Source organism: Rhineura floridana, chromosome 8, assembly GCF_030035675.1.
Source record: "Rhineura floridana isolate rRhiFlo1 chromosome 8, rRhiFlo1.hap2, whole genome shotgun sequence".
Lineage (NCBI taxonomy): Eukaryota > Metazoa > Chordata > Lepidosauria > Squamata > Rhineuridae > Rhineura > Rhineura floridana.
Window position 1 is genome coordinate 118,741,619 of NC_084487.1, and position 129,953 is coordinate 118,871,571.

Here is a 129,953-nt window from a genome sequence, read left to right on the forward strand (position 1 = left end):
ACCCTTGTCCTTGTCTTTCTTATTTATTTATTTATTTATTTATTTTTACCCCGCCCTTTTCCCAAAACTGGAACTCACAGCGGCTTCCAGATAAAAGCACACATATAATTAAAAACATACAGAAGTCTAGATTAAAGTCTTCCATGGTAGCTTATCACTTCCCCATGGCTATATCTTGAACCTGTATTGGAGGGTACTATGAAAAAGGCAGATGACCCTTCCCTCCCATCTACCCTGAAGGAAAGACCTTCTCATTCTCTCTCTGGATTTTAAATCATGGGATGAGCATTTATTTATCCTGGTCTTCTGCATCTAAACTTGAATAGAACTTTGCACATTTAGGGTGGTATAATTCCTGGCCGTACCACCTGACCTATGCATAGCTATCTCCCTCCTATTGAAATCTCTTTGCCCCTTTTTTGCTGAAATCTAAAATGGTGCCTATGTGCTAGGAGTTGGGCTCAATATTTTTAAAACAACAAATTTAAACAAACTCTAGCCCCATGTACATTTGAAGAGGGGATGCAAAAAGCATGCAGCTCTCGCAAACAGCCTCTCAGTTGTGCTTGTATCTTGGTCTAAATATTTAAAAAGCTAACGAAGTGTTTCATCTCAGATTTTCCCCATGTGCCTTGGGAATAGGAACTCTTTCCTGTGGCATCTTGAAAGTGAGTCCCCTTGCTTTGAAGATCTAGATGTTCTCATTACTTTGTAGGTGGAACAAAAATGTATTGAAAGGATAGATCAAATAAGGAAGGAATGCCACCTGCTGTCTTCATCCTCCTGCTGCAACCCTCAATCTATTTTACTCCCTTTTTCAATTGTTTTTTGCAATGCTTCCTGCTTTGTACCTGTCATAAATTCAGACAGCTAGAGAACTATGCTACTGGGTGCTTCCAGACAACCTGTTTATTGTGCATTCATCCTGATTTGTTTGTAGGCAGATTAGATGATGTTGGATATTTAATGAGCCTTCATTGTGATTTGTTTGTGGGGAGGTTAGATGACATTGCATCAAAGCAAGTGTTCTCCCACTCTTTCCAGTGCATTGTCACATTCCTTATTGAAAAAGTCCAGACTTTTGGAGAACCAGGTTTGTTGCAAAAGACCTCCCAATCAACTATAATTGTACATCCTGAATTTGAATCCCACCCCAAAATAGCAACAGTCTGGAAGTGCTCATTATTGGAGGCATCTGGATTGTGATAAAATTATGCAGGTTGTCATATAAGTTCTTTCTGATGCCTACGTTTTGGCTTATAGGGACCAGGTAGAGTTACGCCTACCTACCTGTCATTGATTCCCCATACCCATGTACTTCCTCTGGGCCATGATCAAGAACTGGAAGCTGGATAGATGATGTTATGAAGCTTCCTAGAAATAAGTTGGTAGATGGGCTGTACTCATGTACTGCAGCTGACTGATTGCCATAATTAGCAGTGGGAAGGAATTTCCCCATGTCAGAATAGTAGTGATCTGAGTGGGAATTACCTTACCTCCCAGTGTGCCAAATCTGACTTCTGCCAACTTAGAGGTGGAGCCAGGACAGAGAGCAGCAAAACAGAATCTCTTAATTTTACAGATCGAGAAGCCAGACTTTGTAGGGTCACAGGATACATCCCCTAACACACACACACACACTGGCTTCCATATCTGGTCACTTGCAGAGAGATCAGAGCAGAGGAACAGAAACTGTTAATGAAGAGCAACTAAGAGGTTATTCATCATCGGTAATGCTGCTGTCATACTGAACAGGAAGCAATAAAAGGACAGAAGCTGTTAGGTGGAAACTACTAATTAAAAGCACAGTAGCCCAAGGCTTCAATAGAATTTTGCTAGTCCACCTTGAAAAACCTGCTGCTATAAATGGGTTTTAATTTTTTTTTAATATCACCACAAATTAAATTCGGGGGGGAGAGAGAGAGCAAAACACAGAAAAACCATGGAATGCAGCAGGTTAGCAAGGGAATCACTTGGGTCCTCTGTAAAGAGAGAGAGAGACCAGTAATTCCAGACTAAACTGCTAGTGTAGAAGTAACCAGAGTGTCTGATAGTTGGATTACTAAAAGTCTCTCTTGATTCATTTCTTCCATTGCAAAAATAAGTTGGGGATTATCTGCACAAGAGCAGGCTTTGCACTCACTTAAGCGGGATTCTAATTTCAGAGTGACATTTTCCATTCAGCTTCCCCTTAGACTTGGATATGGAACATCATTGCTCAACAAGGACTTGCTCACAATCTTCCACTTCCAGGTATAGCGCAGGGTGATGGCCTTTATTCCTTGCATAAAAGAAGCTTTAGACAGTGGCAAGAAAACAGTGTGAAGAAAGGCTGATGAACACATAATTCCTTGGTAAAGGTGCAGCTTGTCTGGAAGCATCGAATTATTGACAAAAGGCACATATTTGGCTTTCATCTGTCACTCATGAAATGCATCTGTCTTTCAGATGCCATTTCCTGATGGGAACTTGTGCCCACAGAACAGCTGTGTGTCTAATGAGCAACTAAGACTATGTGCTTCCTACAGGCAGGGCTTATGCTGGGAGAGGCAGGAAGATCACAGAAAAGAAAGAGAATCTTCATCCCGTAGATTATGCCCCAATGAAAGATCTTTGCATGAAAAGTTCCAGCAATGCCAAAACTTTCAGTTGGAGTCCATAAAACATCAGCACAAAGGCAGAGGAGCAGAGCAGGTGACATAATGAAAACTGAGTTGGCTTGAGAGGAAGGATTTGATTGGAGCTTGTAAAAATTAGTGTTTGGATTATCACATATCCTGAAGAATTTGTCTTTAAAAGGAAAACTGGGGGGGGGGCGATACGGAAAAATAAGGAAATATTTAACCTCTGAGGGAAACACCTGAAGAAAGCAGCATTTGTGATTCATTTGCTTGCGCTGAGCACAATAGGAAGAGCAATATTCTAAACAGATGAGGTGGATTTGGAAAAAAGCAAGTATCCAGTATGAAGAATTCACAAGCTTCAGCGTGTTTCACCCAATGACAACCTCATTTTTACATTTGGGGACAACCCATATGAGGGCACAACCATATGCAAAAACATTTTTCCTTCTCTAAAACTTCTTTGGATGTCTTATCTGAGTTTTGGCAGTCTTGAGCGAGGTATATGACTCCGGTGGGTGTCAGGGATTTATGTGTATTTATTATTTATTTAACACAATTTATAGGCTGCTTAATTTTCAAAAAATCTCTATGCGATTTACATAAAATAGTATAAAATGTTAATAAGAACATACCACTAAAAGCAAGAAATTTTAAAAACAAGTAGACATAATAAAATAAAATAATTAAAATCAACAGAATGTAACAAGTATACATCATAAAATGATGTCTTTTAAAATGATGTATTTAGGCTTACCTAAACAAAAAGGGTTTTGCGGGCATCGAAAACAGTACAGTGAAGGCACCTGCCTGATGTCCATCTGACAAAAGAAACTTGATGTTCCTAGTCTTCGAGATGTGACATGCATCACTTGGAAAGGGAGAAGGGAAGGGGCAGCTAGTTTTGAAGAGAGTTGCTTTATGCAGCAGAGTTCATTGGAGAAATAAGAAGAATAGGAAAGAGAGTGGTGCTTATCTTAAACAAAATAAACTCATTAAGAAAGTATACGTGGATAGGAAAGCCTAATCATCTACACTAGCTGAATTCAAAAAGGTAGGGAGAGAGAACTGTGGGAAGAAGAAGGAAGAACTGGAAGTGATGAAAGCCCAGAGAATATCACTCTAGCCAATCAGAGGAAAGTAACAAGAATTCATGTAAGGCCCCTTTCAGCTAACTATATCTATTGCCCCTAATGGTCAATAGATTCAGAGCATACAGTGAGACAATGCATTGATTGTCTCACACTCCAACTCACAACTCCCATCACTTCATGAAGATCCTGAAAATGCTCTCTGGGCAGTGGCTTGAACATCTGCCACCATGTCTTCTGTCGGGCAGTACTTCCGCTCAATGAGCCCTTTCTGTTGCACATCTCTCACGCAGTGGTATTTGGTATCAGGGTGTTGCTTGCAGTGTCACCCTTTCTGATTGGGAAAGCAAAATATAGCTTTTGTTGTCTTCATGCATTCTAGTTGGCTTTGGTTCATTGATTCCAAACTCTAAGAGTAGTCTGTGTAACCAGGTTGCTTCTTGACACCCTTGTGCTGCAGATATATATTCTGCTTCTCTACAGAAGACAGCTATTAACTGACTGTTTCTTACTAGTCTTAACTGATGAGTCCTCCTCCATAATAGAACACATTCCCACTAGTGGTCTTTCAGTCTTCTCTGTCTTCAACCCATTTTGCATCCAAATAGCCCACTAGTCCGGGATTACTGTTTGCAGGTAGCATCAATTTCAGATCTGCAGTGCCCTTTTGATATCTTCCTATTCTCTTGACTGCAGTCCAACGTTTCTTTGTAGGTGCATTGATGTTTCTGCACAGTATCCCAACTGATGCTGCAATGTCCGATCTTGTTACAGTTGATATGTACAGGAGCTTTCCAACTGCAGTCCTGTACTGATTGCTGCCTAGCAGTGGTTCCTTGTCTCGTTGTCTTTAAAGAAGCCTACTTCCACTGGTGTTTCTGCTACATTGGCTTCTGTCAGCCCAAGGTGATCTATCAGGTCCACTATCTTCTGTTTCTGGTTAATAAAGAAGCTTCCATTTTCTCCCCTTTCCAGCTGGAAAGTCTCCCAGCTCTTTCACTTCTATTTCCTTGTTAAGATTTCTCTTGATTTCATTACTGTCTTCCTTGTCTTGGTGACATAAAATCAAATCATCCACATAGGTCAAGATGAATGTCCATCTATTATTCTTGAACCTCGAGTATAGGCAGGGGTCAACTTTTCCTTACGTGAACCCCTCCTTAAGAAGTAGTTGGTTTAATTTGTCATTCCAGGCCCTAGCGGCTTGCTTCAGGCCATAAATGCAGAGCTTGGAAAAGTTACTTTTTTTAACTACAACTCCCATCAGCCCCAGCCAGCATGGCCACTGGATTGGACTGATGGGAGTTGTAGTTCAAAAAAGTAACTTTTCCAAGCTCTGCATAAATGCTTTTCTGAAGCTTGCACTGGTGTCCTCCTTTCCTAGGTTCTTCAGAGCTTGGAAGATTACTTTTTAAAAGGAATAAATTACAATTACTGATACATGGCCCCAAAAAGGAATAAATTACCATTACAATTACAATTGTTCTGAAAGGAATTGATTACTTTACCATTACTCAAAAGTGATCACTACAATTACACTTAAGTTACTTTTTTTAAAAAACTAGTGTGCCTACAAAGTGCTGGCCTTGGCTGCTGCACACTAAGTCACCTAAAACAACATTAAAAATAAACACACACAGAGAGAAATAGTCAAATAATTCTTTTTATCCATAAGATAGCAGTGGTGGTCTCTTCACTGGTAAGGGAGGTGGGGAGGGAGGCAGAGGTCACTACTCAGATCTTTGCAGGTCAAACCAAGTGCAACCCCCCTACACATACTCTCTCTCTCAGCCATCAAGCATAATCTCTCCCACCCCCCAGACCCTGCCCTGCCACCAACTAAGGGACACCCACCCAAGCAAACATTTTCCCCTGAGATGCAAAAAAGTTAAAACTTTTCAAATGCAGCAAAGTAGCCAGGGAGGGCGGTGGAAGCCACTTTGCATGTGAGGTGCAAACACAATATTCACACACACACACACACACACACAGGTTGTCATCTTTCACCTCCACAGTTCTTTATCCCCATTCTGCTGCTGCCTCCTTCTCCTCCTTTATCCATGTTCTTGCCCTCTGGCTCCTTTCTCCCTCCACTCCATTCTTCTCCACCGCCGTCCATTTTTTAAAACAATCATTTTCTCCACTCCACCTCGCTCTCCACCTCCTCCCTCGTTGCCTCCTACCCACCCACAGAGCACAAGGGAAGAGCAATGCTGCACAGAAGCCCAGTTTGAGGCACATGATTTTATCCACAAATCAGAGGAGCAGAAAACGTCCCCTGGTCTCCCCCCAAAAGTAATGCTGGAAACATTACAATTACTCCTCAAAAGTAATAAAATTACTCATTCTATTACAAGCAAAATGTAAATGAATTACCCTCTCATTCCTCAAAAAAGTAACACAAGTAATTCATTTTTGTAACTAATTACTTCCAAGCTCTGCTTCAAACCCTGGTGCTTGCTGCACATATATATCTTCCTCAATGTCTCCCTATATGAAGGCTGTCTTTACATCCAGGTGTTGAACCTGCATTTTCTTTGAGGTGGCAGTTCTGAGGAGTGTCCTTATAGAAGTGTGTTTGACCACAGATGCAAAAGTTTCATAATAATTTTGGGAATATCCCTTAGCAACTAGCCTAGCTTTGTAGTCCTGGATATCCCCTTCTGCACCTTTTTTGGTTATAAAGACCCATTAACATCCAATTGTCTTTCTCTCTTTTGGTAGCTCTGTAAAAGTCTATGTTTCGATTTTGTGAAGAGATTCTATTTCTTCTCCAGCAGCTTGTCTCAGTATCTGGCATTCCTTCAATGTCTCGCCAATTGGAGGGCTTTGGTGTCTCCTCCACTCTGGTTAGAAGAGACAGCCTATTGGGTTGCATCCCTTCGTTTGGTCTGCTTGAGGGTGTCACCTCTGGATCAGCTCCTGCACCCACTTATTGCTTGGGTTCACTTGTCGTTTCAAAGGTCACGACCTCATCTTGCTGCAACTGCTGCACTGTTTCTTCTGTTGGGATGTCAAGCTTCATTTCTGATATTTTACAGGTATTTGGTTTTCGTCTCTTATCAAAGTATGCAATACTATGCACCTTGATTGTTTCTGTGATAGGATCAAGTATTCTGTAGCCTTTGCAGCCCAATTCATAGTCAACAAATATGCCTTCTTCATGTCTGCAGTCTAGTTTGCCTCTCTTTTCTTTGGGAATGTAAGCATACACCTTAGATCCAAACACTCTAATATGCCTTACACTTGGTTTGGTTCCATTCCACAGTTCAAATAGTGTTGTTTCTCTGCCTTTAGTGGGTAACCTGTTTTGCGAGTAAGTGGCTGTCATGATTACTTCCCCCCAATATTTGTTTTGCAATCCAGCATCAAGAAGTGTACATCTTGTCTTTTCTAACAGTGTTCTATTTTTCCTTTCTGACAATTTTGTTCTGGGGTACAGTAGGGCCCCGCATTATGGTGTTCTGCTGATGCAGCGCCTTTCATTTTCAATTTTAAAGGGTTTTTTCCCCTTTTGCGATGTTTTGTACCATTTTCGCGTCATTTTTGCGCAACGCGGCCCATTAAAGTCAATGGGGTTCCGCTTTACGGTGTTTTCCGCTTTACGGCAGGGGTCCGGAATGGAACCTGCCGTATAAGCGGGGCCCTGCTGTATAAGGATTTTTTTCATGTTTAATGTCTTGTTCCTTTAGGTATTCTTCAATATCTTTCCCTGTGTATTCACCACCATTGTCAGTGTGCAAAGTCTTGGGCTTTCTCCCAAATTTATTGCTCACTTTGGCCGCATACTCTTTAAACTTTTGTAACACTTCATTTTTCTTGTTAAGGAGGTAAGTGTAGACATATCTTGAAAAATCGTCTATAAAAGTAAGGAAATAAACATTCCTTCCTGGTGTCATTAAAGGTAAGAGTCCGCAGATGTCACTGTGGATTAAATCTAGGGGGTTTTCTGATTGTACTTCAGCAGATGGCCTTTAGGTGGCTCTAGTTACATTCTCTTTAACACTGTCAATACACTTGAAGTCAGATTTGCACATTTTTATGTCTAAATTCTTTGTTAAATGGTCTTTTACAAGTTTTGAAATGCTTTCAACATTTCTGTGGCCAAATCTGTGATGCCACAACCCCATGCAGTCTTTATGAATACATTCTTTAGTAGCATTTGCTGTCTCACACAGTCTATTTCATAAAGATCTTCATTACTTAAAAGTCCTCTCATAAGTAGTTTTCTGCCTTTGAACACAAAACAATGATCTCTCTTAAACAAAACTCTGCATCCTCATCTTGTAGCTGTTTTTACACCCATTAAACTGTTCTGTAGAGATGGCACATAGTAAGCTCCAGGAATGCATACCTCACTGGTGCTTTTTTCACCTAGTTTATATTTTAAATGAACTGTCCCTTTTCCTTTTGTATAAATACATTGTCCATCAGCAAGATAAATTGGGAGTTTACAATCCACATGTATATCAAGAAAACATCCAAACTGTTGAAGAAATGTGAAGTTGCCCCACTGTCTATGTAAATCTTGTTGTGGGCTTGGTTTGAATTATTTTTTTTTGCAGTACATATTTCATTTCCTTTTCAAAAATTATTTCTAGAAATAGAAATAGAAATGAGTCTTGCTGACTCATTCTCTTGGAATTTATCCTTAAGGGGTTTTCTCAGGCGAGAGCAAGTGCTTTTCAAATGATTACTTCCACAAAAGAAACAATGCTTGCCTTAGGTCAGTCTCTAGGCTTGGCTTTTAGTTTCCTCATTTTGTATCTGTTTTCTTAGATTAAATTCTTACAAACGTTTCTGGACAAAACACAAAGTTACATTTTCCTTGACTTGAAATAAATTAATTATTCCTTCATATTCTAGAGGCAAAGTATTGAGCAAAAGGTCAATCTTAGCTGCCTCAGGTAAATATCTCCTGTTGCTCCAATTCTCTTACCGTTCCCAAGAAAGAGCTCATATGCTCTGATAGATTATTTGGAACTTTAAGCCTCTTGTTACAGAGTATTAGCATCAAGGAAACTTGAGTATTTATTGTGTTTTGTTGAAAAACTTGCCTCAACCTTTCCCACATTTTGCTTGCAGTTTAATTATCTTCAATATGGTAAATTAAATTATCACTTACAGCTGGAGATATGTGTCCCCATGGCTTTTCTGTTTGCAGCATCCCATTCATCTTGTTTCTTTCCAGATGCCTCTGGCCTTGGTTCTTCGGGGACAAAGGCTAACCCCAAAGTATTCAGCACCATCTTCACCCGAAAGGACGATCTTCTATAGTTTGTCATTTAGCAGCTCAATGGCATCAGACCTCTTAGCAGATTCAGAAGTTTCCTTCCTTATCTAATCTGCCTGTATTACAGACTCATTTTTCTTTTTCCTTTTATAAACCTCCAATTATGTCTGGGTCCATGACCCTACGAAAAGGGTTACTTTGTGCAGCAGAGTTCACTGGAGATATAAAAAGAATATGAAAGAGATTGTGCTTATCTTAAACAAAATAAACTCATTTTATTAAGAACGTACATGTGGCTAGGAAAGCCTAATCATCTACACTAACTGAATTCAAAACGGTGGGGGGAGAGAGAATTGTGGGAAGAAGGAGGAGAAACTGGAAGTGATGATAGCCCTGAGAATATCATTCTAGCCAACCAGAGGCATGCTTAAATTTGAGGAAAGTAACAAGGAGAGAATTCAAACAGGGGCCCTGTCAACTGACTAACTATATCTATTGCCCCTAATGGTCAATAGATTCAAGGCACACAGAGAGACAATGCATTGATTGAAGTGAAACTTCCAACAAGTTTGACAGCTGGAATTTGATAGGCAGCAAGAGTCTTATTTCATAGAATCGTAGAGTTGGAAGGGGCCTGTAAGGCCATTGAGTTTCATTTAAAACATTTGTGAACCACCTTTCCTTAAAAAGAGCTCAGGGTTGCTGACAACAAAATAAAATCATAAATAAACAACCTAAAACATCAGTTGCAATTTAATACCAAAACATTAAAACAGCAGCAGAAAACACCATCAATATACTAACAACAGAGCAGCAATAAAAACAGTTCCAAAAAACCCCAGACAGTTAAAACCATTTCAGTCTAACAGCCATTGACAACCTAAATGCCTTCCTAGAGAGGAAGATTTTTACAAAGTCCCAAAAGGCCATTAAAGAGGGGGCAACATAAGCCTCCCTTGGGAGGGAGTTCCAAATATTGGGTTGTGCAGTTATGAGTTGACTGAAGCTGAAGCAGCCGTGAGGTGCTGTGCCTTTCTTTGACCAGAAGGGGCTATGTTGCCTACTGAAGGAGTGCCTCTTTGTCTCTAGTATGTTTTGCTTGTACATTTATTGTCAGGAGCTGCTGGACTGGAACCATGACCCAATATCTCTGTTTACAGCTGCTGTGTCTGGTGAATCCTCTAGGCCACAAAGCAGGAGTAGCCAACTTGGTGCCTTCCAGATGTTGGACTAAAACTCTCATCATTCCTGACCATTGGCCATATTGGCTGATGGGAGGTGGTCCAATGACATCTGGAAGGAAACACTTCTAACTGTTAGAAGCATAACATTTACAAGTAAACCAAATGTTACGAAGATGCAATAGGTCTCCAGGGCTTTCATTGCCCCAAGCAGTGGAGAGCACTTAACAAATGTCCATCCCCCATCCCCAGCAGGAATCCTCAAATTTATCTCAAAAGTTCGTTTTAGGTGAAATTCAATTGCGTATCTGAAAATCTAGATATTTTCTTCACTAGCCCTAAACTCCCAGCAGGCCATCCAGGGCTGGTGAGAAGTAAATGACACCCACTGCTTGCTTTGCCTTACTGTTTTCTGTGGCTTTTTCCATGTAGGAATATACAGCATCTCTATGAACTCCCTCCGCCCACATTTTCCCTTCCCGCAGATACCCTTTAGCTCCGCCTTTCTAGCTGGCCACAAGTATGGCAGAGGTAATATTCCTTGACATCACAGCCAGTAAGTACCCTTCACAGACAGATATTCTTTTTTCAAGCTCCACAACGCTAAAAACCTGTGCAGCTGGATTTTTTAGGTGCTCACCTTTGCATAGAGGAAGTTTGTTTACAAAGCAACAAAATATACTTCTCCCACTGCTCCTGCAATGACAAGCCTTGCATGTATCCTTAAAAACTTTGCACATGTGCGGTGCTACTTACAGAGGTCTGTTATGTTTTTGATACACTACTAATGTATACATTGCTTCATCTAGTTACTTTCTTAAAAAAATATTTTTATTACAAATATAGCAGAAGAAAAGAGAAAAAAGTGGGGGGGGTCAGCTCCCATTAACAATAAGAATAATCCATCACAAAAAAGAATAATCCATCAATCCTAATATAAAGATACAAATTAATATAAGCCATCCATACGTCCAAATAAGTATCCAAACAAGCCTGATGATTATAAGATGTACATTCAAATGTAGAAAGGGCAGTAAGATGTTCAGACTACTGAGTAATGGATGGTGGGGTAGGGGTAGTCATTCCAACTTGAAGTCTGTTTTGTTGTCCATCTGTTAGTCTCCACACCATAGGAATATAGTTTTGTACAGTCAGAGATTTCAAACCAAAAGGGAGACACCCCAGGACACACCCACCTTATATGCCCCAAGCGAAGCATTATCAGTATTACACAGAGCTTGGAAGTAACTAGTTACAAGTAATTAATTACTTGTAATTTATTACTTTTTTGAGTAATGAGTGGGTAACTTCATTACATTTTGCTGGTAACAGAACGAGTAGTAACTTCGTTACTTTTGAGGAGTAATTGTAATGTTTCCAGCATTACTTTTGCACATTACTTGGGGGGGGAGCAGGGGAAGTCTTCTGCTCCGATTTGTGAATAAAAATCATGTGCTTCAAATTGGGCTTCTGTGCATTGTTGTTCTTCCTTCATGCTCTATGGATGCTTAGGAGGTGACAAGGGAGGAGGTGGAGAGCGAGACGGGGTGGAGAAAACAATGGTTTAAAAATTGACAGGAGTGGAAGGAGAAAAGAGCTGGAAGCAATATATATATACAAAAAAATGTGTGTTGGGGTACAATCACTGCTGGGGAGGGGTGGGGATGTGAGATTCTGTTGTACCATTCTGTTAATCTTACGGATAAAAATATTATTCTACTACCCTCTGTGTGTGTGTGCTTATTTTTAATGTTGTTTTAGGCTACTTAGATGTGCAGCAGCCAAGGCCAGCACCTTGTAGGTGTTTTTTAAAAGAAGTAACTGAGATGTAATTGTAGCAATTACTTTTGAGTAAAAGTAAAGTAATCAGTTACCTTCAGAGCAATTGTAATTGTAACGGTAATTACTACTTTTTGGGGGCCATGTAACTGTAACTGTAATTTATTACTTTTTAAAAGTAATCTTCCAAGCTCTGGTATTACATCAGCAGCATCTATCTGAACTAGCCAATTCCTTCCTATAAAGCCACTGTGGAGTCCAATATACCCAAAACATTTTTTTTTCATCCAGTTCTAATGCAAGGAATTTATCAGTGTTCCACCAAGCTCACAGAACTCCATTCTCATTTTCATTTGATTCCTTAATTAAATTTGAAACAATCTTTGCTATGTGATACGGTGCCTTAGCAAAAAGCACTCCCCCTCAACCCCCGTTGAGGATTTATTTGAAATCAATACATGGATTTGCAATCATGGAAACAGCTCACTTCTCCATCTCAAGCAGGAGAGAAATGATGAGCCATCATGCCTAATGTGGATTAAGGTTCATTGATTAATGAGATGAGATGTGCCAAATATGAAGCTGCTATTTAAGATATGCAATGTGCAGTCATTTTCATCCTCTCTCCTGACTCTGCTGATGTTGTTGGAACCCCACCACCACCAAGCAAAATAATAGCAGGTTATTGAACGCAGCCTTCCAGTGTGGGTTGATGTAGTTAGAAAAATCCTTAGAGGATAATGTAACATAGGGCTTATAATCACAATTATTCCTTTAGTGTGCCCACTGCAACCATCCTGTAGCTAACTGCTCTCTATGGCACCGCCTGTTAATTACTTTTGGGATAGTGAAGGTTGCTGATGGATCACATTTCATCCAGACAACAATCCAATTTTGCTGCACACCAGATTGGAACCCTAATTTGTGTGACTTGAAAAATAATGCCAGGAGGAAGGGAGAGCAATAAAAGTATGAAAATATCTTCTAGATAGACAGAATTATGAGCAAGAGGAGAGGAATCCTTATATTGCCCCCATTAGTAGATTTAGAAGCCTGCTCGTTCCTTTATACTGAAGGGGGGTATATCAGTAGATCTCTGGGTGATTTACAGTATATTGCAAGGAATTTATCCCTGGGTTTCTCCTAATTGCCTAAAATTAGCAACAACTAAAAAGACCTCCCCCCCCAAAAAAAAAGATTGCTGAAGAAGAACACTTGGGAGAAAACAGAAGTCGATTTTTGTGTGAAAGGACTATGTGTATGTCCTTCCTGAGCCACTGTTTTGCACTTCAGGATGGACCTCAGAGTTTGTAAAAAGTAAAACAGATCTCATAAGCCTGAAGTCTGCCCAGCCCTGTCTTTATACTGCTTGAGAATATAGTCAAGCTGAAAGAGAAGGACTATATGTTTAAATGCTTCTCTAAATAGGGGAAAATAGCAAACCGGTGAAAGAGAAAGGACAAGGCTAGGCCCTACTGACACCTCATTGGCCTCTCATTGATTCAGGTAGGGTCCCCCAGTGTTAGTCTCCCAGGCAGCGACAGCTGGTGCCCACTAGCCCTGGGAGGGCTGCTATGGGAGTGTGGCCAACGAGGTCATGGGAGAGTGGCCAAGTTTGGGTTTTTTCCCCCTATCCTCCTCCCTTGCAAACATACTGTGGATACTTAAGCATTCCATTTTTGCATTTCGCCCCTAACTAAATTGTAAAGTGTATTGCTTTGTTTCAGAAGGGATTCACAGCAGCAGCATGGATAAAAGTTACTGCATAAAGATCTCCAGAGTTCCCTTAAAAAAAAAAAAGGCAACCATGTAAACTATAAGTTCTTATCACTCAGAGAAAAAGATATGGCAGGTGGGGAAAACAAGCAAAATTTTAGAAAAAGGAGACTGTTACACCATATGATCAGTTCCAAACAATGTAACAGAAAGCTCCACAAGTTTCTCCAATATTCCACTGGTGTGCGGAACCAGATATTCACACAAAGTATATTTAAGTCTCTTGGTTTTTATAGAAGCAGGGATTGGCTTAACTCAAAATTCCTTCTTCTTTGGACACAGGTTCCACCTCTCCGCTCAAAGTGAAATTGGAGCTGGAAGCGTACAACAATCCCCACATGCCCTGCTAATTGGATAACCAATGCCAGGATCTCTGTGTTATCAACTACCCTCCTGCTCTCTTCTCCCTCAGCCTCCTTCATGAAAGACACCGTCCTGGGTTCAGAAAGAAGATCTGGCCTTCTTTAAAGTACTCCGAAGCTTTTTGTTTTAATTAAAATAATTATAATAAGTTCTTGTTCTTATCCCTCTGGGAAAATTAATTATCTTGGATAAGCCCTTATCAAATGTTCAGATACTTTAAATAAATAAAAATAAATTTAAAAGGTCCAGTCCAGCCCAGTCCATTCTTGGGGCAGTTTGCCACCAAGGATCTCCCTGACCGCAAAAAAGGTCCAGTTCAGGTCCAGCTCATGAAAAAAAAGATTCTCTCCACACAGACACACACACACACACCCACACACACACACACTTATGGCCCACCTACACATGCACCATTCTGCCTGCATACTGAGATCTCAGTCGGAGGCCCTCTTGCTGAGCTCACCTCCTAGGTCTGTGTGCTGCGTGGGTGAACATGAAAGAAGCACGGCCTTTTCTGTAGTGGCTCTATACCTTTAGAATTCCCTCCCAGTAAAACTGCTGCAGAGGGCAGCTACACTTCAGGCTTTTCAAGAAGGCATTAAAGACTGATTTGTTTTTATTAGTCTTTCCTGAATAATTGCATTGTCCCGGATAGGGACTGAAATATTATGGTGTTGTTGGAGCTGTGAGTTTATGCTTGGTTCAGCCATATTGATAATTTTATACTTGTAGTTTTTATGGTTGTAAGCAGCAGCATATACATATTTTTCAATATAAATAAATAAATGTGTGGTCTGCATGTGTGATTTGTATGTGTGCTTGTCTGCTGTATGTGTGATGAGTGTGTGTGCACACACGTGCATTTAATGCTCAATGCTGGGCACACAGCCCTCAGAGGGAGGGGGCTGACTGTCAATGAGGCCCATAGACTGAAAAAAGTAAGTCACCCTGGCTTTAAATATGGGTTAGGCTAATTAATTGAGACTGGATCTATTGACACCATAATAGCGAACTAGAACCTCCATGTATGAAGGCTGGATACCTTTGAATATCAAATGCTGAGGGTGGGAGGCCACTTCCTAGATTTTGTTGGAATGCTCGATCAGCTCTAACTTCTAATTCCAGCAAAGAAAAATATAAGTATACTGAGATTCATTTTATTTATTTATTTATTTATTTATTATTTGATTTTTATCCCGCTCTTCCTCCCAGCTGGAGTCCATTGTAGAACTGGGCATAATGCTTGCTTATTTATTTATTTATTTATTTATTTATTTATTTGAAGCCTTTTAAAAACCTTATTCTTCAGCTGAAAAGGGTTCTAGAGCAGAATCTAAAAGACATGACACAAAAGGGAAAAGGGGTGGGGAGGGAGAAGGAAAAAAGCAAACTCGGGCACCAGTTCCTTAAAGTTACAAGTTCTTATAAGGACCGGCTGGGTAGAAACAGTTAAGGGAGAAGAAGAGCTGCAGCCTTAGCAGAGTCAATGGAATGATCCTTTTCAATTCTCTCCCTCTGCCCTACAGTCTGAGGGAATGGCTGCCACTAGGTGACATTTGGAGGAGAGCCAAAGATAGCTGGTCTCAGGAGAACTGATGAAATGGCCCTGCTACCTTCTCTCCCTGTGCTCTGCAGTAAGCATGGGGGACAAATTCAATTATCATTTAAAGGCAAATCTACTAAATTAGCACTTTCCGAAACAGTATGTGAGATGAAAGACACAGCTATCCTTGGAAATTCGCAGTTCTCCAGCAGTTCTCCAACCAAACAGTGCTTGCAAAAATGCATATATTAGGGGAAAGCGTGCACAACAGTGAATATATTTGTGAAAATTACATACAAAAATGCATTCTGTTATGGAAAATTGCTTGCAAATATGTGTTCATTAGTCAAAACTGCATGCAAAAACATGTGTATTAGGAGAATTTCAGACAAAACTGGTGATGAACATTCATGAGGATTTTTTTAAAAAGCCACAAAGTGCTGCAAAAATATGGAGAACTGAATTTAATACTGGGAAAATGAGAAACGGAGTGAAGTGAAATGGAAAGATCTTTCCATTTCTACTCTGCCGGCAAATGCAAGGGCTGCTGCTTGGTGACGGTTGAGGAAGAGCAAAAGACAGCTGGTCTCAGACTGTCAGCAGTGGTGATAGAATGGCTTGTGGGTTTGCTTTTGTTTTCTGGGGCAGGGTTATTGGTATCTCTAGATTTATGGGGCCGGGGAATGCATCACTGAAAACTCTGTGTCAGCTTCCTGAGTATGCTGCTGACTGGGAAGCCAGTCCTCTTTGCAGCTGAGTGTTGGATTTGAGAAGGCTGGCAAATGAAATACCTCTCAAGCCTGACAGGACAGGCACCATACGTTACAGCTGCTAGGGGTTTCTGCAGTAACTAGTGTGCACATGCATATTCAAATGTGTGTATAAGTTTAGAAAATATGGCTTGCCCAGTGCAAAACTGTGTGTAAAATAGATTAGTTTATAAAGGGGGGGAGGAGATGGCTGCGCATACTGCTTGAAGGTGAGATTTCTGACTGAACATTCAGAACTTTTCAACTTTGCCAACTTTTCAACATGGTTCTATATAATTTGTGTCTTTAGCAAAAATTTGATCTGCAGACATTAGCAAGTGATAATGTCATAAAAACCTTTTGCTTTCAGTTTTCCCCCAGACCAAACTTCTGTTAAAGGCAGAAGAGCAGGCCAAGCCAACTTTTTTTTGGTGAGTTGCCAATCTCCTATTCTGGAGATGAAAGTTTGCACAGAAATCTGGAGCATTCTTCTCTCTCCATTAAGTTGAATTAGAGAGAGAGAGAGAGAGAGAGAGAGAGAGAGAGAGAGAGAGTTTTGAAAGAAACAAACATTTTGGTAATACAATAAAAACCTCTGTTTTGTTAATCACAATTACGTGTGTGTGTGTGTGTGTGTGTATATATATACACACACACACACATATATATATACATATATATATAAACTTCATGTTCAATGTAAGCTAAAAAGCAACAGACAGAAATCTGTGAACTGTGTGTCTCACCTCCACCTACAGTTTCTCAGCTGCTAACGGCAATGAACACTGCACAATTAATAAACATTTTCAAGTAGCTCATTCTGCAATCTAAAATATCTAAACCACTTGGTTCTTATGTGGATAGTGTCATTATATAGCCTAGTCACTAGGTGGTGCTTGAGTTAGTGGTAGCTGGGTAGAGTCAGGTATTTCCTGATGCTGTTTATTTTCTCTCATCAATTAAAACAAAAGTTCTTGTCTAGCTTCCTAGTTTTTGTGTCCTGCCTTCCAAGACAGTTCTAAATCTTGTTTAATCTCACATAAGAGAATAATCTTTGGATTGTTGCCAAATAACTCCTCTTGGGTACTAAATGTAAGCATTATTAGTTCCAGTTGATGGAAGACTTGTGGAGACAGAGTTTAGATATGGCTTTTTGTATATGTTGTAAAGACTGCACAAAATAGATGCACAGTAAATTGCATGAGCAATCAGGGCTGACTTTACTGTGAATGGATGATGACCATTCAGTTAGATGTGGACACAAAACTTGAGTTGTGTAAACAGATTATGAAGTTGACTAGCCACCAAATACTCATATATCCCAGAAAGGGACACAAAATATTAGCTGTGCTTCTGTTGCATTGACTTTGATGTTGCTAAAGTTACTTGTGGCTAACTTCTTACACTGATTTTAATGGGCTTTTAGTTGTGATTAGCTTCTCTGATTGATTTCAATGGGATTTGATTGCAACTGAGTTAACTTTTTTTCTGGATTGGGGCCATGGCATGTAATTTAAAAATAAATATTCAGTGGACAACATAGAAAACATTTAAAGATAGACTGGAAAGGACACCACAGAAACTAATCATGTTTATTTCATTTTATAGCAGTTTAGAAACATAAGTACTAAATGTGGTCTTCTGTGGATATTATTATTATTATTATTATTATTATTATTATTATTATTATTATTATTATTATTATTGCTGTTTACAGGTTTCAAGTTGTGAGGGAGCATCCAGTCAATAAATCTCCCAGGAATTACAATCTCAACTCAAATTGTGCTAAATCAGCAATAAGCAATTGTAATTCTTGTGAGGACAACAAACTGCAATGCTTATATTCCAGAACTGGTCAATTGTGAAAGCTGCAAACTCTAAAATAAGTAAATGTCTTAACACTGAAATTCAGAAAAAGGTAGAGCAAAGTGTTGTGCAAGAACCACTGCTGATTCCTATTAGGTGTCAGCCATGTGGGATAAACTGCAGAACTGGGGCTGGTTTATAGTCACCAGACTGGTCATCTGTGCAAGTGGGCCACCCAGCTTGAATTAGAGTTGCCAGGTCAGAGGTATCCCAAAACCTGAGATTTTAGGGGCGGGCCCAAGTGATGTCATGGGGAAGGCCCTAGTGATATCATGAGGCAGGCCCAAGTGATGTCACGGGGCGGGCCCAAGTGATGTCGTCAAGCTGATACATTAAGCATCAATCACAGTTGCTTGGAGGGTACAAATAAAAAAAAATCTGACTGGAAATTAAGCTAGACATCTTAGCTAAAAGATGGAGCCTGGGTAGGGAACATTTAATCTAGCCTACTTGCTTTCAGCAAGAAGGGTTTAAGTGCCTTCAGGCCAGGCCAGTCACCAGAAGGTCACTGTAGGAAGAAAGGAGCCTAGTGTTGTGGAGATGTTAGATGGGAGCATTTGGGAGTAAAGATGGATGCCCCTGAAGGCTGCAATTCTAAACACACGTACTAAGGGACTAAGCCCCATAGAACTCAGCAGGACTTACTTCTGAGTAGATATAGTTTGGATTGTGCTGTTGGTAAAGCTTGACTAGGGTTCCTCTGCAAAGACATCCATATCCAAGCAGGGTTGGCAACCCCCTGCCTGGAATGCCCTGCCCTTATCTTTTAATGTGGCTGCTCCAAACTTCTTTACAGATTTGACCCTTCACTTCAGAAAGAGGTCTGAGAAATGAGTAAGAGTAAGAAGATTATCTACCCTTTCTGTCTGCATAGATGCCCTCATCCTTCCCCTGCGCCCAGCAGAAGCTCTGGGCCAGGCGGGACGCAGTGGCATCTCATAGAGGACACCCTCCCCTTTCATGGGGTGTATGATTTGTCCTGGCCCAGAGCAGATTTTGGAGTGGGCACCCCCAATTACTTATTTTTCCTGTATGTCTTTTTCTGCTTTGATTTTGTATAGATTTCCTCTTCTGTGCCCTGTGCCCAGCAGAAGCTCTGGGCCAGGCGGGACGCAGTGGCATCTCGTAGAGGACACCCTCCCCTTTCCTGGGGTATATGATTTGTCCTGTCCCAGAGCAGAGTTTGGGGTGGGCACCCCCAGTTACTTATTTTTCATGATTCTATGACATCATTATGTATTTATGATAATATCAGAAGCCTGATGATTTTGATTGCATAAATGTATTGTTATTCTTGATGGGGAGTGTCCCCCGATCACAGTGATATATCATACAGGGTACCCCAACATATATTCTGGGGTTCAGAGACATGTTAAGTTTGGTTTGAAGTTGCTGTAGTTGTCAACTCTTCTTTTTTAGTGTTTTGAACTTTCAAGCAAATAAGGCACTGGGAACTAGGAACCAACTTCAGCGTCATATCAGTTAAACAGATTAAACAGTCATGGGGGGGTGGCTGACATTTTGGTGTATATCTCGGGAACCAGACCACCTAGAAACTTAATTTCTTTTTTAAATTGAAGCTGAGAGTCCCGAGATTAAGGGGTGCTAGCCGGAGAGCCAGAGGGCCCCCCAAAAAACCAGTCACTCTGGCCAAAAACTGGAGACCTGGAAACTCTAGCTTGAATGCACAACCAGGCGTGCAGTTTGGTAATTTCAGACTTTGTCTTAAGGGGACCTCCTCTTTCAATGGTAAAATGTATTGCTCTGCTTTCTTCAAATGTGGTAAGTTAGCTCTGTTGTGTTTGGGAGCCCTTCACTCATTCTTCTGAGTGGGACCTTGGACTTCTGCCCTGAAGGCATCACTGTGTGCTACCGAGTATGTAATGTTGATTTCCCTCATCCTTGCTCCTCAGTTTACTGGAATTGGGTGTTCACAATGCCCCTATGTCACACATATCAAATTACAAGCAGTTGGGGGCAAACATGAGAATGCTGCTATACAATGTTCAGAAGACTGCCAGTGTAGTAAATGGGTGGAGTAGCTTCTAGAAAATGACATATCCCAGCATACCACTTTCTTGTTTGTTTTGCTTTGTTTTGTGCAGCTTGAAGTAGAATGAGATAACAAGGGGAAACCTATTGTCTTTATTAATTGGAATTCTGTGTAAAAGGACAGCTGGAAGTTGTACAAGTAATACAAGCCGTGACAAATTGTTATGAAAGTTACCATTGGCTGGGCCAAGTTTGCAAACTTTTGACTTAAATGTTACATAAGCATTGGATTATGTATGCAATAAATATTTTTATAATGGAGAAAACATTCACAGTATCTTTCTCTGTTTTCTTTCCTACCTGTTCATAGCATCTGATCATAAACCAGTCAATTTGACCACTAAGGAGTTCGTTCTATGCTTTGCAGTAACATACAGAAAACTGGCATTCTTGTCCCTCATCAAGAATGGTACCTTAATGCAAATCCATTTAAGTAGTAATGTAATTTCTAATCCGTTTCAGTTGCCTACTGGAGGACTTCCCTGACCAAGGAAGCACATAAAAATGATCACAAATTTAATGTAAAAAAGATTCAAAGCATACTTTATGAAATCAGACTATAGCAAATATATAATAAAATACTTTTTATAGGATTTTAAAATATGTACATATACAAATCTCCTTAATTTTAATGCCCTTATAATATTGGTGTCAACTGTACTGAACATAATGATGCTTTCATGGCCCTGTTGCAGCCTGGATGGAAGTCACTTGTCTGCAGACTGAAAGGTTTGCCTGACTGCAACCTGGACATACCCCACTCTCACCTGCTGTGGGATAAGACTGGAGCCATCGCGCTTGCTGCAACAGGTGGGAGAGGAAGGTGGGTGAAGGAAGTTATAGCCTTTGCATCCTTTCCCACTACCTCAGCGAAAAGCATATCCAGATTACTGTCTGGCACCGATCACTAATATGCATTGATCCATTCATCCAGGCAAACCTCCTCTAGTTCATTGCTGTTCTGGCTGGAAGGGACCCAGCTAGCACAGATCTTTTCCAAATCAGAACTGTGTTGCTTTGTGGCTGACAAAGAATAGACCTGTGTATTCTCATCTTCTGAACACAACTATGGGCTTTGGAGCCTCTACATCCCAGAGTAGTTTGTTCTGGTTTGAGCCAAATGATCTTCAAATGAGCTTGAAAGGGATCAGATCCAGATGGCCTACAGCATTTTGAGTTTTATTTTACTTGCAACTGATGTCTGTACAGACCAGACTGAAATATAATTAATCAGCTGACATGCTCAGAAAAGACTTGCAGAACGACTCTCACAGCTCAGAGTCTGCTTGCAGCAAAAGTTATTTCAAGTTTCACTGCTGATGAAAGTCTGAGATCACCTTAAGTGTAGCCAGCAGAGGCTGCCCAGCAAACTCCAGCACAGTGGCATACCAAGGACAAAGCGGTGGGAGCAGTCTGCCCCGGGTGTAGGCAATAAGGGGGTGCATTGTCTGTAGCCCTGAGCATGGCATGCTTTGCACCAGACTGACAGCCGTGGTGGTGGCGGCAGGCACAGGAGAAGCAGCAGCAGCAGCAGCTGGCACATCGGCGTGTCTCTAGGTTGGCGAGCGGCACTGGGCTGGCCAGAGAGGGCAGCAGCACAACAATGGGCCTCGCCATGTGCCCCTGTTCTTCCCTGCCCGGCCGCCCTCCAGCCGCCTGTTTCTGCACCAGCAGTGATGGTGGTGGTGAGAGCCCAGCCTGGGCACGCCTCTCTGGGATGCAGCTCACCGCAACGTGCCTTCAGGCGATCTGCAATGAGCTGCAAGCCTGGAAGGCGGTGGGAAGCCACAGGGTGTCCGCCGGCACCGGCCTGGCCACGTCCCTGGTGCTGCTGGCCGCCTAGGCCTGGCTGAGCTGCAGGGGGCACCTGCTAGTTAGTGTAGGCGAGGTTGAGCTAGGTAGACCAGGGCTCTGATCTCTCTCCATTTCAGTTTTTGGAGTGTGGTCCTAGAGCACTGTGTTTGGGGGCGTCCCTCTGCCAGAGATGCTGCCCATGTCTTGAAATGAGCAAGGAGGTTGGCACCACCTTTAAATGTGGATGTTCTGGGAATAGTTTTTTGCAGTGTTTGTTTGCAACTTGCATGCACCAAAAGAAATGTATGAATCTGCCTCATAGATATACGGTGTGCAATTAGGTATACTGTAAACCTCTGCCGTACACCAGTGAAAACTGTAATACATAACGTGTGAGTTTAAATTTTGTAATCTGTGTGCTTTTACAATTGCAAGTCGCTTTGAGACATTTTATGCAGAATAAATGCAAATAATAATAATAGCCAGCTCTTAAAAAAAACCCTTGAAAACAGAATAACAACCACAACATCCTGTATGTTAACAGTTTCAGCAACTAACCCTAAACTGAAAACTTGCAGAAGTCATGAATGTCTTTGGCATGGCACAGTTTTCCATGCTGGCCGAAGAGGCACCTCTTTATGCTGGCCTTTGACAGTTAAGGTGCTTTTGTGGGTGTCTTTGACTGACATGACACACTGTTCTCTTGTTTTTTTTAATTGCAATGGTTTCATCTCTTTTGATCACTGGATGCTCTGCTGTGGTTGTAACCTGTCCTTGAACCTTTTGGCAAAAGACGGATAAGAAATCTTACAAATAAAATAAAATAAAGCTTGATGTGAGGGCTGAAACAGATGTAAAGCAAGAAAATGTCATCCGGATATCCCAAGAGCCTTTTCCCCCCACTTTAAAGGCGCTGGGAAGAGGCTATTTAAAAAAAAATTAAAGCAACAGTGTTAGGGGAGGGGGAGTCCACTCCTTTCCTCGGGAGGGGGAGTCTACCTTCCCCCACAATCAACTCATCCCTCCCCTCTAAGCTGCTACTAGTTCTGGTCCAGGACGGGTGCAGGGGTAGAGATGTGAAGACCCAGGAAAAGAATGGAGGGAAACTGAAGGCAGGGATGGAAAATTGGGGGAGAATATTTTCCTCTGAATTTTTCTGGGTTTTCCCCCACGGGCTTTCCCATCTCTAGGGGAGAGAGAAAAATATTGTCACAGTGAAGGGATGCTTCTCCTTTTTTCCTCTGAGATTAGGGGGTTGGGTGGGTTTCTGGTTGGGGGAGGGTAACTTAGATTGGGTGAGGAAGGTTAGGTATCCATTTCTCTGCCCCCCACTGCTTGACAGCACTGTTGATCGGATCAAAATCAGTTGCTTTAAATGCAAGGGGGGGAAAAGACAGAAAGATCATAGATCTCTCGCATCCCACCCAATTTGGCTCCCCCAGCATTTGCAAGGCTTGTTCTTCTCCTTAGCAGTATGAAGACAACTTTAGGCTGCTTTATAAGGGGGGGGGGGTCAGACTCTTATCACAAGCCTTCAAAAAAAAATCTGAATATTTTTATTATTACTATTGTCTTAAACAATGTCAGCCTCTTATCACATCTTCAAAAAGCTTCTTCTTATTGTTGTTGTTATTTAGGTTTAGGAGATGACTACAGGGAATTTGAGAGGGGTTTGTGAAATTATTAATCCCATGGAAGTAGATTTGGGAAATGACGAAAGGAAAGTCTTTAGACAGTGTGTAATTATCTTAGAGAATTACCCACCATATTAATTTGCTGCCCACAGAGCATTCTGTTTTATCTTTGCTCCAGGTAGGAATTTGCTATCATCAAACTTGCGATGGCCAATGCGTTAGGGTCAGATAACACGTTATATGAGGAATTTTTGATTCCCCCATGGAAGTAGGGGGATTTATTTATTTGTTTATATCCCGCCCTTCCTCCTAATAGGAGTCCAGAGCGGCAAACAGAAGCACAAAAAACACATTAAAGCATCATAAAAACAGACTTTAAAATATACCCCTGTGGTACTACATATTCCTGCGTTTAAACAGTAGATTGGAAATAAACAATGATGATAGCACAGTGATTGTAAAGGCGAAGAAACAGAACTTGAGTTACTTCAATTCTGTCATTCTATGACATTCTATGTGACCACTTGGGAGTTTTTATTTGTGTTTAAAATTTAAAACAGTGAAACAGAGTGCGTACTGCGAGGTGTAATGTTTTTTCTGGCCATTATTATTATTCATTTCATTTCATGATTATTACTGGAAATAATTTTGTCATATAGAGGAGGGGGGTGTTAAAAAATGATCCGCCCCGGGTGTCAAATACACTAGGTACACCACTGCTCCAGCATATTGCTTTTGAAGATGTTTTTAAAGCTTTTTTAAAAAAATGTTTTAAAATATGTTTTGTTTTAATATGTTTTAGTGTCTGCTTTTAAAATGTTTTAGAGTGCATTTACTGTTTTTGTTTGCCGCCCTGGGCTCCTACTAGGAGGAAGGGCGGGAATATACATTTAAATCATCATCATCTCAGTGGAGAATCCAGGGTAAGACGGACTGTCAGAACTGCAGTTTGAGGCTTGATTGAAAAGGAGGATTGACCCTACTTGCAGTGCAGAAGGAGATTGCATACTCATTTGCATGTTTATTTAAACATATGAACATTTCAACTTGTCTGTACCAATTAGCATTGAAAATAAGCTTTGCAGAAGTAGGTGGGAGACAAACTTTTATTTTATTTTATTGATGAAATTGTACATCGCCTAGAGTGGCCGTTGATTTGGCCAGATAGGCAACTCAGAAATAAAATTTATTATTATTATTATTATCCTGAAAATGATTAAAGTTATTTTGAGAACAGAAAGATTAAAGTAGTTAGCTTCTCGGGAGAATGGAAGGAATATGTAGCCTTTATAATCACTAACAGGGTCTCCATCAATTTGAATTTTTTGTTTTTTGGATATGAATAACAAACCTAAGAGACAAGGAGATTCTGATTGCCAAAATATATTTGAATAAAGTTGGATTGCATTCTGGAAATGTTGAAGTAGAATGGAAAGTTTTTATTTTAATTTTACATTGAATGGATTATTTTTTATTTTTATTTTTTTAAAAAAACATTTTAGGGCCTATTTAAAATCTCCCAGACCAGGTGGCATCTTTGGTTGGAAACCAGATTGTAACACTTAGCATTGGCCTCTTCTAGATCTTACTGAAATCACTGTATTCGTGGTGAGACTTGTATCAACATCGTCAGGACAGAGTGTACATTGTTTTTCTTTCTCTTTTTTGCCATTTACATCCTGCTCTTCTTGGGAGGCTCAGACTAGCTTCCATGCAGCCCCTTGGGGGTCTCTCATCCAGGCACTGATCAGGCCCAAACCTAAAGGAAGCAACACTTTAACACTGAGTCCAGACCATTCACAGGGTCCTCAGATTCAAGCAGCTTTCATATCTGCTCATAAAAACCATTCCTAATTTGTCTCAACTGGAACTTTTTAAACAGGCTTGCTGTTTATTCCTGCCCTTATTATTGGGGGTAAAGGAACATGACATTTGGACTTTTTGGAACCATGTTTATGCAGAATTTAAATACATGTCTGTGTATCCACTTCAGATTCAAAAGCCTAGCACAGTGACAGCCAAGGGTCTTGAACTCATAGTGTCCCTTCTGGCCTGCAAGCTATAAAAAAAGAGGAGAGGCGTACGCTGTGAAGTCACCAGCATCATTGCCTACAGTACCAAACCTGGCTTTATACTTTAAGGTAGGTGGCATGAGAGTTTATTTGCTTGAAGGAGTTCATGTAAGGGATCTGGCCTCCTACAGAGGACAGCTTCTCACTGAGCTTTCGGTTGATCAGCTCTATGTGTCTGGTTTTCTTTCTGGCTTGCCTGAGCGACCGCTTGACTTTCTTTACTCGGTCTCGCAGCTGTTTGTTGCGCTTCTCCAGACTTGCCAACTTTTGCTGGAGCTTCTTCACGTGGTCTTCCTCATCAAACAAGGCTTTCTGGATTGAAGAGCACAGGAGCTGAAATGACATGCACAGAATGACTGCTTAAAAAAAAAATCAAGCCGTTGACTGGGGGTCAATGGCCATGTCCTGGCTGCTCTGTTTTTATGAAAGGGGTTTTTTTGGTACTGAATATACTTATATCTCAATTCTTTGAGGTTGGGCACTGGCCAAGGGTCCCAGCAGCTCAGAAGGGCCCCTCCTTGGCCTAACCTGACTATGCCGCCATTCGCTGCCTACTTGCAAACACCCCAACAGCTGTTTAGTGGTGAGAGGGTGGCAGTGACACTTTTAAATGAGAACCAAGCTGACCTCCCATCTGCAGTGGCTACCCACCATTTTAATGCAATACCCCAGCCTGTAGATATATGAAATCTATAGATCTATAAACCAGGACATATGTACTGTTGCTGCTGCTGCCATGGCAGGAGTGGCAGAAAAAAATTAATGTGCAGCTGCATGGGGGTATTGGGAGCACTATCCAAGTGCCCCCTGAAGTCTGGCACTAGCCCTGCATCCAAGTTTCTGATCAGGTCTGTACTTGCTTGGTTTCACCAGTGCTGTGTGTCAGGTGCTCCCAGATCATCCACTGAAATTGGGTCAGGGAGAAAGTCTTATTTCATGGTATAGAGAGGAAGTACTCTCTAGAATTCTCTAGAGAGGGAGTCCTTGTTGGTATCATTTTCAGTGGCAGCCCCGTGTTCCTTGCAATGTGCATGAATGCCTTTAGTTTCACAACCCTCAGCAAAACAGAAACAAAAATCATTTTGACAACCTTGATGAAGAAAAAGAAAACACTTTGAGCATGCGCCATTTCACATTTTAAACTTGCTTAACTTAACTCATTGATTTTGCTCACTTCCTGCCTTGGGCCAGTCACCAGCTCTCAGCTAACCTACTTCATTTGGCTATTGTGAAGAAGATATAGAAGAAGCCTGTAGCAGACACGGGGGGTATGGGAGGCTGCAGGCAGGGCAATGATGCTCACCTGCCTTTCCAATGCCAAGAATTGCTGCTGGTTCCTGAGAGGAGGAGGGGCCAGGCGTAGGGAGCTCAGTGCAGTGTGAGCATGGCAACAGAGCCAATCTGACGTCCTCCCACTGCGACTGCACCGTGTTGAGCTTCCCACGCCTTGCCCCTCTCCAGACCTGTCAGCGACACTAGATGTTAGGAAGGCAAGTAAGTAACTCTGCTGGCCCATTACTACAAGAAGGTATATAATGGCTGCCAAAAGGGGACAGAATGCTTGCATTATATGCATACATTTTCGTTCCTCTAATCAGAGTAATTAATCTTTGTACTATAAAGGGTCATATTTCTTCCCCCACCACCCAAAAATATTACAGGTCCAAGGCTTCACCTGTAATGTAGCCTGATTACTGCATGTTTCAGATTCCCAAAATGAAAGGCCTATAGCAAATTAATAAGGAAAAGCATACGGACAGTATTTTTCCTAATAGTTCAGTAAAAAAATAAAAGCTGCTCTCACTTTCTTATATTCTGCTCCAACAGCAAAACCACTTTAAACATTGTTGGCTACCTCTATTTAAGTTCTGTTTGTTTTGCATAGATACTGACCATGAACTAGGGTTACCAGATCTCCAGTTTTTGGCCAGAGTCTCTGTTTTTTTGGGGGGCCCTCCAGCTCTCCAGCTAGTGCCCCTTAATCTCCAGACTCTCCACTTCAGTTTTTTAAAAAAATAAGTTTCTAGGTGGTCTGGTTCCCGAGATATACACCAAAACGTCAACCGCCCCCCGCGCAAGTGTTAAATCTGTTTTACAGATGTTTAGAACAGCTCCTAGCTCTAACTACAACTCCCATCAGCCCAATCTAGTGGCCATGCTGGCTGGGGCTGATGGGAGTTGTAGTTTAAAAAAGTAACTTGTTCAAGCTCTGGCTCTAACCCCTCCCTTTCAGGATTGTAGCCAATAAATGAAGCCAGGTTGTGATTTCTTGATCCAGGCATGCCTAAGCTTAATTTCAACGTCAGAAAATGGAGGCTTTCAGATTTTGCAGTTTGTGTAAATAATATGGCTTAAAGTTTTTTTTTTCTCTTCTGTGCAAGAGTGAGACCCTGGGCTATGAAATATGAAAGTATTTAATCCAATACTCCATTAGGACTTACTTTTGAGTAGACATGGTTAGGATTATATAGGGTGTATTTTTACACCTCTGTGTGTGTGTGTGTGTGTGTCCTTTCCAACAACCCTGTGAGGTAGGGTTGGTGATTGGAAACCAAGGCAGCTCACAATAAGAAATAAATCACTTTAAAAACCAATAACCATAAAACAAGTATAAACAGTTGCAAAACAGCTTAAAGTGGCATGATTCTGAATTTTGGGTTGTGTGAATGAAGTTTATTTATTTATTTTAATTTATTTATTATTTGATTTATATCCCGCCCTTCCTCCCAGTAGGAGCTCAGGGCAGCAAACAAAAGCACTAAAAACACTTTAAAAATCATAAAAACAGACTTTAAAATATATTAAAACAAAACATCTTTAAACACATTTTTAAAAGCTTTAAAAACATTTTTTTTTAAGAAAAGGTTTAAAAACATTGAAAAGCAATTCTAACACAGACACAGACTGGGATAAGGTCTCAACTTAAAAGGCTTGTTAAAAGAACAAGTTCCTTATCGCTTGAGGCTGCAGTTTTCCCTGGTTGAGCAAGCCCCATTGAATACACTGGGACTTGCTTCTGAGTAAACAAACATAGGATTGCACAATAAATATCTTTACAGCTTGTATAAATAATAAACATATTTGATAGTCATGCTTATATAAATATTTTGTCATACTGTGTCCCAATAAGTATCTGATTTCACATTATGGTGGTACAATGCTTCCTTTACATTTTAAGTGTGCCTTGGGGTGGTCATGGTTCTCCATTGTTTTCATCCTGAGGGGCAGATAGGCTGAGAGATGGTGAGTAGCCCATGGTCACCCACTACACTTTATAGCTCATTACCATTTTAAAAAATTAATTAAAACAATTTACATGCAGGCAAAATTTATTAAGTGGATTCACACAATACATTTAAAGCACATCCAACTCAAATTTAAAGCGCACGACGTCCCCTAAAGAATCTTGGGAAGTGTCGTTTCCCCCTCACATTTATAGTTCTCACCACTCTTAACAAACTGCAGTTCCCATGATTCTGTGGTGTGATTCATGTGCTTCAAATGGGTGTTGAATGTGCTTTAAATGAATGGTGTGGATCTGCCCTAGGTATGATGTGCATTCAAGAGTGAATTGAAAAGAACAATTTTAAAAGATACTTCTTACTCTTACTCATTTCTCAGACCTCTTTCTGAAGTGAAGGGTCAAATCTGTAAAGAAGTTTGCAGCAGCCACGTTAAAAGATAAGGGCAGGGCATTCCAGGCAGGGGGTTGCCAACCCTGTTTGGATATGGATGTCTTTGTAGAGGAACCCTAGTCAAGGTTTACCAACAGCACAGTCCAAACTGTATCTACTCAGAAGTAAGTCCTGTTCAGTTCTATGGGGCTTAGTCCCTTAGTACATGTGTTTAGAATTGCAGCCTTCAGGGGCATCCATCTTTACTCCCCAAAGCTCCCATCTAACATCTCCACAACACTAGGCTCCTTTGTCCCTACAGTGACCTTCTGGTGACTGGCCTGGCCTGAAGGCACTTAACCCTTCTTGCCGAAAGCAAGCAGGCTAAATTAAATGTTCGCTACCCAGGCTCCATCTTTTAGCTAAGATTTCTATCTTAATTTCCAATCAGATTTTTTTTAATTGTATGCTCCAAGCAACTGTGATTGATGCTTAATGTATCATGCTTAATGACATCACTAGGGCCCACCCTGTGACATCACTAGGGCCCGCCCCTAAAATCTCAGGTTTTGGGTTGCTTCTGACCTGGCAACCCTACCATGAACCCTTCTGCCCCTTCCTCACAAGAAAGTCAAGGCTGCAATCCTGTGTCCACCTACCTGGGGGTAAGCCCCTTAAACACAAGGAGGCTTACTTCTGAGAAGATATGTAGACAGTGCTGGTCCCAGGCATGCCAGGGCCCTTGGGCACTAGCCTGCCCTGGGCCCTGGCACCCGCACACACACCCCACCTACCTTCCTACCTACCAAGCAGGTGGGGGGAGGAGGTCAGGTGGGCAAATGAGCAAGAGGGGGCAGGGGGAGAGCAGGCACAGGTGGGCAGCTCCCTCCATGGCGGGCAGCTCCCTCCCTGCAATCTGCAGCAGGGAGCCTGCCACGGAAGGGGAGCACTACTCCCCCACCATAATGAGAGCGAGCGAGCGGGCGGGCAGGGGGAGGGTCAGCAGGGGGGAGGGGGAGGGCAAGCAGGTGGTGGGGGAGGGTGAGTGCAGGGAGAGGGCAAGTGAGTGGGCGGGGGGGAGGGGGAGCAGGGGGAAGGGGGAGGGCAAGCAGGGGGGTGGGGGAGGGTGAGTGGGGGGAGAGGGCAAGTGAGCAGGCAGGGGGGAGGGCAAGCAGGCAGGGGGGAGGGCGCATGAGGGAGCCAGCAGAGGGCGCACAAGTGGGCACGGGCGTGTTGGCAGGCATGTTGGCGGGCACCTCCCTCCCTGTGATCCACAGCAGGCAGCCTGCCACAGAACGGAACACTACTCCCCCACCATAATGAGGGGTCCTTCAGGGGGCCCTATGGGCCACAGAGCCCTCAGCCAGGGCCCCACCTGGCCGCCCTTTCAAGCCAGCCCTGCATGTAGAGCACTGTATTGTACGTTAACTGTAAAGCAAATTATTAAGAATTTTATTAAGGCCTGGGCTTCAGTTCTGGCACAGCAGGAGAAATGCCTAAATCTCTTCACAAAGTTTTCACATTGTTCATTTGCCATTTGCATGTGTGGGTTCTTTAACCCCAGAGAAGGAGAAAACAGCAGCTCTTTAGGATCCCAGGTATTCCTATAACTTGGTTTCCAAAGAATTCATTTGTCAATCTTCATTTTTAATTTTTTTAAGCAATTAGGCAGGGCTTAATTAGGGGACACTGTTGTTATTTGGCAAGAAACTAATACTGATCTTTAAAATAAGAGTTCTGGAAAGATCAACTGGTTTTGACAATAAACTATTATATGGGATGTATGTATTTTTACATCTCCACTGTGTGAGTATGAAGTCTTTCCAACAACCCTTTGAGGTAGGTTAGGCTGAAAGTTGGTTCAGTCAAGTTTTTTTGTTGTTGTTGGTATTTTGCTGTAAAATTTGAGAATTGTGGAATGCTGCAGTTAAAGCAATGGAGGGGGGGCTTGCGCATGTTTTTCTCTAGTCTCTTCATGCTCTGTGAATATGACATATTTGCACCTCTCTTTTCTTCCTGGGTCCTCCCTCCCCCTTTTATCTTTGCAACAACCCTGTAAGGTAGATTAGGTTGAGAGTGAATGAAAGAGCTTAGTGAATGAAGAAACAAGGAGATGGTAATGAAAAACACGTTCCGTGGAATTCATTCATTATATGATGCTATTTGATCTACTGCTGCCACTTGGATATTGCTCTTTTTCAGAAAAGTAAGTGAATTGTTGAATACACTTATTGCACATAGAGAACCTAGGCTATTTATTTCCCTGTTTGAAAACTGTTTAAAAAGTGTTTTTAGCTGGTGCCATCTTTTAATATTATTTTAATATTTAAATGTAATTTAATGATTGTGATGTTTGAACTATTTATTTGAATTTTTTGCTGCTGCTGTCTTTTAATATTTTTAATGTTTAAATGTAATTTAATAATTATCTCTTACATGATTGTGGTTTTTTAACTATTTATAAAATGCTTTGTGAGGGCAGGAACTCTGAAAGGCAGGTAAAATATTTGCTAAATAAATACATATTAAATCAAGACTGTGGATTCAAAACAACTGTCCATATTGGTAATATATATGTGCATAAGCAGCAGATCTTGCCAGACCAATAGATTGCTGGGAGGTGGGTGGGAATGTAGAGGCCTAATCTATATAAAGTGTACAGGGCCCAGGAAATCTTGCTGGTACCCTGGTGCCACCCTTTCACTCCCTGCTAAGCTCACTAGGGTGGCACTGTCTCAAACCTGGCATCAGCCTTGATCCTGCTTCACACTTGCTGCAAATCCTGGCCAATTTGAAGGCCGCTGGCAGAGAGCACCCAATGTCACCTTAGGGTTGCTAGGTCTCCGGCTTTTGCCTGGAGACTCCAGATTTTGGGGGTCCTCTCCAGGTCTCTGTGTGAGTCACCTCAATCTCCAGATAGTTCATTTAAAAAAATTAAGTTTCTAGGTGGTCTGGTTCAAAAGATATATACAAAAACATCAGGTGCCCCCTGTAACTTCTGTTAAATGAGTTCATAGTTGGCTGCTCTAACCCCACCTTTCAGGTTTGTAGCTGATAAGTGAAGTCAGGGTTGTGATTGACAAAAGGATTTGTTGACCTCTAGGCAATAACTAGAACCTACTGCAAGTCCAAAAAAATGTTGGTTTTGCCTGCTTGTCTGAAAAGCTCACATAGCCAGTAGACAGTTGCCAGGGAGCGGGTTGCCAACCTTGCTTGGATATTGATATCTTTGCAGAGGATCCCTAGTCAAGCCTTACCAACAGCACAATCCTAACCCTATCTACTCAGAAGTAAGTCCTGTTAAGTTCTATGGGGCTTAGGTCCTTAGTGTGCTTAGGATTGCAGACTTCAGGCATCCATCTTTACTCCTGAGTGCTCCCATCTAACATCTCCACAACACTAGGCTCCTTTCTTCCTACAATGGCCTTCTGGTGACTGGGCTGGCCGGAGGGCACTGAAACCCTTCTTGCCAGAAGCAAGTAGGCTAGATTAAATGTGCCCTACCCAGGTGAGAAGGAATGATCCCGTCATTTCAGCTGGACCTGGGAACACACTCATTTAGCTAAGATTTCTATCTTAATTTCCAATCAGATAACTGTTTTGTTTGAGTGGTATGCTCCAAGCAGCTGTGGTTGATGCTTAATGTATCATGCATAGTGGCATCATTTGGGCCCGCTCCTATGACATCACTAGGCCCCTGAAATCTCAGGGTTTGGGATGCTTCTGACTTGGTAACCCTAGTCACCTATCATGATACAAGGAACACTGGAACATTCTGTTCACATAACACATATGCCCATCATCCTGTCACCAGCAGAGCCTCAGCTTTCCGCCCCTAACAAAGAAGGGTCTTCCTCCTGGAGCAGGATCAGCTAGCCCTGTGGGCCGCCAGGCTAAATGAATGGGTAATGGGATCCTGAGAGCCAGATCTTGCCAAATAGGCAAGGGGGGGATGATTGGGGAATTTCACTTCCAGATCAGGGGACAGGAATGTTAGCTGGATGTCAGAGTAGAAAATTCTGCTGGCATGTCCCTTAAGTAAAAGGTTTGAGATGTACTGCTCTATGAAATTTTATTATTGTTGTTGTTGTTATTTATTGTTGTTGTTATTATTATTATTAAGGATAATAAAAAGATTCTTATGGGAAAGTGTGTGTGTGTGTGTTTGAGACAGAGAGAGAGAGAGAGAGAGATGGAAAGGCACAGTTAGCATATTAAGATGCATTAGCCATGTGACAGTTTAATCAACTGTTGTGTGGGTGTGAAAAATTGCTGCTAGTGGTGCTTTAGTCAATTTTTACTTCATGCTGTAGTTTACTCCCCCAGCCGCTCTGTCTTCCTACATATCTCTCAGTGGTTCAGATAGGCACCCTTTGACTGAGAGATTGTGCCAAACCCCAAATCTGAATAAATCAGTATGGCCTCACTTGCTGTGATAATGAATAATTGCATGTTATTATGCATATTTTTTTATTCATTGTTCTGTAATATTTTCTAACAAGTTGAGCAGGTTGGGGAGGGGAAAATATTCATTTGCCTTGAAAAAACTGTCAGCTAACAATGCTAGTCTATAGAATGGCTTGCCAGAACTGCCATTCACAGTTGATGATTCTGACTGAGTCAGTATCCCTAATCTGCTTTGAGGATTTGCCAGGTCCTAAGTGCTCTATAGAAAATGTATCCCCACCACCCCCAGGAGCTGCTTTTGAAAGCAAGAGCCAAAGACATGGCTCACACACTTGTGTGTGTGTACATGCAAGAGTATCTATCAAACATTATTTTTTAAACAATGCATGCCTATTTCAAACTAATTACATCTGACTCAGACAAGATTAATTTACCCCCTGCTTTAAACCTGCTGTGCTAAACACCCATATGTTGTTCAGATAAAACTGTTTTTAAGAATTGCCATGAAAAGCGTAAAATCAACAACAGACTGCATCAATAAAACAAATACAAAATACATCACAAATTGGTAGATCAGATTAATACATCAACATAGCTGGATTGCCTCTTGGGGAAATCCTGGGTGAACAGGTGAATTTTAAGCAGGTGCCTAAATACCAAGACCATAGGTGCCTGCCTGTCGTCCACTGGAAGCGTATTTCAAAGAGCAGATACTGCCATTCCATGTCTTAGTGGGCATAAAACAAATCTCAGGAGTACTAAAAGTGTACAGGCGTGCCCCGCTTATACGGCAGGTTCCGTTCTGGACCCCCGCCGTAAAGCGGAAATCACCATAAAGCGGAACCCCATTGAGTATAATGGGACGCGTCACGCGAAAATGCCGCAAAAGCAGCTTTAAAATGGGGAATGAAAGCCACCGCATTAGCGGAACGCTGGGAAGCGAAGCGCTGGGAAGCGGGGCCCTACTGTATCTCCCAAGGACTGATGGGACTGGGCAGGGGTATACAAGGTAAAGCATTCCCAAAGGTAACCTGGTCCCAAGATGTTCAGTTTTATATGTCAGTAGACCTTAAATTTGGCCCAATAGCATATTGATACCCAGCGCAGCTCTTTCAGCACAAGTGTTATGCACTGTCTATAGGGCACTCCCTTCAACAGCCTTGCTGCAGCATCCAGGCCAACCTTAAAGGATTCCTCACATATAGCACGTTGCAGAAATCTGATCTGGAGATTACCAATGCCTGAACTACCATAGCTAAGCTATCCTGATCCAGGAATGGCCAAAGCTGGCCAAAGGCACTCCTAGCCACTAAAGCCACTTGGACCTCCAATGATGAAGATGGATCCAAGAGCATCTCCAAGCTGTGTATCTGTTCCTTCAAACGGAGTGCAAGCCCATCCAGGACAGGCAACTGAGCTGTTTCCTGGAACAGGGAACCACTCACACACAAAAAGCGTCCATCTTTCCAGGATTCAGGTTCAGTTTATTGGCTGTCATTCACCCCACCACTGCAGATGAACAACACCACAGCTTGGAAATCAGTGTCTCCCAAGAATGTCTGCATTCACCCTGCCACCATCCTTTTGATCATCTTCATCCAAAACACAGAATAGCTGCCACAAAGCACTGGCTTCAGGGTGGGCTTCTTTAGGGGGTCATACTACCACCTCTTTAATGGGAGTGGGGACCATCCCCTCATAAAAAGATCTTGGACCCAGCCGTTCATATCCTGCCATCTAGATTTAATTAGCCACAAGGAACAAGGATTGAGAGGGCATTTAAGTTGGTGCATTACAAGGTACAGAGCATGCTTATCAAATTTGTAGGTGATATAAAAGTGGGAGGGATAGCTAATAACTTGGAAGACAGAAACAAAATTCAAAATGATCTTGATAGGCTGGAGCACTGGACTGAAAAGAACAGAATGAAATTTACCAGGGATAAGTTCTATACCTAGGAAAAAGAAACCAAGCACACAGTTATAAGATGGGGAATACTTGGCTCAGCAATAGTACATGCGAGAAGGATCTTGGAATTGTTGTCAATCACAAGCTGACTATGAGCCAACAGTGTGATGTGGCTGCAAAAAAGGCAAATGCTATTTTAGGTTGCATTAACAGAAGCATAGTTTCCAAATCGTGCTAACTACTAGGTCCCCTCTATTCAGCACTGGTCTCATCTTGAGTACTGCGTCCAGTTGTGGTCTCTGCACTTCCAGAAGGACAAACTGGAACAGGTTCAGAGGAGGGCAATAAGGATGATCAGGGGACTGGAAACAAAGCCCTATGAGGAGAGACTGAAAGAACTGGGCATGTTTATCCTGAAGAAGAGAAGACTGAGGGGAGATATGATAGCACTCTTCGAGTACATGAAAAGTTGTCACATAGAGGAGGGTTGGGATCTCTTCTTGATCGTCCCAGAGTGCAGGATAAGGAATAATAGGCTGAAGTTGCAGAAAGACAGATTTCGACTGGACATCAGGAAAAACTTTGTAACTGTTAGCGCCATACGACAATGGAACCAATTACCTACAGAGGTAGTGGGCTCTCCGACACTGGAGGCATTCAAGAGGCAGCTGGACAGGCATCTGTCGGGAATGCTTTGATTTGGATTCCTGCATTGAGCAGGGGGTTGGACTTGATGGCCTTATAGGCCCCTTCCAACTCTACTATTCTATGATTCTATGAAACACACACCCTCACAGCCCTCCTCACACTCCCATATGCCCAATCCCACAAATCCATTCTTCCTATCTTTACAATAAATATGGGCTTTCAGCTAACTAATGACTATAAAAACAGTAGGAACGCTTGTTAACCCTGTGGCCAAGGTGCGCGTACACACACAAAATCATTCAAGCCACACACACACACACACCTCTCACCTAGTGCAGTGGTTCCCAACCTGGGGGCTGTGACCCCCAAGAGGGCCATGAAGTAATCCAGGGGGGCTGCGAACAGTAAAGAAATGCATTTTTTTAAAAAAAGTCTTCATTCCCTGAATGCTGTCTGCTCCCCACTGTCACTGCAGACAACACCTCCCCCTTGCTCCAAACTAGAGGGAGGACTTTTGCTGAAGCGGCTGAGTGTCTTTTAGGCACGCTGGGGTCAGGCATCTACCTATAAAACACATGGCAGATGCCGAAGTAGACTGAGGATGGAGCCACCAGGAAGAAGAGGGAATTACTACTGCCGATTCCCATCTCCTCGCACAGCCGCTGCTGACAACGTTCTTGCTCAGATGATGAGGAGAAGGCTGTTTGTGAAGCAAAAAGAAGCAAGGCTACAAGGAAAAGCTGCTTTCCCCCTTCCTTCCCGGACGCTAGCCTGCCTGCCTTTCTTGGCTCCTGCTTCGCTACCACCTCCTTTTAGAAATTATTCTTATTTGTGAGGCTGCCCAGATTTCACTTTTGGCCCAGATGGAGTCAAGGAGCAGCGAGGAATCTCAGGACTTGCTCGCCGCCCATCTCTGAGGCTAAGTGTGTGTGCTGGCATCCCCCCCTTTCTTCCATCTACACTCTACCCCCCCATCTCTCTCTCCAAGATGCTGCGGCAGTTGAGGGCTTCCCCCTCCCATGTGCCTAAATGCATGCATGCCTGCAGATGCTTGCAGGAGAGGCAGGGGGTGTGTGTGTGTGTTTGTGTGTGCGTGCATGCGCGTGCACTGATCTGTCTTCGGCTTCACTCTCATTCCCCAAGTGCATACTAACCAAGTCATCAGTTCTGATGATCACCCCAAGGCCTAAAAGCACTAACCCCCTCTTCAATCTATTCACCCTGTTGTCTGCAGTGCATAATCTAGCATCCCCATCACCACCACATTGCTGCTTCTTGGTTTGGTTTGGTTTTAATTCAGCAGCTCAACACTGTCACCCACTGGTGTTGGGAGACAGGACTGTGCATCTTCAAACTGTGTGTGTGGGTGGGGAGGGGGATGCCAATTTATTTGGACCCTTGCATTAAAAGCAACACCTTCCTGCAGACAGAAGATTAACACACCAGGGAATTTCTAATGCCATTCCTGATTCTGGGTTTCTGTCTGCAGGGAGCTTTTAATGGAAAGGGACATTTGGAGATGTAATTTTGCCACAAACCATCTGAAGGAGTTCACTCCATTTCTACCACTTCAGAACTGAACATAAGAACAAAATCACAGTAGAAAACATAAGAAAGACTAAAGAAGGAGCCTCCGAGAATGTAGGATGAATCAGGAAAAGGCAAAACTGAAAATCAAACGTTCTAGGAAGTCATAAAGAGGGAAGATAGTCAAGTACAGAGGTGAAAGCAATGACCCCCCCTCCCCAGCCTATCCACCCTTTTGTCTTCACAGTCTAGCATCCCCACCACTATCATGTTGCTCAGAATGGTGCACATGGCCCCCCCTTTTTCATTTTATCCTTACACCAACCCTGTGAGATAAGTCAAGCTAAGAGACTGTGTCTGGCCCAAGATCACTCAGTGGGCTTCATGGCTGGGTGGGGATTTGAACCTGGATCTTAGTCCAACACTGTCACCACTGGAGTTGGGAGACAGGATTGTACATCTTCAGACTGAGGGCGGGGAGGGAGATACCTATTTGATTGGACCTTTGCATTAAGAAAAGAAAAAGCAGGAAGCTTTTTATGGAAAGGTTTATTTGGAGATGTGATTTTGCCACGCACCATTTTTTCAAATTAACAGAGACTAAAATTACAATTTAGTGTGGAGGGGGGGGGGTCACAATTATTATTTTTTTAACTTACAAAGGGGGTCCCATAATCATAAAGGCTGGGAACCACTGACCTAGTGTATACACACTCCCCTCTCATTTCTCTTCTCACCCAGGGAAGGTGGGAGATCGTCTATGCATTCTGCGTTTTGGGTAGAAGACAATTGGCTGGCTTCTTCATTTTGCCCATCTGAGAAAGTCCCACTTCATCCCACTTTAAATTTTGAATTTGCTATTGTCTCACAATCTGGACACATAAGCCAAACTATTCTAAAGATCAGTTTGACATTTATATACAGCAGGGACAGGAATTGATTGATTGATTGATTGATTGATTGATTGATCTCTCTGATTGCACTCACACCAGACATTTATTCCACTATTATTCCACTGTAAACAGTCATGGCTTCCCCCAAAGAATCCTGGGAACGGTAATTTGTGAAGGGTGCTGAGAGTTGTAAGAAGATGCCCTGTTCTCCTCACAGAGCTACAATTCCCCTAGTTCCCTGGGAAGAGGGAGTGACTGTTAAACCACCCTGCCAACTGTAGCTCTGTGAGGGGGATAGGGGGATTATGTAGAAGAATTTCCCCCACTCCCTTAGCAGACCAGATTTACTATATATTATTCAAGCTGGCAAAAGACTGTCTCCTCCACCCTGCAAAAGTACAGCCCAGAGGTACTGTTACCCATAGAAGCAGTTCATCCCTCCCTGAGGCGTGGAGGGTGGGAACCACCCTGATATTCTGTGGGGGGTGGGAGGTGGGGAATGAAAAGAATGTTGCTAAAATTAAAGCCTGTCAAAGGGGAAAGACAAGGTGAGGATACCTAAAGGCAGGGCCCCATGTTTGTAGGTTGGTTCCTGACTACAAACACAATATATGAATATGGCACATGACTAGGATTGCCAACTCTTCTTATATTGACTGTGCTCCTGTGTTTTAGGAGCAGGTTGGCAGCAAGTGGAAATTTAGCAAGTAAAAATGAATTCTATGAAAGGACAGCCTTCTTTAGCCATTTGTTTTTCCAGCGACAAAGAACCTGCTGGTGACATCTCAAACTAGGCTAACAGATTTAAGCTCCTATCACGGGTTAGAGTGTGTTGCATCACGTGTATGCTACAGTAAATCTTTTAACTCTTGTTGCCTTTGCTATGACAGGTTCGTCTTCTGTTCAAGTGTCAGAGGACTGTCTGCTTTCCCATCTCCTCACTGTATATTAGGCTGCTGGCAGGAGCAGGATCTCTAAAAGGTTAGCAGCTGCATCCACACCAAGTCAGGATTTCCTGTCCAAATACAATTGGAAGGTCTTGAAACTTTCTGTGAGTTATATGTGGAAAAAAAATCTTCTCTATATCTTTACCTTTTTAAGAATGGTCTAATGGTTGCTACAAGAATGTAATAGAGGGAACATTTGAGAGTGATTTGTTCTCATTTCTACTGGATTTCAATGATGTTTACTAAGACGTGGCATGGACATCCCAGTTACTGGCTAGAGAGATCCCAAGAATTTCCTGCCACAGTGTGTCTTGCTGGAAAATGTGAGTGCAATTTCAAAGTTTTGGCCGGCTGGCATGCCTACTGGCTTACCAAGATTCACTGACTCAGCAGAAAGGGAAAATTGTGGGGAGGAGGAACTCTCCCTCCCTCCCCTCTATACATAAAACCTCAATAGAAACTCTTTTTAAAATATTCTAAAAAGCACTGTGTTCAGCAGATTTTTTTAAAAAAGAACTCTCAAGAGAAAGGGCTCATTCATTTAAAAGTATGATCATTTTTTCATTGGAACACTTCAGTGCCTGGTGACTTTGCGTTCAATGCGGAAGAAATATTAAAGTGGTCCAAGGCCATCATTTCAATTGGGGAGCGGGGCTGGAAAGACTTCAAGAAAGTTGCAAGACCCAATGGAAACATTCAAGATTAAATAGTGGGAAAGTGTTGCATTTCTTCTGGTTATTTTTCTATTTTTATAGAAATATTATCAAGAGAGATTAAATGGTTTCTGTTTTAACACAAAGGAGTGTGTGTCATTTGGTTTTCACTTAGGCTGCAATCTTATGTCACTTAACATGGGAGGAAGTCCCACTGAGCTGAGTGGGCGTTGCTTCCAACCAAGTAAGCATTCACTAATAGGCAAAAAACCTTGCCGTTTAATAACGTACCTATAACCAAGATATGTTTCTATCAAACTTTAAAAAGCAGGGAAATTGGGCAGCTGTAGTGAATGCACCAGGGGAGCAGGAGACCTGACCTCCTCTCTGAGATATTGGACTGCCTTACAAGTTTGTCAAAATGCAAACACAATTTTGGTTGGTCTTTCACAGTCCAATCCACTTCCTGTGTAGCTTGCAAGAATTTGGTAACATGTGCCTGTGAGCATATGGTGAGTGGTGGCAACACCTGCAATCAACCCAAATAACAGAAACAAGACATGTGCTGATCTTGTTTTAGCAGGGAGGAAGCAACAATATTAAACAGTAGATATAGTTCACATAGTCACTTTAAATATGTTAGATTTACTTTGCCACTTTAGTGAAGTTTCCTATTGTTGTTGTTGTTATGTGCCTCCATCATTTTCTCTTGCTTTTGTTTCTGTGAATATGTGAAGTACAGCAACGCTTTGCAATACTAAAAAAAAAAGCTCCAAAACCATTGTGGAATAATGGAACTGACTGTTCTGCAGAATAGTTTCCAATGGACATGAGGAGTGTCTCAGTTTACACAAGATAAAACAGTGGGAGGTGAAATATATTCTAGCAAACTTCTAGGTGTGCTCTGTTTTTAATTGACCATGCTCACCTTTCCTTAAGTGGAGTAGTTTAAGCATAGCAGGGTGAAAACATGCATCTTGGGCAGGCCAAGTTTATTTTTTCCAACAGCTAGATTCATTGCTTAAGTAGCAACATATTGTAATCCGTCTGATTTTACATCAAACTGCAATTTCAGATTCAACTGTTAATGCACCCAAAATAGAAATAGAGGATAACCTCCAGTTTGAACCACAAAAGGCTGTCTTCACCATCATATGACATTGACCAATAAAAAGGCTTTGAAATTAATAAAAATCAATTTGACACAGATTTCTAGGATGAATAATGAGAGACATATATAATTTTCTAGGTTAGACTCTCTATAGAAACAGCAGTAACACAGAAAAGAAGCAAAGTAAGAAGAACACCAGCAAACATACAAAAATGTAATTCTCCATCTTTGGAGATGGCAGGTGTTGCCACCACTCACCATATGCTCAGAGGCACATGTTGCCAAATTCTTCCAAGCTGCACAGGAAGTGGATTGGACTGTGAAAGACCAACCCAAATTGTGTTTGCATTTTTACCAATTTGTAGGGCAGTACAATATCTCAGAGAGGAGGTCAGGTCTCCTGCTTCCCTGGTGCATTCACTATAGCTGCCCAATTTCCCTGCTTTTCAAAATTTGATAGAAACATCTGTTGGTTATAGGTACATTCTTAAACTGCGAGGGTTTTTTTGCCTATTAATGAATAATACATAGGATTGGATTGCACTATAAGAAAGTGTCCAGAGGAAGACTTTAGTCTGTCAAAGCAAGCATAACAGCTAGTCTTGTAGAATGTTAAAATATTTATTATAATGTAAACGTTTGATGAAGAGGACTCTAGTCCACAAACATTTAAATCTGTAAGTTTTTGAGATGTCACAAGACTCTTTAAGTTTCTTAACCCCCGTCATCTTTCAGCTTTTCCTCTGTTTTGCAGTCTGAGGGACTTTAGCGATGGGGATGCATTTATATATATATATATATATATATATATAATCAGAAACTTGGGATATAGTTAATAATAATTAGATTGTGGTAATTCCATGTAAGTTGTTGCTACACACACACATACACACACACACATACACACACACACACAGAGAGAGAGAGAGAGAGAGAGAGAGAGAGAGAGAGAGAACTACCTTCTCTGTTGTATACTGCTGATTTGGATATAATGGAAAAGACTTTCTACAACCAGCAGCTACTGCTGCCAGTGGTGGTAAGCCACAGGCTAGACGGCAGCCTTACAATCAGATTATATGTCACTAAAACTGCTTAAAATGCATACTGCAGAATGTTGTAGAGGTGTAAGAGACAGGCCTGTCCCGGTTCCCTCTTTGAAGCAAGACAGAAAAAGGTATATTACTTTGGGTGGTATTCAATATTAATCCTACTCAGAGTAGACCCATTGAAGTTAATGGACATGGCTAATATGGGTTCATTAATTTCAGTGGGTCTACTCTGATCAGGACTTAATTAATTAATACAACCCATTAAGAACATAAGAAGCATCTGCTAGATCAGGCCAATGGTCCATCTAATGCAGCATCCTGTTCTCATAGTGGCCAACCCGATGCCTGTGGAAAACCCACAAGCAGGACCTGAGCACCAGAGCACTATCCCCTCCTGCGTTTTCCAGCAGCTGGTATTCAGAAGCATACTGCCTATCTCTTTGACTTCATGCCTAGGTTTGAGGATGGGGGGGTGGGCCTCTCTCTGGGAAACTTGAGGGCTCCCTGGCAGTAACTCAGCACCCCCCCAAAAAAAAACCCAGCCAAAAGATTTATCTCCCTGCTTTACAAGGTTGAATTCAGTTATCTTTCTCATTCCTATTATGCAGATGCCTCTTACAGTATCATGGTCAGAGGGTAATGGAGAGCCAATGTGCTTTTTGCCTGGCCCTGGCAGAAAGGGAGACCCTAAAGACCAGTTTGGCGAGTTGTTCCAGTGGAATTTTCCTGAGGGAATGCAGAGGCCCTGTCCCCTGTGTGACTAGCTGCATGTTGTGAGAGGTAGGGGCAATGATATGACTGAAAGTAAGAGTAAAGGTTGGGAGACAAATCTTGCCTTTGCCATTTTGGATGAGTTCAGGAGGACACACATTGTGAAGTCAACCTAATACGGGGAGTCCCTGGAATTCCAGAAGGTAGAGTACCTCTAGAAGTAGTCTAGATGGGGGGTTTCCTTCCAAAGTGTATTTATACCACTTTCCATTGCCCTAATTCTCAAACCTTCCTTGTATTTATTATAAATTAGCTCAAAGTGTTGAATTAAAAGATGAGGGACTGAACAAGCTGGTTAATTTTGCAAGTGGGGAAGGGAGTCTTGTGCTCTGCAGAGGTGGTGCTCCTAGTCAGACCCTTTGAAATGTTCTGAAATGGTCTCAGTTTGGGGTGGGCTCTGATGTACTTTCTCAGGGAGTAAGACTAGTCTGGTAAAGGCCTAGAGGAGCTAGTTTGCCCTTCAGAACACTGCTGGGGTGAGACAGAGCAGTCCAGCTTCTAGGAAATGTCAGTTAGAAGCTTGCTTGGGCCAAGTTGCAGAGCTTCGGGATTTCTCTGGACTTAAGGTTAGAAGTGGCGTGTGATATTCCTTTTTGTGGGAGTTCCTATGGAGAAAAGGCATTGATGCTCTTGTTTATGAACGCTTTCAAAATATGAGTCGACAAATTCAACAGGTTAGTGTGTGCTGTCCTTGAGATGAAATGTGAGAAATAATTGTGTGTAGTGTTATTTTTTTAAAAAAAATCCTAGTCTTCATCCAGGGAGGCATTGTGCAAAAATCTCATTTTGTCCTCTCAACAGCCCTGCAAGGTTGATCAGAGTGAGAGATGGAGTCTTACCCAAGGCCACCTAGCAGGATTAATGGGTAAACAGGGGTTTAAAGATATGTTTGTCTGCAAGATTCGTCTTACAATTTCTTTACAAGATTTTGGGGTACCGTTAGGAAGGGTCAGATGACACCTGCACACATGCACATGCATTGAAAGATGACATGAGGAGGTTTGTGAGGCTACATGGGATAGCCCTGCTTTCTGCCACGTGTGACTGGCATGTGAAAGGACTCTACGCAGATATTGATATATGTGTGTAAAGTTCCTTTGCATATGAGAGGAGCCCTGACTGAGCCAGCATCATCCCTCATGCGGATGAGCTGTACATGCTTACATTAGTTCACATGTAGAGGACACTGACTGAAGACACAGATGGCAGAAGGTGTGGCTGCTGTGCACATAGGCTGCAGGGGGTGGGGGCCTGCCTGCATGGTCCCCCAAGCCTCACACTTTTTCTCTACGTGTGTGCACTGGGGGTGGTGAGGGCTCCAAAGCCCCTATCAGATATTGCTATGGTTGTCTTCAGAAAGTTGGGAGAATTCTTCAAGTTATGTATTCTTTGGGTGAACTCCTGTTCTAAAAATGCTGTCAAAAGTAATAAATGCCTTTGTACAGAGTGAAACTGCATATTATTCAAAGCACAAAACTAGAGGGGTGTTTTTCTTTTCTTTTAAAAATTCCCCTTCATAGTTCAGACGTCTTGTGAAAGGAAAAAAAGTCACCTGATTTCCACAGCCTCTATCCTGATTCCCTTTGTGCCTATTTTGAATTTGTGCTAGGTTAATCTAAAGTTGTTATACACAGTTTCCAGACCTCACTGTTTCACAAAGCAATTTTTATCCCCCCAAAGCTTTTTCAGTTTCCACATTAGTCCAATCAACTGCCACTATAAAGCATGTTTCCTCAAGTGACCTGCCATGTACCTTTAAGCATATCTGTTTTACAGCATGTAAAGCTGCCTTGAGAGCAGGCCGCCGCTTGGGATGCATTTTTATCTGCTTAGGAAGATTGCTTTGCATTGCTCGTGCATGTTTTTGCAATTATCATGTCACAATAAACTTTAAGAGAGGGAGATTACCAGGAGCTTCAACAACCCATTAGAATGCTCCAGTCTTGAATTTTGTTTGCGCAATCAATATCTGAAGGTAGGAGCACAAGGAAAAGTGATTATCAGTAGAGAAAGATCTCTAGGAATTAAGATGAGAGCAAATATGTCACATTTTCCTTGGCTGCACACAGGCAAGCAGTTCCACTGCAGTTCATATTTCATCATTTGACACCAAATTCCCCCGTGCCATTCACTGCAAAGGGGAGGGAGGGGTGCACACCCAAGTGACCTTCCTGTCCCTGTATGGGAAGAGGAACACATTTAACTCAATAAAGATGAAGCTCAGTAGGGAGCCATTTAAGCTAATGATTGTTGGGGTTGGTGTGGTTTTCCATGTGAACAAATTACCCACCCATGTCAAAATAGACTATCTTACAATGTCAAACATCTTCACATAGAGCAGACAGCCCTAACTCCTGTCACAAACACTGAAGTTCTTTCTTCTCCCTCCCAAGAACATTCTGTAAAAGTTCTCCATAGTCGCCAGTTATTTGCTCACACAGGGTGCCTCCAGATCATCAGTTTTTTTGCAGGAGAGATTCAATCCCAAATCAGAAATTTAGGTTTGTGCAATTAAAGCACACTAGCACAGCAAATCCACTTAAAATGTTTGTGTGTGGGGGGGTAGGAAGGTGATGGGTTAATGCACTAAAAAGAGTGGGATAAACAACTGATGAGAGGACATATAACCTTCATGCAGGTAAAATTCTGGCTACAGAATCATACTTATCAATGATTCCTTCTCAAAGTGGGGGGAGGAAATGAGCAGGGTACCGCAGGACTTGGTCCTGGGCCCAGTGCTCTTCAACATTTGTATTAATGACTTGGATGAGGAAGTGCAGGGAATGCTTATCAAATCTGCAGATGATATAAAATTGGGAGGGATAGCTAATAACTTGGAAGACAGAAACAAAATTCAAAATGATCTTGATAGGCTGGAGCACTGGACTGAAAAGAACAGAATGAAATTTACCAGGGATAAGTTCTATACCTAGGAAAAAGAAACCAAGCACACAATTATAAGATGGGGAATACTTGGCTCAGCAATAGTACATGCGAGAAGGATCTTGGAATTGCTGTCAATCACAAGCTGACTATGAGCCAACAGTGTGATGTGGCTGCAAAAAAGGCAAATGCTATTTTAGGTTGCATTAACAGAAGCATAGTTTCCAAATCGTGCTAACCACTAGGTCCCCTCTATTCTTTCCTAGTCCTCCTAGATCTCTCAGCGGCTTTCGATACCGTTGACCACGGTATCCTTTTGGATCGCCTGGAGGGATTAGGAATAGGGGGCACTGTTTTACGGTGGCTCCGTTCCTATCTCTCAGACAGGCACCAATGGGTGGCATTGGGGGATGAGGTGTCAGACCCTTGGCCTCTCAATTGTGGAGTGCCACAGGGTTCTATCCTCTCCCCCATGCTATTCAACATCTATGTAAAGCCGCTGGGGGCCATCATCAGGAGGTTTGGGCTGCAGTGTCACCATAATGTGGATGACACTCAGCTCTATCTCTCGTTTAAGTCCTCACCAGAGTTGGCAGTGGATACCATGTCCAAGTGCCTGGACTCCGTAAGTGAATGGATGGGAAGGAATAGGCTGAAACTGAACCCCGACAAGACTGAGGTGTTGCTCGTGGGGGACAAGAGAAGGTTGGGAGATATAGACCTGGTGTTTAATGGGGTAAAATTGCCCCTGAAAGACCAGGTCCGCAGCCTTGGGGTCATTCTTGACTCCCAGCTGTCCATGGAGGCTCAGGTTTCGGCAGTGAGCCAGGCGGCTTGGTATCAACTTCATCTGATACGGAGGCTGCAACCCTACCTTCCTGTCCATCTGCTCCCACGGGTGATACATGCTCTGGTCTCCTTCCGCTTAGACTACTGTAATGCGCTCTACGTGAGGTTACCCTTGAAAACGGTCCGGAAATTACAGCTGATACAGAATGCGGCAGCGCATTTGATTAAGAACAGCCGTCGCCGTGATCATATCACTCCGGTGTTAGTAGATCTACACTGGCTACCAGTTGTCTACCGGGCCCAATTCAAGGTGTTGGTGTTGACCTTTAAAGCCCTATACGGTTTCGGCCCAGTTCATCTAAAGGAGCGCCTCCAGCATCACCAATTATGCCGCCCGACAAGATCAGCCACACAAGACCTTCTCTCGGTCCCACCAGTTAAAACAGCTAGGCTGGTGCGGACCAGAGAGAGAGCATTTTCAATTGTGGCCCCCACCCTCTGCAATTCCCTTCCTTTCGATCTTCGTCATGCCCCCTCCCTGATAGTTTTCCGCCGGGCCTTGAAGACCTGGCTGTTCAGGCTGGCCTATGGGATTTCTGAGATGGGTTAGCTTTTAATGTTGTTTAGTTTAATTATTGAATGTGGTTTTCTGGTTTTATATTGTATTTTATTGTGTCAATGTATGTCGCCTAGAGTGACCGTTAACTCGGCCAGATAGGCGACTCATAAATAAAATTTATTATTATTATTATTATTATTCAGCACTGGTTAGGTCTCATCTTGAGTACTGCATCCAGTTCTGGACACTACACTTTAAGTAGGATGCAGACAAACTGGAATAGGTTCAGAGGAGGGCAACAAGGATGATCAAGGTACTGGAGACAAAGCCCTATGAGGAGAGACTGAAAGAACTAGGCATGCTTAACCTTGAGAAGAGAAGACTGAGGGGAAATATGATAGCACTCTTCAAGTACTTGAAAGGTTATCAGAGGAGGGCCAGGATCTCTTCTTGATCGTCCCAGAGTGCAGGACATGGAATAATGGACTCAAGTTACAGGAAGCCAGATTTCAACTGAACATCAGGAAGATCTTCCTAACTGTTAGAGCAGTATGGCAATGGAACCAATTACCTAGGGAGGTGGTGGGCTCTCCAACGATGGAGGCATTCAAGAGGCAGCTGGACAGCCACCTATCAGGTATGCTTTAAGCTGGAGTCCTGCATTGAGCAGGGGGTTAAACTCAGTGGCCTTAAAGGCCCCTTCTAACTCTACTATTCTATGATTCTGTATGAGGAAGAATGTTCATTGTTGTATAACCTTACAGCAAACAAATCACAATGAAAGCTCAGTAAAGAGCAGGCATTGTGTAACTTCCATGTAAGCTTTGCGCAAGTAAATCAGGATGGATGCTCAGGAAGCAAGTCATCTGAAGCTGCTGTCTTTAATTCCAGACTCCAAGGGCTCATATATGAGTTTAAAAACAAATGTTAATTGTTGATACATTGATGGTGCTATAGAAATACTATGTGGCATTTTTCAGAGTTTTGTAAAGCGGGGGGAGATTTCTCCATGTCCCTGAGAAGCGGAACCAGACATTAGCCCTCTTCAGGGGCTCAGTAAGAATTTGTGAAAGGGAGAGCAAGTGGGGATGCATATGGTGAGTCCTGCCCCCTCAAACCTGAGGGGGTTGCCTTATTTGCATGTAGGATTTCCAACACAGGAACAGGAACTCTGACCAGGTTTGTGTGAAAACCCGATGTGCAAGTAAGGCAGCCCCCTTCAGAATGCCACCAATCACAACTGAAGGGGTGGGATTTACCCTGTGCATTCCTGGTGATCCCCTGACACATTCTTACTATTGTGAAAGGAACATGTTTATAGCATAACATTACAGCAAGAGCATGCTTGTAGGGGGAAATCAGTGTGTGTGTGTGTATTCTCCTATCGAACAATTCCCCACTGCCAGTGCTCCCCTCATAGGAAGCTGCCATATACCAGGTCAGACCCTTTCCCCGTGTGGTAGTGTGGTTTAGTCTGGCTGGCACTGGTGCTACTCACCTCCTCCAGAGTCTCAAGCATAGTCCCAGCTACCTGCTATCTGATCCTTTTAACTAGCAATGATAGGAACTGAACTCAGGATGAAAACTAGCGAACACATTTAGATGTACTTCAGCTTGATTACGGGCTTATCCAAACGGAGCACGATAATCCACTGTTTCCTATTCGGGTTGTCAGCTGATAGTCCTCACTTTGCCTCCCCCCCCCCCGCTGTTTCCCATTGGAAAAAACACTTTTTTTGTGGCACAGCGAGATTCCCGATTTCAAACAGCAAATCACATTTTTGCCGGTATTGGAAGGAGCGGATTTAACCCGCGAAAATGCGTAACACTGTGCGACATCATTTGGACGACCGAAAAATAATAAACACACATAGCGCGTGTGTCGCACATTTTGCGGTCGTCTGGATGAGCTCTTTATCTGAAAATGTGGATTATGTGCTGAAGCAAAAACCTCATGGACAAGGTGGATTTGAAGGTACACGTTCAGGGAAGCGTTCCATACAGCAAGGATGGATGGTTGGGATCAAGTTACAGAGCAAAGGGGTTGTGGGGTTGAGGGTAGTAGAGTGAGAAAGGCATAGGCTGTGGATAAATCAAGGGTAGAAAGATAGGGTAGAGCAAGCCTGTGGAGGGCTTTTCAGGAAAGGACAAGAGGTTTATGGTGCTGGGTTTGGATCATAATTTGTTTCTGCTGAGGACCTAGCAAAGAAGGGCTGTTAACAAAATCCTATTTCACTTTAGTTTCAGTGAGTTAGGTACTGTTTTTTCCTAGTGGTGTTAGATATACACCTAGAAAAGAGGCAAAACTCTGTGATAAATAAACACATCTATATGATGCTCTACTTAGAAATGAGAAAGATATATGTCCCAGTCCAGAAAAAAATCTTGCTGAGAAGGCCCACCTGTTACATGCTAAAGAATTTTAATAGTGTTGCGCAACTAACATTCTATGGATTGAGTTCACAGTCATATGGTAAGAACACTAGGGGAGAGGTCTGTAACTGGAAACCTATCTCTGAAACAGAACACCATTTCAGCATGACTACAGTAAAAGGAGCAACACAGTGAAAAGCAGGACTTGTCAGTTAGAAATAGGCTTGCTCTAGTAAAGTGGAATTCCCAACTTGGTCACAGCAAAACTGGTGAGCTTGATAACATCGCATCAGCACAACAGCTTGCAAATGAGAATTCTCTTAGCCTGATCCACAAAGACAAAGCACGCAGTCACATCACAATTACCTAATTTGACTCAAAGTCAGAGGGAATTTAAGAATAAGACTGTTTTTCAGAGCAGCCTCCGGCTTGTCTCATAGTCAGCAGGAGCCATTTGTTTACATTGTGATGTCTCTGCTTGCCTTGGTTTATAAAAACTGATTTGGAATATTCTGGTTTTTTTCCTTTAAAAGATCCATTGTTTTTGAAAAGTGACATAAATATTCCTATAACCTGTGTCTATCTGGATAAACAAATGGGCAACAATGAAATTCCTCTCATGTTTCCTTGACTCTCTGACTCAGCGGTCTAAAGGCCTTTAGGAAACAAGGGGCACTTGCTTGCTTCACCACCTGCAATCATATTCCTTGCTGCTGCAGCTGCTGCAGCAGCTGAATAACGTGCCTCTCAGTAACAGGTTATGTACAGCCTGGCCAATATTCTGTGACCACAACATGCGCTCAGAGGCCTATACTTATCTTTTGACCATTCAATGGAAATAATGGTAATCTGAGGAAGCAAAAAAGTTTACCAACCAGTGAACATGACTCTTAATTGTGAAACAAAATTGATAATCCCAGAACGCTTTTAGAAGTGGGAAGGTGGGAAGATTGTCAGTGCACTCTCTCTCTCTCACACACACACACACCATTCTCTGGGTTGTGATGCCTTCTTGTACTTTTTGCTTTCTATTCTGCTATATGGTCTGAAGGCACATGAGGCCACCACCTTGCTGAAGCCAAAGTCTGGTCAGTGCCTGGATGGGAGGCAACCTGGAAACCATCTATACACCCACTAGCAGATGATGTGGCACCACTGAACTGACTTCCATCTGGCTGAGTTGCTGCAGCATACCGGGATGAGGAGAGGGAGAGGAGGGAGAGGGGTGTGGTGATGGTGGTAAGAGCTGCCGCCCTCGGCTCCTGCTGGGAGAAAGGACGGGATAGAAATCAAATAAATAAATAATAAGGTATAAGAAGGCCAGCAAAATTGTGAGATCGGCTCTGCTGGCATATCTGCACTGTGCCAACCTCACTGCTGCTGCTGCACCCCTTCCTCTCTTTATCCCAGTATGCTGCAGCAACTCAGAGGTCAGGTGACTGACACAGCCACGCTATGCCATCCACTACTGTGTATACTGCCTTGGGTTCCATGACAGATGAAAGATAAGAAAATAAAATAATTATACAGCCACAAGAGTGGCTCTGTACTATAGCCATCATGGATTTTTTTTCGCATTCCGCAATGTTAAATTGAAAATACCCCCCATGTCATTCTGATGCTTCCCATAAGCTCATTTCAAAATAAAACCTAACAAAAGCGTGAACTCATGCTTGCTTAACAACCTTTTAAGTTTTCATGGCGATACACAAAATGCTCAGAGAGAATCGAGAGTTCAAAGTGTAAAACAAGGGGGGGGAATCCAGTCCTCTTAAGACTTTTTTATGCCAATGTCTCATAATTTGCTGAACTTAATTAAAAATCAGGCATGTTCACAGAGTACCTGTAATCCTATTACTGACCTTGCCCCATACTCTGACCTTCATCTCCTGCAGTTAAAAAGTTTTAAAAAATGCCTGGCTGATTTTTAATTAATTTAAGAATTTTAACATTGAAGTCAATGATAAGTGTGGGCATGCTCAGTAAGAACCAACTGTCAGTGTTCTAGACAGAGCTCTAGTGGCTGGAGAGGTTTAACTTTTGGGGATTGTAGCTCTATGAGGGGAATAGGGCTTCTCCTAGCAACTCTCAACACCCTTCACTAACTACACTTCCCAGGATTCTCTGGGGGAAGACCTGACTGTCTAAAGTGAAATAAAGGTCTGGTGTGGATGTGGCCAGTGACAGTCTTGGTTTAAATTTGGGTAGGAGACTACATGTGCTTGCTGTAGAATAAATAGGTAGGGGAAAACTCTAAAAAACAATGATACTGTTCACAAAGTTTTCCTTTTGGAAAGGAAAGGGGCTTTTCCTCTGCTCAGTGCCCACCCACCCAATCTCCTCCCCTCCTGCTCCCCTTCACTTTTCTCCCTACCCCTACCCTCCCTTCTCTCCCCTTTCCCCCTCCTCACCCCTTCCCCAGGTCAGTTTCACCTATCTTAAGCATGATTGTGTAGGAGTAAATCCAGCTGAACACAAAAAGCATGCAAATAATCAAGTCTGCCCTCCTCTCCTCCTCCCTCTTATCCCCTCCCTTCCCTTTTTCCTTCACCCCTCCCACCCCCTTCCTATCCCCCCCTTCCTTTTTCTCCTCTCTCCCCTCCCTTCCTCCTTCCCTCTCCTCTCCCATGGTCAGTTGTATCTTTCCTAAGAATGATTACATGGGAGTAAATCCCATTGAACTCAGTAAGAATGCAAATGATCAGACCTGCCTTTCCCCCTCCCCCTCCCCCTCTCTCCTCTCCTTCCCCTTCCTTCCTTCCCATTTCCTCTCCCCTCCTCCTCACTTCTTCATCCCCTCCTCTTCCACCTTCCTTCTCCTGTGTCTACTCCATCCCCCTCCCTCTTATCTTCCTCCCTTGTGGTCAGTTTTACCTTTCCTAAGCATGATTCCACAAGAGTAAATCCTACTGAAATCAATAAGCATGCAAATGATCAGTCCATTCTCAGCAAACTTGCACAGGATCCCATTTCTTACCTCTGGATTAAAAAGCAGAGAAATTCACTAAAAGGCAAAAAAAACCTTGCAGTTTAAGAACGTACCAAAGCTACACAGGAAATGGATTGGAATGTGAAAGACCAACCCAAATGGTGTTTGCATTTTGACAAATTTGTAGGGCAGTACAATATCTCAGAGAGGAGTTCAGGTCTCCTGCTCTCCTGGTGCATTCACTATAGCTGCCCAATTTCCCTGCTTTTTAAGGATTGATAGAAATATCTGTTGGCTATAGGTATGTTCTTAAACTGCAAGGTGTTTTTTTCCTTATTAGTGAATATAATATAAGGCTGTGATCATCTCTACACCATGGCCTAGTGGTTTTTAAACTGGTCTTCAGTTGTGGCTACAGTTGAGGCTTACAAGTGTAGCCACACCACAGTCAAACTTGTACAGATCAATGGAGCAAGCTAGTGCCTTGGTGGCTCCATTTGAGAAACTCTGGCATGGCCTTCAAATAAGCTCTGTTATGTTCCATTTTCACCTGTCTGCACTCTTGCTCTCATCTCTGTGCCTTTGAACCGGGGAGAGCTGTACCTATGAAATGAAGGGAAAATGTACCTGAGCTACTATAACACTGCTTCTCATTCCACAGGTCTACCAGCTCATCAACAGAGTGGCTGTTTCCACATTCCTCATTGTGGTGTTCAGGAACTAGTGGCCCCTGGGTCTAATCTAGCCCCTGAGTGATGCCATCTTGTCTTGGAGACAAAAGCAGGGCTGGGATGAGTAGCATCTGTGGTAATAGAGTGACAGTAAGCCAGATGTGGGAGGTCAGAATTGTGTCACCTCCACCTTCTTGCCATAATGCCCCTCCAACAAAAGTAGTGAGCCAGTGTGGTGTAGTGGTTAAGGTGTTGGACTACAACCTGGGAGACTAGGGTTCGAATCCCCACCCAGCCATGAAGCTCACTGGGTGACCTTGGGCCAGTCACTGCCTCTCAGCCTCATGAACACCCTATTCATAGGGTCGCCATAAGTCGGAATCAACTTGAAGGCAGTACATTTACATTTAACAAAAGTAGTCGCTGACCAGGTCTCAGAAAGTTTAAAAAACCATTCTAATGCCCATCATAAACAAATAGTGTGAACAAGCTGTTCCCATTGCTGCATTTGGCCATCCCATTTGATACATGTTGGAAATTTAAATGTTTAAGAATATTTTCCCCTGGCCCCTATAAACGTTATTTCGCATTCAAATACCATCAAGTTTATCTTGCTTCTGTTTATACCAAATCGAGGAAGCAGATATTTCAAAAGAAATTTCCAGATAGCTGAAGATGATGGTGGGTACAAATTCACTACACTATACATGGTGTGGGAAAACAGAGCTTCTACCTATTGAATAGGTAGGTAGAGATGGAGAGTATACCCATCAGCACTGTCTTCCCTAGGGTCTGCAGGCAATGTTTCTTTAAGGGATCTTGATGACTAATGTGTAGCCCATGCAGAATTTGTTTTCTTATTCAGATGAGGGAAGCTATCTTCTCCTAATGTTCTGGCTCTGCCCAAAACAACAGGTACATTTTCTTGTAAGTAAAGAAGTGAATGTTTATTGCAGACTAGCAGTACCAGCTCAGCAGCGTTGAAAGATCTGAATATACTGTAGTCTAAGTGCTCTTACAAGGCAAAGAGGTAGCAATAATAAATCCAGTTCAGAGTCAAGGCTAAGGTTCAGGTGTCCCAGATCAGTAACAAAGATTTCAAGACTACCTGCCATGCCTAGTAGCTCATGATAATTCCTGTCCCTGCTTGAAGACGGGCACTCAGCCTAGGGAGATGAGTCTCCTCTATTCTCTTGATGTGCTGCCTCTCCCTGGGAGACACTGTTGGACCTGCCTCCTCATGCTCCAGTGGGGAAACAATCTCCATGATCTCTAATGCCCCCTCTCCTCCATGGTGAAAGGAGAGGATTCCTGCCTCATTGGTAGATCCAGGCACATCCAGAGATGGTGGTGGTGGGTCATCAGAAAGGCTCTGCTCTGTTGTCTCATCCCCCACTTCCTGGGCTGAATCAGAGTACTCAGAGGGGACCATGACACTTACAATGCCCCATTTTGTTAGCTGCCTTCCAAATCTAGCCTGGATTATATTAAGATTAAATGTGTTTTCTGGTGCACATTCTGGTGGAGGAGAACCACATCTCAGTGGTAAAGCACAGGAACATAGCAAGCTCCCTTATACTGAGTCAGACCATTGGTCCATCTAGCTCAGTATTGGCCACATTCACTGGCAGCGGTCTCCAGGGTTTTAGACAGGAGTCTCTTCCAGCTCTACCTGGAGTTGCTGAAGATTGAACCTGAGACCTTCTGTAACTAAGGCAGGGGCTCTACCACTGAGCTATGGCCCTTCCCCATATGCTTTGTTTGCAGAGGATTTCAATCAATCAATCAATAATTTATTTCAGTCATAGACCAGATACATGAGAAAACAAAACAGTTAAGATACAAGCAAGAACATTTAAAAATAATATTAACAAGAGTTCACAAACATTTAACCTGAGCTTTCCTAGAAGAAATGGAAGCCGTAAAATATTTAGCGACTTGAAGCGTAACCTGAGGGGAGTGATCTCCCAAAAGGTAATCAGTATAAAAGAATTCTGGTCTACCTGGAAAGGGGACTAAAACAGGGTGAATTAACTGTTGCCTTAGATCGCTATAAAAGGAGCATCTGAATAAGACAAGTACATTGGTTTCAATTTCGTCCGCGCCACAAGGGCAGTTTCTCTCGCTGTAGGAAGTTTTGTTGAACTTGCCCTCCAATAGGGCAGAGGGGAGAATATTCATTCTCCCGAGAGTAAAAGCCCTTCGGTGTTTGGGAAGTGTTAAGTCGACTAGGTATGGCATGGGAGAAAAGCATCTGGGATTATACCTATGTCTCCTTACAAGCATCAGATGATGTTGAAAGTCAATGTCTTTGATACGTTGATGGATGGCCCATTTCTAAAATTATTGGGACAGAAAAGCCTAAATTGGCTAATTTATCTAAAATCTGTTTTTCCCATATTGATTTAAAATCATCGACTAAAATAAGGGAGGAAAGACCTTTTGGTTCAAAAATCAGTTTTAACCACGCATTTATTTTAAGAACCCAGATGCGTGATTCAATAGACTGAAGCCCTGTTTCTAACCTCAGAATAAAACTGGGAGAGCTTGGAAAAGTTACTTTTTTGAACTACAACTCCCATCAGCCCAATCCAGTGGCCATGCTGGCTGGAGCTGATGGGGGTTGTAGTTCAAAAAAGTAACTTTTCCAAGCTCTGAACTGGGTATACAGGTGGGAACTGCCAGCACCGCTGTCATAAAAGTATTTTGAATGGTTTCTAGAACCCTAAATTTCTCCAAGATGGTAATCTGGGGTCCGTATAGCAGTTGGGGTATAATTTTTGCCAGAAATATTTTGACAATAGATGGAAAAGATTGACCACCCCGCTGGTAAAAAAAAGTCAGTAGCGCCTTCATTGATCTTTTTGCATTTAAAGCCGCTACATTAGTCTGCAATTGAAAGGATCCCAATGTTTGAAAAGTTATGCCCAGATATTTAAAAAATTTTACCTGCTCAACTAACTGTCTGTTAATGCGCCAGAGATGTTTCGGTCTCTTTTTGGAAAAGATTATGACTTTAGTTTTTAGATGGTTTATGGTTAAAAATTCCGAAGCACAGTAAGAAGCTAGGGCGGTTAATAAACGCTTTAAGCCAATGACATTAGGGCTATATCATCCGCGTATAAAAGCAAAAAATGTGGAACACCTGCTAACCTTGGAGGATGAGAATTGATAGGAGCTAATTTAGTTGCCACGTCATTGATATAGATGTTAAATAAAAGAGGCGCTAAAGGGCATCCCTGTTTGACCCCTTTGAAAGTATAAATAGGGTTTGAGAGGTGACCCATATTGGTGCATCTAACTTGGAGAGATGTGTTTTCATAAAGGCCCCTTATTAGAGCTAACAAACATCTATCTATACCTAAATTATATAGCTTTTCCCAGAGTCTTGTTCTAGAAACGGAATCAAATGCCATCTTTAGATCTATAAACGCCACATATAAGGCATTACCTTTTCTGGTAGTGTATTTTGTAATCAGATGGTGCAATACAAGAGCATGATCGGTTGTAGAACGGCCATTGCGGAAACCAGCTTGCTCCTGAGCTAAAATATTCTGCTCTATCCACATGGTAAGCTTCTTATAAAGATGGGCCGCATAAAGCTTGCTAGTTACACTCAGCAAGCTAATGGGCCTATAGTTAGCAGGATCAGAGTAAGAGCCTTTTTTGTGGATGGGAATAATAATGGCTGATTTCCAATCACTGGGGATCTGCATTGTAACATCAATGTGGGTAAAAAGGGTTGCAAGTATAGGAGCCCACCAAGAAGCATTTGATTTAAATATTTCAGCAGGTATGTTGTCAGGCCCCGGTGCTTTGTTTAATTTTAACGCTGCTATAAGTTCAAGTATTTCTTCGGTAGAAACTGGAGGCCAATTTGGAATTTCATTTATCTGGGGAAGCGAGATAGTTTCTGGGCCATACTTTATTTGGTATAGTTTTCCAAAGAAATTTTCCCAGGTAGTAGTGGAAACACAGCAGTCAGGTTTGTTATAGGGCTTTGGCCAATGATATGCTATAAGATGCCAAAAGGTAGAAGGATTTTTCAGTTTAGAAGCTTGAAGGAGACGTTGCCAGATGTCTCTTTGTTCTAAATTCTTTTTCTTTCTTATTAGTTGTTTAAATTGTTTTCTAGCTATGCAATAATTCTGTAAGGATTCTGAGGATCTCGTTGATTTATATATCTGATGTATAGCAGTAAGTTGTTTTTTTATTTACAACACATTCTTGGTCAAACCTGCAGAGGATTTCATGTTCAATCCCTGGCATTTCCAGTGAGAAGGATCTCTGGCATCAAACCTGGGAGGACTTCTCTGGAGTCTGGATCTCGGGGAGCTGCTCCTAAGTAGACAGTACAGGGCTAGAGGTACCAATGATTTCGTTCAGTAAAAGGCAGCTTCTTATTAAATTCAGTTCCTAATACTAAGTAACTGCTGGCCCGTTGTTACTGAAAACACTCTATCCTTTCAAAGTGTTCCTAGGAGAACACAGTTGTGTAGTGGCTAGAGTATTGGGTGACCAGGGTCCAAATCTCCCCTCAGCCATGAAGCTCACTGGGTGACCTTGGGACAGTGACTGTCTCTCAGCCTAACCTTCCTCACAGGGCTGTTGTGAGGATAACATGGGGAAGTGGAGAATCATGTATGCCACCGTGAGCTCCTTGAAGAGAAAGTGGAATATAAATGTAATAAACAAACAGCTGGTATACTGATTTCATTAGTAGTTCGCTCTTTAAAATGCGCTTACTAAAAAGAGACTGATTTTTCCTTTCCCTGCCCTACCACCACTGACTTCCATTCGAGATGCCCACTGGCATTCTCATCTGCATCAGCCATCTTTAACCCATGTTTTTAAACATAATGTGGAATCCATTAAGACAGCTTGGCTATGGGCTACTATTATCTTTGACAGGAGATAATGCAAGACAGATTTTCATGATTTGGCTGGCTGCACTTGCAACACATATTAGCCACAGTGCAGTTAAAAGTGCCATAATGTTTTGAAATGTCACACCACACTGTAAATAAATAGCATTTTTTGTTTGTTTGCTGGTTTCAGTCTTGTGCATAAAAGACTACTCCATCTGATTTAAAGCAAAACAGGCAGGTTTCTGGGATCTGATGTTTACTCACTGCAAGGACAATCACAATAGCTGGTAGTGCGATGGCCAATGATATAATCAGAGCTGTGCGTATCCTACAATTCCAGCATGAGTTGGGGGAGGGGATGCCAAAAGTGATACAGGGCACAGAATTCAACTTCCCGAGAATCTGTGCTTTAGACTGCAATTCTCTACCCAGTTTCCTCAGAGTAGGCAAGTACAGCATTGTGCTGTTAGTTTCCAGTCCTCATGACTACAAAGATATACTTGAAGTGCATGGGCAGTGCCTGCTGAGATATCAGAAGTCAGAAATGTGGATGAATAAGATTCCAGTGCTGAGGGTATATGTTTGATATCCTATATAGGTCTTTCTTGGACCTTTTCCCCACAACTGACAAAAGCAGAATAAAATAAGTTATTCAAAATCAAGCAATTGTGCTTGGTTATATAATTTAGACAGGCTGCAGAACCCAGCTAGTCTTCTTGGCACTGAATTTTTGTTTTCTTTTTTTAAAAGCATCGACTTCAAAAGAAGCCAGGAGAAATAAATGGACAAAAATAGTATCCATGGGCTAGTAAGTTGGATGTTCTGGCATCTGTTCTAATACTTGGAGTATCCCTAATACTTTTAGTTTCTGGAAACCAGGAGATGATAGCAGTAAATGGAATACATTATTCTTCTTGGGGTGTAGGTATAGGGTGGCCATATGCCCTACTTTACAGAGGACAGTCCTCTATTTGAAGGTGTCCTCTGTTTCAGGGCTTAAAGATAAGGTACCAAAAAAAGGGAAGGCAGAAGCCTTGAAGATGCCCATCAACAACAGTTAGCAGTTGGCTCCCCTGCATATGTATCTGGCCACACTGAAGCAAGGTACTGGTTAGCTAGATAGGTCATCCTTTTGACCCAGGATTTATTTATTCATTCATAAAAATACTTGTATGCCACAATTTCATTAAAACACCATGAAAGTGGTTTGCAACAATACAATGCAATACAACATTAAAAGCTACACAAAAATTACAACAGTTATAATAAAAAACACGCAAAATATTTTAAGGATGCTCACTGCTGTGCTCCTTTACTAGACCCTCAGCCCCACTAAGGTTAGCCACCCTTGGCTTAATTGAATGGTGCCCAGTTGATTGACCGTGCCTAAATGCAACACACTGACAGCGCACCTTTCATTACTGGCAGAAGGACTTGAAGAGCTTGGAGTGAAACTGCATTTTGCAAAACCATCTGGGGTGGGCAAAATTCCCCCAGCAATGGTGTGCTCTTGATGGCGACTCGTATGGTGTCATGCAGGGGTAACAAAAAGCTGTATCAGCTGGAATTCTTCCCTACTGCCATCACAGGTGCAGTAGCCCCACCTGCTTTGGCAACTTCTGGCCTCTCTTATCTTAATTCTATGTATCACATCAAGCCATAATTACAGAGAATGAACTCTTGCAATCCGAAATGGCTGTAATACTACCACATGCACAAAGGTTAGGGTTTTGTGTTGTTTTGATGCTGTGATCAGAGTCCCAGAATCTCTCCAGTTACATTTGTATAGGCTTTCATGGGCTCCACCACTAAACATAAAACAGGCCTGCATTTCTCTTTTCATGGTACCCCCTTCCATGTTCCCTCCATGCTGTCACAGCTGTCAGCTACAACAGTGCTTTCAACTTTCTCCTTTGATATTTAACTTTAAATGTATCTCACTACTCTACCACTCTTGTGTGCTTGAGTTAAAATAAATTACTCTTCGATGTTGGAAGCTCAAAATGGAGTAAACTGACTCCCCCCCCCTTCTTTTATGGCACTCTGGATTCCAAAACAGAACAGGAACTAGCAGTAAACGTGTCTGAGGAAATGACTCTTTCCCCCATCCACATGTACACACCATCATAACTGTTCTGTTCATGCCTACCTTTTCAAACATGAGAACAATCCTTCTGGATCAGACTAACAATCTAAATCCCAGCCAGGCAGCAGAGGGGCATTGAGGAGTGGGCCACTGCCACATCCACAGCCCCATCATTCACACCAGCCAGGGCAGAAGGTTGGGGGAAGGCAAATTGCTGCACTAGCCTAGTTGATTGGGCCCAGATTAAGTGTCTGCAGTGGGGCCGGCTTGGGATCCAGTAGATCATAGGCTGGCTCAATATCTCCCTCTGCCCAGAATGCCCTGAAGATTTGATGGGCAGAACAGTGAACTCCTCACCAGTTGAGGGACACTGGTGTCAGTCTACAAGCAATATCTGGCAGGCCTGGTTCACGGGACACATTTGCCCAATCCAACCCCCCTCCCAGTCTGGTGCAAATGGGACTTGGGTTGCAACCTAAGGTTTCATCTAGCCCAGCTTTTACTTACCCTGTAGTGACCAACCTGACACTTCTAAGAGGCTTACAAAGCAACTGGTATTGAGAGGTATACCATCTGAAACCAAAGGTTTCGATTAGCTGTCGTGATCAATAGCCATTGAAAGGCCTGTCCTCCATGAATCTCTTCAATCTGCTTGCAAAACCATCTAACCTAGAGGCCATCACCATCCATCCTGTGGCAGCGAATTTTAATGAATGAATTACTTTTCTTTTGCTTGTCCTCAATCCAATTCCAATCAGTTTCACTGGGTGATCCAGAATTTGAATACCATAAGAAGGGAGAATATGTATATATATGGTCATTTTCTCTAGGTCATGCAGATTTTTTAAATCTCTATTATTTTCCTGAAGCTGCCTTTTTCCTAAGAAGAACTGCCCAAATACTTTCAACTTGCCATATGTGGAACATGTTCCAACCCCTTGATCATTTTGGTTGCCTCTATGATATCTTTCTTTTTTTGCCTGGGGCAACCCAAAGGAGGGCTGGAATTCTAAAGAAGGTAGCACCCCATCACCACCACCACCGATGACAGAAAGCAACCAAAAATTATGGCTCCTCACTGGTCATCACGCAGTATTAACCAGACCAAGATGTGAGCATTTGACTTGATGCTTTAATTGAGCTGTCCACACGACCCCCGAGATCACTTTCCTGGTTAGTCACTGTTACTTCAAACCCCATCCTGTATATGTGAAGTTAAGATTTTTATTTTTTGCCCCAGTATGTATCACTATACACCTTAAACCACATTTTCCATTTTGTTGCCTATTCATCCAGTTTGGAGAAATTGGTTTAAGATCTCATCTTGGTAGCTATAGCTTCCCAGTCCAGATATAATGAGAAGCTATTGTTAACACAGTCTTCTACATGTCTACTTAGTAGTAAACTTCACTGAATTCAGTGGGACTTATCCTCTTGTAAGAGTGTGTATAGGATTGCAGCCACTCCCAGGAAGTCTTCCATTATAGTGCACTGATAAAGGAAGGGGTGCCACCAGGATGGAGCATGCCAGCCCAGGGCTTGTCTCAACTCAATAAGCCTGAATTGGGCCTCCCTCTTTCAAGATCTTTGCCAAAACAGCAAAAAAGTATTGATGAATCTTCTAATAGTGATGTAACAACAAATCAGCACAAGTCAGGTACAAATCTATTCTATGATTCTATGAAATCCTATAGTGGTAGGATCATATCCCCTGATAAATCCCTTTGGGAGTGTACCATGTGTTAAGTTCAGTTGGGAGTAAAGCACCAACAAATATAACAAGCAGCCTGAACCGGGGGGGGGGGGCACAGACAGAAAGGCAACTTATTATTCCCTCTGCTGTTTCCTCCTCTAACATGTTTATTGTTTTTGCAGGCTTTGCTCCTCCCCTTCCTTCCTTCTCTCCTAGTCTTTGTTCTCTGTTAGTTAGTAATGGCTCCCTGAGTGGAAGCTGCATGGCAGCTTCAGCATGTATGACTTTACCTCTTTGTAGTAATAAACTTAACGTTTCTTTATTCTTTCAACTACCAGTCTTAACAGACCAGTTATTTCTGTACTCTGCTACAACATATATACAAAAACTCTAACAAGTTCAGCAGAGTTCTTCCACAATTGCCTTGGCTAGTGGTTTTTTTGGTAAAAAAAAATGAGGTGCTGATACTGATATCTAGATAAAAGTATCATGGGTGCCAGTATAACATGGTTGCCATGGGCAGCAAAAAGAGAGAGATGCTGGTACTCTGGACCAGTGAGTACTGTCACAAAGAAAGCACTGGCCTTTTTTATACTGAATATGAGTATTACAGCACTGCCTTTTTTCTTTTTCTTTCCAAGTACAGGAGTTGTGAGCTCCACCTCTAGAGTGTCCAGCAAAGAACTGAATAGAAAGGCGAAGCATCCTTGCCAGTATTCTGTTTTGAAGGGCTATATGAGCCATCTTGTACTCTTGAGGGTTTCAGGGAGGAAGCAATCACTCTCTGAAGACAGACAGATACACACACACACTAGTGGGGAGGTTGTTTTGCTCATTGCCTGCTGAGTTACCCAGTAGATGCCCGCCATACAGCAGCACTCACTAGCACAATTGAAACACAGGCTTGCAGTGGGGGAAGATATTTTCTGGATATTTTGCAGGAACAAAGTTACCTTATCTGCAGGCAATCTTTTACAGTGCCAATGTTCTTGCGAGGAGACAACACTCGAAACATATGGACTTTTATAATATGGTTTATAAAAATGCAAGTTGATCTTGAGGAAGAGGAAACATAGCGATAGTCTATAACAGCATCCGTTCCGTCCCCCCAGCAATAACATACCGCTGTGCAGATCAGCAAGCCAAGCCTGCTGTTTGCCATACAGCTACTAAACTCAATGTGCTTCGTTTACAGCCACAAATCAAACTGCTCAATACAGATCACAGCCAAGCAAATTGGATAGCATTTATGCCACAAATTTGTACCGCTAGCTGGTAGCACCAGCCATTCAGTAAGCACCTTCAGCTAGCAAATTATACAGAAGCTTTGAGAGCAGGCAATTTTGCATATCCAAAAGCTTGCTGGCAAGAATATTATGTCTTTAAATGCTGGGAAAATCTGATGTCCCCACTATAGAAGCATTTTCTTGAGGGAAAACATCTGGGATTACCCAATATAACTTAAGTAACGGTGTTGTTGTTATGTGCCTTCAAGTCGATCATGACATATGGTGACCCTATGAATCAACGACCTCCAATAGCAAACGACCTCCAATAGCAATAGCAAATAGTTTAGTTTTTAACTACTTAAGTAACAACTGCATATTTATCATGCAAAATCGCCTTTAGATACATTTTCCCTTCGGCTTTTTTTTTTAAAGCAAAAATTGGTCCTTAGCCTGCTTTCTGCAAGTGGAATTTATGAGGCATAATTTAGATGGCTCACCTTACTCTTCAAGTGCATTTGTTTTCAGTTGCAAACCTAGCAAAAGACAATGTGTTCCAAGAATATCTTGAAGATGTGCACTCTCTCTGCTCCAGCAAGCAAACCTATTTTCCCAGTGCATCTGAACTTGAATGGCCTTTTAAGGTTGTGCTAACTTCTTTTTTACAATGGTTGGCTGATCTGTGATTTTTTTTTTCACTATAAGGAAAATATGAATGGATGGAACTGCCTTAGGGTTGCCAGGTCTCCGGTTTTCACCCTGAGCCTCCGGTTTCTGGGGGTGCTCTCCGGGTGAGTCAGCTAAATCTCCGCACTCTTAGCTTTCATTAAAAAAAGTTTCTAGGTGGTCTGGTTCAAAGTTATAAACCAAAATGTCAGTCATCGTCCCCGCAACTTCTATTAGTACAGGCTGCTCTAATCCCTGCCCTTTCAGGTTTTTAGCCAATAAGTGAAATCAGGGTTATGATTAACACTAGCAAGAGCTAAACCTCATTTCAGGTTCTGAGAACAGTTTCCTTTTCCTGCTTGTCTCACATCAGGAATTCAGTAAGTATATAGCTTTCAGCAGCATAAAGAGTACTTTCTCTGTACAGGATTGGAAGTTGCTTCTGAGTAATCATACATAGGATTGCACTACAACACAAGATCACAGCAGGATCCTGGTAGGCATAAAAGTATACACGCAGGGTTTTTTAATTACTTGCAAAAATGGCATATTATACATTTTATATATGATGTTTTAAAAGTGTACATGCAGTGTTATATTTTTCTAATTAAGGAGTCAAATAAATTTAAATTTTACTGGACTGTTGAAGAGGGCAGTTTATTTGTCTTATTCATAACCTGTTTTGAAAACCTTCCCAGTATGAAGCTTTTCTGGGAGTAAAGCTGCAGTGCTAACTCAACATACCTGGGAGATAACCCCATTGAATTCAGTAGGACGTACTTTTGAGTAGATATGGTTAGGATTGTGCTAAAAATTAATTAATTAAAAATTAATGCGATTTCTGAGTGAACATAGAAAAGGATTGTGTTGTAGATCTTTCTCTCCCCCTCCGATCATTTTTTTTTAAGCAGTTGGGCAGGGCTTACTTAGATGTCACTGCTTTTATTTGGCAGGAAACTAATACTTATTTTTTTTAAAAAAATTCTGTAATGGCCAACAGATTTTGACAATAAACTATTATATGTGGTGTATGTATTTTTACATCTTCAGGGTGTGTGTATATGGAATCTTTCCAACAAACCTGTGAGGTAGAGTTGGAAACCAAGGCAGCTCACAACAAGAAAAAAATCCATTTAAAATCCAATAACCATAAAACAAGTATAAAACAGTTGCAAAACCACTTAACGTGGCATAACTCTGAATTTTGGATTGGGTGCGTGAAGTTCCTTATCACTGAATTGCAGGCCTGTGCATGCTTCCTGTCTCAGTAAGCCCCATTGAATACATTGGGACTTGTTTCTGAGTAAACATGCATAGGATTGCACTATAAATATCTTTACAGGTTGTGTAAATAATAAACATCTTTGACATTCATGCTTATATAAATATTTCTTCATACTATGTCTTGATATGTATCTGATTTCACAGTATGGTACAAATTATTATTTCCTCTACATTTTAAATGTGCCCTTCTTCCTTGGTGTGGTCATGGTCTCCCTCTGTTCTTTTCACCCTGAGGAACAGATTAGGCTGAAAGGTGGTGCATAGCCCATGATCACCCAGTAAACTTTGTAGCTTATTTCCATTTTAAAATTTAATTAAAATGATTTATATGCAGGCAGATCCACAAAATACATTTAAAACGCATCCAACTCGCATTTAAAGTGCATGACGTCCCCCAAAGAATCCTGGGAAGTGTAGTTCCTCCTCATTAGTGAATTTAAAAAAACATTTTAAAATATACGTTTTAAACAGGAGAAGGGATGTAGCTCAGTGGTAGGGCACATGCTTTGGATGAAAAGGTCCAAAATTCAATCTCTGGAAGAGACTATCGCCTGGAATCCTGGACAGCCAATGCTAGTCTATGTCATCAGTACTGAGCTAGATGTACTTGGTACAAAAGAGGAAAGAGACCCAAGGGCCACAGTGATTCCAAAATGTATTTATGTATGTTACTTACAACATTTATTTATTTATTTATTTATTTCATTAAACTTATAGACCGCCCCATAGCCAAAGCTCTCTGGGAGGTTCACAAGACAAGAAACATCAAAAATACAATAACATGTGACAATATAAAACACATTAAAAGTTTAAAATGTTAAAAATTAAACAATGTCAGCGCATACTAAACATATTAAAAAGCCTGGGTGAAGAGAAAAGTTTTAACCTGGTGCCAAAAAGATAGCAACGTTGGCGCCAGGCGTATCTCCTCTGGGAGATCATTCCACAGTTCGGGGGCCACCACAGAAAAAGCCCTTTTCCACGTTGCCACCCTCCGAGCTTCCCTATGAGTAGGAACTCAGAGGAGGGTCTTTGATGATGAGCATAGTGTACGGGCAGGTTCGTAGCAGGGGAGGCGTTCCAACAGGTATTGTGGTCCTGTGCCGTATAGGGCTTTGTAGGTCAAAACCAGCACTTTGAACCGGGCCCGGAAACAAATAGGCAGCCAGTGCAGGTGGGCCAGAATCAGTGTTATATGGTCGAACCGTCTGGTCCCCATTAGCAGTCTGGCTGCTGCATTCTGCACAAGCTGCAATTTCTGAACCGTCTTCATAGGCAGCCCCACGTAGAGCGCATTGCAGTAATCTAATTTCGAGGTTACCAGCGCATGAACTACTGAAGCAAGGCTCTCTCTGTCTAGATAGGGGCGTAGCTGGGCCACCAGCCGAAGTTGGTAAAAAGCACCCCGTGCCACCAAGGCTATCTGAGCCTCAAGTGACAGGGATAGATCTAAAAGAACTCTCAAGCTACGAACCTGTTCCTTCAGGGGGAGTGCAACCCCCTCCAGAACAGGTCGAACATCCCCCACCCTGTCAGGAGAACCACCCACCAGCAGCATCTCAGTCTTGTCTGGATTAAGCCTCAGTTTGTTAGCTCTCATCCAGTCCATTGTCGCAGCTAGACATCGGTTCAGCACGTCGACAGCCTCACCTGAAGAAGATGAAAAGGAGAAACAGAGCTGCGTGTCATCAGCGTACTGATGGCAACACACTCCAAAACTCCTGATGACCACACCCAGTGGCTTCATATAGATATTAAAAAGCATGGGGGACAGAACTGACCCCTGCGGGACTCCAAACTGGAGATCCCAGGGTGCCGAACAATGCTCCCCAAGCACTACCCTCTGGAGACGACCCGCCAGGTAGGAGCGGAACCATTGCCACACAGTACCGCCCACTCCCAAATCAGTGAGTCGTCCCAGAAGGATACCATGGTCAATGGTGTCAAAAGCCGCTGAGAGATCAAGGAGAATCAGCAGGGTCACACTCCCCCGTCCGTCTCCCGACAGAGGTCATCATACAGGGCGACCAAGGCTGTCTCCGTGCCAAAACCGGGTCTAAAACCCGACTGAAATGGATCCAGATAATCGGTGTCATCCAAGAGCGTCTGGAGCTGGTTGGCAACCACTCGTTCCAGGACCTTGCCCAGGAATGGCATGTTAGCTACCGGCCTATAGTTGTTAAGATTTTCCAGGTCCAGGGACGATTTCTTCAGAAGTGGTCTTCCTATCGCCTCTTTCAGGCCAGTAGTATATTCACAGAATACATTTAAAGCACATCCAACTTGCATTTAAAGCACATGATTTCCTCTAAGGTCACAGTTCGTCCCACCACCCTTAACAAATTACATTTCCCGGCGACTTCCGGGAAGGGTGACTTCGCTTGTGCCTGCTTTTGGGATGGGCTCCCGCCTCAAAAGAAGCTTATTCAGATATAAATCAGTCAGAACATTTTTTTTTTGACTGATGAAATTTCTCCCGGGCAGGGAGAAACGTAGAGATCAACCTCAAAAGCCTGTTTTTGTTGGGAGGACTGGATTTCATTAATTTATGAGATAAAGGTCCAGCCAACAATGCCGGACGGACTTCCGAACAAGCTCTATCTGCTTAAGCGATACGTTTATCTTTTCTTTAAAGAGAGAACGGACTAACAGGCAAGCACCCTTCTTTCTATTATTTTTTTTACTTGGTTTGGATTGTTGCAGCAAAAGGAGATTTGTCAGATTGATCGGCTTTGGACAACTTCTGGGTGAGCTATGGCTCTTCTCTGTTATTCACGAAATTAACAGCTTATCTCTGTTTCTGTCGCAAAGAGCTGTCCTGGAAGTGCATTCTAAAGATAATAAACAGAAGAGGGATTTCTATTCCTGATTTCTATTCCGAGGAATATTATATTGTCTGGGACTATTCTCTTTTTGGTCTATTTTATTTTGACGAATCTGCTTCTTCACGACGCCACTAACTGTTTTGATGCTGGGAACTAAATTTGTTTTGCATTCTTGAACATGGAGAGATAAGGCAGGTTGCTTTGTTTATACTGTGATGTCATCAAGCCTGGAATATTAACCCAATTGTTGCTGAAATAAGAAGTGGTTCTTCTTTATTTTTGTTTTGCTTTGTTTTCGTGGTTTTAAAAATGGCAATCAAGAAAGTGGCTGAGAATCTGGAAGTAACTATGTTTCAGAAAATAATGGATGAGATTGAGATAACGAAACAAACCCTGCGACAGGGTAGTAAGGAGCTGAAAATTGAACTGAGCAAAATGACGCAGGAGCTTGAAGAAGTAGGGGATCCTGTGAGAGAGGAGAATGAGATCAGAGATGAGAAAGGAAAAAATAAAGGGAAGATACAAGCCTTGGAGATTGGAACAAATGTGGAATTGGAAAAAGATCTGGAGTTTATGGATTTTAGAGATAAAATCTACTGTTTGGAGTTTGGCGTTGTCTCTGAAGAGATTAATGAAGATATTAGAGATAAAGTTATCAATGGCTTGGATAATCTTCTGGACTGGAATGATGTGATGGAGCTTGATATAGAGAAAATCTATGGAATTAACTGCAGCCATGTGACAATGGAAAAGCTCTTAAGAGATGAGCCAGTGCATTTTGTAAAAAAGAAGAACACAGATATGACTTTACAACAATATTTCAGCAACTTATTCAGAATGGATGGCAAGAAAATATTTGGGATAGAGGAAATTCCCATCAGACTCTTATTATATGACTATGGCTACAACAGCAAGATTATTATGGAATACTGATAATGGAAGATTGGACACTGAAATTACTGGACTTAACAGGACTATTGAAGATGGAAGATGGAACTAATAGGGATAATGGAATAATGGCTATTGAAATTATTGGACCTAACAGATTCTGATGAGATGGATTAATCGAAATGTTTATTTGGACTATGGTTATGACAATAAGATTATTATAATTATTAACGAGATGGATTAATTGACATGTTTATTTGGAGAAAAATTGATAGATATATTTCTTAAAGAATTGAAACCTGTCTTTGACTTTTTGTGGAAAGAATAAAGTAATGTTTATGAGATTTGATGATTAATTAAGATAACTACTGGAGGAAAGTGATTTTATAATATGATTTAAGAGACAGGATTGTTATATATTGTAGACCTATAACTGATTTGATATGTGACAAATGGGAAGTCAACATTTTATTTTTTTTGTCTAATCATTTTTGTTTTGTTTTGTTTTTTGTCTTTGAATGTTTTATGATTTTGTTTTCTATGTTTTATGAAAATTTGAATAAAAATTATTGTAAAAAAAAAAACAAATTACATTTCCCATGATTCTGTGGTGTGATTCATGTGCTTCAGATGTGTGTTGAATCTGCTTTAAATGAATAATGTGGATCTGCACTAGGTATGCTGTACATCCATTAGTGAATTGAAAAGAACAATTTTAAAAGATACTTATTTAAACAGGGAAAGAGATGTAGCTCAGTGGTAGGGCATATGCTTTGCATGCAAAGGTCCAATTCAATTTCTGGAAAAAACTATTGCCTGGAATCATGGAAAGCCAATGCTAGTCCATGTCATCAGTACTCAGCTAGATGGTACCAAATGGCCTGGGGCAGTGTAAGGTAGATTCCTTTGTTCCTAAAAGTGGAAAAAGAACCAAAGGCCACCGTGACTCCAACATTTATTTACATATTTTATTTACAACATTTATATACCACTTTATTGTAAAAAATCTCAAAGCAATTTACAGAAGGAATTAAAACAATAACATTATTGGCAAAAACAGTTAAAGACAGGTATTTAAAATCATGCAAAATAATAAAACCAACAAGTTAAAAACAGATAAAAAACACAATAGCTTCTACATGCCTGGGTAGGCTTGCCTCAACAAAAATGTTTTTAGCAGGTGCTGAAAAGAGTACAATGAAGGCGTCTGCCTAATGTCAATAGGCAGGGAGTTCCAAAGCTTAGGTGCTGCCACACTAAAGGATCCATTTCTTACAAGAGCAAAACAAGTACTATGTTTCACCCATAACATGGAAGGCACACTTTGAACTTGGCCTGGTAGCAAATCAGCAACCAGTGCAGATTTCAGAGCAGAGGTATTATGTGCTGATAGGGTCTCACTCCTGTCAGCAATCATGCCACAGCATTCTGCAGCCCCCAGATAAGGTTGTGCAGCTTGGTAATTTCTGTGACCTTGGCTGAGTGGCTTCCAGGATTTTTTAGTTTTGGTTTTTGGTTAGGAATCTTGAGTGGTTGTGGGATACTGAGTTTTCTGCCTTACTCACAGGAATCTTGTTGTGGTTGGTGTGGCATTGCATTTAGTAAATCATCACTTTTGTTTTTCCTTTTCAATTTGCAGTTCATTTACCTCTGACCTTATCACTTACATCCATAGAATCAACAACAATGGTTCCATATGGCCAGCTCAACCCCCTTAAACCCACTGATGATGCACCTTGTTATTTGCATGATGGTTTGTTTCTTGCCCAGTAGTGGTAAAAGAGAATTCACATACTGGGAAGTGTGGCTTCAATTGCTGTTGTTCCCAATCTACTGCCTGTGAAGGTAGACCAAACCATGTGTGTTTTCTCTCTGTCAATTATTACACTGGGATTGGGGTGGCTGTCAGAGTGAGTTTATAGCAGCCCACAAAGTAGGCAGGAAAGAGTAGAGAATCTTCTTAACTCTTACTCATTTCTCAAACCTCTCTCTGCAGTGAAGGGTCAAGTCTGTAAAGACGTTTGGAGCAGCCACATGAAAAAGTAGGCAGGGCATTCCAGGCAGGGGGTTGCCAACCCAACTTTGATATCAATATGTTTCCAGAGGATCCCTAGTCAAGCCTTACCAACAGCACAATCCTAACTATATCTACTCAGAAGTAAGTCCTGTTGAGTTCTACTCAGAAGTAAGTCCCTTAGTAAGTGTGTTTAGAATTGCAGCATTCAGGGCATCCATCTTTACTCCTGAGTGCTCGCATCTAACATCTCCACAACACTAGGCTTTCTTCCTACAACGGCCTTCTGGTGACTGGCCTGGCCTGAGGGCACTTAAATCCTTCTTGCCAGAAGCTAGTAAATTAGATTAAATGTTCCTTACCCAGGCTCCCTAAACAGGTGAAAAGGAATAAACCTGTCACTTCAGCTGGACCTGGAAACACCCTCATTTAGCTATGATTTCTATCTTAATTTCCAGTCGGAGAAATTTTTATGTGTACGTGGCATGCTCCGAGCAACTGCTGGCCCTTCAAGGGGTTACTTTCCTTAATGATATATCTAGGGCACACCCCCTATGACATCACCAGGGCATGCCCCTATGACATCACCAGGGCATGCCCCTACGACATCACTAAGGCATGCCCCTGAAATCTCAGGGTTTGGGATGCTTCTGAGCTGGCAACCCTAAACTACCTTATATTGAGTTAGACCAGGGATTGGGAACCTGTGACCCTCCAGATGGTGTTGGACTCTGTCAGTCCCCACTAGCATGGCCAGTGGTCATGGATGATGGGGAGGTAATGTCCAACAACATATGGAGGACCACAGGTTTCACAACCCTGAGTTAGACCATTGCTCCATTTAATACTGTCTACTCTGACAGCCAGTGGCTCTTTGGAGTCTCATGTAGTGAGAGGTCTTTTAAGCTAGAGTAGCCAGCATTTGAATTTAAGGTACAAATATGTGGTGTACCACTGAGCTACATCCCCTCCCATAATAATATTAACATTTGAAAACACACAGAATCCTTGTTGCAGGAAGAGGGAGCAATTTTAAAAAAAATCTGCCTCTAAAATATCAATATTAAGAACGATAATCTTATTTATATTTCCTTTCATTTATCAATGTTTCCTTTCAAAATATTGATATGTATCAATATTTTTGTGAGGGGGAAAAACGGATCACTACAAATAATAAACTCAGATCAATACCAGCCTTTTAGGTCAACAGGATGCTTTCGAACTGGCACCAATCATCAGATCCCATTCCTACCCCCAACCCTTTGGTCTGCTTGGGTGAATCTAGATTAAGCTAAAGTAATTAACAAAAGGGGTGCTCCCCGCTTTTTCCCAGTCAGTAAGATACTGCCAGCCCTTCTAGGGGTTACTTTCCTTGCAATGACAAAGCATTAAGGACTTAGGTAGCCTTCTATATATCTGTGTCTACCAGCTGAGCATAGAGAAGCAGGCAAACAGCCAGATAGCATTAGTCAGTAAAGCTGCATCGCCAGAGCAAACAGCGTGCCTTTGGAACCCCTCCAGCACCATAGATCTTACTTTTGAGCCAGCTGCAGTCCCCTCTCGGTGTCCTGCTGGTTTATGTTCCAACTGCAAAAGAAATTGCTACTTTCCCTGGTACACAAATACACAAACAGCACTGATCTCAGACCCCGTTCAGGAAACATCCCCAGCCATTAGATCCCAATGAGGAAACTATCAACCAATCTTTTTTTATCCTTAGCAAGCAACTGAGCAAACAAAAGATCCTCGCCCAACAACCATTACCATTAGATTGTACATTACGGTAGTCTATATTATAGAATACATTAGGCATTCCCAACTCCTCTACAGGCAATGTTATATTACAGGGCTTCGTGAAAGGGCACTGAATACTCTGAGCGCCTTTGCTACAGTCCTACAGGCATAGAACTTTGAAAGTGCATAGGCATTCCTAACAGCAGGCAATAAATCCATGACCCCTGCATCACATTCCCAGAGAAAGACGCTTCGCCTCAAGGTGATTCATTTTTAGCCAACTCACAGCTCCCTGTCCCTGTCTCTCTTTTACAAATCTAAATTGTAAAAACTAGGTCCCAACTATTTCTCTGCCCTCCCCATAGGAAATGAAGAGTGTCATCTTAGCTCTGGAGAGTGTCTCCTTCCCAAAGTCGGATGAGCATTATTTTCTGAGGCTCAAGTGAAAGTCCTATCAGGAGACTCTCTCTTGTAATCAACTCCCATTGTTGAAACAACAACCAGTTGTGTCTAGACTGTGGGTGAGGAACTGAATCTGGTTTGCAGGCCAGATCATTATTTCCCCAATGGACCAAATTTGACAGGTGAGTGGGATGTTCTAATGACATCAGGTGAGCCTTTTTTGCCTGTGCAGTCAAATTCACAGCCCTCAAAGCACTCCATAAGACCCCATTGCAGAGCACTTTGCAATGGGCTTCAAAGACCCAAGCCCATTGCAAAGGACTTTGTAGGCGCCACTGACCAGCTGACTGGTGGTGCCTGTAAACCCCTATCTGCCCCACCTCTAAGGTCATAAACGATGTCAGGTGTAGGGCAGGTAGGTGTGGCTTGGCTTCACAAGTCAAATGAGGAGGCCTTGTAGGTCTAATTGGAACCTGCCATAGCCTCTCTGCTTAACAAAGGATGGTCACTTGGCATCTGTAACTGTATAATTTTCCTGTGGCTGGGATTGCTAAACTGTTTGTTTCCTACCCATCCTAATAGCTTTCCCAAAGCCCATCTATTTACTTTATCTTACGCATATGAATGGTTGTGGTCCACTAATGGGAAAAATAAGGTGCTGCATTTTGACACTATTGTGATGAGGGCAATGCCTTTCTCCCCTGGCCTTAGTTAGCTTGGCCTTGCTGACATTGCTCCCACAAGGAAATGAAATGTGTTTTTATCTTATGCCCTAATCAGATATGCAGACACACAGCCTGTCATATTCATGACAGGCATTTTACTAGTTAGAAAGTGAATTGTGTTTGAAAAATCTAAAGCAGAAATAGTCTTTGTACAGCTGTGAGAATGCCTTGGGGAATTTTTCTATAACTAGCTGAGTACATCGGAGGATGGAGCTTGCTTCTTCATCTCCTTTACATCTGTTAAGTGTTTTCAAGAGCAGAGATAATTTATAATGGGTGGGATGCATTCCGGTGGCAAAAGAATGCCACTGACTTGAAAGAACGAAGATTTTGCATGTTCATATTTCAGAAGCTTCATTTAATATAGAAGGCTTTTTGTTAGGGAGTGTTACTTTGAACAATTTTTTAAACAAAGCAGAAAATGGTGCTTATAAATGTAGGCCCAGTCTGGAAACGTAGCAAAGCATTACAGTAAGTCTACCTTGTATTTAAGGAAAAATGCCCCTCACCATGTTCTTTGCAGTTTTAGATATAATCTTCTAGTCTGCTGGAAGAGGAACATAGGCATAATTATAGGAGGGGCAGGAGGATACCTCTCTCTAAAACTTCAAAAGCTGGGGTATAACTAATATCACCTTCCTTTCCAAGAACAAATTCATTTGGCACTGGACCAGTTTGCATGTCATGATAAGCCACAGTTCACTGTTTTATCAGGATCAAGCAGCTTACTAACATACATTGCTTGATCACTCTCCCTTCATCTCCCTCCCCCACCCCCCCAGCACAATTGGGAGCAACAAGCCATGAAGCCTTGGATTGTGGTTATGTTATTGTAGTTTGTTTCTCCCTAACAAACCATGCTGAGCAAGTCAACATTATTGTTACAACTTTGTGCAGTGTAACATATAAACAAAGAGTAGGAGGTGGGTAACTGGACGTCAAAAACATGGTGGTTGTTTTTTGCTTTAAAATGGCAGCCAGGAATGATGCTTTTTTAATTATTAACCATTTTTCTTAAATTAAAAAACCATTCAAAACAGGAAAGCAGTCTGCCTATTTTGCACCTACCATTGTGATTGCTTTTATTTGCTCCTTTAAAGATTACTGAAATGATCAATTGGTCAGCACAAAGCTATTTAATGTAGTTTAGTTACATAACCATGCATCACCATGGAGTTATGGAATTGTTTGGCACTGAAGACACAGATCTCCCATCTGCCAAATATATCTTAAGTGAATTTGAAGGTACCTGCTCAGGCAAAATACCTAAGGAATGTTTAAGGAACTGAAAAGAGTCAACATTTGGAGTAAACTTCAGAAATTTCTTCGATTTTGAACCACTACTGTTCAGAAAGAAAAGGGATTTACTGTTACTCTGCCCTTTCCATGGCTTTTTGAGCTGTGCTCTGGATTCTGAAGAAGGTGCATATACACTTTTATCCATTTCCTCTGTTTTGGTCAGCAGATTCTGCAGAGTTTTGAAGTACTATAAAAACTCTCAAAAACTATTTTACCAAGGACCATGTAGGTCCTTGCTAGAAAAGGAAAAGAATGTGCATACAAAAATACCTTTACAGCTGTGTACAACTACACTGTAACAAGAGATCTGTCATGCTAACATTAACATTCTGAGAAACTGTTGCATGTACTCAGCCTTCACATGGGTAGTGGAAGGATCTTGTTTAAAAAGGCTGCAGGGCTGTTTCATAAACACATGAAAAGAGAGCCCTGCTGCATCAGACCAAAGCCCCATTTAATCCAGCATCCTCTTCTGACACTGGCCAATCAGGCACCTATGGGAAACCCACAAGTAAGACATGAGTAGAGCACAACAGCACTCTTCCTACTTGTGCTTCCCAGCAACTGGTGTTCAGAAGCATATTGCTTCTGATGCTGGCGTTAGTACATAGCCAATTATTAGCCTTATCCACCATGAACGTTAAAGACTTTTAAAGCCAGATTGATGGCCATCATTATCTGTTGTGGGAGCAAATGCCATAGTTTAACTATGTGCTGTGTGAAGAAGTACTTCTTTTTGTCTCCCCTGAATCTTCTAGCATTCAGCTTCATTTGGATGACCTCAGAGTCTAGTATTTTGACAAGAGGGGGAAAAACGTCTCTGTATCCACTTTCTCCACATCCTGTATAATTTTATACATCTCTATCATGTCCCCTCCTCCAACACACACAGATCTTACTTGCCTGCTTTCTAAACTAAAAAGCCCCAAATGTTGTAACTTCCCCCCCTTCTTGCTCAGCAACAGGGCAAAGTATGTTTATCTATGGGCAAAATTTGATTTTTAATTCTCGCAGCTGCTGCTGCTCAGTTCAAATGTATATTTTGTCCTTTTTGCCTGTATCACAGCATCTGGTGAACCACACAAGAACCAACAGGACATTGTGTCTCTGAAAACTACTGAAATCCAGCCAGTTGCTGGTAAACAAGACTTGCAGTGTCGCCTATAACCCAATCATTTTCTTGTGGCTTCAAGGAGATACAATCTTTCAACCCCAGACATTTTTTATTCTGCTGTGTGTATTTTGACATTTATTTAAACCTCTGGCAATCCAGTTTGGCATACATGTGAAATTGCTAATGGAAGATACAGACGGAACCTCTTAAAAACCTGGAGCATACTTCATTCCAGTACAATGCTTCCAAATTCACCCCAAGCAATTTCCTTTTCCTAATGTCCTCAGTCAGGAGCAAATCACATAACTTCATGATCTTGGCTGCATTCTTTGCTTCTCCAAATTCTCGGCACATTAAAAAGGGCAAAGCAAACAATGGAAAAATATGACAAAAGAGGACAGAAGACACAATGGTGGCTGGAATTTTAAGTCTAGTGGAATCCCAGTTTATTTTCACATCTGGAACAGTGGAATATGTGTGTTTCTGTTTGCCTCTTCCACTAGTCTTCTTTTTCAAGATGTCTATTATTGCCTAACAATCTGTTAAAATAATAAATAAGCATGTTCTTTTCTTTAAATAGACATATCATGAGGGTCTTCTTCTTCCATCTATCTATGGGAAACTATACAAATAAAATGAGAACCAGGCCTGTATATGTTTGACTGTCTGAACCTATGACTGGGTCTTGCAGTTCACATTTCCATAGCTCAGTGCCAAAATGGATGTTTGTCCATTCAGCGCAGTCTGAGCAGTGACCTGCTTCTGCCCTGCATCCTCCTGGTAATGTGTTGCTGTGGAACAGGGACTCTGGTTTCAGGCATGGAGGCACCACCACAGCCAACTGTAATATTGATATGCAAGAAGATATATCACACTACACCAAGTCTGTTTCAATTATCCCTGTTCCGATAATCTGCATCAAGTGAGAATGAGGGGGTGCTTCAAAGAGGCAAGAGAGGAGGCATGACTATCTTGCAGTCCCTCTGCTGCATGACTGGGGTGGTGGAAGAGAAGGGTGTAGATTTGTGTGGTCTCTCAATGTGGGGCAAGATAGGCATCTGTCTGAATTTGCATAAGAACGAGAAATGCAAACAGTTGCTACTTCTTTAGGCCCAGTACTCTTGTTAGCCTAAAGGCATGTAGGGCTGGCCCCAAGATATTTTGTTGCCTGAGGCAAATGAGAAGATGGCACCCTCTCATCCCACATACATAAGCTACCTGGCCTGGCAATTTAATTTTATGTCAATAGTAGTAATGGGATAGTGTCCTCCACATGAGGCCAGCAGGGGTGCAGGACAGGCTACATGACAAGCACAGCTCTGTCCTCCAGCAGAAGGGTTCACCTCACTCTGCCAAATGGTAAGGCCACCATTTGGTGTGGGAGCTGCCGCAGGAGCACTCCTCCCTCCTGTGCCTTTAGGGTAAAATGAAAGCCCCAGCCCATATGAGCCATGCTGATGTGCCACTGGGGTAACATGAGTAGGGAAAGTACAGGGGAAGGTTGAGCATATCTCCTCTTCATACTGTACCTAGTGTTTGAGGTGGTTTATCAATAAATATAATTCTCACGAGACTCAGAAGCAGGAGAGTAAGTGCATCATTTACAATTCTTCCTTCCTTATCAAGTCTGAAGTGGCGCTGGGTGATACACAGAGAATTTGAAGATTGGCTTCTGCCTCACTCCACTTTTTTCTCTTCCCCCCCCTTCTTTCCTTCCTCAAAACATCAATTTCTTGTGCCATATTTCTAAGGATGCTCTCAAATGCTGCCCAAGCCAGAAGCTGAGAAGAAACCTTGGTGCCGATGAGGGTAGAGAAACTTTTAGAACGGGACCCGAATGCCCCATGTTGTGACAAACTCCGATGCTCACATCTGGTGCACATCACAGCTAGGGATAGATGGATCTGCCAATTTTGGTTCTCTCCATTTTTCATTTTTCCAATCGTAAATTCTGTTCTCCACATTTCTACAGAAATTTACAATTTAAAAAAATCCTCACAAAAATTCATCAACATATTAGTTTGAATTTTTCTTGATAAACACATTTTTGCATGCAGTTTCACTAGTGTTCACATTTGCGCACGAGATTTTCCTTAATAAAATGCATTTTTGTATGTTATTTTCAGTCATATATTCATCTTTATGCACACTTTCCCCTAACATGTGCTTTTGTAAACATGGTTTGGTTGGCAAACTGCATTGCAAAATTTGAGTAAGTAAGTAAATTTTGAAGGATTGCTGCGTTTTAGTATTGTTTCAGAAAGCGTGAATTAGGTATGCCTGCCTACAAATGCAAACTGAATCGAATTTTTCCACTGTCCCTAATCACAGCTCTTTTCATGTGTAAGGGGCAGAGAATCTTTTTTCAGCCCAGGGGCCACATTCCCTCATGGGCCATCTTCTGGGGGAAATCTACTTTTTAAAAGTAGGCAGAGCTACAGATGTAACTCTTAGCTTTCTACAATGGCATACATTCCAACTATACAAAAGTCAAGGGTGTCTACACACACATTGTGTATCTTTCCATCCAGGCTCTCAAAAGACATTATCACAGCTCAACAAGGATACAGTCCAGTCAGGCCAAAGCACTAGAGGAGAGCGTGCAGCAGGGGTGGTGAGAGATGTGGCATGCAGAAGGAGGCACTGCCTGGAGGGAGGCCCAAGGGCCAGATAAAGAGGTTTGGAAGGTTGCATTGTCCCCTGTGCCTAAGGTTCTTCATCTTTGCTTGTCAGTTTCCATGGGTTAGCTGGTTGGCTACTGCTGGAGCTGGAAGAATGGTTGGTCTGTTTAAGTTGAGGAGGACAACATGTTTACAATCTAAAGTATGAATACCCTGAAATATGCGAACAAATCACTCCATTGCCATCTGCATTTCACTCTCCCAACTAATGTGGTTATGAGAAGGAAGCCTGCTCTGTATGGATAAGATCTACGAGCAGGGATAACATTCCTCTAGCCTGCCTGCTCATCTTTTGTGGAGGACAGATGCAGCGGACGATGCCACAAGATCCTGAGTGACACAGTGCATTTGGCAGGATCTGTTTAAACTGCAGCTCAGGCTAATTACTAGCAGCCTTAAGCAATGAAGCGGCATGTCTCCATTCACCCCTGGCTTATGAAAGAGTTTCCAATTAACCCTTTGGAGCTGGTGCATTGGTATGTGCATTTGAGTTCCTAATGCTGGTACAGTGTTATCTCTTTGGCTGCTGGGTCTGCAAATTGCAAACATTCCAGAAGCAAAGTATTGTAGTGTGATGTGACTACAGGCTAACTTCAAAGGAGGCTGCTGATTTTTTTCTCAGTCACACTCAGGAAGTGGATTGCACTCAGTGATCTTAGTACATTTCACTTAAAAACATTTAAATTTAGATGAGAGAGAGAGAGAGAGAGCATTTACTTTAGGACACAATATGCCAACTTTGCAGAATATACTGAGCCCTTGCCCATCTCACACAGCCCAATGTCATGTGGCGTATCACATCTGATGCACACAGCTAGATGATCTACATTGCACTGAGTTTAATGGGGAGCTTCCAGAAGTGTATCAAGTGCCCCTAATAGTAAGGGAGACCGCTAATTTGTTGAGCTGTCTCTAAATATTCTTGATATGTTCCCAATTCTTGATATGTTCTCAGTTGTCCTGGATTTGCCTTCAGCGGCTGCTGTAGACCATTGTGCTGCCTGACACTTTCATCCACCTAACCTTTTAAAGGGAGACCATAGCCATTGCTGGGAAGTGCAACAGATCCCAGTATACTCTGGTTATCTAAAAAGAGATCCCTAGTTCCAGAAAATCTCATGGAAGATATGCTTTTAAGTACTAGGCACACCCCAGTTTTTACACAGTTCAACCCACACCATACATTTAACTCTGATTGATAGCACATGGCTTCCCAAAGAATCATGGGAATAGTAGTTTATCCCTCACAAAGCTACAGTTTCCAGCACCCTTAACAAACTACAGCATTCTTTGGGGAATCTTTAAATGTATGGTGTAGTAGATTTTCTTATAAACAGTTTTTCTAACTGTAATTTTATTTACAGCAATTAATAAATAGTAAATACATTTACACTGAGGGCCAGTCTGGTATAGTGGTTATGTTGCTGGACTACAACCTAGGAGACCATGGTTCGAATCCCCACACAGCCATGAAGCTCACTGGGTGACCTTGGGCTAGTCACTGCCTCTCAGCCTCAAAGGGAGGCAATGGTAACCCCCCTTTGAATACTGCTTACCATGAAAACCCTATTCATAGGGTCGCCATAAGTCAGAATCAACTTGAAGGCTGTCCATACATACATATATACATACATACATTTACACTGGAAAATCTATAGCAGAAAATAATCACAAAAATCACATTAAAACCCAAAGTGATTTAAATTAAGTAAAATAATTTTTAAAATATTTTTCAGGGGGGAAATAGAAAACTCTATTACCCTATGAAACCTGACAAACATGAATAGTAATCCAAATCCTACATCCACTAATTTCATATCATCACCAAAATTTGTGAAAAATCACAAATAAAAATACAGATGAGATTTTAAGGGACCATGAATTAATTTCAGCATTTAATTGGTACTACAGATTGTCAAATAAATCCAAATATTGCTACAAGCAATTTGGATTTCAAGTTGTTTAATCCCTGGCTGTCCTGCATTTTGAAGTCAAGGGTGTGGGAAGTACATCCCAACACTGAAGAAACAGCTACTATGACGGAGTGATATCTGTATATTTGTATCTCAGGGAGAATATAACATTACTTGCAACTATGTTGGTTGAAACATGGGGAATGAAGGGAACAAATGAGAAATCCCAGACCTCCAGCTCCTCAGCTAGGTCCTTGCTGTCTTACTGTGAAACGCCACTAGAATCTGCTTAGTGTTGCAAATATAAGGAGTACAAGGAGGAACGGACATGGGCAATGTCTGACATGTATTAATAATCAGTTTTCCTGTCTGAGTGTTGACACGTGACCCTCTGTTGTACCATTTACATAAATGTATGATCCCTCACTGTATAATATATAGGGACCTGGGTTTGAATCCCCACTTGACCATGAAAATGATTTAATGGCCATAAATTTTTCAGCCTAACCCAGCCTTCCCTAACCTGGTGCTTTCCAGATGTTTTGGACTACAACTCCCATCAACCCCAGTCAGCAACTAGGGCACAAGTTTGGGGAAGGCCAACTGACTCTATCACATTGTACTGTTGTGAGGATTAAATGGAATCATTCTCATATACACCACTCAGAGCAACTCCTTGGAGGAAAGGCAGGATACAAATGTAATTAATAATAAATAAACTCCTTTAGAATAGAAAGTGTGAGGAAGATATTTGTAATGTAAATTAGCATTCTGGCCAACGGAGACTTTATATTTGTATTACAAGCCAATTGCAGCACTTCAAAGCCTTGTGTAAAAACAACATCAGTGCCTCCAGTAACATTGTGTGGGAAGAAGTGACTTGGGCAATCCCATAAATTTTAATTATCTCCATATGCGAATGCAAATGGGGATATAAATAAATGTTGCATCCACAAAAGGGAACATCCAACTATATAACTCATATGAGGTCAACTTTTCTGGGTTACACGGATTCCAGGCATTCATCAGAAGATATCAGTTTTTGCTAATGCTAACCGGATGTATTTCTAAAGTTAAGCATAGCTCATAGAAAGGGTGTTATTTTAATTATGGAAGAAAGGGCAAGCACATAGTAATGTGATATGATGACTCGCACTACCAGTTTCAACTGATTTTATGTCAGCTTAACTGCATTTGTTTTTCCGAGGAAACTCTGGGGATGGTATGGGGTGTTTTTTAACAGTGCTTTTGGGAATTCTCTGCAAGTGATCTCCAATCCCCTCAGAGAACCAGAGAGGTTCTGAGCAGAATTTGGCAATGTAAAACAGGTTAAAATTTTGCAATATTACAACTAAAAATGTATCATAGCTATGAACTATTGTGCGATTATGTTTCCTAGTGCCTAAATAAAAATATAAATCATATATAGATGTAAATAAAGGGAAAGAAAGGCATTCGCTCATGGTGGGCACCAGACCAAGTCTTATGTAGCCCTTGGCTCCTCTTCTGTGCTGCTGGATATGTAATTTCCATGCACAATTTGAATTCAAGAGGACTAAAATGAAAACAGTAACCTTTGAGATCCAGCAATTACATTACCGCAGAATAATGCACATTACCCCCATGAGAGGGGGTGATATTCTCAGTAAATTCCTTCCCGAGCTGGTACTGCCACTTCTCAGAGTGGTTGTGAAAGCATATCAAGCTATAAAAGGCAATACATTTGAGAAGCTTTTGTTTGCCGTGTGGTTTCTAAGCCTTCTGGAAGACACTAAAATGTAAATGTACTGCCTTCAAGTCGATTCTGACTTATGGTGACCCTATGAATAGGGTTTTCATGAGGCTAAGAGGCAGTGACTGGCCCAAAGTCACCCAGTGAGCTTCATGGCTATGTGGGGATTTGAACCCTGGTCTCCCAGGTCGTAGTCCAACACCTTAACCACTACACCACACTGGCTCTCCTGGAAGACAGTCATTGTGTATTCTCCATTTTATACCAGATTTGATTTTGGCTTTCCGTTTATACAAGATCTGCTACTTTGCCACTGGTGCCTGGTTTATGATCCTTTGTCCTTTCCTTGCATTCCAAAGTCCACTCCCAGTTGGTTTCCAATACATCTAACAACTTCCTCTCAAAATTCCTAGGCTTTCAGTAATTATAGCTTTTACATATGAAAAGTCCCTTGTCTACTGCATCTCTAGCAATGATCAGTATCCATATGTGACAAGATGTACGAGCGACCAAATATATATTGGGAAGACTGGGGGCAGAACTAAAGGGAAATAAAACAGTATTGTTCTGAAGCCCTGAATAGAACAAAATGTTATTTTCTGTTATACACTGAGAAAATATTAACTAATGGGGGGGGGGAAACCTTGCGGTTTAAGAACATACCTATAGCTGAGAGATATTTCTATCAAACTTTTAAAAACAGGGAAATTGGGCAGCTATAGTGAATGCACCAGGGGAGCAGGAGAACTGACCTCCTTTCTGAGATATTGTACTGCCCTACAAATTTGTCAAAATGCAAACACCATTTGGGTTGGTCTTTCACAGTCCAATCCACTTCCTGTGTAGCTTGGAAGAATTTGGTAACAATTAAATTCTCTGAAGTTAATCTCAGCTTTTTAATCCATGAGGAAAGAAATGAGATCCTGTGCAAGTTTGCTGAGAATGGATTGATCATTTGCATGCTTATTGAGTTCAATGGGATTTGCTCCCATGCAGTCATGCTTAGGATAGGTGAAATTTAAACAAATTAAACCAGAACTATCACTAGAAGTTAAAATGATGAAACTGAGGTTATCATACTTTGGACACATATTGAGAAGACATGATTCACTAGAAAAGACAATTATGCTGGGAAAACCAGACAGAAGTAGAAAATGAGGAAGGCCAAACAAGAGATGGATTGATTCCATAAAGGAAGCCATAGACCTCAACTTACAAGATCTGAACAGGGTAGTTTATGGTATTGGAGGTCGCTGATTCATAGGGTCACCATAAGTCAAAATAGACTTGAAGGCACATAACAACAAATGCGGAAGCTAGTCCTGACCTCCATTGGGAGTTAACTCCAGAGCCATAGGGCAAATGAAATAAAACACTATTCTTCAACCTTGGGTCCCCAGATGTTGATGGATTACAACTCCCATCATTCCTGTCCATTGCCCATGCTGTCTGGGGATGATGGGAATTGTATTCCAACAACCTCTGGGGTCCAAAATTTGAAAAACAATGGAATAAAGGGTCTGTTCCAGCTGTGTAGCGTGAAGGTTCTGTGAGATGGCTGGGAATCTCTCTGCATTGAAGTGTTATTTAATATTATATGTCAAAGTTTGTTCCAGCTGTCATTGCTGTTAGATGTTATTTTGGTGTAGTGGTGCAGGAAGAACTTGGCAATTGCTAACGTATGAACAAGCCCAAGTACAATAAGTAAGGAAGTACAGATCATGAGAGATATGACAGAGGTTGATAAAATGATACATGTTTTTAAGAAAGTGGATAGAGAGAAGTTAACTGCCTCTCATGTATCCAGGTCATCCAATGGAGGTGAATGGTAGATGATCCAGGACAGACAAGAAAATGTACTTAAAACAGTGCATAGTCAAACTATTGAATTCACTATCATAACATGCGGCAAAAGCCACCAATTTAGACATCTTGAAAAGGTGATTCGATTCTTGGATGGTAAGGTATCAAAGGCTACTAGACTCATGATGGCTATATATTACCTCCAGGATCAGAGGCAGCATGTCTTTCTGAATACCAGCTGGTGAGGAAGAAGAGAGCTGTTACCTTCATCTCCTGCTTTGGGCTTCCCATAGGCATCTGCTTGGCCACTATGGGAAACAAGCTGCTAAACTAGACAGGCTTTTGGTCTGATCCAGTAGGGCTCTTCTTTTCCCCCCTCAATACTCCAAGCATTTTTGTTTGAGGTTTTAAGATTTTGTAGGATCACAGGCAAAGCTAACCCTATTCATGCATTCAAGACATGGAACTATAGTCCCATGAGGCAGGGAGCTTGGCTGCATTAATTCACCCCCATGCCCATTGTCATGCACCCAACACCACCCCTCCCCAATGTTGCCCACACATTTGGGAACATGTCTGCAGCAGGGCAGCCTGTTAACATGAATAGGTTAACCCTATGAGTTGGACTCTTGAGTGGGTTGTATGCTACTCTCCTGCATGCATGGTCCCCAAAGCAGAGGGCATCGTGGGGGATAGGGGTCAGCACAGGAGACAGGTGCAGGGCAAATGTGCACGGCCCCACACCCTTGCCTTATTCAATTATTATTGTGTTTTGAACAGCTGGGCTAAAGTTTTTGGGGGACAACAGAGGAAACAGAGTAAAAGAATTGTACCAGGCTCAGAAAAACCTGTTGGTGGCCCTACTAAGCAACTGTCTTCCTCTTGCACAACAGGGTCTGGCTGGGTGGCCAGAAGTGTTTATCCAGCCACAGTGTTAGTCTCCTTTGGCTGGATAAACCCACCCAGCAGTGAGAGGTCATGCTCCAAAATCCTGTGCATGATTGACATGGTTAAGGCAATGGCTGCTTTTAGTTAACACCAAGGCTATGTAACTAAAATGGTAGGAAGGGGATGTTTCTTATTGACAAATACAATAGAAGCAGTTTAGACAGTGCATCAAGGTCCAAGTCATATCAGAAGGATAAAGCTATGGAATTTTGCCGTTTCCTGCTAATGGAGGTAGATATATAGCTAATGCCAGCTATTGTCCTAATATTGCATCATTGCAGTGCTTTGTCCCCAGTGGGCTACAATGCACTTCAGTTTTCCAGGCTAGTTCCTTTTACTTTTGTGAAAACTAAGGACTCCCTAAAACTGCCACATGGATGCACTGGCCCCTGACCTTATGCACAGCACATTTGCCAAGTTTGTTTAGTTAAGACGACAAAGAAACATGAGTAAGGTCATTAGCATATTTATGAAATGGACATAGCTCTCAGCATGCCTATTATGAGGAAAAAGGGGGTTTCAGGCTTTGCCTGATGGTTTAGCCAACAGTATATTGCCTAAGCTTGTGGAAAGACCAAGTCTAGCCGCTGCCACTGAAGCAAATGCACTTCAGAGATGCCCCGTCTTTTTAATCAAAACATTATGTTACAGAGCAATCCCAATGCTGGCTGGACAGCAGTGGGGTGGGGTGGAGCCATTTAGTTACTGGTGTCCCCAGCACTCTCAAAATTTGAAATGTGCCTGCTAGTCCAAAAAGGTTGGCAACCCCTACACAACCTCTACTTTCCAGCTGGAACTTGTTACAAGAGGTTTCACCTAGGGACTGGGGAGAAATTTGATATAATTCAAATGTTAATGTAAACCTACCTAGCTTACACTTTCTAAAGCAATACATGAACCAACATACAGCCACCTTTTGAAATTCAAATCTCTCCAAATTTTGTGATGCAGTTCATGAACTTTCATCAGCATTCATGCAGTTCTCCAACCTAATAATGTGTACAAAAACATGCATATTAGGGGAAAGTGCACATAAAATGCATATATAGGTAAAATAAAATGCATGATATTAGAGGAAATTGCTTGTAAAAACATGTATCTCAGGCAAAATTGCTTACAAAAATGTGTATATTTGGAGAAATGTGCACTAAAATGCTGATGAATTTTCATGAGGAGTTTTATTTTTTTTTAAATCAGAAACTGATGAAGAAATGTAGAGAACTAGACTGGAGAAACTAGAAACTGAGAGAAACCCAAATTGACAGATTTGTCCCTCACTAGACTCACCAAGAACGGGTTCGTGCAACCACTTCTGTGCTGGATCCTTGCCCTTCTTGGCTAATAAAAGCTAGCAGGGATGGAACAGCTGGCTGGGCCAGGGAAGTGATTAATGCCTCTCTGCAAAAGGGGGTGGTCCCTGGCCGCCTGAAAGAGGTGGTAGTGAGACCACTCCTGAAGAGACCCTCCCTGGACCCAGAAAATCTTAATAACTATAGGCCGGTGGCAAATGTTCCATTCCTGGGCAAGGTCCTTGAACGAGTGGTTGCAGGCCAGCTCCAGACACTCTTGGATGAGACCGATTATCTGGATCCATTTCAGTCAGGTTTCAGGCCTGGTTCTGGCACGGAAACAGCCTTGGTCGCCCTGTATGATGACTTTTGTCGGGAGAGAGACAGGGGGAGTGCGACTCTGTTGATTCTCCTTGATCTCTCAGCGGCTTTCGATACCATCAGCCATAGTATCCTTCTGGGGAGACTGGCTGAGTTGGGAGTGGGAGGGACTGCATTGCAGTGGTTCCGCTCCTACTTGGCAGGTCGCCTCCAGAAGGTGGTGCTTGGGGAACATTGCTCGGCACTCTGGACTCTCCAGTATGGGGTTCCACAGGGGTCAGCTCTGTCTCCCATGCCGTTCAACATCTACATGAAACCGTTGGGTTCGGTCATCCGGAGCTTTGGAGTGCGTTGCCATTAGTACGCTGATGACACGCAGCTCTACTTCTCCTTTTCATCTTCTTCAGGTGAGGCTGTCAATGTGCTGAACCGGTGCCTGGCTGCGACAATGGACTGGATGAGGGCTAATAAACTGAGGCTCAATCCAGACAAGACTGAGATGCTGACCAGATGGTGAATATCCAACCTCTCCTCCATGGGGTTGCACTCGCCCTGAAGGAGCAGGTTCGTAGCTTGGGGGTTCTCCTAGAACCATCTCTGTCACTTGAGGCTCAGGTAGCCTCGGTGGCACGGAGTGCGTTCTACCAACTTTGGTTGGTGGCCCAGCTGCACCCCTATGTGGACAGGGATAATCTGGCTTCAGTTGTCCATGCTCTGGTAACCTCCAGGTTAGATTACTGCAATGCACTCTACGTGGGGCTGCCTTTGAAGACAGTTCGGAAACTGCAGCTTGTGCATAATGCAGTGACCAGATTGGTAACAGGGACCAGACAGCCTGAACATATAAAACCGATTCTGGCCCGCTTGCATTGGCTGCTTGTATGTTTCCGAGCTCGATTCAAGGTGCTGGTTTTAACCTATAAAGCCTTACACAGCTTGGGCCCACAATACCTGATGGAACGCCTCTCCCAATACGAACCCACCCGTATACTACGCTCAACATCTAAGGCCCTCCTCCGGGTGCCTACTCCGAGGGAAGCTCGGAGGGTAGCAACAAGGGAGAGGGCCTTCTCAGTGGTGGCCCCCAAATCATGGAATGATGTTCCTGATGAGGTGCACCTGGCGCCATCACTGTTATCTTTTCAGCGCCAGGTCAAGACTTTCCTTTTCTCCCAGGCATTTTAGCATGTGTTTTTAAATTGTTTTAAATGTTTAAATTGTGTTTTAAATTTTTAAAAGATGTGTTTAAAATTTGTATTTGTGTTTTTAGTGTTTTTAGGTACTGTAAACTGCCCAGAGAGCTTCAGCTATGGGGCGGTATATAAATACAATAAATAAATAAAATAAATAAATAAGAAAGACTATCCTCTGGAGCCTCGCCAGGCCTCGAGAATGCTCTTGGGACTGTACTACTTCAGAATACAGAATCCTATGTTTGAATATTTCCTCCATCAAAAACTCACTGCCTCTGAATAGCAAGCTTGTCAGGGAGAAGACTTAGGGCTCATCCAGACGACTGCAAAATGTGTGACACGCCCGCTATGTGTGTTCATTTTTTTTCCGGTCGTCCAAATGATGTCTCGCGCTGTTACGCATTTTCACGGGTTAAATCCGCTCCTTGCAATACCGGCAAAAATGTGATTTGCTGTTTAAAATCGGGGATCATCTGCTGTGCCTTCAGGAGTTAGGATGCAATACCACAGACTTTATAGCTGATGGGCGGTTCTTGGGCGTTTCCCCTTGCCCCTTTTCCTCATTCCAGCCAATCACGTATCTGCACTTTTGCACATGTGCGAGAATAAGCCTGGGAAAATTGAACCAATCATTGCAATGGTGGGGTGTTGGGGGGGTCTGCAACTACTACGCAGATGCATTTTATTTTTTGCCAGCCTGCAAACTGGGCAGCCGCTCTGGGTGAGATCTGCAATGCACAGCAAGCGAGAAAGGGGGGGGGTCGGTTTCAAGCCTGCCTCCCGAAAGCTTTGTCAATTTCATTGTACTTGGTGTGGGTTTTGCTTCAAATCAGAAAAGCATACATTTGTTTAAGTGTAATATTGCAAATACAAACAAGAAAAGGACTGCTCCGGAAAGCTTCGTCAATTTCATTCTCCCTGGGAAGGAAAGGGAGAAGGAGGGGGGGTGACACATTTCTTGCTTTTTTGGAGAAATAAGTGCAATTGCCAGCGTGTGTATCTCCTTAAATATCAATAAAGGCAGAAAAGCATACATTCATTTAAGCATAATATCGCAAATACAAACAAGGCAGGCGTGAAACCGACCAGCAGCCTTTCCTTCCGAGGCGAGAACTCCTTTACAGCCATATTGTGCTTCGTTGCAAAGGGGGAGAGGAGCATATGTAATTTTTTTGCTGATCAATTGGTTGATAGGGGGAGGTTTTAGAGGCGGAGCTTGGAAAAAGCAAAAAGAATGTAGGGGGTCTTACCTCTGCGGGTGCGGGTGCAAAAAAGCATTTTTTTTAATTGGGAAAGAGAGAACTAAAAGGCAAAGTGAGGACTATCAGATGACAAACCGAATATGGAAACCGTGGATTATCCCACTCCATTTGGATAAGCCCTTATAGTGGAAGTCCAGCAACTTCCACTGAAGACTTTTCTATGTGCAAACTATTTTTTTAAAAGTCCACATTGGCTGTTTGTGACCAACAGTAAAATCCTATACATGTCTATTCAGAAGTAAATCCCATTGAGTTCAATGGGACTTAATCTCAGGTAAGTGGATATAGAATTGCAGCATATACAGGAACACAAGTTGTGTCAAAGCATAACTGCTTTATTCTACCTGTTTTATTATGGGGCATATATATGAGTTGCGGGGGGTGAGAGAAGATAATGCCTTCTCTTGTCATAGAGCAGAAATCTGTGACAGTTTTTCCTCCTGAAATATGTGAAGAGCAAGCACATCCTTGGATTCACTCTAGGAAGGAGGTATATGGTTTGAGGATCAATATTGGGGATCATTTTTAGGAAGACAAATAATGAGAACTGAGAAACAGTTTTCAGAACTTATTGTGGATTGGCAATTCTGCTTTAAAATTTATAGAGGGATTTTGACACAAATATGCACTTATTATTGCTACAAATTCTATCTTGCTGTTCTTCCTGGAAGTTCTCAGAGTAGTTTACAAGCAAAAGATTGCCTGCACCTACCCTTAATTCTCTGAACACGCTTCCCTCTCATGCCAAGATCACTTTGATACCATCTTCTTGGGGCTATTTTTCCGGGAATGAAAAAAGCAGGAATTCATCACTGGCTGCTTCTAAACATTAACAACTACAGTGTGGTGCTCTTTTTCATCACTTAATAGAATTTTATATTCTGAAAGAAGTTGACTATCTTGATGCTGTAAACAAATTAATAAATATTTCAGTTAAAGGACCAGAATTATCCTAGTGACTGAAAATGAATGCATGGGATTGTAGAAATTCCCAAGTGAGTTGCGCAAAATCACAAACAAAACAAAAAACAACAAGAATGCAAGTGTAGGTAACTTAAAACTTAAATGTAGTGAAATGTTCATGACTGAGAAAAGATTTTCATAGCTTTCACCTCTTCTCCCCATCCCATAAAACTCAACACACAAATTTCAGTTTCTGGGAAAACACCTCAGTCAACCATTTTAAAAAACAGTTACTAAGGAAAGGGCAGCACTTCTAATGTATGTTATCTCTTTCTCAAATCAAATCCATTTTGGAGATAGGCCAGCAAGCAACCCCAGGGAACTGAAACTAAATGAACAAAGACATCTTCAATAGGGATTATAAAATTGCATGAGGAAGCCTATAAAAAATAGCAGTTTGTGACAATCCAGTTTCAAAAGCTCAGCAGCATACTCAGGCCTGGCTCCAGCAGTGGTCTAGATGGGGCACTTGCTGAGGGTCCAGGAGTGCAGAGGGGGGCCTTCACTGGCCCCAATGAATGGGATCTGCTGCTTTTTGCCAACCTTATCCTTTTCCAAAGGACAAGAAGTGTTTTTCCCCCTGCTAGTTTCTCTTTTTAACCAATTCATGAGGGTGGAGGGGAAATTGAGGTGTTGATATTATAGAAATGAAAATCTGAGCCTGGAGGATCTCCTCAACTTGGCTACTTTCTCAATGTTGAGATTGTCCAGGCTAGTTGCCTCCTAATCTCTGTGGTGTTAACCCTTTTAATTCCCTCCAACAGAAGGGCAGAAGGAAAACAGCAGGAGCAGCAGCTCTGAACCAAACTGGATCACGAAGGACCAAAGGAGGAAGGGGAGGCTTCTTTGCATGGCATGCTCTGCTGCAAGGCAAGCAGGAGGGACTCTGTGGCACCAGTGGGAGCTCCAGAGCCATGGCAGGAATGCCCCCAATGCACTTACAGGCAGAGGTTTGGCATTCCTTCTATCTATCTCTCCTGTCCGATTCCTCTGTCACCCCAGTCTTTCTGTTCAGGTTTTGTTTTACTTTACTAGGGTGAGGCCAAGAGGGAGGAGGACTGTGGTCTGAGGAGGAAAGCAAGAGGGCAAGGGCCCCTGTGATAGCCTTTGCCCATGGGCCCCCAGAAACCTGGAGCCAGCACTGAGCATACTTATCTAAAAACTCACATCACATAAATGAGGGCATTGTTAGGATTAGGCATTCATCACTGTATAGTCTTTACAAATAATAAACTGCCATATACCTATAGTTTGTAACATGAGAGGAGGAAATGGAACCATTAGAAGAAACACAGCTAATTGCTAGAGGAAACTCAAGCTCCCCCTTCCCACTCCCTGATTGGGTCAGAAGATCTCCTGACCTTTGAATCAGCATAAGCAGTTGTTTGACCACTTAACTTGATTGACAGTGCTAAAAGCCATTGGAGCAATTCAGTATTTTTAATTGGCTACTTTGTTCCCTGAAGCATCTTCCTTGAGGCCCTTAAAGAATGCTGTGTAGGCCAACTGGCCTTAATCTCTCCTGTGATCTGTTTGCCTCTGGGGTGTGGAATAAGAGTGTTCCAAGATTAGCCATGTGTTTTCATTATCTTTGGGCAGATTTGTCCACATATCTTTGGGCACACCATAAACCTAAACCTGCTTAACTGCTACAGCCTCTTGAAACGTGCTGAGAAGTAGGTTTTAGCTGATTTAACTCATATGACTTTCTGCTGCAGAATATTTTATACACTTTGCATAACTATAATTCCCAGGGTTTCCTAACAAAAACCCACAGGAGTTAAAGAGTTAAGTTGGCTAAGTTTTTTGTATAGTGATAGAAGTTCTTGGATATGCTTTGCATTTGTGCTTCAGAGAGAGAAAGAAAGACTGATAAATGCAGGGAGCAAAATTACACAGTACCACTTCAGACAGCAGGAAGTGGGGCTCATGTTTGAATAATGCACTGGAATAATGCAGGGGAACCTCCATGGACCTAAAAGCATGAAGTAACTGTCTCAGTCTAACGTGCCTCACAGAGTTGTTGTGAGGATTAAAGGGGGTGGGGTCTACTTGGAGGAAAATTGGGATATAAATGTAATAGACGATTAGCACATTATGAAGACTAGCCTAGAAGCTTTCCCTCTGGTGTGCCAGTTTCTATATCCAGGTCAGACATAATAATCACATTCAAATGTAGAGTTCCTACACCGGGATTCTGAAAGTGAAACTGTCCAGGAAAAATCCTGCTCTGTATGATGGTGATGCATGCATAGGTTGACCATTATGGACACCCCTTAATGACATGGTTTAAGAAGTTCTGGCTTTTTAAACTGTAAATAAACTGACGGATAAACTTCGTTGGAAGTGTGTTGTGCCCTCTAACATGATAGCTCAAAAGAGGTATACCTCTTGCACTAACCATTTCAAATGCAGGGATGTGACTACCAGAAACCTATCAATATACTCTACTCCTCAGGATAATGAGGAAGCCCCAACTAGCTGAGCAAATTCCAAAAGAATTGTTTTTATATATTTATTTAAAATATTTGTTACCCACTATCCATTGTTACAGGCAATCTCAGAGTGGGGTACCAAACTTAAAATGAGTCCGTTTCTAATTTTTGCCAAGTGCAGAAAAAGGAAAGCACATGTGTGTGTGTGTTTGTGTGTGAAAGAAAAAGCAAGTTCTCCAAATCAGTAGGGCATATTTAAAACGTAATACATTTAATCTTCCACTACCTATCATTTTCTCATATAAAGTTAATAAGCACATTTAAAGCATATCCACCCCTCCCAAACAAATCCTGGAAACTATAGTTTACCCCTCACAGAGCTACAATTCCCAGCACCATTAACAAACTACAGTTACCCAGATTTTTATTTTATTTTTGTCAGGAGGTAGGGATGTGCTTTAAAAATTGCTTCCCTGATCTAGTGACTCTGCAGCTGAGATAAGATTTGAGCTGAGAACTTCGTAGCTCATAGCTGTTAGCCACTAAGCTGTGCCATCCCTATCCTACAGCACATGGATCTACCATTGGGATATATGATGTAGACACTTCCTTTGGTAATTCATGCACTGAATCCATTTTAACAATGGCTATGAGAGCCAGTGTGGTGTAGTGGTTAAGGTGTTGGACTACAACCTAGGAGACAGGGTTTGAATCCCCACATAGCCATGAAGCTCACTGGGTGACCTTGGGCCAGTCACTGCCTCTCAGCCTCAGAGGAAGGCAATGGTAAACCTCCTCTGAATACCGCTTACCATGAAAACCCAGTTCATAGGTCCGCCATAAGTCGGAATCGACTTGAAGGCAGTCCATTTTCATACAAAACTATTCGGGGGGGGGGACGACGACACAGCAAGCTTGGATGTTTCTGAATACCTGTTTTTAACTGTCTTTTATTGATAATTTTAATGTTTTATTTCATTTTTAAGCTGCTTTGACGTTTTATTACAGTGAAGCAGTATATAAATTTTAAATAAAAATAAAATTAATGTGAGCTCTAAGAGCTATGCAATTTTTTAAAAAGTAAGGAAAGGAGCATGGCCAATGTGCTTTAAGAACTACAAATATGTGCCGAAGAACCACTATTTAAATATCGATTCAAACAGCCGTTCCTGTGCTCTATAATCTGCTCACAGCTGCAAGAGGTCAGGGAGCGGGACAGCTGCAACTGAGGTTGCAACACATTTGCTTCTCAGTTTCCAATGTTGCCATTAGTATTTTTGACATGTGCCTTCTATTAGGAGAGATTTAATGCATCTGATTCATTGCTAGTATAGGGAGCCATATCATTGTGATACAATTAAATCCTTATGGTAGAATTTCCCCTGTAAGATAGTGGGTGACAAATAATGATCAAACTTGGATTTATTAATATTAGGATTCATTATAAATTGAAAATACCGACAACACTGTCTTCCTCTCCTCCATATACCTTGTTGAAATACTTAGATTGTAAGCTCCCTGGAGTAGAGACCTGCCTTTTTGCTGCTGTACTACATAAAGTGCCTTCTGCACAGATTTTGCTATGTCCATGATAAATAAGAATATACCTACTAGAACAGTTGCAGTTTTACAAATAAGTATACCACAACAGTTCTTCCACTACAAGTGTTTCTCTTCATTATTTCAAAGGCCTGATTTGCTGATGTAGGGGTACAGTATATCAAAATCAGATGATGTCAACATCCCCACAGCTGGTATCTCTTGTTTTGAAAACACGTTGATGAAAAATACATTAGATGTCTGCAGCCCTCAAGGTTGCAGCATCTGGCAGCAGCCATAACAAGGGGGAAGATCATAAAAGGAAAGACTGACCCTCTGACATTCATGCCGTTGAAGCTCTCTGCCCTAGGTGTTACTGTGAAAGTTAACTAATACGATGCTTCTTTCAAACACATGATTAAAAGCAAAGTTGGCTGAACTTTGAAGGACCATCGTTGCCTCCTTAGCAAACAAAAACAACCTTACCCTGTTGTCCTCTTGTATCTCCCAATCACTAGAGAAGGCTATGGCATGCTGCCCTTGAGTGCAGTTGGAAAACTGGAAGAGGCTGGAAAACATCCGTCTGTTTTCCTGGGTGTCTGGAAATATTGCATCTTGGAAATTTACTCCATGTGGAAGAAGGTTATAATTCTCATCCATTCTGAAAAAGGAAATCAAGCATAATACTGTAGTTAAGTAACTTGCAGTACAATCCACCCACCTCTATATGGAGTCCAATTAGCACGCTTCCTCAGGTCATTGACTTTCAGCAGGGCACATACTGGCCTGGTTGGCACATCACAATAAGCCACAGTTTGTCTTAAACCATGGTTTATTGTGACGGTGTTGTGTCCCCATCCCCCCAGCTGAATCAGTCACTGTATGGCTTCTTCCCCTGTCCCCTCACTAGTGCAGGGCTTGGACAGCTTAAACAAGCCATACTATGGATTTTTGTGTCATCTATACCCAGAACATTTTGTTCTTCGTTTATTTCTGGTTTACTGCTTACAATTCATTTGAAACAAGCAAACAAACCACAGTCCAGATTCAGATGACAGGACAAGCTATACTATGGCTTGTTCAAACTGTGCAGGTGGGAGATGCTGCATGGCAACCCACATGGTGGCAGGAGGCATGTTCACAATTAAATCATGGTTTAAGACTATCATTATATACGAATGAGGCTATTGTGCCAGACACACTGGATTACCATTAAGACACTTCCATACCTCACAGAAGTATTATCTCCAGAATCACAATACAGACTACTTAGGCAGCAGTATGTATACAAGAAGCGTGGACCCTGCCTTAATTTTGACTATCATTTATTCCTATATTGATACTCAGTTCCTGGTTAATCTTTGTTTTCAAAGCAAGCTTTTTAAAAAGGCAATGGATTGCTGTCCCTTATGAGCAGCCATGTCTTCAAGGCTTTTTAAATGGCATTTAACACCAATCCAATTACTGACCAGCCCAGATTTATAGATTATCAGGGTGGTATGCTAGCTATGGTCTAGCTCCATATCGCTTTAACAATATATGGGAAATGAGATCAGGTTGGTTTATCTTCACTGCAGTAGCACTTCCTGTAATAGCATGAGTCGTCACAGGGGAGGGATAGTGCTAACATGGGAGGTTATTAGAGTGATATCATGTACGCTGAACATTCAGCAAATTCAGCAAAACTATGTAGAGCTGGACCATGGGGAAATGGTATGCATGCTTTCTATTTTGCATTGCTGAAGATTCTGTAAAATCGGATGAAAACTTCTGTGTGATTTGAAATCTTGCCCATTGCTTTACCGGTAGGCGATTATACTGTTAAGGCTAGCTGTGTTTCCATTTTCTAGATGTTATCAAGCGGGCCTGGCGTAGTCAGAATTAACTGTTGATAACAATAGTCCCTCAGCAGAGCTAGTGTGCTGGTCAGAAATATGAAGAATAATCACATGAGGAGAGAGGGGCATGGACCAATTAGTCGGGGGGGGGAATGGTCCAGCCCATGTTTGTGGCTTTAACAACAGCTTGGTATGCCAAAAGAAACTTTCCACTGCATGGAAATAAATACACATTATCACCTCTTAGAATCTGCACATTAAAACTACTGTTGTAGGCACAGCACATGACAGCTACTCCTAAGTAGCGCTTGCCTCTCGTCTTCATCTCAACATTTCTCTCCACTGCTATACTTCTGCTTTCAGCCCTTGAAAATGGCACAGCTAAACTTTATACAAACCACCGGCTATTTTTGGTTTGAGACAACAGTGGTATGGCTCTGTTCTTGCATTGTAGTTTCTTCTTATTCTGCTGAGCATGAAGGGAGAATTTTGGTTAGGACCCTGAGGAGAACTCCACCGAATAATTTTTCAGGTCAGTGCTAAGCATCAATAGGAAAATATCTGGGATTTATAGAAACAGACACCTGCCCAGTATGTCCAGATCAAAATCAAGTGTAGATGTTTGGGCATCTGAAAGAAATGTTGTCTAAATGCCATTTTTATAGCAAGGCTTATAGGGCACATTACTCAAAGGACTGGATCCTCGTTATTTTCACTGAAAGTCAGGTCAAGGGTTACTGAAGCTGAATTTAGATGTGATGGTAGTAGTGTCCTCTTTTGGAAAGTGACTTTGCTCCACTCATTCATGTATAAAGTGGGGGGTGAAGAGGCTGATTTTAAGAACTCTGAACTCTTTCCAGATCTACAATATCCTTTTTGAGGTGAGGCAACCAGAACTGTACACAGTATTTCAAATGCAGCCTCATCATAGATTTGTATAACAGCATTATGATATCGGTAGTTTTATTTTCAATCCCTTTGCTAATGATCCCTACCATGGAATTTGCCTTTTTCATAGCTGCCACACACTGGGTCAACATCTTCATAAAACTATCTACTACAACCCCAAGATCTCATTCCTGGTCAGTCACTGCCAATTCAGAACCCATGAGCATATATATGAAATTAAAATTGTTTGCACCAATATGCATAACTTTACACTTGTTACATTGAATTGCATTTGACATTTTACCACCTATTCACTATTTACCACCTATTGGAGAGGTCCTTTTGGAGCTCTTTGCAATCCCTTTTTGTTTTAAGAACCATGAACAATTTAGTATCATCAGCAATGATTGCTGCTCACCTGTAACTCTGTGTGTGATCTTAAGTAAGATCACACTTAAGTAAGTGTGAACTTACTTAGAGTATAATTAGGAAAGGACAAGGGGATCAAGGCTCAGCCTATACTGTATAGAAGCAGTACTCAGAAGTACTACCCTTGATTATTGTTGTAGTGGCTAGCCGGGTTGCTCAGTGGTTACAGAAAAAGCACCATGTATGTTCCCAAAGGCGTTGTTGTTGTTGTTAATAGCAGCAGCAGCAGCAGCATTTATTGTGTGCCCTTCACCCAGAGGTCCCAGGGTGGGTTACAACAACCTTAAAATACAGTGTTAAAAACAATTAAAAACAACCAGAACCACAAATAGGATGGGTCCTAAAACTATACATCTCAGGTGTCAAAGGCCAGAGTAAAGAAGTGTATCTATTATTATGATGCTCTGAATCAAATTAGGTCCTGGCCTCATGCAAATAGTTAAATCAACCTCAGTTTCACATCTGTACGTAAGAAGAGCCTTGCTGGATCAGATCAAGGCCCATGTAGTCCAGCATCCTTTTCTCACAGCAGCCAACCAGATGACTGTGTGAAGCCTGCAAGCAACACATGAGCTGTGAAATGGGGAAATAGTGTCTTCCTCACAACATTTTATTTAAAGCAAACAAGATGAAGGCTACAGAATACATTGCAGATTAAGGCTGCATACACATAATTAAAGCACATTTAAAGCATGTGGCTTCCCTCAAAGATGGGGGAAGTCATGTGTTTTAAATGTATACAGCCTAAAGGTGCTAGTAAAGACATCATTCTGTGTGTGGTTCTGGGTCATCCTAACAGGTGTCTCAAGCCCTAGTGTAGAGTAGGGATGAGGATATTGTTGGAGTCAGCATCAGCACCATCAATGGAAAGGGATTATAGAAGTTGTAGTCGAACTGTCTGGATGGCCACAAGTTCCCTACCCCTGTTCTAGAGCGACTCATAAAATGAAACCAGGGTGGAGCTATGCAGATGATGGCTAAGTGGAACCTCCATATTCAGAGGCAGTATACCTCTGCATACCAGTTTCTGGGGAATAAACAACAGGATAAATTATTGCCTTCATATCCTGTCTGTGGGCTCCACAGAAGCATCTGGCTGGCCACAGTTGGAACTAGAAAGTGCTTTGATCTTATCCAGCAGAGCTTTTATATATTATAGTCCTTACAGTAGATACCCTCTCTCTCTGCCACCTGTTGTAACAATAAATATTTTGAAAGTTAGTAATAGTGTTATTGTTTTCTAAAAACTTAAAGTTTTTGCCACATTGTATTGTAGTAAGATTGCCTGTGAGACATGCAAGTTGCATCTGGTTTAAAACCATATAACTTGTGTTGGTAGGCAGTGTGCAAGTTAAAATATTCCAAAACTTTGTTTCTCCTGCCCCAGCTTTCTGTACATGCATGATAAAAAGCTCTGTGAAACTCAAAAGCTTGCAGATGAATGGAAGTTGGTCTAATAATTTGAATCACCTTGCTTAACTTTGTCCTATTCCTCCACAACCTGGTGTTCTCCAGATTTTTGGATGACAATCCTCATCATCCCTGACTATTGGCCATGCTCACTGGAGCTGATGGGAGTTGCAATCCAAAACTTCTGGAGGGTACCAGGAAGGTATATATTAACATTTATTATTATTATTATTATTATTATTATTATTATTAATAATAATAATAATAATAATAATAATAATAATAATAATAATAATAATAATAATAATAATAATAATAATAATAAATATCCCACCCTTTCCCCAAAACTGGAACTCAAGGCGGCTTCCAGATAAAATAGATACATATAGTTTCAAACATACAAAACTACCTTAAAAATCAGACTATTTGCAATATTAAAACCATTTAAACATACAGTTAAAATGAATCAAACTCAGTTAAACAGTAAAAAACAACACAGCACCCTCTGCAAGCCTCATCCCTTAAGGACCATCAATTCAAAAAGCCTGTCAGAATAAAAAGGTCTTCACCTGTTGACGGAAGGACTGCAAAGAGGAAACCATTCTTACCTCCCTGGGAAGGGAGTTCCAGAGCCTAGGGGCAGCCACCGAAAATGCCCTGTCTCTCGTCATAAGGCAGTTATGGTGCTTCCAGGCTGTTGCCATTTTTGTGTGGGATTCAATCACATACTGGTCAATTCAGGTTGTGCAATTAAAGCTGATGTGAAGCTCTTGTGCAACAAAGCCGCTTCTCCAAAAGAAGAAACTTTTTGCAGTATGGAATGTGATGAGGAAATGCAGTGGAAAGTGTGGGATAAAACTTGCTTTGACTCAATGTTGTCTAGCCTTCTATCGGAGGGAATGCTCATTAATCTCCCTGCAAATAAATTGGGATGAATGCCCAATAAACAAGTTGTCTGGAAGCACCTGATGACATCAGGCTCCATGAACACTTAAACACAGAATTCCATAAGCAAATGAACCACATATAAAACTAGTTTGCATGTATAACCATCTAGTTACCATCTCTTCCTTTCACTGCTGTCTATATTTTGCCATTTTTTTCATCCACATCAGTTGGCTAGCTGCAAAATAGGGCACTTGCAACAGTTGTGTAGAAGCAAGAGTTTAGACAGATGCAGCTCAGCAGGTGGAGGGGAAACAGCTCCTGTTTAAATCCAGCCCTGTCTTGCTTTGGAGCTGATCCAGTTGCAGTTGAAATTGTTTAATAGGAATGTGTTATTCAAACACTGCTTGCTGAAGGACAATACCAAAGACTGGATCCTGTCTGAACCAGGAAAAACCCGCATGGTTGACCCATTGTGACAAAACATCAGCATGTGCTGGCATCCACAGAATGATTTCCCAAAGTCATCTTATGCATTAAAGTATTACATCTGAACTGGCCCACTGATAACTTCAGGTTAGGGAACCTGGCACCAATTAAAACTAGAAAGGTTTAAATACACAAAAACTTAATATTTGCCAGAATTGATTCTAAATATACAATCTTGTTAAGAGAATAATAAGTATACTGTCCTTAGCTTTTTTTTTTTTGGCAGTGGCAAAGTTTGAAATAAAATATGTTACGAATAAAACAGTTTTGAGAGAGACTTACTATTTTAAAAACTGTAATGTAAAGCTTCCCAGACTCAAACAGCTGCAGCTTTAGTAAACAAGCTTTAATAAATTGTATTTATTAAATACTTTTATAAACATGAGAAGTTCTAGAGTTCAAGCCTGCTTTGGTCAGCCTTATGCACTGGAAATCCATATTGTAATGGTGTGGGAATATAATAGTTATACAGAACCAAGAGTTTGGACAGATGCAGTTCAGCAGGTGAAAAAAGTGGCACTCCCTTCTCCACAGTTATCAAAGAGATAGGAGCCGTGCCCCTTGCAGCTGATCACCAGAGCTGAAATTGTTCAATAAACATTTATTCCCCAATGACAGAAAAGCATTCTGCATATGTTCAAAGGCAAGCTGTACCTGCTCAAAGGCACTCAAACTTGCACTTTATACACACTGAGGCAAGCTCAAGTGAGTTGCCTAGATGTGTCCTAATAATATTTTGCTGACAAATGAATCTTCCTCACCTTCTGACCTGTTTCTTAAATTGTTGCTATAGAACTGTTAGGTAAGAAATGGTTATTGAGAGCAAAATAGTGAGTGTTTGTTGATCTTATTTATATCCTATGAAGTGTACAATACAAATCTTTTCTCCTCGAAGTTCAGGCAACCTACACAGAGGTTTCCTATTTTACCCACACCCCGCACACAATAAGGATGTAGAATGAGGTGGCAAAATTATGCTGTGTAGCACTTCAGAGCACAGTTGTGTGTCCTATTTTTGAGTGCTCCATTATGTAAAAAGCTCACTTCCTGTAGTAAACTTTGCACATCAAGGAGAAAGGCAGCCCTCCCCTGGTATGTTAGTTTATTACATACAGGGAACTGTTTACATGTGGAAATGTTTTTTAAAAATGCTGTCTCTCCCTCCCCCAACTGCAGCCTGAAGTGGTACAGACCAGAATATCACCTCACTCTGAATAATATGCCCATAGTTCTAATTTCATGTGTTTGTTCTCACCCCTATCAAGCCACACTCTGTCAGCCTCCCTTCTCCAATACAGAGATAATAATATTGATCTGCCTTACAGGGTTGTTGTAAGGACTACTGAGACAATGTATGTGAAGTGTTTTGAACATTTTAGAGCACCGCGCAGTATTAGGGGTAATAAACCCATGGTCTTATTTAGCCACAGGCAACATTACCTTTTTGAAATTATTATTAATTATTATTGGTGAGTTTTCTAGAGGTACTCACCTGAGGAAGAAGAAGTAGGAGTAATCCTGCATGACTGTGTGAGAGTGGCAGGAGAAATAACCCAGACCTGTCAGGTTTAGCCTGGATCCCGCTGGGACTTCAAGCATGCTTCCCCAAGCCTGATCACACAGCATCTCAATCTCGGCTGAGTAAAAAAGCCCTCCCTCTGTAGCTTCATATTGCCAGGGCAAGTAGTTGTACATGCTGTACATATCCTGGTGTAATGCCAAGACTTTGGCATAGACAATGATTTCTGCCAGCTCAGCCCTGCAGCTTTCACTCAGGGGTCTCCAGTCTGATGGCAGCTGACAGCCCCTACTGGGGCCCAGCTGATTCCCAAGGCACAAGAGCAACAGCAGGAGCACTTGCAGCATGATGGATTAGAGAGAAGGATGCAGGCTGAGGCTACACACTGGATGCTAAAGTTTCCCAAATGCCTTCTTTAAAAAACACAGCACACTCACAAAACCTGAGGCTAGGTTTATGAAACGGGATCCTTGTGAAATGAACCGACTGATTGGCAAGAGGCTGGGGCCTAAGGTTCATCAGCGGCTCAGATTCTGCCCAATAAGAGCAGGTCTTCAGAGGGAGGGAGGGACAGTAACAAGAGAAAGGAGAGTTCTGCTGTATACACACAGACATGGACTTCAAACTGTTGTAGTAACTGCAGCTGAGTCAGATGTGCAGTGTATCTGCACCAAACTTAACACTCCCCAAGCCAAGAGCTGGGAAAGAATTCTGCTCTGTTTATTAGCCATGCACTGCTTGTACAACTGCAAAGAAACAGCAGAAGAGCATCGAGGCTGCTTGGTGTGTGCTGTATTTCCTCACTTCCATCCTATTAACGTGCTCATCACAATCCTGGAGAGCTTAACAAACTAAGGAGCACTGTACAAACAATTAAAAGAAACCAAGTGCTGCTGACAGACTCCCAAAGCAAAAAGGAGAAAGAAATCAAAAAAGGGGGGGGGGGAGATGGAGGCCAAAGGAAGTCCATTGCTAAAAGGTGGGGCTTCAGACATTGTTCTAAAAAGAGAAGAGGCAGGGTGATGAATGATGTACCTCATTCAGATGAACAGAAATGAGCAAGACAGTAATGGTGTGAGTTATTGAGGGATATGCGGGAATGAATCAGCCTGCATGGTGCTAAAGACAACCAGTTGCACTGCATCTGTGTTGTTTTACTCTGGTGTTACTACATATGCTTGGGTGGGCCAATATATCACAGTCTCACAGCCCATGAATCGCTACAAGACAGTGCAAAGCAAGGTATAAATGTGACAACTTGTGGTGGCAGCCAGTTTCTAAATTAGCATCTAAGACCTCAGTCTTCCCAAAGCTTTTCAGAAACCAAAATCAGAATGAAGTTGGTGATACAACTGAAAATGCCAAATTTAAAAAATCAGTGTATTAGAGAGAGAGTGTGTGTGTGTGTTACAAGTCGCACTCTTCTGGATGACTCTTTATTCAGAGGGCTAGACTAGATCTTGCATTAAATGCATTACCGCTGCTGAAAATGGCATCCATGTGTTTAGCTCCCTATGTTTAACTTCTGTTAGAAGTTAACCACATCTTCCTGACATCACATTGTTCTGCACTCCCATATCCACCATCACCAGCCAATGATGCAGTGTGAGTAAACACTGAATATCATCATGCCAGAAGGATACAGCTAAATTCTAGTAAACAGGAAGCTCAGTGCACGACTAGTGCCTTTTGGTGGCATTTACAGTAATGTCTAGTTTGGCCTCGAGCTGTCATTTGTTCTGTATTTTACTCTTCATGGCTGACTGTAAATGGCGGCTACTGTTTTTACCAGTCAATCTAGTCCAGCACTCTGTTTTGAACAGCAGCCATCGAGATGACCTTCTCCGGTTTGCTCCTAGCATCTGAGGTACACTGCATGTATACATGGAGGTTCCATATGCACATTATGAAAAATGAAATGGTCTGCCTTCAAGTCGATTCTGACTTATGGGCAACCCTATGAATAGGGTTTTCATGGTAAGCGGTATTCAGAGGGGGTTTACCATGGCCTCCCTCTGAGGCTGAGAGGCAGTGACTGGCCCAAGGTCACCCAGTGAGCTTTGTGGCTGTGTGCGGATTTGAATCCTGGTCTCCCAGGTCGTAGTCCAACATCTTAACCATCTACTTTTTCCCCTTAGTCAAGGCACTGAAATGTAATAATCTCCTCAAATTCTTAAAAAAGACTCTTTTCACAATCTCCTGGCTCTAGACAACAAGATATTGGTAATATAAAGTGGGGGTTCTAAAAACCCAGCTGAGAAGCTCTTACTTCAAAACCGGTGTTTGCACGGAATTCCTCACTCCCCAATCTGAACTCAGGGTGGATCTGACAAAGCAGCTGTAGCCAAAACTAGCTAATCAGAATCAACTCAGCAGAGCAAATCACTGCTGGACTTATGCTCTTAACCACTCATGCATGTGTGTTGTTTTTTTAATTCACTTCCTTTTCTCAGATAAGTGGGAAATAGATCTCCCCTCCCCGCAGGCAGGAACCATTTTTCTCTTTCACATCTTTATTGATATGTAAACTAACATTTTCTTCCCTCAGGTGGGCTTTGACCTCCTCCTTGTTTCTATGGTAATACAGGTGATTTCAGAATGTGAATGCAGATTTGGTTTTGATGCCTTCATGATGTTGACCATAGGACCAGATACCAAAACAATAGAGTACAGTACTCAGGAACTGGCTGCTGGCTGTTTCATGGGCATAGGTGACCGGAAACCACAATCCAGCTGTCTTTCATATTCATATCCACATCCATTCCTTTGTAGTCTGGAATACCAAATATCAAGCCTAGATTTCCCCCCCACAACCCAAACAGCTTTAAACCTAAGAACCTACAAAGTTGAATAAGGAAGCGATTTTTTATAGAAGTCATCTCCTATTGTTTTTCTTGCATGTACTTCAATATCCTCATATTATCTATTTTTGGTGGTATTTCTTTATTGGATAAATCAGTCCCTTCTTCTAAGAGTCCTTTACATTTAAAAAGTAACTTTGAGAAAATATATAAAGGACCTCAGAATAAGTGTAATCATATGAATAGTAATTTATAACTCGCAAGTGTGATTTAAAAGGGTGCAATCCTGTTCTCCAGCAAGAAAGCCCCAAACTGGATAAGATTGTCTCATGACCCTCACTCTGAGAAATGACCTGGGCACTGACAGAGGCTGTGGGCACACTAGTCACTTACAGCAAAGTGTTTCCATTGGTCACACCTGGAGGGGCAATGCATTGATTTGCTGATCTGTTGCAAAATCTCTTTGAAGCTGAATTTTTTTTAAAAAGTGCTCAAGCTGATCCCACCAGGCTTTGTAGTTGAAAGGGGCAGAGTTTGACTAGCGTGGTGTGCCCCCATTTTCAGAAAAAAGAGGTAGATCAGAGCTTGGAAGATTACTTTTAAAAAGTAATAAATTACAGTTACAGTTACATGGCCCCAAAAAGTAGTAATTACCGTTACAATTACAATAGCTCTGGAAGTGACTGATTACTTTTCCTCCAAAGTAATCACTACAATTACATTTCAGTTACTTTAAAAAAAGCCTACAAGGTGCTGGCCTTGGCTGCCGCACATCTAAGTAGCCTAAAACAACATTAAAAATATACAAACACATACATAGGTAGTAGAATAATTATTTTAATTCATAAGATAGCAATGATGGTGGGGAGGGATCCCGAGATGTAAAAAAGTTAAAATACTGCAAATGCAGCACAGTAGCCAGAGAGGGTGGTGGAGGCCAATTTGTGTGCCAAGTGCAAACACAGTATTCACACACACACACAAACAAACACACATGTTGTCATCTTTCACCTCCACGGTTCTTTATCTCCATTCTGCTGCTGCCTCCTTCTCCTCCTCTATCCATGTTCTTGACCTCCGGATCCTTTTTCCCTCCACTCCATTCTTCATGACTACTATCTGTTTTTTAAAATAATTGTTTTCTCCACTCCACCCCGTCTCACTCTCTGCCTCCTCCCTCGTCGCCTCCTACCCATCCACAGAGCATGAGGAAAGAGCGACACTGCACAGAAGCCCAGTTTGAGGAACATGATTTTCATCCACAAATCAGAGGAGCAGAAGACTTCCCCTGCTCCCCCCCAAGTAATGCCCAAAAGTAAATTCTGGAAACGTTACAATTACTCCACAAAAGTAGTAAAATTACTCCTAGTTCTATTACAATCAAAATGTAAAGGAATTACCCACTCGTTACTCAAAAAAGTAATGAATTACAAGTAATTTGTTACTTGTAACTAGTTACTTCCAAGCTCTGAGGTAGATACACACTGGAACCAACAGAACAGTAAGTGTGTCTCTACCCAGAGAGGGAGAGGAATCATTTGAGTCAGAAGGGACAGTGGTGCAGACTGCAGAGGCAGTGGATATGGGCCAACCCCAGCTGCCAGAGACTCCCAAGATGAGCCCCTAAGAACCTCACCATTCTCAGGGTTCATTCATCACTGCACATCACATTGCCAGTGAGAAATAGCAGGTAGGTAATGGAAGCCAGGGCTCCATGTCAGAGGAATGCTCCTTTAAGGAGTTCAACTTCTTAGAAAGGAGGTGGAGCTTAGGAGGGAAAATCAAGCCCAGGTGATGTGTAAGAACTAGGTTGAAACTAAATAGTTGTTGGAACAAGTTATGTGTTCTCTGGGATCTGTCCAGGGTTCTGAAAGGCCTGACTCTTGACTTTCTGAGCCCTTGTTTTCTGAGCCCTTGACCCACGGTTGGACTGTATCTATTTGCCGCCTATTCTCCTTATCTGCCGCAGACAACGTGCTGGACCTGTGTTCTTCCAATCCTCCTCTGGGCTCAGCTTCTCCGGGGCTTCACACAAGTGCCACACAGCACAGTCAGCACAAAATAAGGAATTTTGATGTTGCCAGCAGAAGGGTTTTGGCCTACACAACTGTGCTGCATGGCCAAAAGCCCTTCTCAGTCCAGATGTGGATAGTGAAATGAATCGGGGAGTGGTGACGTGAACTGCAATCTTATACATTCTGCCTAGCTCTCTTCTCCTTGCACTGATATAATACTGAGCATAGAGTATACCAAGTGCAAACCATACTGTAGTCTCCAAAGAACCCCCCTCTCCCCACACACACACACACACAATATGTGACTAGCTAGAATGTAGGCTGGAGGATGTAAAATCAGACACAACTTAAATGTTACCCCTGGTAGGGTGTCCATGTTTAAATTCACTTGCCACCTAACAGTCAAAATTACTTCTTTCACAGGACTTTAATAATATAGAGCAGTAGTTGCTTTTTGTCTACTATGTTATGAGTTTGGCTGTCTTCATTATTGTGAATGGGCCTATCACTATGGTTTTGACTGACTAATCTGATGGGTGAGCTTGACAAAGATTGGTGAGTTTAGCAAAAAGAACTTGACAAACCTTAATGGTCTGACATCCCTTTCTAGTCCTTGAGATGTCATACCTGTCAGAGGCCAGGGGAGTAACAGGGAGACAGCTAGGAGGGTTTTTCACTTTGCATTTGGTCACAGAATGAGATAGAGTCCTTAAGATTTTAGCTCAAAGTTGGCTAGCAAAATTGGAGTGCCCTTGGAGTGCAGGACTTTCAGAATGTGATGCAAGATTATTAGTTGTGCTGCCTGCCATATTTGTTTGTTTACAAATATGCAAGCAGAGCAAAGTGGATGTAAAATAAGACACCACGAGTCTCCAGTGGTTTTTCTCATCCAAAGCAAACTAAGTTCACTGGAACTTCTTGCATTCAGTAAAGCTGGGAGTGCATAACAACTGTATTAATGAAGCAACTGTTATGTTAATGTAGAAATGTGGAATGAAAATGATGAATGTTGTTCATCATCCACAAAAATCTAAACCTAATTAATTTTCCTTTGATAACCTCTACAGTAAAATATGTCTTCCTTTGCCAAGGCCCCACAGGGCAGCAACACCAACCCCAGGGAGAGAAATAGAGCACTCTACAAGTGCAACATTCTTACATCCTGTTTTCCTTGGCAGAAGCCTAACAGACTTGATTTTTGAACCTTCCCAAACATGTGTAGGCTAGCAGTTCTGAACTCATGTCCAAGACCAGGAACAACATGGTTCTCTCGCATAAGGGGCTGCTACAAGCACAATCCCGGCTGAAAAATATCCAGACGTATTACTTCCTGCATTTAAGTGCTTTGTTAAAGAAAAGCACAGCTCCCTCTGAATGTACTGTTGTGCGCCATCCCAATCTATGAGCAGTGAGAGATCTCCGGGGGTCCCTGCACTTACCCAGGGGTTTGGTTTCCTTGGAAAGAAGGTCAGTGAAGACTGGTGTCTTTATGAAATACAGTTTGTTTATTTACACACATTCCAACCTGAGCTTAAGATGGAGGGATTCAAAGCATCAGCAATCCAATAGATCTTGCATTTTCCACCAGGCTTACAGGAGGCGCCTTAAAGCCATGGTGCAGAGAGCCAGCCTCTCTGCCTGTCTCCAGTTCCCAGCCTTTCCTCAGACTCAACTAAAAAAACAAGCCTCTCCTTGGCCTCAGGAGCAGGGAGGGGGCTCTCTATTGTTTCAATAACAATAGGATCTCCTTAGCCCAGTTAATGGGTACTTGATTAACTCACCTGGCCACTCTATTAGACTAACAAAGGAGACTCATCTGGTCAGCAGAGTGGGTTTCTCACTTCCAGGTGCAGGGTTCCAAATCAGAGGCTGGAAGGGAACTCATAGAAATCATCCATCCCAACCCCAATTCCATAATAGTATCCTACCCTTTAACTGGACAGTGGAGACCAGAAGAAGGAAAATTTCACCTAGTCTAGCTTCTCCCATTACTGTGCATTGTGTTGTGGAATGCTTCACCTGATTATATTTCTAGGCAACTCCTAAAGCAGGAGAGGGGAACCTGTGGCTTTCCAGATGTTGTTGAATTCCAGCTCCCAACTTTATCCCCAGCTAGCATAGCCAAAGTTCAGGAATGATTTTATTGCTTTTTAAAAAAATATGTTTTGAAAAGTTGATATATAAATACTTTAAAAAATAAATAAGTGGGCTGTAGTCCACCAACATCTGGAGGACCACAGGTCTGCCACCCTCTTTTAAAGGGACAGAAGCCCTCTCAGTTTCTGGACCTGGCAACCCTACCATTGGTAGACAGAAAAGGATTTTATGAATTCTTCAATATGGTTTGAGTGAATTGGTGGTTTATTACACCAGCCAGTTGTCTCCTTATGCATTTTGGAAAGCAATTATTGAACACGGCAAAGAAGTGTTGAATAAAGGCAGTCTTGGCAGAACTTGCACTCTGTGTGACTGAACCAAAAATGTGCTCAGATTTCACAACCAGATCCTTGTTTGATTCTGTTTTATGTCCCTTTAAGTTTGACTGGCTCTCTGCTGAAACTAGCATTACCAGTCTTCCCCAGCTTGCTTATAGAATTACTGAATCTTTCAGTGAACAAAAAAGTATGCACACTTTTCATACTTCAGGATTGTGTTTATTATAGTCAATGTATTCAGTCTTGCTTCCTACCTCAGTGGCATTCAAATAACCCTCCTCAGCTCTACAATATACTCCTTCATGCAGTAAAGGACTCCCCAGCTTGTGACCCACTAGAGAACACAGAGCCCACCAGACATTTATAAATCTCCTGTTTTCAGTTCCATCCTGGGACTACATAAACAGGAGGGTCATCAAACACTGGACAGCCAGTTTGGTGGGTTACAAGGCAGACCAGCCTAATGTTGAAGGTTAGAAGAATCAGAGTTCCCATAATACTTCCCCTTTCCAGTAAAATTGTTTAAAATATACTTGACATAGGTCCAGTTCTAGGAAGGAGTTAATTCTCCTCATTCACTTGTTTTCTTAGGCAGGGATTTTTTTAATTATTATTATTTGGCTATGCAACAGCCTCAGTTCTGTGGTCCTCAGTGCCACTGACCAACTGTCGTACTCTGAAGGCAGCTTTTGTTGCTAAGTCTGGCCATCAGGAGATACCACGGTGTATGTCTGCAGTTCAAGAAAAGTTTCTCTTTTTGGTCTGTGGTCTGCCTGGGTTTTTTCTGCCTACTCTGAGGTAATTGCAAATCTTCAGAGAGACTATAGAAACTCAGGAAATATCCTAAGCAGTGAATTTTCAAAACAGTTTCCCACTAAGTTCACTTACTCAGCTTACAAGAACGTGAATATGTTGTATGAAGAAAGGAAATATTATTATATACCATTGTAACAGATAGGGAAGAGCTATCAACACAGAGGGAGAGTACAGTAATACTTCAGTTAAGGACTCCTCCAAGAAGGAAGCTGCTTTTAACAAAGGCTTTTTTAAAGGTGCAATTGAGCAGCTTGGCTTTGCTATTGATTTATTAAGGTGAAACTGATAAGCCTATGTCTTTGCTTTGCTATCAATAAACTAACAAGCCTGTGCCTTTCCTTTAAGGTGAAACTAACCAAGCTGTGTTTTTGTTTTGCTATGGATAAACTTTCAGGCCTGTGCCTTTGCTTTGCTAGGGTGAAACTGACATACCTGTGTGTTTGCTTTGCCTTAAAGAGATCTCTTGCTTTCTCCCAGGGCTGGGGAGGAAATCATCCAATATGATGGGGAGGGGGAGGGTGCCAGGTAGGCACCTTTTAAAGCCCCTGTTGAAGCTACTCCCCACCATCTATTATTGAGTCTAGGAATCTATCCCTGTTTTTCCCATGTCATTCCTACCTCTGGTACCAAAGTTTCTGTTAAAGAAGTAATGTCCAGGAATGCATCTACTTTGTTAACTGAGGTATTACTATATATGCTCTGCACATGGAAGATCCAGGTTCAGTCCCTGACAAGGCTAGTGTTCTTCAGCCATTCAAATGTGTCAGGATAATAAGTATCCTTGCAAATTATTTTCTCTGCTTTGACTTAATATGTGTAACTATATTTATGCTTTTGGCAATATGCTTTTTTCCTTTTATGTCATTAGAATTATTTATTATCTCTTATATATGCACAAGATGAAGTAGCTGTATCTGTAAAAAAAAACTCCTTTCCTTTCTGCTTTTTTTCTGTAATTTTTATTTTCTTTAATAAGAAAGAAAGAAAGAAAGAAAGAAAGAAAGCTAGTTAGCTAGCTGATGGCCAAACCAGACATGTTAATTTTTTTAAAAAAAAAATCTTAAATGGAGTGGAGGGGGGATGAGGATTATTGAAATGGCAATTTGTGTGTTTTTTAAACTGCATACTCAATGCAAAGATGCATTTAATGTCACATCTAGTTTAGCCTGAAGGCACACTTCCCCCCCTTAATTTACATTGGATGCACATCCCTCCTATATCTGAAAACAGTCACTTTAAGCATGTACAAGAGTAAGAAAGACGACTGCCATTTTGAGGTGTCTGCATGAGACTGGACATGCCTTTTCTAGGGAAGTTATTTCTCGTTCATCTGTACCTCCAGAGCATTTGGATTATCCTGTCACACCCAATGCAGCCACATGGCGGAACTATTGTTTCCAGCAGAAGTTGTTGAGAAGAAAGCAAGGCCAGAGTGATAAATCATGGAGAGATGCAGTGGGCAACCTCCTCTGTGTTTGGATATTTTAGCTACAAGAGATGTAAATATTTATTTCTCATGTGCCCTTGTATATCATTGGGGAATCACTGGAGAGAAGAGTACTAGGTTCTTACTCTTTTTTATAAGCCATTGTGGCATAGTGGTTACAATGTCAGAATAGGACTGGGGATATCCAGGTTCAAATCCTTGATCATCTATGCACTCATAGACCTTGGGCCAGTGAGTCCCACTCTCTCAGCCTAACCCACCTCACATGGGTGTAGGGAGGATATAAAGGGTGGGGGAGGATATGTACTTTGAGCCCCTTGGAGTTCACGTGTAAATGTCATAATGGTCCAGCACTGCCGTTCTGCTTATGCAACAGGCTTCTGCTTGTGCAGCAAAACTTCCCCCTTCTCTCCCCTCCAGTGTACCGTGCACCCTCAAAAGCTGCTCCAAAGGATTGAGGGCCCCTCCGGAGCAGATTTTGGGATGATGTGTGGAGAGGGAAGAAAAGGTAAGTCCCACTGTGCAAGTGAAACTCCATTCGTGCAGCATTGGATACAATCCAATGTATGGGCCTCATACTGTACTTGACATTGCATATACTTAGCTTGTTGATGTGCTGGTTACATTAATGGGAATGATACACATTCTTATGTCCATTTGATTGTCATTTACTCATCACAGATTCCATCTAGAGAGAAGATCTTTTTTCAGGAGATGCTGCACTGGGTGGGGCTACACCAAGAAAGGTTTTTAGTGGTTGGTCTCAACCCCTGAACAATCCGCCTAGTTTTTCTGAATCCCACCTCTCTGTCTCTATTTTCAGCAAGAGGTAGTGTATGTTGCAGGAGAAAATGCTGAAATTAGCAAGCCTTCCAACAGTGAAGGAGTTTTCCTAAGTGGAACTAAATTTATCGCAGCTGCTAGGAACAGCTGCAAACTTTTTTCTTTTTCTTTTTTAAATAGCAGATTCTTTTGCCTTTTTCAGAAGTGTTGTATGAAACAGAGATACTAACTATGGGTTGGGAAACATTTGATCAAAGTGCTGCCTAGGGGCGCATAGTCCGCTAAACTACAACTTTGCATAATTCTGTCATTTTTATTCCACAAGATTTACAGGAAACTTGAAAAATGGCATACTGGGGCAATCACAGGTGTTCGTTTTTTTTGTTTTGTTTTGTTTTTGTTTGTACATGATTGCTTTGAACTTCATTAATTCTGCAAGTGACAGAAACAAGCTTTGGTTAAAGCATGACAGAAGCAACATCATGGAGGAAATTGTATTCAGTAGGATCTGGCTGCTGAGATGTTTTATTTATTTATTTATTTATTTATTAAATTTATATACCGCCCGACTAGCAATAGCTCTCTGGGTGGTGAACATAGAAATACAAAGCATAAAAATCTTTCATGAGAGCATTTCTAAGGGCATGTCTATACCATAGGCTTAAAGTGGTTTTATAGTCCTATCCTTTCTCCAGAGAATCCTGGGAACTGTGATTTGGTCAGAGAAGGTAAGGGTATCTAACAGAGAGTCTTTGGAATCCTTACCAAACTACAATTCCCAGAAATCTTTGGGGAAATAACTCGTGACAGTTGAACTGGTATAAAGTGGATACAGGACACAGATCTACAATAAATGTATATAAGAACATAGGAAGCTGCCTTATACTGAGTCAGACGGGCAGACCATCTAGCTCAGTACTGTCTACACTGACTGGCTGCTGTTTTCCAGGGTTTCAGGCACAGTTCTTTCCCAACCCCTCCTAGAGATGTTGGGAATTAAACCTGGGACTTCTTCATGAAAAACAAATGCTCTACCACTGAGCCACAGCCCTTCCCCAAATGTAAAAGCATCAAAGGGTGGTTGCTGATTTTTGGAAAAAGGATGCTCAGTGGTATTTTTCTGCCTTATCAGTATTGCTACGTCCTCTGCTGAAACAGGTTGCTCTTGCGATGAGACAGAGAGGCAAAGATTTCCTTCTCTAAGCAGTTTACCCTGCAATTTGTTGCTGAACTACAACTCCCATAAGCCCCAGCAAGCATGATCAATGGCCAGGGATGATGAGAGTTGTAGTTCAGCAACATCTGGAAGACCAAATGTTCCCCACACCTTGTGTAGACTTTTTGTCTTGGCTCCCAACTAGAGAAGCAGGCTCAGGACTCGAAGACTGGGTTTTGCAAAAGCTTGATTCTAGAAGTCTGTACATGAACACAACATCAGATCTTCTACTCATGAATTAGGATACAGAACTAGGCATGGTAACAACAGCTGAAAGTTGTTGCAACAAAAACCACCTCAGACATTCCTTATAAAAGTGAGGGGGCAGGCACACTACTGACACTGGCTAACTCTACCATTTTCTAGCCTTTGTGGCAATGTAGGGGCTTCTTCTGGGGAGAAATACTGATTCCTTTAGCTGAAGACTCATGTTCTCTATGAACTTGGAGATATTGTTATCTCTGTCCCTGACCTACTACTTTCACTATACTCTCTCTGGAAGAGTCCATTAGGGATTTATCTGTTCAACATCTAGGTCTGGGCTGGGCTGGGTTCTAGTGGGGATTCCTTTGTATCTGTAATAAATGAAGGGAAGTTACTGTCATCAATTAAGTCACTAGAAACAGAGTTACTAGAGGTTTCTGAAAGCATTTTTCCTGGAGGTTTCCCCAGCCCCCTCCACAACACCTGCAACACATTCTCAAGTCTCCCAATCCTTCCAGAGGTTCTCCATGGGGCCCATGGCACCTTTACCCCTCCTCCTAATTACTGCTGCTTCATCCTGGGTTAGTCACATGTATTATTCCCACCAATTGGGCATCTGGTAGCATGACAACATTACTGAGGGCAAATTAAGCCAGGTCAGAGTGACAGTGAACATCTTCAGAACTGATAATTAAAAATGGTTGTGAAAGGAGGCACTTTTGACAACTGGCAAAAATATTCATGAAATCAGTCAGTATTTTTGGCTCAGCTCTACATTAGCACGGAAAGTAAAGGCAGTATGTTTTATTGTTCTTTGTAGATGTCTTCAGGTGGTATTTTAACAAACAGTGCAACTACCAAGAGTTTAAAATAAATGTTATGGCTGGGAAGGAGAGAACTTACAATTTGCCACAGCATTCCCAGGGCAAACATAACATGCAAATCAGCTCTTAATTGGTCTGGGTAGAAGTGATAGAGGCAGATTGGTTGTGTGGGAGGGACAAGGAGAGAGATGGAGAGGGTGGCTGACACACCCAAGGCTGACACACCCAAGGCTTTTGTGTGTGTGCAGAACAGTACTCACCAGTACATGGCAGCCATTTTGTGCTGGCACCCACAGCACTGTTATCTGTATGTGAGTACTGACATCTCATTTTTACCCCACCCCACCCCATCCCACCCCAAAAGTGCTCTGGACACATCTAGGCCCAGCGCTGCACTCAACACTGCAGAAATGGCATTAGACAGGCACTGTAGATTTCACTGCAGATGCCATTTAGCAGCTTCTTTATGCAGCCACATCTGTCAGCAAGAGTGTTTTTTCTTGATGAAGAATGTTCTCATGTTTATATATAGAATTAATTAGATTGCAGAAGTAGTCTGGCCCAAAAGGTCATCTCTTCCCAACCCAATCTCGTAAATAAGAAACAAACCAGGGAAAGAGCTGAAAGACCAAAGCTCAAAGAGAAGCCAAAGCAAACAAATGTATTTTACATAATTAACATGGAAATTAGATTAGATTCCTTTTTAGAGAGAGAGAGAGAAAGAGAGAGAGAGAGAGAGAGAGGTCCATGGGAAATGCATAGAGTAGAACTTCCTATGCATGAATGGGTCAACTCACATTCCTGAAGATAGTTCACAGCAGAAGAGAATGTCATATTCCCCTGAAATGGCAATGCTGCATATATACTTCAGGAATTCCCAGGGGCATCAATTCCTTCAGCTAGGGTTGTCAATATTTTTGTGTTCAAAAATTCCAGCATCCTCCAAGTTGAATGCATTTTCCTGAAGGGTGAATGTTTTTTGTCCAGCTGTCCTCCTTTCTGTTACATTCTTTCCTCCTCCAGCTCTCTAACGTAAACACTTTGGTTTTGACGCTAGCCAAAGAACAATGCTTGTTTGGAATTTTCCCTCATGCATAGTACCTAGCCCTTTTCATATTGCATTGGTTATTACTTTCTTTTGACCACTAAAGCCCTATACGTCCTATTCTGGTCCTATGGAAAAGGCTACAGAGCCAGGAAGCAGGGCAGGTTGCTTGTTGCAGCACCAAGGAGAGATCCTAGTGAGCAACTTGCTCCTACAAATAAAGCCTTTTGAGCTTCTGCCTCAAGTCTAGGTGTCCTAGGCTGTGCCATCTTGTGGAACTAGAGTCTCTTATAAGAGGCCAACCCTCTGGCCTGCAGAGGAGCATCTTCAGCCTCAGATTCAGTAGTCCCCTGATCACTAGGCTCAGAGCCAGGAACCTGATCTGTTGTGTTATCTGGTGACACTGTAGCCTCCAACACAGTGAGCTGGTCACTGCTGGATTTGGAATTCATGATTTCAGATGGCCAAGGACCAGAATATGTCAACAATCTCCTCTTACTGTGTGAACCTGTCTGAGCATTAACATCCATTGTTCAGGCCCTGCTTGCAGTTCCCCTGTTATTAGATATATGGATATGGAAGGTGGGTAGACACAAAAGACAAGTCCTTTTCTGTGGTAGTACCTGAAATGTGTAACACCCTCCTTAGAGAAGTCTGCTGGCTCCATCACTGTTAGCCTTTTAACAGGTTGCAAAAACCTCTTTGCTGCTTTTAAAACTGGAGACAGAGACCGATGCTATGTCTGAAGTGTGCCTAGAGATTCATTCATCAGCTATCTTTTGGATTATTTTTTATTGACATTTTATTGTTTGTTTGATTTTTTTGCTTGATTTTTGTTATTAAGCTGTCATGAGTGTCTTTTGAAAGAAAGATGAAGTCTAAAAGCCTAACCTACCTTACTGGGTCTTTGAGACCTTGAGCTTCTTAATGGAAAGATGGGATATAAATTAAATTTAAAAATAGTATTTGGAATAAATCAATGAATTGAAGGATTTCACAATCAGGGGCAGACCAATTACAGGATTGGGGAATGGATTTTTAGGGGGTAGGATTCATCATGTGTGCGTCAGTTTTGACACTGATGTTCTATATATCTCTGAACTTACTTTCAGAGACTAGGGAAGAAACTGAACTGCATGGAGGGTTGTGTATAAAAGGACTCAGCTGAACAATGTTGCGGATTGAAATGAACTAAATTACACATACTTTTGGAGTGGAGATTGGGGGTGGTATTTAATGCTAGTCCTACTCAGAGCAGACCCATTTAGGTTAATAGACATGACTAACTTAGGGTGATTAATTCTAATGGGTCTACTCTGAGTTGAATACAATCCTATGTATTTCACATTCCACAAAGCAGCAATGGCTGCATTTGGAGAATGGTTTTCTTGGGTGGGATACATGCACATATGTCAACACGTACTGAATGTGTATACACTTTTGAGTTCGTTATAATTTTTCTGCAACTCTTTTATAAAATCTCACATTTAAAGGCTAGGTTGTATTTTTTTCCCAGTTGTAATTGTAGGGCTGCTGTCCAAATGCACTTACAATGACTTAAACGTACGTCCTGATCACACCAGATAGGGAGTAAGTCCCACTGAAGAATAAATACAATGGGACTTACTTCTAAGTAAACACACATAGGATTCTGCTGTAACTTTAATTGCACCCAGTGGAGCTTCCTTCCAAGGAAACATGGATATGATCAGACTGTAGTATATACTGTACACTAGTGAATAAAAATAGTTTCATTTCCTAATCTAAATATTAAATAGCTCAGGGTTTTTTTTAAAGGTCAGTTGTTTGGAAACTTGAGCAGACTCAAGTTGAGCAGCAGCAGAGAGATAAAGAGAAAAAAGTTATAAACTAATGACTTTACCAGCTTGTGGCTCAGACTAAAAAAACATTATTTGTTTCAATACAAGCCACAACATGCCTCTCTCAAAAGTGTTTGTAAACTGGAATGTGAATAGGTAAATTGAATTTTATAAAAAACAAAATCCACTCTTTTAAATCAATAACAATATAACTAGTTCTTTAATTTTAAAATATATTAAATGCCAGTGTTATTGGTAAATTATCAGCACTGGCTTCATGTTAATTATCTCAAGCATTTGCTCTGAATTAGACATCAGCCAAATGGCAAACCAATCTACTGTTTCCAAGTGACTACTAATAATAATTATAATACAAAACAAGCCTTCCTAGGATCAGGCTATATGTACAGAATATATTCCTGAACTTGTCGATACTGCCATCTGCTGCACAGGGAAGGTAAGATATGCTCTTTGATACAAGATTAAACTATGACTAGCCAAATGCTCATTTTGCATCAATTAAATTCTGTTTTATGCATACAATTAATATTAAGTAAATGGGCTTTATGAATCTATATACACCAAAACTGATTTTAAGTGCAGTATCCAGATTTCAAGGGAGAAGAAGATCAGATGAGATATTGCTGTGGTTTGCATCTCTTAAAGTTGCTGTTGTGCAGAGAGGCCATATCCAGCAACATGGAACGCACTCCGTTCCCTTCTTGGGAGGGAGGACTGGATCAGGGTCCAGTCTACCCATTACACTGGAGATCACTTCTCTATTGCAACCAGAGTAATTTTAAGAGAGGAGACCCAGTGTGATGTAGTGGTTAGAGTGTCAGACTGGAACCTGTGAGACCAGGGTTCAAATCCCCACTTGGCCCTGAAGATCACTGGGTGACTTTGGGCCAGTCACTGTTTCTCAGCTTAACCTATCTCACAGGGTCATGGTGGGGACAGAATGGGGAGGGAGAGAACCATGTTTATATGCCACCTTGAGCTCCTTGGAAGAAAGGTGGGATATAAAAATAATAAATAAACAAGCATTGTGCTCTCAAAAAAAGTGACTCTTTCACTGCAAAAAAAAACTCTGCAAAAAATTGGCTAAGTCCTAAGATCCCGTGACTTTTAGATACTTATAGAATTGTATATACCAGTTGGAATGTGCTACAGCTCTTTTATTAGGCATGGTATTAGAATGGAAAATATTCCTGATATTCTTAAGTTAATGTTCAGTACACAGCCTTTTTTTACTTTTAGTTGTCACATAAAACAAAATCAATATGGTCGCATTCCTTTTGTCAGGTTTAAAAGCTTTTTAAAATGCTCCTTTAATTTGAGAAAATTTAACTCCCACATCTCCCAGGGGGATCCTATTACCTCTCTGCAAGAGACAAGCCATCCCCACTGAAGCTTTTAGAATCTTGCTTTTCTTATCACCTGTTGTGACACCCTTTATTACACACAAGGCTCCCCATATGTTATCCCATCTTTCCAGAATGTTAATTCATTCCAGCTCACCAGTGGCTCAGTTAACCCAGTTTCCTCCTGCTTTGATAAGCCTCTTGCATGCTGGGCCAACGAGAGTCTGCACATGCAAAGGCAACATTTATTACAGTGTGTAAGCAGCTTGTTCAGTGAGGACCTGACAATAGAAATGTCAATGAAAGGAGCCAAGAGGCCACATTCCCAAGTGATTGTGAAGAACCCCTAGGTGGGTCACCCATGATTTGGGGTACTAGCATAGTGCCTAGTAACACCTGCCCACTTACACTGGTGAAAGTTGTTTGAGAGATTGGGTAAGCTCAGTAGAGACTGGTGGCTCCGATGTCAGTGGGGCAGTGAATCTGCTCCAGGTTTTAATCCGAACTTTTAAGGAGCTATCTAAGCTGAGCACCTTGGACAGCTGCTTGAAAGTTCAGACTAAAATCCCAGAGCAGATTCACTGTCCCACTGACATCGGAGCCATCAGTATCCACTGGACAAGATGTTTCCTTGGAATCCAGTCTGGAGATACTGGGGTTAGCACACAGGCATTTCTTGTTACAGCCTCATGTGAGCAAAGCCAGGAAGGGAAACCTCTGAAAATGAGTAGAATCAGCTGGATTTTTTTCTCTTTCTTTCAAACCATGAATGTGCCATAAAGGATTTAACATATGCATCACAACAAGCAGTCCAAGGAACATATTAATGGGCTGGTCATTTTTTTAGATCTATTTGAAAGGATTTTGGAATCTGGGTTAATATGATCCCTCCTTCCCCAACACACCGTGATGGTTGCAACAGCCCCTTGCCAAGGTCCATGCAAAGCAATCCAACCTGCTTTGGGTTCCCTGAATGCCACACAAATGACGCTCACTAGATTCGGCCTGACGAACGTGCTGCTAATAATCAACAATCTTTTGAATAGAATCTGAATCATCATTACTTTGAACGAAGAAAGAATTTAAAATAAGCATCCCCTGATGAAGGCTATATAAGATTAGCCGAAACGCGTTGGGCTTTTTTTATACAATTTTAATTTACACAAATGGAATAAAACTGTGACTTTTTACTTACACTTTTTTTGTCATTCTGGGTTACCCCCCTCCATTCAACTGTTTCATTGAATGACATCCACTTGCCACACAAACGCCCCAGCTATTTGTTCCCACAGTCTGGTATTCTGCTACGTGGAGTACAGAGCAAAAACTGTGATGCTGCAGCAATATCCTAGTAACAGATGCTCAATCCCCCCCCAAAGTGCTTACATTAGGGATGAGGAACTTGTTAAGACTCCTGCTCCCATCAGCCTTGACCACTGGCCGTGGTGGCTGATACTGGTGGGAGATGGAGTTCAACAACATCCAGAGAGCCAGAGGTCCCCCATCCCTGGCTTACATTCTCCTGCCTCCTCACTGTCTCCCTTTTCTTGTTCTGTGCTGCTTCATGTTTGTTCTTTTCTGCTGTCTCCCTCCTAATCATGAAGCCTACTGTTCTTCTGTCTCCCATCTCCATCCTTACATGTTTGCTCTCTCTCGCTCTCCCCTCCATTTGTGTGGAACACCTGCCTCGTGCCATGAGCCATCCCCATCTGTGTCTCAGTTTAAATGGTGGCTGAACACACACTATTTTTTTTCAACCTTTTTCTTCCTGATCATCAGCTCCTCCATTATCTTACCTTTTATGTGTCATACTCTCCTTGCCTAGTTTTGACCTTTTATCGATTCTTTTTATTTTTAATGCAGGTAAAGCCTTTAGGCTTTAATCCTAAACACAATTACTAGAGAGCAAACCTTGTTAACATGTTAGTATGTACTTCCAAGCAAATATTCATAGGATGTCCATCTGTTTAGGTTTTGTTAAGCCTTGTAAACAAATATCATCATTATCACGTAAGAAAAGATTTGCTGGGTTGAATCAAAGACCCATCTATGCCGTCATTATTCTGTTTCCAACAGTAACTGGTCAGATGTTCAAGCAGGGTGTGAAGGGAATAAACCCTCCTCCTCCTCGATAGTTTGCTCGCTATCAAATGGTATTCAAAAGCATTGCCACATCCTCCTCCTCCAAAGACAGAGGATTCATTCATCTGACACTCTCTGTATCTCCATTGTTCAGGTTGCGAGACCCATTGCTTATGCAGCCAAAACCACCCACAGTCAAAAGGGAAGTAGTAAAAGGCTTGTGTAAACCCTGAGGTTTGGGGGGGGTTGAAAAAAACACCTGGGGAGGAGGACTTCAAAAACAGCCCAGTGAGGACCAAGCATGGTTATTAGGGTGGAAATAGGAAATCTGGAGTGGCAGGGAGAGACATCAGGAATGAGCTGGACTGGCCATTAATAGATCTGTCCTTCATAAATTTGTCTGCTCACCTTCTAAAGTTATCTTGTAGCAGCGAATTCCATAACTTATTGTGTGAACAACTTTCTTTTCTCTGTCCTGAACCTACCACCAATTAATTTCATTGGGTGACTCCATGTTCTAGTGTTAGAGGGAGGTAAACTTCTGTCTACCTTCTCCATGCCATTCATAATTTTATAAAGCTTTTTCCATAACCCCCATCTCCCCTCACACACTGGTAGACCACAACCTTATGCATGCCCATCTACCCAGAACTAATTCCTATTGAGTTCAATGGGGCTTCCTCCCAGGTTGGTAGTGTATAGGACTTCAGCCTTAGGGAGCAATCCAAAGTTCCAGTCAGGAGCAGTGGCACTGAGGCCGTGCCATTTGTGCTGGTGGAAGGTTTGGAGAGGGTCGTTTTGTCCCCATTTTTGCTGCACTCACTTCAGGCTACCTCAGCAGAGATCCAGACTGGGTCCAGTATTGATAGCTGGATCATGTTAGGATGCAGCAGATCCATGGCCAGATCAGCTTCACCCTCACCCCAGAAATTTCTGCTGACGGGGATACCACCAGCATTGGCTTTCACCTGCATTTTTGGCAGGTGTAATAGGGATCTCCATAGTGGTGAAGTTCCACCACCAGCACCTGGCAAAGCCTGACAGATATGGGCAAACTCTGCTCCTGCTTGTGGGTTTCCCATAGGAATCTGGTTAGGCACTGTGAGAACAGGATGCTGGACTAGATCTAGCAGGGCTCTTCTTTTGTGAAATCCACCACTCACAAAGTTCCAATTGTTTTCAACACCAGCTTTGAATTTGTGCAACTGAAATGCTGTTCATGAAATGCTGAGAACAATGGCCTGCAGTTTCCATGGTGAATATATATTTCCACCAACTTTTTTGTTTTTGTTTTTAACTAAAAGCAGCCTTGGCAAGAAGAGAGTTGGGAAGTGAAAAAACAACAGAGGAGAGGGGCTGCTTCACCCTTTTCCCTCCAACCATTTTTCCGCTACCTGCTTTTCACCCACAAGGAAAAGAGTCAGGCATCACTTTTTTTCCCTTTCTTTTTAAAAAAAATTCCTTCCACTTTTTAAAAAATCAGTTTCTGTGCCACGTAATGGGAAATTTTAAATTTGGAAGCATTTAAATATATTTAATATCTGTATTTAAGGATCGTATCCTCATGGAATTAGAATCCTAATTTATTTATTACACTTACTGTATATCCCACTTTTTCTTCCAAGGAGTTCAAGGTGGTGTACATTATTCTCCCCTCCCCTTTTATCCTCACAATAACCCTGTGAGGTAGGTTAGGCTGAGAGAAAGTGATTGGCCCAAGGTCACCCAGTGAGCTTCATGGCTGAGCAGGGATTTGATCCCTGGTCTCTCAGGTCATAGTCCAACATTCTAAGCACTTTGCCATATTGGCTGTCATCAAATATAGCCTGAAGTGTGTTGTTAGGACCCATCAAAAGTGAAAGAAAGGACAAAAGGGGTTTTGCACCTTTAATAGAGTTGCCATAAGTCATAATCGAGTTGAAGGCACATAACAACAACAAAGCCCTTGACAAATCCTAAAAGGATGCTCTGAAAGGAAAAGACTACAGCCCCATTAGTACCACTATGAGCTAAACATTATTTTTCCTTTTTATAATGAAATTAATCCTCTTATCCACAGGAAGCAGGAGGAAGTGTTCTACTAGTTAGATCCCTTTTAACAGCAATAATTTCCAAACAGCATTGCTTTTTCTTGTAAAAAGAACACAATGAAATTGGAACACATATACACACAAATACATAACCCTATAAAATAATTACTTAAACTTAAAATATATTTTATTTATTCAATGTATCAGCCATCTACTCAAAATATTCTCTTGGCTGCAATAAATCAGACACGATCAAAACAGCCCATACAAGTTACAACTCAGCAAAACCAACCCCAAAACCAGCTATAAAATCCAACCTAAACAGACACAAATAAAACCTCAGCCAGCAATCCAAGAAACCTCAGCCCATCTACAAAAGCTAAAACCAGCCAAATTGTCATTATCCTGCCATTCATGTATGAAGCACTAATATCTGAAGCTCCAAAAGTTCGTTATGAACACAACACACAAAGTTCTGCTATGAAATATCAGAGAATATCAGAGCAATTATCAGACATTGGTCAGAATACCCTACTAGACATGTAGAAAAGAATGGCCAGGTCCAACAAATATGTTCTAACTACAGCAGTCCATAGGACATCTCAGGGCACTAAAGAGGCATTCTATGCCTAGCAAGTAGGATATAACTGCCTTGTTTATAATATCTTTATAATAATAAATTAAAAATATACTATTACTGGTTGAATAGGCACTAAAATAAGTGCAGAGGCAGGCAGCAAAAGTTCCGAAGTACCCTCAAATCCCAAAACACTGCATTTACCAGCCAGATTCCATGCTGCCTCTATCAATCCCCCACTCGTCCAGACACTGCTGGCCAAACTAGTTCCAGCCTCAGACCCTGGCAGGCGTGTGTGACTCATATTCCAGGTGTTTGGAATAGCCAACTGTTTGTTAGTACTTATTGCCTGCCATCAATGGCAAGCACTGGGAAAGGAAAAACAAGAAGACAATTGCCAAAGGCATTTAACTGAATCTGTCTAAATCTGACAAAGCATCAAAGGAACAAGGGACCATAAAGTGATGGTATGAAAGGTTACTGTCTCTAATCTGAAGGAAGATGAACACATTATGATTAGGTCGTGTCATGCTGTCATCAGGAATGGCCCCCTGTGGAGGAACATTAGCATCAGAGCCCAGGGGGTAACTGACAAATCAGTTCTAGTGAGAAAAGCTATATTGTCTGATTCATCTTCGAAGCATAACCTGCGAAGCTTCTTTAATGTTGATTTTACTGAGTACAGTTTTCAAACATCAGACTGTTTCTCCTTTTCTTTAAGCATGTGCCTGAGAAGGCCAATTCATGCACAACACCAAGCTATGATCAGATGCAGGGCCGGTTCCAAGGGATGGCCAGGTTGGGCACAGGCCCAAGGGCCCCTGAGGCTACAGGAGCCCCTGGGGGGGCCCTCTGCTCCCCTTCCGCAATTCGTGGCAGGATCGCTGCTGCAGATCGCAGGCCGAGAGCTTCGGAGCTCCGCCATTCCCTTTCTTAACTTACCTTGTTCTGCGGTTGCGCACACAGCGGTGCCCTTAAGAAAGATGGTGGCTGAGGTTTCCCTAAGGGGCTGAAGCCTCTGCCACCATCTTGGCTGATGGCACACATGCGTGCTGCACACTTGCATCCCTACCATGAACCAAGATGGCGGCAGAGGCTTCAACTCCTTAGGGAAACCTCAGCCACCATCTTTCTTAAGGGCACCGCTGCGTGCACAACCGCAGAACAAGGTAAGTTAAGGAAGGGAATGGAGGAGTCCCAAAGCTCTCGCTGTGCGCGAGTCACGAAAGGAGAGCGCTGGGGCCTGGGGCAGGCTTTTGCCCAAGAGCTCCAGTGTGTCTGGGGCTGGCCCTGGGCGCGCATGCGTGTATGTGTGTGTGTGCGCACATGCGTGCCAGGGCCCAGGGCAAGCTGGTGCCCAAGGGCCCCGGCATGTCTGGGGCTGGCCCTGATCAGATGTCCTACTTTGTTGCAGTGGCAGTTTGTGGCTGAAAGCTGAAATCACCTTGGACAGCTCCTTGAAAGTTTGGCCTAATGCCTGGAGTGGATTCCCTGCCCCACTGACATGGAGCCACAAGCCGCCATTGTTTTATTGTTTTATTTTACAGAGGGGGGGGTGTTCTGATTTTGAATAGAGCTGCTGTGTTGCGAAGGAGTATTTAACCCTTTTTCTCTGCACCATTCCGCAGCCTAAACTGACTCCCCACACACACTGAGTGCTACTATATGCTCCAGTGGGGCTACATATCATGCCTGTATTCCCCCATCCTGGAGTTAATACATAGCAGCTTATGTGGAGTCAGCGCCCTCTCCCCTAGCACCACTGCTCTGCTCAGAAACAGAGACCCCCCCAGATGTTCTAAAGTGTTTTTCAGAAAGGATAGGACAGCCAATCACAGATTGCTCACCACATGGGTACTCTACACAACAGGGATCCGTTATCAGATCCCCATCTCTAAATGTTTACAAATAGCAGCGATAGGGGCAATTCAGATCAGTTTTCCCACTGAATTGCTCCTTCAAGCTGCTGTTTGCCCCGTTAGGTAAAACATGGGAGGAAATTACAGAACAAATTGCAGTTATGCCAGAACTGACCTGTTATCATCTAAAGTCACAAACCCCATGGCTTAGATCTGCTAAAATGTAAAGGAAAGGAAAATTGGGTTACAGATTACTGTCAGGCCCTGTTTGAGTTTTCAACATGGCATAATTGCTTTGGAAAAATAATGTAATACCACACACACACATCAAATACATTAATTTATGGACTGCAAATGTTCCAGCTGATGTGCACTGTGTAAAGCAGCCTTTGCCAACCTGATGCTCTCCAGCTGTATTGGACTACAACTCCCATCGCCCCCAACCAGTGATGTTAATACTGTATATATATAATGTTGTCAACCTGCTGTGTCCAACTTGCCTGTCTGACCTAGCTAGATTATCAGTGCCATCTGCTGGAGACACGCAAGCATGACTTTAAGGTGTTTAATTGTCATGATCATTGACATATTTTGCTTATGAGTTGTCATCCCTGGAATTGAATCAACAACCATCTGCATGCAAAGCTAAGGGCCCTCTCTCCATTTTCCTGTTTTTATTACATATAGAATACTAATTTGCCTTATTACTGGAAGACAAAATGAAGGGGATATGGGATGGCTGCTCAGTCATCTGTAAAGGCACTTGGTAGACTTCATGTACTTTCTGAATGTTGGGACATATCCTTTAACACATCACAGACACAAAAAAATTAAATGTCTTTGTAACTGGGCAAGGATCACCAGCTGAGCTACGTGCTAGTACATACAGCTACTAAAAATTGCTGAATGCTCTGCTTATGTTCTTCTGTTCTGCAATAGCTTCTCCTGCAAAGGCAGCATTTATTTTTTTAGGCAAAGATAAATGAGAAAAACAGCATTCTGCAACAAAATGTTGCTGCTAAAGTGCTTCTGGGGTGCTTTGAGACTATTGCTATTTTGTCGCTGAGATTCAGTTGCATACCAGCAAGTCCTGGTTGCACAATTAAAGTGGATTTGTCACTCTTTCACAAGAAACTCGCCTGCCCACCCCTGGATTTTTTGCAGTAAGGAAAGTGATGGGCAAATGCACTAGAATGTGTGGGATAACAATTGTTTGACACAACCCTGTGTAACCTATGCAGACAAATCAGAATTAACGCTCCATACACAGCCACCATTGTATAATCTCCCCCCCAAAATCAGAATGAATGCTCAATAAACAGGTCATTTCAAAGCAACCCCATTCAGGATTCCAGGCAACTAGCCAGCCAGCCATGACTTTTCCCAAGATGCTTGATTCATTTCTCTTCCTGATTTTCCGTTCCCACCCAACACTTTCATTCAGCATTCCAGGGCCATTGAGTATGCTTAGTCATTGTTTCGGGGTCTTCCCCTCCTCTCCTTTTAGGATTTGTTCCTTAAGGTCAATATTTATTTATTTATTTTGTATTTCTGCCAGTCTTTGGATTCTGCACTATGGTCCTTCCCCTATGTCAGTAAACATATATATTCTTTTCAAAATGGCTAACATCTTGACTTTGCTTTGTAAAAACATGTGAGTAGGCCCTGACTCCTTCCACAAGCCCAGCAGCTGTTGACTATGATTTTTTAAAGTGCATCCATTATACCACTACTCCATATGATATGGTGCTATTCATTTTGTAACATTGCTAACTAGGAAACTCACCCAACTTTCAAAATTAATCTTAGACTTTGCAACAGGCAAATTTTCATGATGCTTTAAGTTACCTGCCACTTGGAAAAAAACTTAACCAGAATTCATAGCAAACTTTTATCTTGGCAAGTAGGCAAGAGATGTTTACTGTATCTATACAGGCAATAGGCAATAGCCTACCTGCTCTTTATATGGGCTGATTGGAAAACAATGCACGTCTCAGAAATTGTTAAAAGTTCTTTACTGTTTTAAATAAGCTGGCAATTTACTGCAGCGCTGATGTTGTCAAGTAGAGGTCATGGCATTGGACCAAAAAAACTGAAGTAGCAGAGGAAAGGTGCAGCTGAAATAAATAATAGTCTTAAGTAAAGGCTCCAAAAAAGCCTGAGACAGCTTCCTATCTTAGATAAAGAATCATAGCACTGCAGAGCTGGAACGGATTGTGTTAGCTGGATGACATTCAGCTTGCAACAAGGAAAAATCCTCTCCATTATACACTTCCTAATAGACTGGGTCATTTTAACAGAACAAAGCTGATGAACACACCAATCTGCCTTCACCAATCTGGTGCCCTCCAGATGTTTTAAGCTACAGTATATTATATTATAATTCCTATCATTAGAAATATGATACATGGGGGAAGACGGTGACCAGGTGACCAGTGTGAGGTCCAGGTGCTAACAGTTCATGGGCAACTTCAAGTTCCTTGTTCTCCCTTACGGTTATCAGTCACTGAACTGGATTTTGACCAGACAGTCCTTTAAACAGAGGGCTGCCCTCTCACAGCCCTCCAAACTGCCCTACTACACTGGGAGTGTTGGCCTCTCTGCTGAGCCCCCTTTCATCCCAATCAGCACCAGCCACCATCACTGCCTCTGCAGTGTGCCCTTCCTCAGCAACAGAAATCCAGTCAGCAGGCAGGGCTCCCTGTGGCTTGTCCACCTGTGAACTACCCCGCTCCCAATTTCCCTTCCTCCTCATAGGGCCCCCTTGGGCTCATTGATTTTCCGTGGCACAGAGTGGTAAGCAGCAGTAACGCAGCCAAAGCTCTGCTCACAGCCAGAGTTCGATTCCAACGGAAGGAGGAAGTCGAATCTCTGGTAAAACGGGTCGAGGTCCACTCAGCCTTCCATCCATCCGTGGTCGGTAAAATGAGTACCCGGCATACGCTGGGGGGTAAAGAAAGGCCGGGGACGGAACTGGCAATCCCACCCCATATATACAGTCTGCCTAGTAAACGTCGCAAGACGTCGCCCTAAGAGTCGGAAACGACTCGCGCTACAAGTGGGGGGACACCTTTACCTTTTACTCTGAGTAAGCCTTACCTGAATACAACCCACGGTGTACCGACATTATGCGTTCGGAACCAATTATGAACTATGAAAACATACTTAACTGCAAGGTACGAATGTAACACGAAAAAACAGAATGGCACTGTCGTCTTTTATTAAAAGTCGAATAATATCTTTAAAGCGGAGCCGAAAGGTCATACAATGCAAGGGGGTTCAAAACCCAAAATGACCAAATATTGCAAAATGATTTATTTTGTCTTCTTTAAAATGCCCAATGCGTTTCGGCTCTATTGTATATCAGCCTTCGTCAGGGGCTATAATACAAACACATATATACATTTATATGATTTATATTTTGTTTACATTTTACTCAAATTTCTAAAATAAACAGTAAGAAAACACATAATTATAAAAATTGTTTACTTACACTTTTCTTAGTCTACTTATTTCTCTAACTGCTTATAGCATTTCTTTCACCTTCTTTTTTTATATTTTGAAAGTTGTGAGCTTATTAGCCCAAGAAAGTGTGCTTTTATATAATAATAATAATAATAATAATAATAATTTATTTCTAGGCCGCCTATCTGGCCGAATTAACGGCCACTCTAGGCGGCGTACATAGACTAAAATATAACATAGAGTAAAATATAACATATAATACTCAACTGTAATGTGTATTTCATTATGGATTCAGAAACTGCCTGTAAGGGATCCTCTAAAAACTCTGTTTCTTTATAAAAGAGGAAGAAAATCTAGTTCTCCATTTAAACCTAAAGGTGATAGAGTATTTAAAGCCAAAATCCACCATATTTCTCTTTTTAGGAGTCTGTTGTTATCTTGTCCCCACACTTTTTCTACACCCCAAAATCAAAAATCTTTTATAGTATGTTTACATTCAAGAAAATGATCTACTAATGGTGAACCCTTTCTAACCACATCTTATGTTGCTAAGGTGTTCCCCTATTCTTATTTTTAAGGGTCTTGTCGTTTGTCCTATGTATAATTTCGAACAGCTGCATTCTGTAGCATAAATAACATGTGTAGTTGTACACGTGGTGTAACATCGTAAAGGAAATTCTTGTTGATTTTGATGATTTTTAAAGGACACCTTATTAATGTATTTACAATATATGCAGTGTCCACATGGGTGATGACCTATTGGTTTAGTAGTTTCCATTATTGTTTTCTGTATATTATGTTGCTCTCTATATGTACTTTTAACTATATATTCTTTAATGTTTTTTGTTCTCTTAAATGAAATAATTGGTTTTTCTGCACACCCTGGAATATGTTTCAAAATATACCAGTATCTTTTAATACTGTTTTGTAGTCTGTTTGTGATGTTATTAAATGTTAGACTACAATGTATCTGTTTAGAAACTTTTTTAGGCTTAGATGTTAAAAGGGTAGTACGGTTTTGTTGTAAAGCTGATCTGAAGCTCTCTTCTACTTTTGGTAATGGGTATCCTCTATCTATTAGTTGTCGTTTTAAGGACTGTGAATGATCTATAAATTCTTTATTGGAACTGCAATTTCGTCTAATTCTAAAAAATTGTCCATAAGGCAAATTATTCTTTATAGTTTTAGGATGTGAACTCTCATAGTGCAGATATGTATTTCTGTCAGTAGACTTTTTGTATAATGTTGTGGAAAGTTGTTGGCCACATTTAGTCACCTTCAGATCTAAAAAATGTACATTAGTTTCACTATATGTTGAATCAA

General features: G+C 41.9%; 1 protein-coding gene across 1 annotated transcript; it reads right to left on the reverse strand.

The window, feature by feature from the left end:
- Nucleotides 1-24,225: 24,225 nt before the first annotated feature.
- Nucleotides 24,226-102,314, reverse strand: CCDC3 (coiled-coil domain containing 3). Its single transcript, XM_061582256.1, has 3 exons — nt 101,821-102,314; nt 94,876-95,050; nt 24,226-26,087 (listed from the first exon to the last, which is right to left on the reverse strand). Exons 1-3 carry the CDS (start codon nt 102,192-102,194, stop codon nt 25,812-25,814), a joined length of 825 nt encoding a protein of 274 aa, XP_061438240.1. The 5' UTR covers nt 102,195-102,314; the 3' UTR covers nt 24,226-25,811.
- Nucleotides 102,315-129,953: the final 27,639 nt, after the last annotated feature.

Bases quoted from the DNA above. Each gene is read 5' to 3' on its own strand.
- CCDC3 (XM_061582256.1), bottom strand. From the start codon at position 102,194: ATGCTGCAAGTGCTCCTGCTGTTGCTCTTGTGCCTTGGGAATCAGCTG. The intron at 95,051-101,820 runs GTGAGTACCTCT...TTCCTTTTTCAG, and splicing joins TCCTACTTCTTCTTCCTCAG to AATGGATGAGAATTATAACC. The intron at 26,088-94,875 runs GTAAGGTTGTTT...ATGTCATTTCAG, and splicing joins AGATACAAGAGGACAACAGG to CTCCTGTGCTCTTCAATCCA.